Source organism: Pleurodeles waltl, chromosome 8 (assembly GCF_031143425.1).
Source record: "Pleurodeles waltl isolate 20211129_DDA chromosome 8, aPleWal1.hap1.20221129, whole genome shotgun sequence".
Classification (NCBI taxonomy): Eukaryota; Metazoa; Chordata; class Amphibia; order Caudata; family Salamandridae; genus Pleurodeles; species Pleurodeles waltl.
This window is the reverse complement of record NC_090447.1, coordinates 1,511,930,256-1,512,074,434: the sequence shown is the minus strand read 5'-3', so window position 1 is coordinate 1,512,074,434 and position 144,179 is coordinate 1,511,930,256. Positions and strand designations below refer to the sequence as shown.

The following is a 144,179-nucleotide window of genomic DNA, read 5'->3' as shown; positions in this document are numbered from 1 at the left end:
GAAGAAGAATTTCCTCCCTGTGCAGAACCTTCACCAGATGAGCTGGCAGCAGACACTGCTGAGCTTTTGGGTGGAGGGGGGCCTGCCAGGGAAGAGCTGAGTGTGGCACAACAAACCTGTCCCACATTAGAGGGTCTCAGACAGCAAGCTGTCAAGCAGCAAAATGGGGATGTCAGTGACTCACATAGAGTTTACTGAGAGGACAACCTCTTGTACACCGAGGCAAGGGACCCAAAACCTGGAGCAGTCGGGAGAATGGTCATTCCCCTGCAGTACAGAGAGTTCCTCCTAACTCTTGCACATGACATTCCTTTGGCTGGGCATTTAGGCCAGATCAAAACATGGGAAAGGCTTGTCCCCCTGTTTCACTGGCCTAGGATGTCAGAGGACACTAAAGATTTTTGCACGTCTTGTGTGACCTGCCAAGTCAGTGGCAAGACTGGTGGCACACCAAAGGCTCCCCTTATTCCACTACCTGTGGTTGGGGTCCCCTTTGAAAGGGTAGGGGTTGACATAGTTGTCCCCCTTGGCCCTCCTACTGCTTCAGGCAGGTTTATCTTGGTGGTTGTGGACCATGCCACAAGATATCCTGAAACAATTCCTCTAAGGACCACTACAGCTCCTGCAGTGGCAAAGGCCCTCCTGGGAATCTTTTCCAGGGTGGGTTTCCCTAAAGAGGTTGTATCAGACAGGGGTAGCAACTTTATGTCTGCATACTTGAAAGCAATGTGGAAGGAATGTGGTGTAACCTACAAATTCACCACTCCTTATCATCCACAGACTAATGGACTGGTAGAGAGGTTTAATAAAACTCTCAAAGGTATGATAATGGGACTCCCTGAAAAACTCAGGAGGAGATGGGATGTCCTGTTACCTTGCCTCCTTTTTACTTACAGGGAGGTACCCCAGAAAGGAGTGGCCTTCAGCCCCTTTGAGCTCCTCTTTGGACACCTTGTAAGAGGTCCACTAACACATGTGAAGGAGGGTTGGGAACAACCTTTAAAAGCTCCCAAACAGGACATAGTGGACTATGTACTTGGCCTAAGATCCAGAATGGCTGAGTACATGAAAAAGGCCAGAAAAAACCTTCAGGCCAGCCAAGAGCTCCAGAAGCAATGGCATGACCAGAAGGATGTTCTGATCCAGTACCAACCAGGACAGAAGGTGTGGGTATTGGAGCCTGTGGCCCCAAGAGCACTCCAGGACCAATGGAGTGGACCCCATCTAATAGTTGAGAAAAAGGGTGAGGTTACCTATCTGGTAGAGCTGGGCACTGCCAGGAGTCCCCTTAGGGTGATTCATGTCAACCGCCTAAAACCCTACAATGACAGGGCTGATCTCACCCTGCTCATGGCAACAGATGAGGGAAAGGAAGAAGAGAGTGACCCTCTCCGTGATCTCTTTTCCACCACTGAAAACGATGCTTTAGTGGAGGGAGTAGTTTTAGCAGATTGTCTGACTGCAGAACAGAAAGACAACTGCATAAATCTCCTTGGACAATTTTCTGAACTCTTTTCAACTGTGCCAGGCACCACATCCTGGTGTGAACACACAATTGATACTGGAGACAGCTTGTCTGTCAAAAGTAAAATCTATAGGCAGCCTGACCATGTCAGGGACTGCATAAAACAAGAGGTTCAGAAAATGCTTGATCTAGGAGTGGTTGAACCTCCTGAAAGCCCATGGGCGAGTCCTGTGGTGCTTGTACCAAAGCCTCACTCAAAAGATGGAAAAAGGGAGATGAGGTTTTGTGTAGACTACAGAGGTCTCAATCAGGTATCAAAAACTGATGCTCACCCTATACCCAGGGCAGAAGAGCTCATAGATACACTGGCATCTGCCAAGTATCTAAGCACCTTTGATTTGACTGCAGGGTATTGGCAGATCAAATTGGCTGAGGATGCTAAACCTAAAACTGCATTTTCAACTATAGGAGGGCACTACCAATTTACAATTATGCCCTTTGGTTTGAAAAATGCACCTGCCACTTTTCAGAGGTTGGTGAACACAGTCCCTCAAGGGTTGGAGGCTTTTAGTACAACATATTTGATGATACAGCTGTCTTTAGCTCCACCTGGGATTAGCACCTGGTCCACCTTTGGAAAGTTCGGAGGCCCTGCAAAAGGCAGGCCTCACTATCATGGCCTCAAAGTGCCAGATAGGGCAGGGAAATGTGGTTTATCTGGGACACCTGGTAGGTGGAGAACAGATTGCACCACTTCAGGGGAAAATCCGGACAATCATGGATTGGGTTCCCCCTACAACTCAGACCCAGGTGAGAGCCTTCCTAGGCCTCTCTGGGTATTACAGGAGATTCATTAAAAACTATGGCTCCATAGCAGCCCCTCTTAATGATCTCACTAGTAAAAGGATGCCTAAAAAGGTATTATGGACAGCTAGCTGTCAGAAAGCTTTTGAGGAGCTCAAACAGGCCATGTGCTCTGCACCTGTCCTAAAAAGCCCATGTTACTCCAAGAAATTCATTGTTCAAACTGATGCATCTGAATTAGGGGTAGGGGGAGTCTTATCACAACTGAATTCTGAGGGCCAGGATCAACCAGTTGCTTTTATCAGCAGAAGGTTGACCCCAGAGAAAAGCGTTGGTCTGCCATAGAGAGGGAGGCCTTTGCTGTGGTCTGGGCACTGAAGAAGTTGAGGCCATACCTGTTTGGCACTCACTTTATTGTTCAGACAGACCACAAACCTCTACTTTGGCTAAAACAAATGAAAGGTGAAAACCCTAAATTGTTGAGGAATGGACTATACAGTGGAACATAGACCTGGGAGTACCCACTCCAATGCAGATGGACTCTCCAGATATTTCCACTTAGACAATGAAGACTCATCAGGTCATGGCTAGTCTTATCGTCCTTCGTTTGGGGGGGGAGTGTAGGAAAGTACCATCTTGCCTGGCATGTTACCCCCATATTTCATTGTAAATATGTTGTTTTAGTCTATGTGTCACTGGGACCCTACCAGGCAGGACTCCAGTGCTCATAAGTATGTGCCCTGTACGTGTTCCCTGTGTGATGCCTAACTGCCTCATTGAGGCTCTGCTAACCAGAACCTCAGTGGTTATGCTCTCTCTGCTTTCCAAATTTGTCACTAACAGGCCAGTGACTAAAGTTATCAATTCACATTGGCATACTGGTACACGCATATAATTCCCTAGTATATGGTACTGAGGTACCCAGGGTATTGGGGTTCCAAGAGATCCCTATGGGCTGCAGCATTTGTTTTGCCACCCATAGGGAGCTCTGACAATTCTTACACAGGCCTGCCAGTGCAGCCTGCGAGAAATAACATCCACGTTATTTCACAGCCATTTACCGCTGCACTTAAGTAACTTATAAGTCACCTATATGTCTAACCTTCACCTGGTGAAGGTTGGGTGCAAAGTTACTTAGTGTGTGGGCACCCTAGCACTAGCCAAGGTGCCCCCACATCGTTCAGGGCAAATTCCCCGATTTTGTGAGTGCGGGGACACCATTACACGCGTTCACTGTACATAGGTCACTACCTATGTACATCGTCACAATGGTAACTCCGAACATGGCCATGTAACATGATCCCCCGGGTCTCTAGCATAGTACCCGGGTACTGCCAAACTACTTTTCCGGGGTCTCCACTGCAGCTGCTGCTGCTGCCAACCCCTCAGACAGGTTTCTGCCCTCCTGGGGTCCAGGCAGCCCTGGCCCAGAAAGACAAAACAAACGATTTCCTCTGAGAGAGGGTGTTACACCCTCTCCCTTTGGAAATAAGTGTCAGGGCTGGGGAGGAGTAGCCTCCCCCAGCCTCTGGAAATGCTTTGATGGGCACAGATGGTGCCCTTCTCTGCATAAGCCAGTCTACACCGGTTTAGGGATCCCCCAGCCCTGCTCTGGCGCGAAACTGGACAAAGGAAAGGGGAGCGACCACTCCCCTGACCTGCACCTCCCAGGGGAGGTGCCCATGGCTCCTCCAGTGTGTCTCTGCTTTGGGGAATTCTTCAGATAACGAATGCAAGAGCTCACCAGAGTTCCTCTGCATCTCCCTCTTCACCTTCTACCAAAGGATCGACCGCTGACTGCTCAGGATGCCTGCAAAACCGCAACAAAGTTGCAAGACGACTACTAGCAACCTTGTATCGCCTCATCCTGCCGGCTTTCTCGACTGTTTCCAGGTCGTGCATGCTCTGGGGGTAGCCTGCCTCCTCTCTGTACCAGGAGCTCTGAAGAAATCTCCAGTGGGTCGACGGAATCTTCCCCCTGCAACCGCAGGCACCAAAAGACTGCATCACTGGTCCTCTGGGTCCCCTTTCAGCCTGACGAGCGTGGTCCCTGGAACTCAGCAACTCTGTCCAAGTGACTCCCACAGTCCAGTGACTCTTCGGTCCAAGTTTGGTGGAGGTAAGTCCTTGCATCCCCACGCTAGACTGTATTGCTGGGTACCGTGTGATTTGCAGCTGCTCTGGCTCCTGTGCACTCTTCCAGGATTTCCTTCATGCACACCCAAGCCTGGGTCCCCAACACTCTTTCCTGCAGTGCACAACCTTCTGAGTTGTCCTCCAGCGTCGTGGGACTCCCTTTTGTGACTTTGCATGGACTCCGGTTCACTTTACTTCCAAGTGCCTGTTCAGGTACTTCTGCGGGTGCTGCCTGCTTCTGTGAGGGCGCCCTGAGTTGCTGGGTGTCCCTTCTGTCTCCTCCTCCAAGTGACAACATCCTGGTCCCTCCTGGGCCACAGCAGCACCCAAAAACCTCTACCGCGACCCTTGCAGCTAGTAAGGCTTGTTTGCGGTCTTTCTGTGTGGGAACACCTCTGCAAGCTTCATCGCAATGTGGCACATCTGTCTTCCAAAGGAGAAGTCCCTAGCTCTCTTCTTTCTTGCAGAACTCCAAGCTTCTTCCATCCAGTGGCAGCTTCCTTGCACCCTCAGCTGGCATTTCCTGGGCTCCTGCCCACTCTCGACACTGTCGCTACTATTGGACTTGGTCCCCTTGTCTTACAGGTACTCAGGTCCGGAAATCCACGGTTGTTGCATTGCTGGTGTTTGTTCTTCCTGCAGAATTCCCCTATCACGACTTCTGTGCTCTCTGGGGGTAGTTGGTGCACTTTACACCTACCTTTCAGGGTCTTGGGCTGGGCTATTTTTCTAACCCTCACTGTTTCCTTACAGTCCCAGTGACCCTCTACAAGCTCACATAGGTTTGGGGTCCATTCGTGGTTCACATTCCACTTTTGGAGTATATGGTTTGTGTTGCCCCTATACCTCTGTGCTCCTATTGCAATGTACTGTAATTTGACACTGCTTGCATTACTTTTCTTGCTATTACCTGCATAATTTTGGTTTGTGTACATATAGCTTGTGTATATAACTTATCCTCATACTGAGGTTACTCACTGAGATACTTTTGGCATATTGTCATAAAAATATAGTACCTTTATTTTTTGTATATCTGTGTATTGTGTTTTCTTATGATATTGTGCATATGACACCAGTGGTATAGTAGGAGCTTTACATGTCTCCTAGTTCAGCCTAAGCTGCTCTGCTATAGCTACCTTCTATAAGCCTTAGCTGCTAGAAACACCCCTTCTACACTAATAAGGGATAACTGGACCTGGCACAAGGTGTAAGTACCTCTGGTACCCACTACAAGCCAGGCCAGCCTCCTACATTACACTATTACTGTAATGAAAACTTGAGAAAAACAAGGAAAATGGAGCCGCAACCGACACCCATAACTACGATCTGCACTTGTGTTCTTGGCACTGATTTTGTCACCTTTAGGCCAGGGGTCGCAAAGGCAGTGCCAGGGGTCGCAAGGGGCAACACCTGGCAACATCTAAATGACGCCCATGGGTTTAGTGCACCTGAGTTTAATTACTATGAAATCAGGAGCAGATTAATAAATCTGGCTTTGGGTAATAACCACCTTAAAAACCATCTTTTGTGCACAGCAAGCCAGAACTGGACTAACATGGTCTTATCAAGAGAGTCCAGTGAGTGACTGTGATTCAGCATCTGCGGCAGCTGTAACTTCTTCCAAACTTCAGTGGAGGTGCTAACTAGAATTGCTGTAGTGAAGCCTAGATTGCATTAAGGTGTTTACTAAGGCACACAACAGCAAGACTGAATGAGGAGAATAGCCCTTTTTAGGTCTTATCTACTACACCACGCATTGTGAGAGATGTTATTAGCTTTCAGTGGGCTTGAAGCCCACCCATTGCTTACCATTTTTTAGTTTCATTCAAATTCTCATGTGCCTGCTTCTTATTTGTTTAAAGTGTGTGGGCTTTCCATTCTTATCCCTCCCTGGAGCATGAACGCTTTACTGTGTCCTTACATTTCTTGCACTTTGAGGCAGTACGTTTTTATTTTTATTTAAGCACGCCACAAGAATGCATGTGTTTTCCAGCTGTTTCCTAGTGTGCTTCTCTCCTCCCTCCACTCTCTCTCAGGTGTGTGAATCTCCCAAGGCCGTGTTCATATGGTCCCTCCCACTGGCGTTGCTTTCTCAGCCGTGTACTTCTCTCCCTTCCCAATGCCATGTTACTCTCTCTCGTTTGCTTTTAAACTCCACTCTCTGTGCTCTTTGTTGCCCTCCCACTTGCCTATTTGCTCGCATCTCACCCTCTGTGTTGCTTCCTTTGCCCACCCACACTTCCTGTGTTGCCTCTGCCCCACCCTCACTGCCCACTTTGCACGCTGATGCTTCCCCAGTCCTGTCAGCGTTGCTTTCCAAAAAAAGTAAAGTGTTTTTTTTCTTTTTATTTTGCATCAGCAGATAGAAAGAAAAAAAGTGTCTGCGAAGTTTTGTAGACATGCACATGCATGGTGAATATAACTACAAAATGATTCAATGGGTTTTGTTTTTATTTTTTTAGCCATGAGCATGCTGTACAGCATGGCTAAAAGGTACTGGCAAAGCCAGCAGGTCCCAAGGGCAAGACGTATTGGCTTTGCCAATGTTTGTTATGTTAAGTGCTAAAGACCTCGGTAGCTGAGTGTCCAGTGTCAGTGAAGATGCTAAGGTTGAAAATGCTCTTTGAGAGTTTGGGCGGGGACCACATCATGCACCTTCAGAGGTCAAGGTTCCAGGTGGAGGCATTGCTCTTGGCTTTAAGAAGCTCTATATCAGGTAAGCTTTTGGGAGACATCCACCAGTGCATTTGAAATCCGTGAAGATTGATGCTACAGCTTTGCCTTCCTCCGCCCACATTGGTTTAGGTGGCAGAAGATCAGCTGGGTGTTGCCAGGATACAAGTAGAACTGCACAGTGGTGCGATGTTGCAATGTGTCCATGGTCCATATGTAAGTGTTGATTAAGAATGGAGACAGTAGTGATCCGTGTTGGACACAGAAGCTGATTCATTTGAGATCTGATCCAGACTGATGCAAGCTGCAGACAGACTCCTATCACTCAAGGATGATGCTCCAACGCAGTGCTACTGAACCACGCTTTAGCCAATCTGGAGAGATGGATGGCATCGCCAATGGTGGTCGCAAGCAGTGGGAAGGTCTAGCATCTTCCAGCACCAAAAGAACAACACATTTGGTGAAACATTGGTCGCTGAGACCCATCTGGAAAGAACCCCATAGTCGGTTGCCTTCTGGAAAACCTGGAATGTGGGCTCAGGACAGGTTCAAGCAATTCTTCCAAATAGGGAAGTGACCGGGCATAAGCAGTTTGGAGAAGCGGTTTGGATGGTGAGGCTGTAATGATTGGCTTTAGGTTTGACGATGTTCATTATTTAGAAACAAGCCCAAGTCAGGGAGGAGGGGTAGAGAGCTAGAGACCACGTGCAGTGCCCAGAACCTCATAAGTCTTGCTGGACAGGTATCTTCAGGATGGAAGTCAAGAGCTGAACCTGACCATCGAAGATTGCTCCATACGAGGCAATATGATGTCCATGACAATCATGATATATCTTCCTGGTCCATTTGAGGCCAGAGTTTACCAACTGTTTCTTCAAAATAAAGAGGACTGGTCTTCAAGCAGGTGAACCGAAAGAGCCTGTTCTCATTGACTGCCCAGTGGTGTTTGCGACTTACCAGTAATCCTGTTTATTTCTTTGATATGTTTGTAACAGTGCAGAGTCTGTTCGAAAAATGCAGCCTTTGTTAGTTTAATTTATCTCTCTATGCTGGTGCTAGTTTAATTTATCTCTCTATGCTGGTGCTTCTATGATTTTTTACATTTATATTTAATCATGCATCTCTACATAGCACACTCCATGCAAGGAGATCGGCGTGGTTTACAGTGAACTAAAGTTCCAATTCCAGAACCACTTATAAGTCATGAAAACAGACAACGTGCAAAATTCACACCGACCAGGAAGAGGCACATGGTGGTGCTGGGACTCGAAGGAAGTGGGGAAGCCTGGGAGGGGTCAGCATTAGCATCTTTGGGTGAAAAAGACAACAGAGGTTTGACAGACAGGAGACTGAGAGGGTCACCACTGATCAGATTCTAGTTCGGGTAGAAGTTGAAAAGGTGGGTTTTCAGTCTTTTCTGTAAATCATTAGGGTCTTCTAAGTCCCAACTCTGGCTTTTAAGGCTTTGAGGATTCAAGGGGCAGATGTGTCTCTGTTGGACTTTAATTTGATTGCCTCTAGGTAGCTTTTTAGATGCTTTGGGATTTCTAAATGTCCATGATGAAGAAGAGGTTGGAACAGAGGTAGTCAGATGACTGCATATGTATGGCTTTGTGGGATTTGTGGGTAATGCAAGGCACTTTACTTCTACTGGGAGACAGTGCAGGTCTTTCATCACAGGGGTGACGCGTTCTTATTTTTTGGTGCTAGAAATGAGTAATGGGACTGAAGGTTAGAGGAGTGGATTCTTCTCACTTTTCTTTCAAGTTTGAGTTTAACCTGGTCTTGGAGTGGGGAGAATGTTTCATTCCTCCCTCAGAATTGGCAGCATTTTGGTCACTCCGTGTAATCAACCCCACCCCCAGGTGGGTGAGCATTCTCTGGGCCCTCAGGCCGTTCAACTTATTCCCATCAATAAAGGACACCAAAGCCTCTCGTGGAGTTTGAGCGGCTGCAGTTAATGCTGGTGTATAACATATCATGATGGCATCAGTCAAAAACATGCTTAGCTCTTGCTTCTGATAAGCATTCTGTTCATACCTGGTTGTAAATTGTACATCACATCTTTATTGCATAGTAATAAACAAAACTTGCATAAATCTGCAATTCATCACCCTTACAATCATACTGTCTCTTTATTGGATGTCATAAATAATTTCCCAATTGCTGAGACAGCTCTCTTTCTGTCGACTGCTTGGCAAAGCTTTGCGGCTTCCCGTGCTACCAAAAGTCTGGTGTCTGTGGCCCTGTGGCCGTGCCTGGGCTGCAAGTGCTGTGTCCGCCCAGCGCTGACCATTTCTTCCCCCTTTTGTTGTCCCTAAGTGTCCCTGCCATGAGGCATCCCATGGACCTTGTTGGGCCCTTTTACACCCTTGTGTGAAGATATTTATTGCTAAACCTTGTGACTCCCGCCTGGTACTGACTCACAGCCCCTTCATCGAGCTGCGGCTGTGACTTCCACATTCTGGTGTGGGTGGGCGGGCTCCGCTTCTTCATTCAATGTTGCGGACCCTTCTCCCAGACTCCTTTTTGTCTGTATTCGCTACCATGTCCCCCCAATTGATTGGGGGTGTTCAAACCAGACTTGCTAACCAGTGGTTGACCCCTTAGCGCACTATATATTCTCTGAAAAAAACAAGGGTTAAAGGGACATTATAGTTAGGAAATAGAATTTAAAAAAACATAAAAGTTCACTTAAAAAACAAATAGTTACAGGGACATTATAGTTATGCTCTCATTTTCAGTGTACAAAACCATAGAAATTCACCTGCTATAGTTAGAGTTATCTCAAGTAACTATAACTCACACCCCTGCCATGCACAGTTTTTTTGTCAAACATTTTACTGTAAATATTACATTGATATTATCAATGATGCTATCAAAGACGTCATGAATTCCATAATTTGTGGGCTAATTAGCAGTGCATGGCGAGGGCGCAACTTATAATTACATTAGGGAAAGTGTTATAGTTATTTGTGATAGCTCTAATTATAACAGTTGAATTTCTATGATTTTGTATGTTTTAAATGTAGAAAGACTCCCACAGGGGATGACCAAAAGAAGAAGGATTCTTCCAAGAGTCAGGACAAAGGTGGGGATAAATCGAAAGACAAGAAAGAGTCTTCATCAGGCCCACAAAACTCTTATGGGGGTGGGTCTACATCCTTTTCCTCTTCCCACAAGAAACCTTGGTGCTACATCTGTAGACAAAAAGGCCATAGGGCAGGTGACCGCACCTGTCCTAAAAAGAGCACCAAGCCTGCTACTACAACTACTACTTCTACCCCTGGTGCCCCTAGCAGTATCAGTAGCAATGGTAGTAGTAATCAGTCAAAGGGTGTAGCTGGGTTCACCTTGGGTACTGCAATGAGCTCTCGGCTAGTCAGGGAGACCACTGAGGCAGTTTTGGTCTCTGAGGGTGGCACTGACCTTGCCACCCTAGCTGCTTGTTCCCTTAATATAGGTAAGTAAAGGCAGCATCCCCTTATCAATGGTGTTGAGGCTGAGGCCTACAGGGACACAGGTGCCGGTGTCACAAGGGTGACTGAGAAACTGGTGTCACCTGAACAACACCTACTTGGTCACACTCACCAAGTTACTAACGCTCACAACACTCAGTGTCACCCCATGGCTGCTGTTGAACTTAGCTGGGGAGTGTAACTGGTCCAAAGAAAGTTGTGGAATCCACTGACCTACCTGTAGAATGGCTGTTAGTAATGATTTGGAGACTTCAGCTTGGGATGAAGTGGAGTTGAAAGCCCATGCAGTAGTGATGGGTATCCCGATGCACATCTTTGCTCTAACAGGCCAAGAAACAAGGAGAGCAAGGAGCACTGGAGCCTGGAAAAATGGCCCAGGACTCTCTCATAAGGAGAGGCAGTTAGGGTAAAAAGTTACCCGGTGTTCAGACGTCTGATGAGGATCCCACACCTGAGAAAGAGGAACCTGCCCTTTGGGTGGAACCTACACCAGAGGAGCTAAAAGCTGATACAGCTGAGGTCTTAGGTGAAGGAGGACCCACCTGGGAGGAACTTAGCCTAGAACAGATGTCCTGTCTTACTCTAGAACGTCTGAGGCAGCAAGCTGCAGCTCAGGAAGCAGGGGATGTCAGTGGGACCCATGGGGTCTACTGGGACAATATCCTTCTTTATTCTGAGGCCAGGGACCCCACACCTGGTGCCACCAGGAGGTTGGTCACTCCTCAAAAGTTTAGGGAGTTTTTATTGACCTTGGCACATGATATTCCCCTTGCAGGCCATTTGGGGCAAAGCAAGACTTGGGACAGACTTGTCCTTCACCTTCCACTGGCCTAACATGACTGAGGATACAAAGGAGTTTTGTTGTTCCTGTGTTACCTGTCAGGCCAGTGGCAAGACATGTGGCACTCCAAAGGCCCCCCTAATTCCACTACCAGTGGTTAGGGTACCCTTTGAGACGGTAGGGGTGGTCCCCTGGCCCATCCTATTGCATCTGGTAACAGGTTTATACTGGTGGTGGTGGACAATGCCACCAGGTACCCAGAGGCAATTCCCCTTAGGACCACTACAGCTCCTGCAGTAACCATGGCCCTCCTGTGAATCGTTTCCAGGTTGGGTTTCCCTAAGGAGGTGGTATCAGACAGAGGTGCCAACTTCGTGTCTGCATACCTTAAAGCCATGTGGAAGCAGTGTGGTGTAACATAAATTCACCACCCCCTATCATGCACAAAAAAATGGGCTAGTTGAGAGATTCAACAAAACCCTCAAAGGCATGATCATGGGATTCTCAGAGAAATTCATGAGGAGATGGGATGACCTATTGCCTTGCCGCCTCTTCGCCTACAGGGAAGTTCCACAGAAGGGAGTGGACTATAGTCTCTTTGGGCTTTTGTTTAGACATCCTGTTAGAGGTCTCCTTGAGCTTGTGACGGAGGGATGGGAGCAACCTCTCAAACCCCCCAAACATGACATAGTAGATTATGTACTATGCCTAAGATCCAGAATGGTTGATTACATGAAAAGGGCATCTAAAAACCTTGAGGCCAGCCAAGAACTGCAAAAACAGTGGCATGCCCAAAAGACTGTGCTGACTGTTTACCAGCCAGGACAGAATGTGTGGGTCCTGGAGCCTGTGGCTCCCAGGGCACTCCAAGATAAGTGGAGTAGTCCTCACACTATTGCGGAGAAGAAAGGTGAGGTCACCTACTTGGTTGACCTAGGCACTCCCAGAAGCCCCCACATGGTGCTTCATGTGAATCGCCTGAAGCCTTACTACGACAGGGCTGAAATGACTTTGCTCATGGCCACTGATGAAGGTCAGAAAGAAGAGAGTGACCCTCTCCCTGCCCTCTTCTACCACAACCCAGTAGATGGCTCAGTAGAGAGAGTGTTTTTGCTGGCTGCCTCTCTGACCTGCAAAAGTATGACTGTAAAAATCTCCTAGGTCAGTTCTCTAAACTGTTTTCCTTGAACCCTAGTCAAACCACCTGAGGTGAACACACCGTTGACACAGGTGGCAGTCTGTCTGTGAAAACTAAAATATATAGGCAGCCTGACCATGTCAGAGAATGTATCAAAGCAGAAGTGGACAAGATGCTTGACTTAGGAGTCATTGAGCCTTCAGACAGTCCTTGGTATAGTCCTGTAGTCTTGGTATCCAAGCCTCACTCTCAAAATGGTGAGAGAGAGATGAGGTTCTGTGTTGACTACAGAGGCCTCAATACAGTCTAGTCTCCAGGACTGATGCTCATCCAATCCCTAGGGCAGATGAGCTGATAGATACTCTGACTGCTGCCAAGTATCTCAGTATATTTGATTTGACTTCTGGATATTGGCAGATTCCAAACCTAAAAGAGCATTCTCAACACCTAGTGGGAACCTTTGGTTTGAAGAGTGCCCCTGCAACATTTCAAAGGTTGGTGAACAAAGTTCTCCAAGGCCTTTAAAGCTTTGGTGCAGCATATCTAGATGATATAGCTGTCTTTAGCTCCACCTGGGAGGATCACCTGGTCCACCTTGGAAATGTACTTAAGGCCCTGAAAAAGGCAGGCCTCACTATCAAGGCAACAAAATGCCAGATAGGCAGAGCAAAGTGGTTTATTCAGGCCAAATTCAGCCAATCCAAGGCAAAATCCAAACCATAATGGTTTGGGTTGTTCCTACTACTCAAACCCAAATCAGAGCCTCCATAGGCCTAACGGGGTACTGCAGGAGGTTCATCAAAGGATATGGCTCCATTGTAGAACCCTTAAATGACCTGACATCCAAAAGGATGTCAAAGAAAGTCTTGCGGCTCCCTCCCCTCCCCCCAAAAAAAAACAATTAGGCTGTGCCCTGGGGATGGGATCCCCCCCAAAAAAAAATTAGTCTTGGCCTCGGGGGATAGAGTCCAGTGCAGAGTCTCGTGTTTGCTCAAGTTAGAGCTATTAGTGTTGTAAACTCCTAACTGGACTTTTCTAGCCACATAAATTGAAAATGAAAAGTTAAACAGTTGACATAAGTAGGCCGATTCAAAGCGTCACGGCTGCCATGAGCATGAAGGAGAGACACAAAAAGAAAAAGAAGTTTGCTCGCAGTCAAACGTATCTGCAAAAAAGTGCAATTAGCCATGTAACAAGGTCGATGGCCCAGGCGGTAACTAAACCGCCCCAAGGAGAGACAAACGTAAAGCATTTACCAATGATAACAAAGGATTTTTGAAGGGCAAGCCCATGAACGATTGATAGTGATGGGCGTGAGGTGGGCGTGGTTACAATCCCAGATACATACCAACACGTCCGAAAAGCAGCGCTTGTGCTCTGCTATGCTCAACCTAAAAAAATGGGCGTCCGTGTTTCAGGCCTCGAATAAGGCCATGTGCATGCTACGGTTTCTCCCCTCCCTCACCAAAGCATGAGGGACAGCAAGCAGTCCCATCCTTTTTACGACATTTTTATCACTCGAGTTTAAAGAGATTATTCTTTCATCCTTGATAATCCAAAGAATTGTCACAATTAATCATTTTCAATTTTCAAAGACCTTTCTGGAAGGATGCGCATCACTTTAAGGCGCTTCAGTGTAGTTGCTTATACATCAGTGACGCTCTGCTAGGACGATAACACACCCAGCAATTACACAACTCCCACCAGCAACAACAGTAAAAATAATGTCTAATACTGAACTTCATAAAATTATAACAGTAATAATAATACATTTGGTTTTAATGTAGTGCTTGATACCCCATTTTCGCTGTGTCTAAGCGCTGTAATAACAGGTGTTACGACTATTACACGTTGTAATGGTGGTTGTTGCAAAATGTGGCTCCCTTAGCTACAATTCTGTTGTTATTACCATTTTTTGGAAGGTCCTCGGTCATATGTTCGCGTTTAACAGTTACATTTTCAAGAGTTATTGGGAGATTATTCTAAATTCTTTGCTGTGTAAATGAAAGGACTCTAAGGTAAAAATAAATGTTCAATCAATATGGAAGGATTGCCCTCTTGTGGACAAATGAAGAGTTGCACTCAACAAGTAGTTTTCTTTCAGGCTGTTCAATACTTAGATTTACTGAGGAGTTTTTTAAAGCGGTTGAGCGTCACCAATGGCACTTCGGCACGCTGTGACAGGAATTAAGCATTTGCAATGCAATAGGTCTCGTTTTTACCTGAGTTGGAGCTATTGGTACTGTAAATACATAACTGGACTTTTTTGCCACTTTAATTGGTCAACCCTGCCGTATATTTTGGTCTCTTCTGCCACATAATTCCAGTGGCCCTGCATATTAAAGGGCTAGTAGGGCTAGTGGCATATTTTTTTTAAACAAGGTCCTTAAAACTCAAACTGCTCACAGGTGCAAAATATATTTACTTGGCAGTTGGTACAGGCGACATTGCCCGCGTGGCACTTTATAAATAATGGTACTCCAAGAATGCATGCTTACTGGATCATTGTCCCTTTACTGCAGTCTTTAGAGTCAACCAAAATACCCAAGATTTCTCACAGGCTTCAGGACAGCCATCTCACATGACATTAATGATCCTTAGTCAGACTTGAACTGAAATATCAGTAATAAAATATTGACTATTGTACAGCGTAGTCAACTGTATGCTCTCCTCGAGGTTAGTTTTATACATACACTCACACAAAGCTCAAGTTTCGCAGACTCAAACGTGTGTAGTTCATCTAGTCAGGTATCTGCTTTGTACCCACAGCTTGCATCAGGTTCTAAAAATAAAACTACAAGTCCCAAAACGCAAAGCTGAAACAAACTAAGGGGGTCATTACAACATCGGCGGTAAAAGCCGCTTACCACCGTGCAGAAGACCGCCAATACATCGCCGCGGCCGTGGAATTCTGCCACAGCTATTATGACACACATCTCGGAATCCGTCGAAATTCAGACACCCACACAAGTCCGCCACACCAAAGGTCAGTGTAAAACTGGCGAAAACTAAACCTGAGGAGGACATCAGGAAGAGGTGGGACGACCTACGGGGGAAGGTGCGTTCAGTGGTCTCCAGGCACAACATTGCGGTTCAGTGGACTGGCGGCGGACCCCCACCTCCTCCCCCACAACTAACAACATGGGAGGAGCAAGTCTTGACCATCATGCATCCAGAGGGCCTCGGAGGAGTCGGTGGAGGAATGGACACTGGTAAGTCAAATCTTAACTATCATATCCCCCACCCTACCTGCATGCTATCACACACCCCCACCCTCACCCCCTCCCCTATCACTCCAACTCCTCACTAATGTACTAATAACACAAACCACCCATCCCAACACCAAGCCCTGCATGACACAACTAAGCATGGTCACCCAGCACTAAAGCATGCTCACAGCACATACCCATAACACCCCCAACCATCATCAAACCAACCCACACACAGGAATGCTTGCACTGGGGTACACACCCACCCACCCATTGCACACCATTACACACACACATGCAATAATCATGATCTTATGTCCCTGCAGGACCACTAAGGAACGTCACCACACCGGAGGGTCCAGACAACTCCACTCCACCCACAGAAGAGGCCCACAGTGACGATAGCAGCTCTGCCCTACTGGATCCTGATGACCAGCCCGGACCATCGTGGGGCTCGGGACAGTCGGTTCCCCTTGCACAGGCACAGCCCAACACTGACCTTCCACCCTCTGGTAACACCAGCACAGCACCCACCCAGCGGGCCCATACCTCCGTACCCAGGACACGTCAATCAGCAGTGTGTCCACCACTACAGGGAACCCAGGATAACCCACAACCCCAACAACAACAGGGACCTGGGGGCAGTGGTAGTGGGCACACGGTCCAGGGGACGGAGGCACAGGAACACAGGGGAACTGGGAGGGCTGCTGTGCGACAGGGGGCAGACAGGCCAAGGGAACCCACTCTCCACGAGGCCCTATCCTCCATCATGGGAGCATACCACCACTCCCAGGAGACGATGGCAACGGTCCTGGCAAAGTTTCAGGAGACCCAGCGCCTGCAGGAGGACCAGTATTTGGGGTTGAGGGAGGAACTCAGGACCATCAGCTCCGCCCTGGGCACCATCGTAGGGGTGCTGAAGGACATACAGCAGACCATGAGGGACACCGTGGCACTCCAAGGGGCCCCTGACACTAGCATGGACGATGAACTGCCCACCACCTCTGCCGGCGCTAGTGTACAGGGCGCCCGCCACAGGACCACCACACCAGCACCCCACCCCCTGCAGACGGACAACCACCACGCAAGCGGTCCCTGAGATCCAGGAACAGGACAGAGCAAGATGGCAAGACCCCCGCCAGGAAATGAGACCACCCTGATTGTCCTCCCACTGTCCCACTTTGTTACCATGTCCATACTTAAACTGCCCCAGCTCCACTTCCTATGCCCACATGGACAGTGCACCTGTGTGACCAATGGACTGGACTCTGCCATGGACATTCCTCCACCGTCCCCCATCACCATATTACAACCCCACTCCATTTTTGAGCACTTCAATAAACACCCTTGAACCACAAAAAAATCTGGAGTCAGTCTGTGATTTTGAAAATATGTATTATCAATGACCGTGTCATAATGCGTTTCCAATTGTAAAGCCAACATACCTATGTCACACATCACAAGTCCTTGAAGGATGCAAGCAGATGACACACGTTGGTAACCACACCTGTGAAACCGTAATAGAAAGGTACAACTCAGTGACCAAATACTGCTATTTAATGACATACAGGATAGAGGTAGACGTGTGAAAGTTAATTGAATGGTAAAAATTAATATGTTCTCACCTGTGTGTCACTGGAACTATTGCTGTATGACTGACTCCCTGTTGTCGATGTCTTCTTCCTCAGCTTCCTCCTCATCACTGTCCACAGGCTCCACAGCTGCCACAACACCGTCATCCGGACCATCCTCCTGCAGAAAAGGCACCTGGCGTTCTAAAGCAAGATTGTGAAGCATCAAGCAGGCGATGATGATCTGGCACACCTTCTTCGGTGAGTAGAATAGGGAACCACCTGTCATATGGAGGCACCTGAACCTGGCCTTCAGGAGGCCGAAGGTGCGTTCAATCACCCTCCTAGTCTGCCCATGGGCCTCATTGTACCGTTGCTCTGCCCTGGTCCTGGGATTCCTCACTGGGGTCAATAGCCATGACAGGTTGGGGTAACCAGAGTCCCCTAATAGCCACACATGGTGCCTCTGGAGTTGACCCATCATATAAGGGATGCTGCTATTCCGCAGGATGTAGGTGTCATGCACTGAGCCAGGGAACATAGCATTTACCTGCGAGATGTACTGGTCAGCCAAACATACCATCTGTACATTCATCGAATGATAACTCTTCCTGTTCCTGTACACCTGTTCACTCCTGTGGGGGGGACCAGAGCTACATGGGTCCCATCAATGGCACCTATGATGTTAGGGATATGTCCCAGGGCATAGAAGCCACCTTTCACTGTAGCCAAATCCTCCACCTCAGGGAAAATGATGTATCTCCTTACGTGTTTCAGCAGGGCAGCCAACACTCTGGACAACACGTTGGAAAACATAGGCTGGGACATCCCTGATGCCATGGCCACTGTTGTCTGAAAAGACCCACTAGCAAGGAAATGGAGCACTGACAGCACCTGCACGTCAGGAGGGATTCCAGTGGGATGGCGGATTGGTGACATCAGGTCTGACTCCAACTGGGTACATAGTTCCTGGATAGTGGCACGGTCAAACCTGTAGGTGACGATTAAATGTCGCTCCTCCATTGTCAACAGGTCCACCAGTGGTCGGTACACAGGAGGATTCCGCCATCTTTTCAAATGTCCCAGCTGACGGTGCCTAGGAAGGACAACAGCGACCACAGAGTCAACAAAATCCCAGGTATGTACTCACAGATACACAGAACACGACACAAAACACTTCCTTTATGTGTGTTGAGTGTAGGCCTAGCTATGTGTGATGCAGAAGTAAATGAAGCCATGTGGGCCCCTGAAATGGCGGCTGCCTGACCTCTAAACTGGGACAATGGGATGTGAGGTAACTGTGCTGGCGTTGTACCCCGTCGCGGTAGGCGGTGGTAGACCGCGGCGCAATCCTGCATTGGTTAACATTGGACCCTATGGGTCCCAGGAGCCAATGACGAAGTGCGCCGGTGGTGATGATACGCATCCCCGTGGACGTCACCGCCGCGGACGTCACCGCCATTTTATATCTGTTGAATCACTCGATACCTGATCTTCGACAGGAGAGGACCTACACTGCAAGTGCTGCTGTGACCTCGGTCTGGAAGAGACAATGGCTGCTGCGTCTGGGGAAAGGGCCCCGGCCTTCACTGTTCAGGAGTTGGAGAAGCTAGTAGACGGGGTCCTCCCCCAGTACACGTTACTCTACGGTCCTCCAGACCAACAGGTAAGTACATAGGGAGCACGTTGTATGGGCTATGCCTGGGTGGAGAGGGCTGGTTGTAAGAGGGAAGGGGGCAGAGTGCAGTGAACATGAAGGACTGTGAATGCATGTGCCACATGGCAAGGGTAGGGATGGGGGCCACTCACATGGGTGGTGCAGTTGGTAATGACTTCTCTTCTTCCCTTGTGCATGTCATGTAGGTCAGCGCCCACCAAGGACGTCTGGACCCTGGGGGTCCACCAGAGACGGGGCACCCACTGCCGGAAAAGATGGGAGGACATTCGCCGCTGGAGCAAGAAGATGGCGGAGACCCAGCTGGGGATGGCCTCCCAACGTGGGAGGGGTGCCCATCGCCCCATGACCCCCCTGATGTTCCGGATACTGGCGGTGGCCTACCCGGAGTTGGATTGACGCTTGAGGGCATCACAGCAGACACAAGGGGGTGAGTACACTCTCATTCTGGGGATTTGGCGCGCAGTTGAGGGGTCTGGGTGGGGGAGGATGGCTGTGGGTGTACCTATGCCAGGCAGAAATATGTAGGCTAGGCCCCTCCGTAATGCAGGGCATGTGGCACTCCACCCCACCTCAGAAGTGGGCCAAGTACAGGTGTAGATTCCCCTGTGGCATCCATGTGTGCGGATGTCCACCATAGCCATGTAGACCATATCCCAGCAATTGCATCAGTAGAGGCCAAGAGCACGGCGTAGTGCAGGGGGCTGCTGTGTCTGTATTGTCCGCCAACGGTAGCGGTAAGCCATGCACTCAACCTGTCTTTCTTCTGTCGTCCCCTCCCCCTTTTTCTGCTCTTCCTGTTCTTTTGTGCATCAGCATCATCAGGCGGAGGTACAGTGGCACTGGGGCACGAGGGAGCTGCATCCCACATGGCCATGGAGGGCCGCACCACGGACTCAGAATGCACTAGTGGGACGGAGGGCGAGGGGAGCTACACGTCGGTCACCGGATCACCAACCAGCAACACGACTCGTCCACCGATGGGAGCTCCCTTGTGGTGGCGGCACCATCTGTGCCCCCCACTTCTACAGGTACAGCCGCCACCTCCCCTACCAGCACCGCCCTCCCAGCAGCCCCTCAGCGTTCGCCCCGTGCCCGGTCACCCAGGAGGGTGGGCATCACCTTCGCCCCAGGCACCTCAGGCCCTGCCCCAGTCACCCCTGCTGCCCTCAGTGAGGAGGCCATTGACCTTCTCAGGTCACTCACTGTTGGGCAGTCTACCATTGTGAATGCCATCCAGGGTGTAGAAAGGGAGTTGCAACACACTAATGCATTCCTGGAGGGCATTCATTCTGGTCAGGCTGCCCATCATCGAACCTGCAATCTCTGGCCTCAGCACTGATGGCAGCCATTGTCCCTGTCTCTAGCCTCCCCCTTCCAACTTCCTCCACCCAGACCCTATCCCCTGTACCCCAGCCTGTCCCAAGCACACGATCAGACAAGCATCCATACACCTCAACACCCAAAAGTAGCTCAGGCAAACATAGGCACCACACAACCCACAGGCACTCATACAAGCATCACCCACATGCAGACACACCAACATCCACTGCCTCCACTGTGTCCCCCTCCTCGTGTTCTCCCTCCTCCCTCCCAGTATCGTCTACACTCTCACCTGCATGCACTACATCTACAGGCACTAGCACTCGCACCAGAACACCCAGCACCACACCCCGCTCACCTGCACTCACCACCCCCACTCCCATTTACACGTCCCCTGAGTCCTCTCCCAGTGTGTCTGTTACGCCCCCTCCCAAAGTACACAAACGCGGGCACCCACACACCCAACATCCATCCACCTCACGACAGCCTCCAGTACCTGCACCCAAAACACCTAAAGTGACACCTCCTATAACCACCTCCTCTTCCTCCACTCCCAGACCCCCTCCAGCCACCCATCCCAGTGTCCCTCAGCAACGTTGACCTCTTTGCCCCCACCCCTCCAAGTCATCAGTCCCGTCTGTAGTGCTTTCCTCTTATTTAGTTTTAAAGCACTACCATAACACAACAGAAATGCACTTCTGAGGTCAAAGAAGACTTTTATTGTTGTTAATTCTTCCCCAACCACAATATTTTATGTATGACGAATTAGTAGCTTTCAAGTCCGCGTTAATCAAACAAAATATATCAGTTTGCAATATACACAGCAGGTTATATTTATAAGATATTGAATGCAAAGCAAAACAAATACTTCACCGTGTGGGAATTATTTACAGCTTCATCTTTCTAAGGTCTGCAAGCTGATGACCCCTGTCAGCCGCGAGAAAGAGAGATTCATCTACCCACACGGGATTGCTGGCAGCTGGGGCCAAGCTCCAGCACGAGGTCCGGCAGATTCGAATCTGACTCTCTGCAGCCTGTTACATTCGTTACAAAGGTGTGCCCCCTCCTCTCAGACCTGGGAAACTGAGCAAGCCTTTTGGAGACTGGCCAGGTCTCCAAGACTACTCCTGTTCCCAAGCTCAAGCAGAGAGAACAACACCCATGTACTCTCTCTTATCATGTCTAGTCTACTGTGAGAAAAACATCTTGGTTCTCTGGTGCAAAAACACAGCTTGGAAAAATACAGCTTGGATTCTCAACTGCAAGATCTAACTCCACGTTAAAGGCAATAGGCAGCTAACCTAAATATCAAATGCAATGTCATGTTAAAGGCAATAGGCAGCTAACCTAAATATCAAATGCAGTGTCTAGTGTCATGTCAAAGCCAATAAGCATCTAAGCTGAATACAAAATGCAATGTCTTATATCATGTCAAAGCCCATAGGCAGCTGAGCTGAATACAAAATGCAATGTATAATATCATGTCAAAGCCAATAGGCAGCTGAGCTGAATACAAAATGCAATATATAATATCATGTCAAAGCCAATAGGCAGCGGAGCTGAATATCATGTCAAAGCCAATAGGCAGCGGAGCTGAATACAAAATGTAATATATGATATCATGTCAAAGCCAATAGGCAGAATATCTAATAGCATGTCAAAGTCAATAGGCAGCTAAACTGAATACATCATGTCAAAGCCAATAGGAATGCAATGTCAAAGCCAATAGGCGGCTAGACTGGATACAGCATGTCAAAGCCAATAGGCAGAATACAGAATGTAATGGCTAATGCAATGTCAAAGCCCATAGGCGGCTCAACTGAATACAGAAAGTAATGGCTAATGCCATGTCAAAGCCAATAGGCAGAATACAGAATGTAATATCTAATGCAATGTCAAAGCCCATAGGCGGCTAAACTGAATACAGAAAGTAATGGCTAATGCCATGTCAAAGCCCATAGGCGGCTCAACTGAACAAAACATACCATGTGCTACTGGTGAACATTGAGCAACTAATATGCGCAGTGGTGAAACACAAAGTCATTGGTCAAAACAAACTTTATCAAATGGCAGTACATTCCGCCCTTTGACCAATGAATTTTTGTTTCACATATCTCTTGTTTCAAACAAAAACAAAAACATCAGCACAAAAAAAAAAAACATTATCAGCAAGTCAGCAAAGCGATCCCTGTAAAGCAATAGAAGTGAATTAACACATTGATTTCATAACCTTTCACATCAGATACATCTACATAGAAAAGACTGGGCAATTTTTTTTTTTTCTCTGAATAAGTCTCTAATTCAACAGTGTTAGCAATTTGATGTGGCATGAGTTCTGCTCATGTAAAGGTGCACGGTCCACCTGAAAGGTTTGCTGGAAGATAAGCAAAAGTCAGAGTTCCATACGAGAAGGGAAAAAAAAAAAAAAAACACAGCAAACAAGTTGAACTTGAACTGAAGGCGCAGTTTGCGCAAAATGGATCCATGGTGCTGGCACTTTACTCAGCCAGGTTCAGGTTGGGGATTCGGTCCCTTCCCCGACCCCACACGCACACACCGGAAGGGGGACCACACAGCACACTCAGGGACAGTGGCGAAACGTGGTAGGATCTGCAAAAGAAACAAGTATGACTTTTCTTGCAAATAACATTTTTCATTTAAACTGCACCCTTCCTCTTTCTTTCCCTGTTTTATAATCAGCAGGACGTTTTTGGGGCCCTTTGTTATATTTTCTGCAGGTCCTGGAGGGTCACTTGGGGCTTCAGCCCACACATCAGCACTGAGGTTTTTATCTGCTGCGCCACAGCTTCCCTTTTCTTGCACTGTCAGAAGGGCTGGGGCAGACTCCTTCTTTAACAAACCTCCATTCACTGCATTTTTGACAATTTGGGCCATTCTGTCTCCAATTTGTTTGAATGAATCAGATTCTTTTCTAGGTATCAGCATAATTTCGATTTTTCCTTGGTAATCTGCAGCAATCACTCTCCCTAAAACCTGATCAATTTGCCATTTCTGTTCTGGTAACTTTCCTCTCCCCAACTGCTCTGTGACTGCTTGCATGACAGATTGCTTTTGTGCGTGCTGCACAGTTTTTATCAAATCTAGGGGAATGTGCATCTCTCTCATCTCTGCCCACCTGTAAGTGGCTTTTTCTCTCAGCTGTTCACATTTCTGGGGCACCCACTTAGCCATCCCCACTAAGGCAGAATTCTGGGTGAACACTTCTCTCTCTGAATTTTTCTCATTAACATCTGCAAGGTAATTGAACCAGTTAGGTGCTAAAACATTAGCAATGAACCAAAAATCAGTGTAAAAATGACACATCTCACGTAGCTCTTGCTTTAAAATCTGACACACATTATACAACGCTGTTCCTTCTACTGTGCCAGAAAGCAACATTTCAGTCAATGAATCATTAGTAAAACAAACATGCTTTTTATCTTCAGTAGACACGAATTCAAATGGTGCACACAACTTCATTGATAACTCTTTTACCTGTGGTACTCTAGCCCTGTCTTGCAAGTACCAGATCCATTGTATGATTCTAGCTAGGGGCACTATTTTCTTTCCTTGTTCTTGAGTTACATGTACATAAGTATTTCCTTCTTGCACTGCGCAGAAACCTAAAGTCTGCATTATTTCATTTGCCAAATCACAAGCGCGCAGCTGCATATAATTTTTCACAGTGACCATATACAAAAGTGTTAGGATTTCACTCAAATGAGGGCTATTCTTTTTCCAAAAATCAAACAAGCTAATGAAACTCGGGGTGTCTTGCTCTAAAATCCTTCGTTTTACTTGTGCATTTTGCAACGGTAACTCGTAAATCACATTCTGGTCTCTCTCCTCCGTGTTATCAGTTAAGGAATGCATTTTGGCTGCCAAAAACCCTGGCTCACACGAATACTCAGTGCAGCTCGGAGCTGTCTTAACCCCCTCATTACTGGAATGGGACAAGAAAGATTCTTCAAAAACAGCCCTTTTATAACTTTCAGTCGGGCTAATTTGCTCACGTAAATTCCTATTTTCATGTTCCAACTGCCTACATTTCTCCTGCATTTCTCTGTAAGCAGATAAAGGTATCCAGACCTTTCTGTCATCATTACTTCCAAAACACACGTTTTCTACACATGCATTTTCTTCTGTAATTCCCCAAACAGAAAACAATTCACAGTTTTTCTTAGCACCATCAGGCAGTTTAACAACACATGACATGGTCTGCCGTGCTACTGTGATTCTCCAAACAACAAACAATTCACAGTTTTTCGTAGCACCATCAGGCAGTTTAACAACACATGACATGGTCTGCCGTGCTACTGTGATTCTCCAAACAACAAAAAACAATTTCTGTAACTCTCCAAACAACAAAAAAACAATTACACTTTTAAAGTGTGCACTTAGAAATCTACTAACTCGTCAAACCCCTTCTTAATCACCTCTTAATGACCGACCCCACTTCTGGTACCAATTGTAGTGCTTTCCTCTTATTTAGTTTTAAAGCACTACCATAACACAACAGAAATGCACTTCTGAGGTCAAAGAAGACTTTTATTGTTGTTAATTCTTCCCCAACCACAATATTTTATGTATGACGAATTAGTAGCTTTCAAGTCCGCGTTAATCAAACAAAATATATCAGTTTGCAATATACACAGCAGGTTATATTTATAAGATATTGAATGCAAAGCAAAACAAATACTTCACCGTGTGGGAATTATTTACAGCTTCATCTTTCTAAGGTCTGCAAGCTGATGACCCCTGTCAGCCGCGAGAAAGAGAGATTCATCTACCCACACGGGATTGCTGGCAGCTGGCGCCAAGCTCCAGCACGAGGTCCGGCAGATTCGAATCTGACTCTCTGCAGCCTGTTACATTCGTTACAAAGGTGTGCCCCCTCCTCTCAGACCTGGGAAACTGAGCAAGCCTTTTGGAGACTGGCCAGGTCTCCAAGACTACTCCTGTTCCCAAGCTCAAGCAGAGAGAACAACACCCATGTACTCTCTCTTATCATGTCTAGTCTACTGTGAGAAAAACATCTTGGTTCTCTGGTGCAAAAACACAGCTTGGAAAAATACAGCTTGGATTCTCAACTGCAAGATCTAACTCCACGTTAAAGGCAATAGGCAGCTAACCTAAATATCAAATGCAATGTCATGTTAAAGGCAATAGGCAGCTAACCTAAATATCAAATGCAATGTCTAGTGTCATGTCAAAGCCAATAAGCATCTAAGCTGAATACAAAATGCAATGTCTTATATCATGTCAAAGCCCATAGGCAGCTGAGCTGAATACAAAATGCAATGTATAATATCATGTCAAAGCCAATAGGCAGCTGAGCTGAATACAAAATGCAATATATAATATCATGTCAAAGCCAATAGGCAGCGGAGCTGAATATCATGTCAAAGCCAATAGGCAGCGGAGCTGAATACAAAATGTAATATATGATATCATGTCAAAGCCAATAGGCAGAATATCTAATAGCATGTCAAAGTCAATAGGCAGCTAAACTGAATACATCATGTCAAAGCCAATAGGAATGCAATGTCAAAGCCAATAGGCGGCTAGACTGGATACAGCATGTCAAAGCCAATAGGCAGAATACAGAATGTAATGGCTAATGCAATGTCAAAGCCCATAGGCGGCTCAACTGAATACAGAAAGTAATGGCTAATGCCATGTCAAAGCCAATAGGCAGAATACAGAATGTAATGACTAATGCAATGTCAAAGCCCATAGGCGGCTAAACTGAATACAGAAAGTAATGGCTAATGCCATGTCAAAGCCCATAGGCGGCCCAACTGAACAAAACATACCATGTGCTACTGGTGAACATTGAGCAACTAATATGCGCAGTGGTGAAACACAAAGTCATTGGTCAAAACAAACTTTATCAAATGGCAGTACACCGTCGTAGCGCCTCAGCCAAAAAGACTCCAGTACCAGTGGTGCGTGTTACAGGTGTGTGGAGTGCACCGGCCACCAGGGCAGGCAGTGTGACACGGAGCCAAGGCACTGCCAGTCCACCCCTTGTAAAGCATCTCAAGTTGGAAAGTGGCCGACGGGACAGGGTGAAGGCTCCTGGAGGAAAAACTACTCACAAGGGTCCCAGGGGGATTGCAGAGTCAGCTGTGACTCCTCCAAAGGTCGGAATGGGCCAGAAGAAGTCTGCACAGCCTGGTGTGAGCAGCACGGCGGAGAAGGGCGGCATACTGCCCGGCGGCCGGGAAGCCACCGCCAGCACCGTCGTCACTGGTCAGGAGACCACCGCCGGAGTCATTGCCCAGGAGGGCCCAAGTATCGTCACTGGTCAGGAGACCACCGCCGGAGTCATTGCCCAGGAGGGCACAAGTATCATCACTGGTCGGGAGACCACCGCCGGAGTCATTGCCCAGGAGGGCACAAGTATCGTCACTGGTCAGGAGACCACCGCCACCGCCGGAGTCATTGCCCAGGAGGGCACAAGTATCGTCACTGGTCATGAGACCACCGCCGGAGTCATTGCCCAGGAGGGCACAAGTAACGTCACTGGTCAGGAGACCACCGCCACCGCCGGAGTCATTGCCCAGGAGGGCACAAGTATCGTCACTGGTCATGAGACCACCGCCGGAGTCATTGCCCAGGATGGCACAAGTATCGTCTCTGGTCAGGAGACCACCGCCACCGCCGGAGTCAGTGCCCAGAAGGGCTCCGGCTGCCACAGCCCCGCTGGGCAATGAGGAACCGTCATGCCACACACCAATGCACAGGTCAGAGGCCGCCATGGCAAAGCACCGCTGAACGGGGCAGAGCACCGCTGAACAGCCCAGAGACCGCCATAGCAAAGCACCGCTGAACGGGGCAGAGCACCGCTGAAGAGCCCAGAGACCGCCATGGCAAAGCACCGCTGAACGGGGTAGAGCACCATGAGCGGCAGGCGCAGTGACGCAACTGGGACCGTCACGGGGAGAGTGATGCACTCTGGGCACCAGTCCCCCTCCAGAACCAGTGGAGAAAGGCATCCACTCTGTCTGTCCTGCACAGGATGAAGCACTCTGGGCACCAGTCCTCCTCCAGAACTAGTGGAGAAAGGCATCCACTCTGTCTGTCCTGCACAGGATGAAGCACTCTGGGCACCAGTCCCCCTCCAGAACCAGTGGAGACTGTTATCCACTTGAGAGACTGTGGCTTTGCACTCCCCAGGATGTAACAGCGGGCAACCCACCCACTGTAGAGCCCTGAGTGACTGTGGCTTTGCACTCCCCAGGATGTAACAGTGGGCAACCCACCCACTGTAGAGACTTGAGAGACTGTGGCTTTGCACTCCCCAGGATTTAACAGTGGGCAACCCACCCACTTGTTAGACTTGAGAGACTGTGGCTTTGCACTCCCCAGGATGGAACAGTGGGCAAACCACCCACTGTAGAGACTTGTGAGACTGTGGCTTTGCACTCCCCAGGATGGTACAGTGGGCAAACCACCCACTGTAGAGACTTGAGAGACTGTGGCTTTGCACTCCCCAGGATGGTACAGTGGGCAAACCACCCACTGTAGAGACTTGAGAGACTGTGGCTTTACACTCCCCAGGATGGTACAGTGGGCAACCCACCCACTGTAGAGACTTGTGAGACTGTGGCTTTGCACTCCCCAGGATGGTACAGTGGGCAAACCACCCACTGTAGAGACTTGAGAGACTGTGGCTTTGCACTCCCCAGGATGGTACAGTGGGCAACCCACCCACTATAGAGACTTGAGAGACTGTGGCTTTGCACTCCCCAGGATGTAACAGTGGGCAACCCACCCACTGTAGAAACTTGAGAGACTGTGGATTTGCACTCCCTAGGATACATCAATGGGCATGGAGCCCCGTCGTGGATGTGGTGTGGATGTGGTGCTCTAATCCGGCTGAGGTGCCCCCCCTTCCCTTCCCCCTGAGGTGCCTGTTGTATTTCTCTCTGATGCCCGGCAGTTTTCTCTCCGTTTGTGGACAGGTATCTTGTGTGGGCCTCGCCCATGCATTTTTGGACCAGTGGTGCACGGACATTGAGATGTGCATGTCTGCACTACTTCTCGTAATGTATATACTTTTGAATGAGTTTATATATATCTGTAGATATTTGAAACATGTATTTTGATACATTACAATGTTTAGACTGATTTCCTTTTGTGTTTGCATTCTCCCGGGGGGGTTGTGCGTTGTTACTGTGATGTTTGGAGATGCCTTGGTGTGTGTGATGTAATGTGCGGGGGTGGGGGTGTTGCGTGTGTGTCCCCCTGACTTTTGCCTCCCCCCTCCCCTATGTCGTAGGTGCAGTACTCACTGTTGTCTTCGCCGCCGCAGGTGCTGGTGTTCGTAGATGAGTAGGAAGACAAGGGCAGGTAGGATTTGTAATTCCGGCTCCATGGTGGCCTCCTTCCTCGTGGGATGTGTTAAGGTGAGCGTTTTCCCGTTGAAATGTCTGTTTCCGCCGTGTTTTTATCCACGGTAAATCCGCCCCGGAAAAGGTGGCGGATTGGAGGGTTGTGATACTGTAGGCGGTACATTGTCTTCCGCCTGTCTGTTGGCGGTGACCGCCGCGCTGCTTGTCTGTACCGCCGTGGCGGGCGGAGTGTTAAAGTGGCTGTCTTTGTTGGCGGTTTCCGCCACGGTCATAATTCCCTTTTTTTGTCCGCCGGCCTGTTTGCGGTATTACCGCACCTTTAGCACCGTCCGCCAGGGTTGTAATGATCCTCTAAATGAGCAAATCCATCGAACTAGCGAGCTGAACAACTTTACGAATACTACTCAAAGGAATGGTTTCAATGAATCAATCAATCAGGAATTTGTAAAGCGCACTACTCACCCGTGAGGGTCTGAAGGCGCTGAGGAGGATGGGGGGGGGGAGTTGGTCTTGAGAAGTTTCCTGAAGGTAAGGCGGTCTTTAGTCTGGCGCAGATGGGTAGGAAGAGTGTTCCACATTTTGGTGGCGAGGTGTGAGAATGATCTACCGCTGCTTGTAGTTCTGCAGACGTGTGTGACGGTTGCGAGGTTGGCGGAGCAGTGATGACGGGTCGAGGTGTAGAAGGAGAGTTGTCTGTTGAGGTATTCTGGTCCGGTGTTGTGCAGTGCTTTGTGAGTGTGGGTGAGGAGTTTGAAGGTGATTCTCTTGTTGACTGGGAGCCAGTACAGATTTTTCAGGTGGTCTGTGATGTGGCAGTGGCAGGGGATGTACAGGATGAGGCGTGCAGAGGCGTTCTGGATGCGTTGCAGCCTCTTCTGGAGTTTTGCCATGGTTCCTGCGCAGAGGGTATCGCCATAGTCCAGTTTGCTGCTTATGAGGGCTTGGGTGACTGTTCTTCTGGTTTCGGTGGGTATCCATTTGTAGATCTTTTGGAGCATGCAGAGGGTGTTGAATGCGGAGGAGGAGATGGCATTGAATTGCTGGGTCATGGATAGTGATGGGTCCAAGATGAATCCTAGGCTGCGTGCATGGTTGGTGGGAGTCGGAGCGGTTCCAAGAGTGGCAGGCCAACAGGAGTCATCCCATGCGGAGGGGGTCGAGCCGAAGATGAGGACTTCCGCCTTGTCGGAATTGAGTTTGAGGCAGCTGCTCTTCATCCATTCGGCGATGGCCTTCATTCCTTCGTGGAGGTTGGTCTTGGCGGAGACCTTGGTGAGGGAGAGGATCAGCTGGGTGTCATCGGCGTATGAGATGATGTTGAGGTTGTGGGATCGGGCGATGTTAGAGAGTGGGGCCATGTAGACGTTGAAGAGGGTCCGGCTGGGGGATGAACCCCAGGGATACATCACATATGATTTAGGTGGCCTCTGAGCGGAATGGGGGAGGTGGACTCTCTGGGTTCTGCCGGTGAGAAAGGAGGTGACCCAGTCCAGGGCTCTGTTGCGCATTCCAGCATTGCTGAGGCGTGAGCGTAGTGTGTGGTGACAGACGGTGTTGAACACGGCCGAGAGGTCCAGGAGGATGAAGGCCGCGGTTTTGCCGTTGTCCAGTATGGTTCTGATGTCGTCGGGTGTGGTGATGAGGGCAGTTTCGGTGCTGTGGTTGCTGCGGAATCCGGATTGGGAAGGGTCCAGGGTGCGGTTCTCCTCGAGGAAGTGGGTTACTTGTCTGTTGACAGTCTTCTCAATGACTTTTGCTAGGAAGGGGAGCAGGGAGATAAGCTGGAGTTCTTGAGGTCCTTTGGGTCGCCTTGGGGTTTTTGAGCAGGGCGTTGATATCAGCGTGTTTCCAGCTCTCCGGGAAGGTGGCAGACTCAAAGGAGCTGTTGATGATCTTCCGTAGTTGGGGTACGATGACAGAGCTTGCTTTGTTGAGGATGTGGTGAGGGCAGGGTTCAGATGGAGAACCGGAGTGTATGGTGTTCATGATTTTGATGGTGTTGTTGTCATTGACGGGGGTCCAGGAGAGCAGGAGGTTGGTCGGAGGTGAATCTGTGGTGTTGGAAGCACTGCCAGCCATAAGTCTCCCTATGTGTGCCTCAAAGAACATGTACTAAGCAGATCCGAATGCATAAAATGTAAAAATGTCAAAATAACTCTGGCAATCAATGTTCTTTTTGTCTAGAGGAGGTTTGGATTCATTATAAGGGTAGCACAGAGGGTTAATGTTCTTTCTGTAAAGAGAACGTACTTGTGTCTAGTGGAAGCTTCGAGTAATCATAAGGTAGCGCATAGGGTTAATAAGCCTGCTGCAAAGAGCGTGTACTAAGCAGATCAGAGTGCATATAATGTCAAAACGATATCACCGATCATGTTTGCGCTGTGAGTGCCATGGCAGCCAAGAGAACGTACTTTTGTGTAGTGGAAGCTTGGAGTCGTCATAAGGGAGCACACAGGGTTAATGTGCCTGCTGCAAAGAACGTGCACTACACAGATCAAAGTACAAATAATGTAAAAACGATGCTGCCGATCAAGATCATGCTCTGGCAACTGTGAGCGCCATGGCAGCCAAGAGAACGTACTTTTGTCTTTTGGAAGCTTGGAGTCATCATAAGGTAGTGCACAGGGTTAATATGAGTGCTGCAAAAATATGTAGTAAGCAGATCAGAGTGCATATAATGTAAAAACTATACCGCCAATCGAGTCTGTGCTCTGAGCGCTGTGAGCTCCATGGCAGCCATGAAGGGCAGAGAAAAGAAAAAAGTAGTTTGCCTACACTTAAGTATTTTGTCAATTTTGCAATTATCCCTGTAAAAGGGTCAGTGTCCAAGGTGGTAACCAAACCCCCAAAGGCGAGACAAACATAAAGCATTTACCAATGACATTAAGGGATTTTTGAAAGGCAAGACCACGAATGAATGAAAGTGATGAGCGTGAGGTGGGCGTGGTTAAAATCCCACAATACTTACAACAGGTCAAAGCGCTTGTGTGCTCCACCTAAAAACATTACCCTGGAAGTTCTGACAACTTGAAAACTTGAATCCACTGGGATGCGTATATTAAACCTGGATCATACATCCTTCTGTCGCTAACCACTGATGTTAGAGTTTAAAGTTTAAAATGTTTAGTAACCTTACATACAATCACAAGCAGAAACTGCTCGCCAACTTTTTTTCCAAAAGCACATAGAAACTTAGCAAGCAAGCATTCATAGAGTTTAACACTAATGTTTATTTTGAAATTATGCATCGTAAATGTTCATGTTTTTTCATTTTCATAATAAACAAATATTTACGCTTTTTAATTTTTTTATTTTTACACCAAAGACAAAACAAGGTCCCACAATGGGAATTAACTACTCCAATGCATCATCCAATGAAACAGGGCTGACATGAAACAGATGCCAGACACAACCCCTCCCTCTGCTTGGGGTAAAGGGAGTGGATAACAGGCCAGACATCACTTTGAAGGGGCTCTGACCTTTCTTTCTAAGTGTATATCTGATCTTTTCTCTCTTACAAGTTTTCTTAAAGTAAATCCGCTCTGAAGATGACCCACCGCTCTGGGGGAGTCAGAGGGTGAAGGCAAACTGAGGTCCCCCGGGGGTACAGGTGCGGTCCTTGAATGGAGGCCAGAGATGGAAGATGCAACAGCCTCTGCTTTACTTTTTTAGTTTTATTTTATTAGTTTACAAAACATTTATGATATTTGTAAAATGCCATAATTCCACAGTTCAATCCTACAGCACACACATATTATTAAAACTAGCATTGGCAAAGACAATATATCTGGCTTACCTTCTGAATCCAGAGTGAATCATTAAAAAGTCTGTCAAAGCATAAAACAAACTAAAAACAGTGATTTTCTGTACACAGTGCAAGTGCGAGATAATGAATTTAATGTCAGTGTAAATTGCAAGGAAAGCACTCCATAGGAGGCGGACTGATACACCAAACAGCCAATAGGAAGAGGTAAGAGGGAAATACTCCACTAGGGGGAGCCAAAGCTCCCTCCCTGACTATTGAAACAATTGGTATCAATAAGTTTTGGAGACAAAGGCACTGGCAAGCCAGTCCCAAAAGGACGTTAGTCATAATGTGTACAATTAAATGGATGCAAATGTAAAGCAGAGTTGACTGCGTAGCAACAGGCACAGCGTATTAATAGCTTTGCGGATGATACAACACCATAAACATCATGTATGGGTTTCATAATGACATGTCACATATTTACAACTGCTTTGAATTTCACATACATATTTACAATTGTATTGCATTTCACATATTTATAATTTCAGGCGCAGGTGAGTTAAACAATGTGCGCAGAATCACACAATTTACTTTCAGGTGCCAACTTTAAAACCCAGCTCCCCAGGTTTCAGGTCTCCAGCTTAACCACTGCAGTACATCTCTCCCATATGGACAACATAAGACTTGTTATCTGCAGTGATTTACGGTGCTTAGGAAAGAAACATTGCAGAGGTGTGGTGCACACACTCTTACACTGCACCAGTCTACCAGCAAAGCATCATGGCAGATACAGTTCAATTGACTAACAACTCACTTATCTTACAGAGGTAACTCACCTTGTAAATGTTTAAGTAAACAAGTGCTTAGCACCTACTAAGAATCTCCTGACACGTGTTTCTGTTAATCACCAGGATAAAGCACTAGAATTTACTCATAATTCACATATTTTGCAGTTCACTCTACTTGCATTTAAATTATTCGAGCAGGCAAGCGCTTGCTTAGAAGTATAAGATTTGCACTACGAAGCGCTATGTAAGAACAAGTTTTGAGGAGTCCTGTTTTTCACGCATTCTTTATACTCATTCACCATAAGTTAGTGGGTTTGCCCCTTGTCCTTTACAGAAACTAAATGAAAAGCATTTAATCTTACATGCATCATTTGAAAAAGATATTATAAAATATTTCAATATTCTGGAACAAGAGCTTTATAAATGTTACCCCAGACTGGTTCATAGCTTTAAATGTAACTTGCAAGTCCCGGTGGGAAAAAAAATAGCGATACATACATTCTGGAAGTCGTGTCTAGTCAGTCTACGCAGCTGCTTATAACTTTATAATTCTCATTTACATCTATGTCACAATCTTTTTTTAATAAAAAACAGCTTTGTTTTTCTTTTGAATGCACGGGGATAGCCTGTGTTGTCACATGGTTGTGTTTAACGACCATATTGTAGTTTTTACTCCAGGTGTGAATGGTGAAATGCTGTCTGCAGGCTTCTGTCTGGTGTGACCATTGTGCAGCTTGTGCCATCTGTGTGCACACTGCAGCTCACCCAAGAGTGACAAATGGCAATTTAATAAAAAAAGTAATGATTCAGTTCTAGGAAGGTGCACAGGCAGTTGTGAGGAAAGTTAGTTGGAGGTACCGACACTTAGAATTAAGGCCCGTATTTATACTTTTTGACGCTAAACTGCGCTAACGCAGTTTAGCGTAAAAAATTTTAGCGCCGGCTAATGCCATTCTGAAGCGCCATGCGGGCGCCGTATTTATTGAATGGCGTTAGCCGGCGCTAGCAGACCGGCGCTGCTTGGTGTGCGCAAAAAAAAAACACGTACACCAGGCAGCGCCGGCGTAGGGGAAAATGGCGTTAGGGCGTCTTAAAATGGGGCAAGTCAGGTTGAGGCAAAAAAATCGCCTCAACCCGATTTGCGCCATTTTTTTACGACGCCCAGACGCCATTTACATTACTCCTGTCTTAGCAAAGACAGGAGTCATGCCCCCTTGCCCAATGGCCATGCCCAGGGGACTTATGTCCCCTGGGCATGGTCATTGGGCATAGTGGCATGTAGGGGGGCACTAATCAGGCCCCCCTATGCCACAAAAAAAAACAACAAAAAAAAATTATACTTACCTGAACTTACCTGATTGTCCCTGGGGTGGGTCCCTCCATCCTTGGGGGTCCTCCTGGGGTGGGCAAGGGTGGCAGGGGGGGTCCCTGGGGGCATGGGAGGGCACCTGTGGGCTCATTCTGAGCCCACAGGTCCCTTAACGCCTGCCCTGACCCAGGCGTTAAAAAGAGGCGCAAATGCGGGTTTTTTTGACCCGCCCACTCCCGGATGTGATTTTTGCCCGGGAGTATAAATACGACGCATATGCGTCGGAGTCATTTTTTAAGACGGGAACGCCTACCTTGCATCTCATTAACGCAAGGAAGGCATTCACGCAAAAAAATGACGCTAACTCCGTGCACTTTGGCGCTAGACGCGTCTAACGCCAAAGTATAAATATGGCGTTAGTTTTGCGTCGAATTTGCGTCAAAAAAACGACGCAAATTCGGCGCAAACGGAGTATAAATATGCCCCTAAATTTTATAATATTGTTTAAATAGTGTTTTCAGAGTCATGGATAGCATTCATCACTGTACACAGAGGAGCAGATGCTAGGTTTTATCTAAACATCTGTATTGATCCAAGCTACTTCATATTTATTTCAATAAAGATTTGTACATACAAAACCAAAGTTTTAGACAAACACAAGATTAAACAAATTCCATTCTCCAGTATGATGCCTAATCACGGTGCCTTCTGCACCTTGTACTAAGACCCTCCCTTGTGCTTCATGGTGGGGTGAATAAAAACTCAGACAACATGTGGCTTGCAGGCCTGGGGCTTCTTCAAGGCTGATAGTAAACAAGTGCTTGTAATACACTTTTGTTAAAGTAACACAGTGGGGCTCCTAATTACAAATATATTTGTGTAAGTGTTCATTCTATGACACAGCACACGTGATATGTTCAATGAAAGAATCATTCAGTAGCAGATGTGATGACGGGACCTAGAAATTGCAAAATGATCCATTGGCTATTTGTGAAAAGAGAGAGAAGAAAAAAAAAGGGAAACATATAAGAAAAAGGAGGGGCTGGCACCGAAAAATTACAAGCGCGTTGTCTTTGCGCTCTTATATGACAGCATTCCATTTTTAGAAGAAGTCAGAAGGCACAAACAGACTAAGAAACAAATGTGGACCAGATACCATAATAAAACAATGATTGATTGATTGATTAAATCTATAAACCCGGACCCACAGAAACCGCACACAGGGGGTCCGGATGAGATCACATCACAGAGAGGAAGAGAAAGGGCCATCATTCCAAATAACCAACTAATGACTAACCTATCTACAACCACTTTAAACAAAGAAGAAATGGGGATCTTTGACAAAGGCTTATCCTTTTTGCCCTACAGCAGAATGGATGTTGACCGATGCGAAGACTGACCTATATAAATTTACTCAGAAACTGAAACTGCAAGCATTTTTCCTTGACAAACAAAAAACACAAACCGCGACCACAGCACAAACAATCTTGAGTAATTTTACCTCAGCAGAACTAGAAGATATTCATCTAATAGAAGCCCTTACTGACAGCCAACCATTGTTGTCCGAAGATAGTACTAACACAACAGATATTCTTCAGACAGCCTTGGTATTGGGCATAGACATTGCCTATTCCAAAACTTCAAAATTCAAACCAAAATCTACTTTCACTCCACAGTTCCTACCCAGGAATTCTGTTGACCTATGTCATCTTTGGTCTCCAGGGACTTAGACAAAAAGATACACAAAATATACCAAGGAAAAAAGACTTCTACTGTCCAATATTAACATATCCCACCAAAAGTCGATCCAAGACCTCAAAAACAACCCCAACATAATAATAAAAGAAGCGGACAAAGGCGGCAACATCACCATACTCCATCCAACTGATTAGATCTTCGAAGCTAATAACCAACTCAAGGATACAAACTGCTATAAACTACTTTCAGAAAACCCAACTAAAACCATACATGAGAATCGTGAAACCAAAATCGATGGTTTGGACAAGGCTTGCTCACTGAAGAAGAATGCAATTGTCCGTATATTGGCCACCCAGTCATGGTCACCTTCTATTTAATACCTTAAATCTATAAAAAGGGATTCCCGCCTCCTGGAAGACCAATCACTGCAGGTATGGATTCCATCTACCCCAGCTTAAGGGAATTCATTGATCGCCATCTACAACCGTACACAGAAAGTCTACCATCGTGTGTACGAGATACAAAAGATATTCTTAAGAACGTAGAGGACATCATGTGGTAGAAGGACTACTGGCTAGCGACAACTGATGTAACTAGTCTTTGTAAGACATGAAGATGGCATTAAGAGAGTCAGGAAAGCTCTTTCAACCCAATCTACTCATTTCTTCTGAGCTAACACCATGATTTTAGAAATGTTACAATTCTGTTTGACCGACAATGTATCCTCCTTCAACACTCAAAAAGGTGTACTTCTTTAATAAGTGGAAGCTTAGACGTTTAATATGTTACATTAAAGCACTGAACTGAGAAGTACTGATAGTTCTAAATATGAACTTGGAACTATTTATGCCCCTGCGCCAACCCTGGAGATAATGCTATTAGTGAGCTAAGAGGCAATACAGTTGCCATGCAAACGCAGCATGTGGGCCAGATTGTTAGAGACAGAGATAGATTATAATCTGTTACTTACATATCTGAAAGTGCTTTCATATGCGATAATGATGAAAAAGGAGAGTCGATATAACAAAACATTTTACAACGATAACATAATTCCGTTAAGGGGCAGCCGGGATTAATCCAGGTTTTCTACTTTCTCTTTGTACAAGTCAGCTAAAAAGTGAATGTTTATTTGTCTCTCCTTTTCTTCCTCAGATATTATTGCTTTGTTAACACCTCTTTCTGCATGAAGATAGAGCGAGGGTAGCAGAGAGAAGCCATGGGAAAGCTCGGCTCCTTCTAGGCTCTAGGCTCCAACCTCGGGATAAACCTGAGCCGGTCTTGACTGCTATCCTTGACTGTGAACAACACTAATTATTCGGTACAATAAAATTTAATTGTAAGTGTCAATATCTCCAACTAACTTTCTTGATATTCTTCTCCTGGATTTGAAGGATATACCTAGCAGATGCATGCCACCAGGCACCACCAAATGTATCTCTAACACTTACGTGGCCGTTAGGTGGGGTTTAGAGTCAACTTCAAAGGACCCTCCCAATCTGTTCTGGTTGTGAACTGTTTAGCAGATCCCAACATATCCTGAGTCCAAAAATCAAAATATTCAGGGAAAAGCATAAGATGAACCTGCTACAAGTCTTGATGACTTTTTAAAATGTAAACAAATTTGGGGCCAGATGTATCAAGCCTTTTTGCATTCGCAAACGGTGCGAATGCCCGTTTGCGAATGCAAAAATGCCTTTCAGTATTTATGAAAGGCATTCGCAATGCAAATTTAAGGAATCGCTAAAATAGCCCGTTTAGAGAATCGGAAATTGCGATTCTCTAAATAAGAAAACGCAAATAAGGAATCCTTATTTGCGAATTTTAAACCACATGTAACAAGCAATTCCTTAATGCGAATTGGGCATTAAGGAATCGCAATTACCACCAAGTTAAACTTGTTGGTAACCATGTGCAAATTTTAAATATGCATTAAAAATGCATTAAAAAAATTGTCATGTAACGCACACATGCCCCTTTGGCATGTGTGCACCTTACATGTCCTTAAAAAACTTCTTGGGGTGCAGCAGAGGGGGCCTTAGGCCACCAGCACCCTGGGGTTTGCATTTCCCAAAAATGCGATTTCCAGTTAGGAATTCGCAATTTGGGAAATGCAAAATATTCGCAAATATGGGCCTACAGGCCTATAGGTGCGAATGGGGTCTGTATCACAATTTGCGATTCGGTAATAGCATTTGCGATTTTTAAGAAATCGCTATTACCAAATTGCAAATATGATACATTGCATTTTGCGAATCAGAAATAGCGATTTCTTAAAAATCGCTATTTCCGAATCACAATTGCCTTTTTTTGTTACATCTGGCCCTTGGTACTTTCTGCACAGTTAGAAGACTTGAGCACCAGTTGAGAAGCAGCAGGGAGACAGTTTTACTTGATTCTGGTCCTTATAGAAAGTTGAACATTCCTGTACACGCTGATATGGTGATCAGATCACTCATTATCAGAGACAACTTGGAATCATTGGTGTAATACTGCAGGTCGAGTCTATATTGTTAAAACATTTGGTCTAACTTTCTCACATAGATGTTGAACAAAAAAGGTGAAAAGTGTGACTCTGCAGTCTGATACCCAGTGGCTGCAAATGCATCTCTCATACTAAGCATTTTCTTTCATACGTCAATATTCAACCATTGTTCCCCCAAGCCAACTGTTCTTCTAGTGACCCCCACCCTTGACGTGAAGATCTGAATATTTCCCTGTGAGACTAGGCAATCGTTACTTGAGATGGGCAGCGAGGAGCATGACACTTCAAGGAAGGTGGCACCCACCACACTTTGGGGGTTCAGAGGAACCTTGCTTCTGAAGATGCTCAGAGCACTACTGCCTTGCAGTATTGTGATGAGGGTGGGACCTCTGTTGCATCCGTGGCGCGGGTATTGGTGATGTCTGTGAACAAGAGGATGGGTGATGGGGAGGTAGCCGGGGCGGGTGTTTCTGGTGCACCACTGGTTGGCTGTGCACTGTTTGCTCCTGGGATGCAGGCTGGCCCTGAGCCCTTTTCTCCAGCACTGCAGACCGGCTCTGCACCCTCTTCTCCTGCAGCACCCCCTGGCCAGTCACCTTCATCCCCTGCTGCCCTTCCACTCCCTCTTGCTGGGGCCTTCTCTTCCGCTTCTGGGGATGCGGGAGTTGGCGCTGCTGCTGAGATTGGCACCTGGGGTGGATTGTAGAGCCAGGAGGCCTCTGCAGCCTTTTATCATGGGAGGGTATCCCAGAGGAGAGCTCCATCTCTTCTTCTACAAAGAGAAACAAAAGCCTGTTAATGAGTGTCCTTCAAGCAAGAATACCCCACTGTGGCAAACCAACCCATCCAGTGATGGGTGGAAAAAACATAATGCCACCATTATGGCACTGGGACCTTGTCCAGGATCACAGAGCTGTGATCACCATCTCTAGGAAGTTGGCTCTGTAGATACTATCTCAAAGTGAGAGATAGTGTGCACAATCCAAGGGTTCCCCTTAGAGGTTGATAGTGGCAAAATTAGATAATACTAATGCTCTATTTTGTCGGAGTGTGGACAAGCAGTAGACTTATCAGAGGGTAGTGTTAAGCATTTGTTGTAAACACCCAGGCAATAAATGAGAACACACACTCAAAGACTTAAATCCAGGCTAATAGGTTTTTATATAGGAAAATATTATTTTCTTAATTTATTTTAGAACCACAAGATTTAGAATTCAAGTAAGTACATAAATTGTAAGGTACTTGGCATAGGTAAATATGGAACTTTGAATTAAAACAGAAAGGTACACAGTTTTGCCAAAAATGGAAATAAGCAATTTTAAAAGTGGACACTGCAAAAATCAATAGTTCTTGGGGGAGATAAGTACTGGTTAGTGTTGCAGGTAAGTAAAGCACTCACAAGTTCAGTCCCAGGGGCATAGGCAGCCCAGTGTTGGGGGTTCAAGGCAACCCCAAACACCCAGCACCAGCAACACAGGGCCGGTCAGGTGCAGAGGTCAAAGTAGGGCCCAAATAACCTAGGCGCCTATGGAGACAGGGGGTGTTCCGGTTCCAGTCTGCTGGAAGGTAAGTACCTGCGTCCTCGGGGAGCAGACCAGGGGGGGTTTAGGAGAGCACTGGGGGGTCCCAAGTAGGCACACAAAGCACAGCCTCAGTGGCACAGGGGCGGCTGGGTGCAGTGGGCAAACAAGGGACCAGGTTTGTAATTGAAATCAATGGAGAGACCCGGGGGTCACTCTGGCGATGCAGGCAGGGCACAGGGGGGCTTCTCGGGCCAGCCACCAACTGGGCAACGATGAGGGCTGCCTGCTGGTCACTCCTGCACTGGTAGTTGGCTTCTCTCGGGTCTTGGGGGCTGCAGGTGCAGTGCAGTGCTTCTCCCAGGCGTCGTGTTCTTTGTTACCGGGCAGTCGCATCAGGGGGAGCCTCGGGATTCTCTCTGCAGGCATCGCTGTGGGGGTGCAGGGAGGTCGTCTCAGGATGTCCACGTAGTGGGAGTCGCCTGGGGGTCCTCTCTAAAGTGTTGGTTCTTCTGGACACAAGCCGGGGGCGTCGGGTGCAGAGTGTTGGGGACTCACTCTTCCGGGATGAGGCTGGAGTCCCTTTAAAGATGGTTGTTTCTTTGTTTGTTGGATAGAGCCGCTGTCCACTGGAGTTTCTAGGTCCTTTGGTTGCAGGGCAGTCCTCTGAGTCCTCAGAGGTCGCTGGTCCCGCTGGATGCGTCGCTGTGCAGGTTCTTTGAGTCTGGAGATAGGCTGGTAGGGCTGGGGCCAAGTCAGTTGCCATCTCCTTCATCTCTGCGGGGATTTCAGGTCAGCAGTCCTTATTCTTGTTGTAGGTGGTCGGGAATATGATTTCCTGGGTTCAAGTGTAGCCATTATGGAACTGTGGAGCTCGTGTTTGACAAACTCCCGGACCGTATACTCTTTATGGCTACCCTGCACTTACAATGTCTAAGAATTGGCTTAGACGCTGTAGGGACATAGTGCTCATGCAACTATGCCCCAGTGCTTAACTTGTAAATACAGAGGTGCCGGTGCCCAAGCCCTCCTCTTAAACACGCGGCTGCTGTAATTGAATGTGTGAACATTGAATACTGAGGCGGCGTAATCCTGAAGCCATCTCGGGCCTCTTCAATCCATATAAAGCAACTCCCTGCCCCTTCAGCTCACTCTTGCAGCTTTTTACTTTCTCCCTTTGTGACACTTTTTCGTTTTTCTCTTCCTCGTATTTCCCATATGTATCTTTTGCTCGCAGCAAATGCTTGAGGCAGAAGAAGCAGCCCAGCCTTCAAAAATAAGTGCTGGTGCTCAGCACCGGAAACAACAAGCGCAAATTAAGCACTGCTATGCCCTCACCTGTGGTATAGTGCACCCTGCCTTAGGGCTGTAAGGTCTGTTAGAGGGGTGACTTACCTATGCCACAGGCAGTGGGTTGTGGGCATGGCACTCTGAAGGGTGTGCCATGTCGACTTAGTCTTTTTCTCCCCACCAGCACACACAAGCTGTGAGGCAGTGTGCATGTGCTGAGTGAGGGGTCCCTGAGGGTGGCATAATACATGCTGCAGCCCTTAGAGACCTTGCCTGGCCACAGGGCCCTTGGTACCAGGGGTACCATTTACAAGGGACTTATCTGTGTGCCAGGGCTGTGCCAGTTGTGGAAACAAAGGTACAGTTTAGGGAAAGAACACTGGTGCTGGGGCCTGGTTAGCAGGGTCCCAGCACACTTTCAATCATAACTAGCATCAACAAAAGGCAAAACGTTAGGGGGTAACCATGCCATCAGAGGCATTTTCCTACACCATCTGTATAAGTCAGGCTTCTAGAAAATGGCCCTTTTACATAGATTCACTGCTAACTTAGGTAAAATTGATCTTACCATAACCCAGTCTGCTAAAATACTACAGACTAGGGGTGTACAGTGTAGGTCTAGGGCAGCCGGATCAATACTAGGTTTTCCCTATAACCAATGACTATTTAAATGACTTCAATTCGTATTCATTGTGTCTGATTTTATTGTATGTAGATAGCCTGATAATCTTGGGTGGACCCGGGCCACCGAGGCCTAAACAGGGCATCACTGCGGTAGACCATGTTTTATGCGTGTCTCAGGTGATTCTCAACACTTTGACTTCAGTGGACCCCCACTTAAACATTATTGGAGCCCGGGGACCCTCATTGAGTCATTACTGGAAGCCGGGGACCTCGGTCTAAAGACTGTTGATGATTCGAACAGGAAAACAGTACACAAAAAAGCAAGCATTCCATCGAACACATATGAAGATGATAACACATTTCATTTACTTTGCAAAAATACATTTTAAAAAAAAGTGTAATTTTAATAGGAAGGTATGGAGCTTTTCTAAGTTCAATTGAAGCCACACATTGTCCATACTATATTCCATTTGGTGCCCCTGCACCGCTCCCACACACAAATCAATCTGAGGATGCCAATTTAATTTTTAGCCTCCAGTTTTAAATTCCTTGACATTGAGTACGTTTTAAAATTTTCACTTGTACATTTAGCTACTTTATTTATATACACTCTATTAATCTGTTAATATTATTTAATTTTCTAAGCAGTCACAGACACTCTGAGGAGGCTTCACAGGACCAGGACCACAGGTTGGGAACCACAGCCTGCCTCGGACTATGTCTAGCCCCTGCTAATTGCCAAGGTTTGATTTGTTCCTGGCAATCATTACCCCATTATCTCAATCCCAGGTGTCATATATTTATTATTATTTCAGCAAGACAGAATTTCCTAATGTATATCTGCCAGGTTTCCCAGGTCCATGCTTGATGTGCTGCTCCAGGCCAGCTTTTTCTTTAAATTGTGGGACCAGCAATCATGTTTAATCCATTATAAAACAGGACTACAAGTCCCAGAATTCAAAGGACTGAAACAGCACATCAAGCATGGACCTGGGATACTTGGCGGTGTGCTAAAGCTGCTTTGACGCAGCTCTTCTCCCCGCCAAATCATGTCTTATTTCACACATCTTATAGAATACACTCACCTTCTTGACGGAGTTTCTGTCCCTCAGATATTCAAATGTCTTTATCATATACTTGTTGTTCTTCCCATATTGTATTACACACCTAAGTCATTGAGAACATTCCCCATAGGATTTCATATGCTAGATTGAACTTAGTTGCATGAGGACCTCAACTGTATCTACAAAACGTACATTTACACTTGTAAATGGCATTGCTCAAACATAGTATTACACACCTACTGTAGTGTAATGCCAACTGTGAGGAAATGTACTCCCAGTCGTGGATTGTGGACCTCCCTGGGTGGGGCCAACTGCCCTAGTATGGTGAGCTCTCACGTAACTGTGAGTTTTCTGGCTATTAAAGTCTGGGTTACTGTCAGTGATTTACCCATGTGAAGTCCATGAGTAAGGGCCTGATTTAGAACTTGGCGGACAAGCTACTCCGTCACAACCATAGGATATAATGGGATTTATATTTTGGCAGACGAGATATCCGTCACCGTTGTGATTAAATAACTCGTCCACCAAGTTCTAAATCAGGCCCTAAATCTTCATTTAGAGTGGGAATGGGGAGTACGCACCCCCAAAGTTGCAGATGGGTTAAGAAAAATAGTTTTTATTTCTTTGGAGAAGATATTTTTCCAGTAGTGAAAAAACAGAAAGCAAGTAAAATTGCATAAATGTACAACTGCAAGATTTACACACGCACAGATGTAATTGAGTGGAATTTATATGAAATTCACAGAACAATTTCATTACTGTTGGAAAGCTGTGGCTGTCACAGTTTCCCAGAAATGCTCTCAAACGTTAGACATTTACTCCAAATGTAGGCACATGTCTAAGGCAGTACATTTCTGCTATCTGCTGAGAATGGTGACACACGTCTTTATGCATCTGTCTTCATGGCATGTCCACTGCTGGACTTTCATAGTCTAGATGGTTTCCAATCTGTCTTAATACCTTTTAAATATGTCAGCCACAAACCCTGCCAAAATGTCCTCTCTGAGGTTGACCACATGATTTATTTCTGCACACACATATAAGAAAGCTTCACTTGGAAAACTAAAAGGTCACCAGTACTGACTAACTCTTGATGGTATTATAATATTATTATCTTGATCTTAAATAATCTACCTTGTTTCCTTCATGTCTTTTCCATTAAAAAACCCCCACACAAAACAAACACATTAAAAATATCAGAATTTACAGACAGTTGGTTTATGACAAGATAAATTATGTTTTTATATCAATCAATTTCTATTGTGGGAATAAAAATCCTTGATGATAAACTTCAATGTTGTAGGATGAATAGATGCGGATGAGCTTTTGTTTTATGCTTTTTTTGTTAAAGTATTATTTGTAAGACTGTTCATCTCATCCCATCAGCACCGCAGTATACAGGAGGAGGCATACAGAAGCCAGGATTCAGTAGTTGGGTGGCTTTGGATGAGGTGTCTTGCACTAAAGGCCACTTTGGGTGCACGGAACCCACCTTCTGGGGGAGGAGTCCCTGCCCCCCAACCCCTTCGCCCGTCGGCTCAATGAGGGTGAAAAGCTGCCTCACTAGAACATTTCCTACCTAGATCCTGGGATCACTGCTTTCCACACCATGGCCTAGAGCACAATAGGAGTTGTGAAATGGGGGTCATTTCCTTAGCACAACTGTAACTGCTGCAGCCTTGTTTTCGTGTTCATGATATCCATGCCAAAAGGAAGTGCCCATCTATGATGTTTAGAGCCTCTCTTTCCCATCTTGGCTCCTCAGCTCAGAAATGAGGTTCTGTCTACTCAGCTGAAAAAGTTTACATTCTTGTAACCATTGGAAGAACGCCTTCTTCCTTCCTCATGATCTAAGACTTAGGGGGTCATTCTGACCCCGGCGGTCTAAGACCGCCGGGGCCAGGGTCGGCGGGAGCACCGCCGACAGATCGGCGGTGCCCCGCAGGGCATTCTGACCGTGGCGGTTCGGCCGCGGTCAGATTCGGAAAACCGGCGGTCTCCCACCGGTTTTCCGCTGCCCTACAGAATCCTCCATGGCGGCGGAGCGCGCTCCGCCGCCATGGGGATTCTGACACCCCCTACCGCCATCCTGTTCCTGGTGGGTCTCCCGCCAGGAACAGGATGGCGGTAGGGGGTGCCGCTGGGCCCCTGGGGGCCCCTGCAGTGCCCATGCCAATGGCATGGGCACTGCAGGGGCCCCCGTAAGAGGGCCCCACTATGTATTTCAGTGTCTGCTATGCAGACACTGAAATACGCGACGGGTGCCACTGCACCCGTCGCACATAACCACTCCGCCGGCACCATTCGGAGCCGGCTTCCTCGTGGGGAGGGGTTTCCCACTGGGCTGGCGGGCGGCCTTCTGGCGGTCGCCTGCCAGCCCAGCGGGAAAGCCTGAATGGCCTCCGCGGTCTTTCGACCGCGGAGCGGCCATATGGCGGTACCCGCGAGGCGGGCGGCTACCGCCGCCCGCCTCACTCAGAATCAGGCCCTTAGTGCCTGATTTAGATATTGGCGGATGAGTTACTCCATCCAAACGGTGTGACCCAGTAACTCATCCACCAATATCTGAATCAGGCCCTAGGACACTTGTATACTCCATTGGTTTTACAACGTTGTGTGATCTTCACTGGAAGTCTGTTCACAGAACTCTGTAAATTTGTCCCTTGCTTTTCCTTACCGAGCTCCCTCCAAGAGGGGCTGCTGGGTGCCACATGGCCGACCAAATCTGAGAATCACCGATAAGTGCCATGAACAGATCTACTCCTCGTCTTGGCATGGGCAATGCGACAATGTCCACCCACACACCTGGAGAGGGACAACTGGAGCTCCAGTGTAACTGCTGTGTGCAACCGTGAAGCATGGAGCCCAGTAGCCTCCAGGGTGCTCCCTGAGCTGGTAGGATACTACCTGAGGCCCTGGTCTGGGAAATTCCCTCTTCCAGTCTAGGCCACACCAGAGAGAAAGAATGGGCAGAGAAAGGAACTCGAGCAGTCAATCCCGATCACCTCCTTACACCATCTGTGCTCCTTACATCACTAGAAAGAGCACTAGAAAGTGGTTTTCATGGCACGTTGTTTATGTTGCTGATCCATGGACAGGATATTGTATGTAGTACAACTTATTGCCAGCATTGATTGCCATTCTGTTTTTAGGTGCCCTGCCTAGTCAAAATATCAGATACGCTCAATTAGTGATACTCTACAGCCATAAGGTAGGCCAAGATCCTGATATGTCCTCCCTACCTACCCCGCCTTCCGATCGGCCAAATTCAAAGAATATTGTTCTCTGACAGAGGAGTTATCTCTGTGCCAAAGGTGACCCTGACTCTCCCAGTAAGCTTTTTATCACCAAGTGTAGCGCTTTTTTATCACTTCTTTTTTTATCACTTTAATACCTCGAAACTGTGGAAATCCAACACCGGCACTAAAAATATCGGATTCACTCTCCATAGGCTGGAGACGGCTTGCCAGCATTCCTAATTTGATGCATCTGGATCACCAAGAAAGACCAGAAACAACAACAGGAGGCTCTGATAATCGAAGTAAACCCTGAGACCCATGAAGATTAAATTGAGATGATTGCAGTAAATATCACCCAGAAACTTTATGTGGTGGTCAATAATTTTCCAGATTCTCGGGGTCTCACTTCTGAAGTAACTAATTTCCAGAAGCTCTCCAGCAGAGATGTTGGCACAGTGTTAAAGGGTCCCAGAAGATGTATCCAGGAGGAGCTGCTTGGCTGCATGCTGGACATAACAAGATAATTTATTACACAGCAGCTGAGAAGCACTGTGTAGGTGTCTCTCCAAGCTGATTATTGAGATGAGGTCTCCTAAGGTGAAGACAGTAACCATCTATTTCGGCAACAATGCAACTGCAGAGTCTTTGAAAGATTGCACTTAATGCATCTGAAAAACTATTTTGCAGCATGGATGAGAAATACGTGAGCTCCACAGCCAGGATTCCTGAATGATGGCTTCCTCACATGAGGGCAGAAGCTGAGCAAGACCCATTGCAAGAGAGCTTTTCAATGCCTGAAGAAGAGGAACTGCTTGCTCAAGGAAGGGGCTGGCTGGACCCAAAGTACTGCCTGCCACAGGAAGCCATCAACTGTGCACGTTACTCGGGCTCTCATTCTAACCCTACTGGTGGACCTGCATCTTCTCAAACATGAATGCAGCAGGCACTGTTTATGCAGTGTGACACATTCTAACTGGTACATACATATTTATATCACTGTGTTTTGTGTTCAGGAACAAGAGTGGGCATGAGATATTACTAACCTCTTTTGATGCATTGGAGAGCTCCATAGGACTAGATCTTGGTGGCTTACTTATTTTCACTAAGGTGATTTTCTTGTAACAGCCCTAGGCCATACTTGATGGGATCTATCAATCCAGGCACTTTTCCATACACTTGCACCACTGAGATATAGGTTGAAGAATGTATCTAATGTGTGTTATATTATTCTGTTTTGCAAAATAAACAATTATTTATTTATGTTTTGTTGTTTTGTACCAAAATGTTGTGAGCTGCAAATGAATGTAAACATTTTCTGTCAACACTTTTGCTGAGGACATTTTTAAGATGGTCATTTGTTGCACCAAATGTTCTTGAGCCTTGAAGAAGTTGAAGATTGCACTGGCCGAAACACGTGATGAATGAATTAGACTTAACATTGAAGGAGACAAAAGACAATGTTCTTCAAGCTATAACTCTTCTAATGGGTTTTTCTGTACAATGCTGCATGGGACGTCATTCATTTATATTTGAGACCCAAACAGTATGATATGATGTAACTATAAACATTACAAATGTTCAGGAGGAAGCTGAATTACGCATATTTCATTTGAGGGGCTAGTGAGGGTAGAAAAGAGTAGTTACGTGAATGCAACTTCTCACCACTACTGTATGAGTGTTAAATACTGTGATAAATGTCAATCAAAACACTATAAACCATAGTCATACACCGCGACATGGCTGGATGTCAATTTTGTGTATATATATTTAAGAAAGAGTGGTGACACATGAAATTGAACAATTGCATTAAAGATGATCTGACTCTTACCAGAATTCTGGCTGGCACTGCGTAACTCGTGACACCTCAGGACGCAGTAAATTAGCAGTACTATGAAGATGATGAGTGCCACGCCTCCCCCGGCGACAGAAGCAATGAGCAATATGTCCCACTCTGCAGCTAAAGAAAAATCAGAGTTAGAGAAATATCTCTATGTAATACTTGTAGGACGTTGGCTCTGTATGTGCTATTTCAAAGTAAGGAATAGCATGCACAGAGTCCAAGGGTTCCCCTTAGAGGTAAAATAGTGGTAAAAAGAGATAATACTAGTGCTCTATTTTGTGGTAGTGTGGTCGAGCAGTAGGCTTATCCAAGGAGTAGTGTTAAGCATTTGTTGTACATACACATAGACAATAAATGAGGTACACACACTCAGAGACAAATCCAGCCAATAGGTTTTGTTATAGAAAAATATCTTTTAGGGTTCAGTTCTTGGTCCAAGGTAGCCCACCGTTGGGGGTTCAGAGCAACCCCAAAGTTACCACACCAGCAGCTCAGGGCCGGTCAGGTGCAGAGTTCAAAGTGGTGCCCAAAACGCATAGGCTAGAATGGAGAGAAGGGGGTGCCCCGGTTCCGGTCTGCTTGCAGGTAAGTACCCGCGTCTTCGGAGGGCAGACCAGGGGGGTTTTGTAGGGCACCGGGGGGGACACAAGCCCACACAGAAATTTCACCCTCAGCGGCGCGGGGGCGGCCGGGTGCAGTGTTAGAACAAGCGTCGGGTTCGCAATGGAAGTCAATGAGAGATCAAGGGATCTCTTCAGCGCTGCAGGCAGGCAAGGGGGGGCTTCCTCGGGGAAACCTCCACTTGGGCAAGGGAGAGGGACTCCTGGGGGTCACTTCTGCAGTGAAAGTCCGGTCCTTCAGGTCCTGAGGGCTGCGGGTGCAGGGTCTTTTCCAGGCGTCGGGACTTAGGTTTCAGAGAGTCGCGGTCAGGGGAAGCCTCGGGATTCCCTCTGCAGGCGGCGCTGTGGGGGCTCAGGGGGGACAGGTTTTGGTACTCACAGTCGTAGAGTAGTCCGGGGGTCCTCCCTGAGGTGTTGGTTCTCCACCAGCCGAGTCGGGGTCGCCGGGTGCAGTGTTGCAAGTCTCACGCTTCTTGCGGGGAGTTGCAGGGTTCTTTAAAGCTGCTTCTTGAAACAAAGTTGCAGTCTTTTTGGAGCAGGTCCGCTGTCCTCGGGAGTTTCTTGTCGTCGTCGAAGCAGGGCAGTCCTCAGAGGATGCAGAGGTCGCTGGTCCCTTTTGGAAGGCGTCGCTGGAGCAGAGTTCTTTGGAAGGCAGGAGACAGGCCGGTGAGTTTCTGGAGCCAAGGCAGTTGTTGTCTTCTGGTCTTCCTCTGCAGGGGTTTTCAGCTAGGCAGTCCTTCTTCTTGTTGTTGCAGGAATCTAGTTTCTAGGTTCAGGGAGAGCCCTTAAATACTAAATTTAAGGGCGTGTTTAGGTCTGGGGCGTTAGTAGCCAATGGCTACTAGCCCTGAGGGTGAGTACACCCTCTTTGTGCCTCCTCCCAAGGGGAGGGGGTCACATCCCTAATCCTATTGGGGGAATCCTCCATCTGCAAGATGGAGGATTTCTAAAAGTTAGAGTCACTTCAGCTCAGGACACCTTAGGGGCTGTCCTGACTGGCCAGTGACTCCTCCTTGTTGCTTTCTTTGTTCCCTCCAGCCTTGCCGCCAAAAGTGGGGGCCGTGGCCGGAGGGGGCGGGCAACTCCACTAAGCTGGAGTGCCCTGCTGGGCTGTGACAAAGGGGTGAGCCTTTGAGGCTCACCGCCAGGTGTTACAGCTCCTGCCTGGGGGAGGTGTTAGCATCTCCACCCAGTGCAGGCTTTGTTACTGGCCTCAGAGTGACAAAGGCACTCTCCCCATGGGGCCAGCAACATGTCTCTAGTGTGGCAGGCTGCTGGAACTAGTCAGCCTACACAGACAGTCGGTTAAGTTTCAGGGGGCACCTCTAAGGTGCCCTCTGGGGTGTATTTTGCAATAAAATGTACACTGGCATCAGTGTGCATTTATTGTGCTGAGAAGTTTGATACCAAACTTCCCAGTTTTCAGTGTAGCCATTATGGTGCTGTGGAGTTCGTGTTTGACAAACTCCCAGACCATATACTCTTATGGCTACCCTGCACTTACAATGTCTAAGGTTTTGTTTAGACACTGTAGGGGTACCATGCTCATGCACTGGTACCCTCACCTATGGTATAGTGCACCCTGCCTTAGGGCTGTAAGGCCTGCTAGAGGGGTGACTGACCTATACTTGCATAGGCAGTGAGAGGCTGGCATGGCACCCTGAGGGGAGTGCCATGTCGACTTACTCGTTTTGTTCTCACTAGCACAAACAAGCTGGCAAGCAGTGTGTCTGTGCTGAGTGAGAGGTCTCCAGGGTGGCATAAGACATGCTGCAGCCCTTAGAGACCTTCCTTGGCATCAGGGCCCTTGGTACTAGAAGTACCAGTTACAAGGGACTTATCTGGATGCCAGGGTCTGCCAATTGTGGATACAAAAGTACAGGTTAGGGAAAGAACACTGGTGCTGGGGCCTGGTTAGCAGGCCTCAGCACACTTTCAATTGTAAACATAGCATCAGCAAAGGCAAAAAGTCAGGGGGCAACCATGCCAAGGAGGCATTTCCTTACACAACCCCCCCCCCCCCCAAACGAAAGAGGATGAGACTAACCTTTCCCAAGAGAGTCTTCATTTTCTAAGTGGAAGAACCTGGAAAGGCCATCTGCATTGGCATGGGCAGTCCCAGGTCTGTGTTCCACTATAAAGTCCATTCCCTGTAGGGAGATGGACCACCTCAACAGTTTAGGATTTTCACCTTTCATTTGCATCAGCCATTTGAGAAGTCTGTGGTCAGTTTGAACTAGGAAGTGAGTCCCAAAGAGGTATGGTCTCAGCTTCTTCAGGGACCAAACCACAGCAAAGGCCTCCCTCTCAATGGCACTCCAACGCTGCTCCCTGGGGAGTAACCTCCTGCTAATGAAAGCAACAGGCTGGTCAAGGCCATCATCATTTGTTTGGGACAAAACTGCCCCTATCCCATGTTCAGAGGCATCTGTCTGCACAATGAACTGCTTTGAATAATCTGGAGCTTTTAGAACTGGTGCTGAGCACATTGCTTGTTTCAGGGTGTCAAAGGCCTGTTGGCATTCTACAGTCCAGTTCACTTTCTTGGGCATTTTCTTGGAGGTGAGTTCAGTGAGGGCTGTCACAATGGATCCATATCCCTTCACAAACCTCCTGTAATACCCAGTCAAGCCAAGGAATGCCCTGACTTGAGTCTGGGTTTTTGGAGCTACCCAGTCCAGAATAGTCTGGATCTTGGGTTGGAGTGGCTGAACTTGGCCTCCACCTACAAGGTGGCCTAAGTAAACCACAGTTCCCTGCCCTATCTGGCATTTGGATGCCTTGATAGAGAGGCCTGCAGATTGCAGAGCCTTCAAAACCTTCTTCAGGTGGACCAGGTGATCCTGCCAGGTGGAGCTAAAGACAGCAATATCATCAAGATAAGCTGTGCTAAAGGACTCCAAACCAGCAAGGACTTGATTCACCAACCTTTGGAAGGTGGCAGGGGCATTCTTTAAACCAAAGGGCATAACAGTAAACTGATAATGCCCATCAGGTGTGGAGAATGCTGTTTTCTCTTTTGCTCCAGGTGCCATTTTTATTTGCCAGTACCCTGCTGTCAAGTCAAAGGTACTTAAGAATTTGGCAGCACCTAATTTGTCTATGAGCTCATCAGCTCTAGGAATTGGATGAGCATCTGTCTTGGTGACAGAGTTGAGCCCTCTGTAGTCCACACAAAACCTCATCTCTTTCTTTCCATCTTTGGTGTGAGGTTTGGGGACTAAGACCACTGGGCTAGCCCAGGGGCTGTCAGAGCGCTCAATTACTCCCAATTCCAGCATCTTGTGGACTTCCACCTTGATGCTTTCCTTAACATGGTCAGACTGTCTAACAATTTTGTTTTTGACAGGCATGCTGTCTCCTGTGTCTACATCATGGGTACACAGGTGTGTCTGACCAGGGGTTAAGGAGAAGAGTTCAGGAAACTGTTGTAGGACTCTCCTACAATCAGCTTGCTGTTGGCCAGAGAGGGTGTCTGAGTAGATCACTCCATCTACTGAGCCATCTTTTGGGTCTGATGACAGAAGATCAGGGAGAGGTTCACTCTCTGCCTCCTGATCCTCATCTGTTACCATCAACAGATTTACATCAGCCTTGTCATGGAAGAGCTTAAGGCGGTTCACATGGATCACCCTCTTGGGGCTCCTGCTTGTGCCCAGGTCCACCAGGTAGGTGACCTGACTCTTCCTTTCTAGCACTGGGTAAGGGCCACTCCATTTGTCCTGGAGTGCCCTGGGAGCCACAGGCTCCAGAACCCAGACTTTCTGCCCTGGTTGGAACTCAACCATTGCAGCCTTTTGGACATACCAAAACTTCTGGAGCTGTTGGCTGGCCTCAAGGTTTTTGGTTGCCTTTTCCATGTACTCTGCCATTCTAGAGCGAAGGCCAAGTACATAGTCCACTATGTCTTGTTTAGGCTCATGAAGAGGTCTCTCCCAGCCTTCTTTAACAAGAGCAAGTGGTCCCCTTACAGGGTGACCAAACAGAAGTTCAAAGGGTGAGAATCCTACTCCCTTCTGTGGCACCTCTCTGTAAGCAAAAAGCAGACATGGCAAGAGGACATCCCATCTCCTTTTGAGTTTTTCTGGGAGCCCCATGATCATGCCTTTTAATGTCTTGTTGAATCTCTCAACTAAGCCATTAGTTTGTGGATGGTATGGTGTAGTGAATTTGTAAGTCACTCCACACTCATTCCACATGTGTTTTAGGTATGCTGACATGAAGTTGGTACCTCTGTCAGACACCACCTCCTTAGGGAAACCCACTCTGGTAAAGATACCAATGAGGGCCTTGGCTACTGCAGGGGCAGTAATCGACCTAAGGGGAATAGCTTCAGGATACCTAGTAGCATGATCCACTACTACTAGGATGTACATATTTCCTGAGGCTGTGGGAGGTTCCAGTGGACCAACTATGTCCACACCCACTCTTTCAAAGGGGACCCCCACCACTGGAAGTGGAATGAGGGGGGCCTTTGGGTGCCCACCTGTCTTACCACTGGATTGACAGGTGGGGCAGGAGAGGCAAAACTCCTTAACCTTCTGGGACATATTGGGCCAGTAGAAGTGGTTGACTAACCTCTCCCACGTCTTGGTTTGTCCCACATGCCCAGCAAGGGGAATATCATGGGCTAAGGTCAGAATAAACTCTCTGAACGACTGAGGCACTACCACTCTCCTAGTGGCACCAGGTTTGGGGTCTCTGGCCTCAGTGTACAGGAGTCCATCTTCCCAATAGACCCTATGTGTTCCATTTTTCTTGCCCTTGGACTCTTCAGCAGCTTGCTGCCTAAGGCCTTCAAGAGAGGGACAGGTTTCTTGTCCCTTACACAGCTCCTCCCTTGAGGGTCCCCCTGGGCCTAAGAGCTCAACCTGATAAGGTTCAAGCTCCAAAGGCTCAGTTCCCTCAGAGGGCAGAACTTCTTCCTGAGAAGAGAGGTTCTCTTTTTCTGACTGTGTTGCAGTTGGTTTCCCAACTGACTTTCCTTTTCTCTTGGTAGGCTGGGCCATTTTTCCAGACTCCAGCTCTACTTTTTCACCCTGTGCCTTGCATTGTGCTCTTGTTTTTACACACACCAGTTCAGGGATACCCAGCATGGCTGCATGGGTTTTTAGTTCTACCTCAGCCCATGCTGAGGACTCCAGGTCATTTCCAAGCAGACAGTCTACTGGGATGTTTGAGGAGACCACCACTTGTTTCAGGCCATTGACCCCTCCCCATTCTAAAGTTACCATTGCCATGGGATGTGCTTTAGTCTGATTGTCAGCGTTGGTGACTGTATAAGTTTTTCCAGTCAGGTATTGGCCAGGGGAAACCAGTTTCTCTGTCACCATGGTGACACTGGCACCTGTATCCCTCAGGCCCTCTACACTTGTCCCATTAATAAAGAGCTGCTGCCTGTATTTTTGCATGTTAGGCGGCCAGGCAGCTAGTGTGGCTAAATCCACCCCACCCTCAGAGACTAGAGTAGCTTCAGTGTGGACCCTGATTTGCTCTGGGCACACTGTTGATCCCACTTGGAGACTAGCCATTCCAGTGTTACCTGGATTGGAGTTTGGAGTGGAACCTTTCTTGGGACAGGCCTTGTCTCCAGTTTGGTGTCCAGGCTGATTACAGCTACGACACCAGGCCTTTTTGGGATCAAAGTTTTTACCCTTGTACCCAGGATTGTTTTGTGAAGAGGCTCTGGGCCCACCCTCCTGTGCAGGTTTTTGGGGGCCTGTAGAAGACTCTTTACTATTTTTGTTTTTGGCTGTCTCACCACCTTTCCCCTGGGGAGGTTTTGTGACCCCTTTCTTTTGGTCACCCCCTGTGGAAGTTTTGGACACCCTTGTCTTGACCCAATGGTCCGCCTTCTTTCCCAATTCTTGGGGAGAAATTGGTCCTAGGTCTACCAGATGCTGATGCAGTTTATCATTGAAACAATTACTTAACAGGTGTTCTTTCACAAATAAATTGTACAGCCCATCATAATTACTTACACCACTGCCTTGAATCCAACCATCTAGTGTTTTTACTGAGTAGTCTACAAAGTCAACCCAGGTCTGGCTCGAGGATTTTTGAGCCCCCCTGAATCTAATCCTATACTCCTCAGTGGAGAATCCAAAGCCCTCAATCAGGGTACCCTTCATGAGGTCATAAGATTCTGCATCTTTTCCAGAGAGTGTGAGGAGTCTATCCCTACACTTTCCTGTGAACATTTCCCAAAGGAGAGCACCCCAGTGAGATTTGTTCACTTTTCTGGTTACACAAGCCCTCTCAAAAGCTGTGAACCATTTGGTGATGTCATCACCATCTTCATATTTAGTTACAATCCCTTTAGGGATTTTCAACATGTCAGGAGAATCTCTGACCCTATTTATGTTGCTGCCACCATTGATGGGTCCTAGGCCCATCTCTTGTCTTTCCCTCTCTATGGCTAGGATCTGTCTTTCCAAAGCCAATCTTTTGGTCATCCTGGCTAACTGGATGTCCTCTTCACTGGAGTTATCCTCAGTGATTTCAGAGTTGTTGGTCCCTCCTGTGAGGGAACCAGCATCTCTGACTATTATTTGTGGAGTCAGGGCTGGAGAAGCCCTGCTCTCCCTAAGTAGGACTGGAGGGGGGGAATTTCCCTCCAAGTCACTATCTTCATCCTCTGAGTTGCCATCCTCAGAGGGGTTGGCCTTTTCAAACTCTGCCAAAAGCTCCTGGAGCTGTACTTTGGTAGGTTTGGGGCCCATTGCTATTTTCTTTAGTTTACAGAGTGACCTTAGCTCTCTCATCTGTAGATGGAGGTAAGGTGTGGTGTCGAGTTCCACCACAGTCACATCTGTGCTAGACATTTTGCTTCTAAAAGTTGGAATACTTTTTAGGAATCTAAAACTGGTTCTAGAATCTAATTCAAACTTTTACAAACTTTTAAACTCTAAAAGAAATGCTAAACAGGATCTAACACAAGGCCCTAGCAGGTCTTTAAAGAATTTAGAAAACTTTTCAAATTGCAAAAATCAATTTCTAATGACAATTTTGGAATTTGTCGTGTGATCAGGTATTGGCTGAGTAGTCCAGCAAATGCAAAGTCTTGTACCCCACCGCTGATCCACCAATGTAGGACGTTGGCTCTGTATGTGCTATTTCAAAGTAAGGAATAGCATGCACAGAGTCCAAGGGTTCCCCTTAGAGGTAAAATAGTGGTAAAAAGAGATAATACTAGTGCTCTATTTTGTGGTAGTGTGGTCGAGCAGTAGGCTTATCCAAGGAGTAGTGTTAAGCATTTGTTGTACATACACATAGACAATAAATGAGGTACACACACTCAGAGACAAATCCAGCCAATAGGTTTTGTTATAGAAAAATATCTTTTAGGGTTCAGTTCTTGGTCCAAGGTAGCCCACCGTTGGGGGTTCAGAGCAACCCCAAAGTTACCACACCAGCAGCTCAGGGCCGGTCAGGTGCAGAGTTCAAAGTGGTGCCCAAAACGCATAGGCTAGAATGGAGAGAAGGGGGTGCCCCGGTTCCGGTCTGCTTGCAGGTAAGTACCCGCGTCTTCGGAGGGCAGACCAGGGGGGTTTTGTAGGGCACCGGGGGGGACACAAGCCCACACAGAAATTTCACCCTCAGCGGCGCGGGGGCGGCCGGGTGCAGTGTTAGAACAAGCGTCGGGTTCGCAATGGAAGTCAATGAGAGATCAAGGGATCTCTTCAGCGCTGCAGGCAGGCAAGGGGGGGCTTCCTCGGGGAAACCTCCACTTGGGCAAGGGAGAGGGACTCCTGGGGGTCACTTCTGCAGTGAAAGTCCGGTCCTTCAGGTCCTGGGGGCTGCGGGTGCAGGGTCTTTTCCAGGCGTCGGGACTTAGGTTTCAGAGAGTCGCGGTCAGGGGAAGCCTCGGGATTCCCTCTGCAGGCGGCGCTGTGGGGGCTCAGGGGGGACAGGTTTTGGTACTCACAGTCGTAGAGTAGTCCGGGGGTCCTCCCTGAGGTGTTGGTTCTCCACCAGCCGAGTCGGGGTCGCCGGGTGCAGTGTTGCAAGTCTCACGCTTCTTGCGGGGAGTTGCAGGGTTCTTTAAAGCTGCTTCTTGAAACAAAGTTGCAGTCTTTTTGGAGCAGGTCCGCTGTCCTCGGGAGTTTCTTGTCGTCGTCGAAGCAGGGCAGTCCTCAGAGGATGCAGAGGTCGCTGGTCCCTTTTGGAAGGCGTCGCTGGAGCAGAGTTCTTTGGAAGGCAGGAGACAGGCCGGTGAGTTTCTGGAGCCAAGGCAGTTGTTGTCTTCTGGTCTTCCTCTGCAGGGGTTTTCAGCTAGGCAGTCCTTCTTCTTGTTGTTGCAGGAATCTAGTTTCTAGGTTCAGGGAGAGCCCTTAAATACTAAATTTAAGGGCGTGTTTAGGTCTGGGGGGTTAGTAGCCAATGGCTACTAGCCCTGAGGGTGAGTACACCCTCTTTGTGCCTCCTCCCAAGGGGAGGGGGTCACATCCCTAATCCTATTGGGGGAATCCTCCATCTGCAAGATGGAGGATTTCTAAAAGTTAGAGTCACTTCAGCTCAGGACACCTTAGGGGCTGTCCTGACTGGCCAGTGACTCCTCCTTGTTGCTTTCTTTGTTCCCTCCAGCCTTGCCGCCAAAAGTGGGGGCCGTGGCCGGAGGGGGCGGGCAACTCCACTAAGCTGGAGTGCCCTGCTGGGCTGGGACAAAGGGGTGAGCCTTTGAGGCTCACCGCCAGGTGTTACAGCTCCTGCCTGGGGGAGGTGTTAGCATCTCCACCCAGTGCAGGCTTTGTTACTGGCCTCAGAGTGACAAAGGCACTCTCCCCATGGGGCCAGCAACATGTCTCTAGTGTGGCAGGCTGCTGGAACTAGTCAGCCTACACAGACAGTCGGTTAAGTTTCAGGGGGCACCTCTAAGGTGCCCTCTGGGGTGTATTTTGCAATAAAATGTACACTGGCATCAGTGTGCATTTATTGTGCTGAGAAGTTTGATACCAAACTTCCCAGTTTTCAGTGTAGCCATTATGGTGCTGTGGAGTTCGTGTTTGACAAACTCCCAGACCATATACTCTTATGGCTACCATGCACTTACAATGTCTAAGGTTTTGTTTAGACACTGTAGGGGTACCATGCTCATGCACTGGTACCCTCACCTATGGTATAGTGCACCCTGCCTTAGGGCTGTAAGGCCTGCTAGAGGGGTGACTGACCTATACTTGCATAGGCAGTGAGAGGCTGGCATGGCACCCTGAGGGGAGTGCCATGTCGACTTACTCGTTTTGTTCTCACTAGCACACACAAGCTGGCAAGCAGTGTGTCTGTGCTGAGTGAGAGGTCTCCAGGGTGGCATAAGACATGCTGCAGCCCTTAGAGACCTTCCTTGGCATCAGGGCCCTTGGTACTAGAAGTACCAGTTACAAGGGACTTATCTGGATGCCAGGGTCTGCCAATTGTGGATACAAAAGTACAGGTTAGGGAAAGAACACTGATGCTGGGGCCTGGTTAGCAGGCCTCAGCACACTTTCAATTGTAAACATAGCATCAGTAAAGGCAAAAAGTCAGGGGGCAACCATGCCAAGGAGGCATTTCCTTACAATACTTGTCAAAGAAAGTGAACATCCCCAGATGTAGGCAAGAGCTGGTGACTCCCTCTCACAGAAAGAGCTCACCTGCACATTCATCTGCGACTAAGAAATTGGAATTTAAGCCTTTCCACGGATGGCTTGTGCCCTCATGTTTGCAAGATGTATATTCAGTTAATGACTATTGGAATGATTTAGATATTATTGGACACGTTACTCCATCACAACGGTGATGGATATCCCATCTGCCGAAAACTAAATCCCATAGGATTAAGATTTAAACAGATGGGATATTGGCCACCGTTGTGACGGAGTAAACCATCCGCTAATATCTAAATCAGGCCATATATCACAGCAAAGATGCCAGATGAAGGGTGGAAACATGGGCATTTCTATCTATTCATTTGTGAAGGAAGTGTTTCTTTCATAGGACGAAGGCCCTCACCCACCCATCGGGTGGCATGCTTCATCACAGGGTGAGTCCGCACGTTGGTAGATTTGTGTACAATGTGGGATACTACCCTCATCATAGGAGATCCCATGGCATCCCCATGTATGTGTGTGTTTGTGTAGAGATGCCTCAGACACCAAAGTTCAGAAGAAGGTCATTAGAAGAACAGTGACAAGTAAGGTTGGGAACTTTGTTATTGGTGCTGCAAGTCAGGAATATTTACGCCCTCAAGCTTCATTAGTGGAATCTTTTTTGTGCTTTACATGGGAGTTCGGACAGGGTTGAGGGGTGGATCTCTACTGTATGGTTTCGTCAGCGAAGAATGTGGATTTCCTACTAAAATTGCAACAGCAACAAAGGATGTTTAGATTCCACAACATGGTGGCGTTAAGAAGGGGCATACTCCCCTCCTGACATGACTGTTGCAGACTCCCCAGGTGGTGTTTGCCATTTAGGGACACCCACTGGAATAGGTGGGAAACAGTGAGAAGGGGACTTGTACCAGGTGGGGTGGAAGATTCATTGGAAAGGGTGTGGGATACCTTTATGTAAAACAAACTTTCTTTCTACTCACGGCTTGAACTCATTTGCCACAGAATTCCTGTCTCTCTCACACCACAGTGTTACTTTTACATGAAATATTTCAGAGTTGGCATACTATTCTGTGATGTCTCTGTAGGAATGCTCCGTGTTCAGCACTCAGTAATGAAGAAATCTGTTTTTTGGTGCGCCTCGATACCCTCACGGGTGATAAGCAGCACTCTACAAATCCACCTTACATTACATTTAAGGCTCACAGTTTTCCATTTTTACTGATTTTTATAGATAAATTCAAAATGTTTTCTGTCTTTATTTATTTCTAAAGGCGGAAAATACAGAGATTTGTGATTTTTGTGAGTAACTCTCAATGTTGTCCTTCCTGAATTCGAGGCCAACAGCTGAGCAGACACAAGCGTAAGAAGTTAAAAACACAGGATGAGATTTCCTAAAATATAGGCATATGTTACCATATATTTGCATATATTGCTAATATTATTCTGTGGGTGTAGCATTTTGCTATACTTGAGTGCTTAATTCGCTAAAACGCAACAGTCATCACAGTTTGACTGAATGCCTGTCAGCTAAATAGATGTGGATATATACCATTTTACGACTCCATTTATTCTCAAAACTCAAAATAAATATGGATAAATACAAATAAGATGGCCAAAAAATAAATATGGATAAATACAAATAAGATGGCCAAAAAATAAATACGGATAAATACAAATAAGATGGCCAAAAAATAAATACGGATAAATACAAATAAGATGGCCTAAAAAATAAATATGGATCAATACAAATAAGATGGCCCAAAAAATGAATATGGATAAATACAGACAAAAATACTTGAAAAATAAGTACCATAAAACTGGGAGCCCTAGTTATATTACATTGCACTGTTTTATTTTCATCAGGTCTGAGGTGAAGTAGTGGTTGACTAAAGGCAGATCCCGTACCTTTGTCACAAGTGATGGCGACTTCGTGACTTTCTTCACCGACTTCATTTTTAACGATACATTTCACCATCACTGTCGCCTCCACTTCTTCTGAAGCGTTGAACATTGTGGAAGTCGTAGTTCCCGTAACTTTCGTGCCATTCTTTGTCACGGTGAATTCCTTGACCCTGCCACGTTCCACAAAGCAGGCGAATTCCAATAAGGTGCCTTGGCAAGTATGGCTGATCGTGGGTTTGGGCAGTGTTTCTGTAAAAGAAGGAACACGTCTGAAATGGAGACACCACAGTACCCTATAGCGGGGTCGGCTCCTCCTTTAGCGTGGAGGAGCGTTACCCCACTTTAATCCACCCCCCCCCCAGAAACGCTCCAGAGACGAAAAGTAAAATGGTAATGAAGGTAATTCATTACCATTTCGTTTTTCGTCAGCCTGGTGAGTGGCAGCAGTGGAGAGGTGCCTGTGCACTAGTTTATAGTCTTGTGATGGCCAGCCTGACATGCGCACTATAAACCTCTCAGCCCAGCTGTGTTAAACAGCTGGGTTGAGAGCCCGCCGACAGCACCAAGAAAGGCAGCTCTCTCCAATCCTGGCACTGCTCTCATGCTGGTTAACAGCACAAGAGCAGCACCAGGATTGGTTAAGTGATTTAGCTGGGGCCCTCGATGTGACGTTAGGAGAAGAACAGGATCGGAGCGAAGAGGGCCTGTTGGCAGAAAGCATTGTGAGTACCGTTTTATTTATTTCATTTATGTATTTACTTTAATGTATGCGTTTTTTATGTATTCACAAATTTGCCCACCCCTCCCATAGCATTCTTGCCAGCCAATACTGCCCTATAGCAAACGCTGTTGGCCAATTTTCTTCTGAGGTGTGCAAAAGGATGAGGATGAAGCTGAAGACATCGGACCTGATTCACAAAGGTAACTTACACTTTTGAGTAATTTACACTTATGAATAAGTTTAGAAGTTTTTGGCGATTAACAAAATCACAAAATCAGAGGGTAAATTTACTTAAAAATTGTAACTCGCATATCTCAACCAAACTGGAGGGTTTGGGGGCTATACACTTTTGAGTACTTTGCACATTTAAGTTGAAATGTATTTTCCAAAAAATGACACTTTTGAGTAAGTTTACTACCTTTTGGCTATTCACAAAATCTGAGTGTAAACTGTCTCCAAGAGTGTAACTTACACTTGGTTTTATGACAAAAAGTAGCAAACTTACTCAAAAGTGTAAATTACTCAAAAATGTAATTTACATGTTTGAAGTAAATTTACACTCTGATTTTGTGACATTTTCAACTTACTCAAAAATATACACTATTCAAAAGGATAGGTTATCTTTGTGAATCAGGCACTTAAACTTTTTTCCGTTTATGTATTCCGCCTAATCTACAGCTGCAGATATTTGACTTGGAGGACCGCCAGCAACAAGCAAAATTACAAATGTGCACTGATATAAAAGGTGAATACAACCTGTTCACATAGACTGCAGGTGCCTGATGTGCAGAGAATGTTGGTGAGATTGCAAGAGATGACATCCTAGTTCTCACTTAGGTTTCAGCATTATTGGCAAGAATTTGTGATCATTCAATCACCGCACACTTCAACTATCAAACCAGATTTTGGATGATGCATTTATTCCATGATTGAACCACGGCGACTGTACATCATGTCACAGAAACTTCCTCTTTCAAGACTCTCCAGGCAACCAATTTAAAAATGTACAGTTGCTCCCAGAAATCCAAGGAAAGAGAAGATAACTGATGTTCCTAGCATCACTTATAGCCCGTCCTTGGTCCGACAGAGAAGCAGGAATTTCAACCTACTTAAATAATTCTAATCACAGATCTGGCCACTCTGTAATTGGCCTTTGCAGACATCCTTGAGAAAGCAGGTATGAGTTCATTTAAAATAATTTGCCAAGTGAATCTCTCAAAGAATGGAACAAAGTCCTTTAAAAACTGAACTCATGCAATTCCCCAAAACTCTCATCAAAGACAAATGATACTGCATTAAACTAGGCTCCATAAACACAAACCTACTTTTCCTCAGCAAAAGCAACCCAAAGATGATCCTATTCCTACCATTAAAGGCAGAGAGAGAAAGCTGAGCATACCCTAGATGCTGGCATTAGCCACAAACCCCCACTAGAAATTCAAACTACCAATGCTCAATTCAGTTCTCGCTGAAATGTCACCTTCATATCTGCAGATCCACAGTGAAACACAACCTAGACATTTCCGACCTGATCTCTAGACAACAGAAACCTGGCTTAATGAAACCTCCCACACAGAGCAACAAATTCTGGTCCAAAAATGATACTCCATCATTTACCTTGACAGAAAAGGCACAGCAGGAGGAGGTATAGACATCATCTTTACAGACTTCATTAACTGCAGAAATCTCACCAAAGAACAATTCCATTAACTTTAATGTCTTTTAATTGAGCTCCAAACTGATGACCCTACACTGCTTAAACTACACCTCATTTACCCCCATCAGAATATTACTCAACCATTGCTGATCAGCTAACTGACTTCTTTTCTGAAAAAAAGGTTCAGTACAATCAACAATATATTTCTTAGTTCTGGGACAATATGAATGCCCCCTCTGCACATCTCTATTTCTCCTACCAAAACAACAACCTCCTGCAGGTCCACCTAGAACCTACTCAATCAGGATGGACCACTCTACAGCTCATCATATCATATTCTTGATTTACTCAACTAAAATTGTTTATCAACAGGCAACCTAAAAGAGCAAAAATTATTATTATGGTCTAGACACCTGAATAACTTAAGCCCATTAGCTCGGAACTAGAAAACAAATTTACTGACTTCCCCACATCATCAGATGCCAGTGATCTAACCAAACAATATGCAGACCCGTGGCAAGTATAGCTGACTCCTTTGCTCCCCAATTACTAAAAAGACATACAAACAAAAATTAATCTACCTGGTTCATAAAAAAGCTAAATGAAGAAGATCCTTTTCAAATGCTGAATGAAGATGGTGGTAAATCTCAACAACACGAACCCTGTACATACTTAGCACAGCAAGGAAAGGTGAAAAAGAACATATTTGAAGCCAAAGCACAGTTTACTAAGAAAAACTTTGACCAAGACAAAAATCATCGTAAAAACTGTTTGACACCATACGGAATACCTTAAGGATAACTCCACTTTGGTGAAAATCGCTTCCAGGGAAAAGGAAAATTAATTCTCCAATTTCACCTCAGGAAAGATTAGAATGATGGAACTTGCCTTGGAAGCCATGACTAGCAACTAGAACAATAGTAACATCAACAGAAAATCTATACACAACTGGTGCACCTTCATAGATATTTACCTAAATAATCTGATGTGATGTAATCTCCAAAACAAGACCACCCTCAAGCCAATGGCAGTCTATCCTGCCTCTTCCTTGAACAAAAACGAAAAGCTCACTAGCTCCAATGTACATGAGAATAATAAACTTGTCTCTGACCACAGGAATCATTCCAGGCACCTTGTTCAAGCCACTCCACCTCTAAAAAAACAGAGGGAGCAGATCCCGAAGAACCAAACAATCCCCACTCTGTAACCAATCTTCCCTCCCTTGCAAAGATACTGGAAAGTTGTGCTGAATTGCAAGTCAAGCTCTTCATAAAAAGCAATACACTTCTAGATTAACTCTAGTCCTGATTCAGATCAAGTCACAGCCCAGAATAGGTTATCCTAAAATTATCCTAAAAATTATTAATGACATTCTGCTCATCCTGGATGAAGGCAATTCCTATCTGCTCGCCTTCCTAGATCTGTCAATGGCCTTTGGACCAGTAAATCACGATTCCCTTCTGAATATCCTAGAAATAGGATGTGAATAAATGTTAAAGTCCTCAAATGGTGCACATAATTCCTGGAAAATGGAAGCCTCCACAATTTTTTCTGACCTTTCGAAACTACACCAAAGATCCCCCATGGATAAATTCACACAGCTTATTCAACATCTGCATAGAGCCATTAGCCCATTTTGTTAGCCAAACCAAGATCATCTTTCATTTTTAAACAAATGACCCACGACAAAACCTACAAATATCCTCCCTAAAGATGTGGCAACTCTCTTCAAAGTCCTCAACATGTTCTAGCTTTGGACCTCTGCTTTCTATCTGAAACATAACCCAATGAAATCTGAAATCCTCATCACACCCACCTATTGCACCATCCCAATACAAGTCTAGCTGAGAGAAAAATCTATACTTAACACCACCCCAATCATCATCGAATCTGCAAAATTACTGGGCTTCTACGTGGGCAAACTACTCAGCTGTCAGTCTCACATCAATAACACTGCTAAAGGAGCTTAGTTCCAACTCAGACTCTTGAGAGGAGTTAAGCAATTCATCCTGAAAGAAGACTTCAAAGGTGTAATTCAGGAATGGATTATCTCAAAACTGGTCTACAGAACTTCCATCCATACTAGAATCTTCAAATTACACCCCCCTTCAAAGCAGCACCCCAGCAGGCGCAAGATTGGTCTCAGGAGCTAGACAATTTGACCCTGATTTGACCCTGATGTCACTGAATTGACTTTGAACTGAAGTTAGATCTTTCTTCAAGCTTGCCTGCATCATGCACAGAGCATCAGGGCACTCCAAGACATCTATCAAGAAAGCTTGAGACCTCGAGGGGTGGTCATCTACATCTAAGGAGCACAGAGTCATCCCTCCTAGAAAATTCCAAAATTGAAAAGATTGAAATTTTTTAAAACAGACCTTGTTCTGGCAACACCGCCAGACTTTGGAACTAAATCCCTCCTGAGATGCGAACAATAACCTACAAGGTATTTTTTTTTTACTGAAAAATCTACTGTTCAACCAATACCTCGACACTGGAAGATCCACAGTTTTCCCAACTGGAGATTGACTTATGTATCTGACTTATATATCGGCACCCATAAACGGAGGTCCTGCCTGCATTTGTACTATGATTTGCCTAATTACCTGGGACCTCTACGTTTATATGTCTTTCTGACCATCCAATCTGTTGCAACACTACTCTAAAAGGCACAGTGTATCTTATGTCCCACCCCCCAGTTGCTCTCAGTCTTCTAATCATCCACTCTTTTTGATTTAAGCTTTTGTAATGTGATGTCTTTCACTCTCCATGTGTTACACTATTTTAAATGCTTTATGTTTTCCCTTAATATTTATTTGAAAGCCCTTTGACACAGCCAGGTGTCTGGTCCAAATTCAAATAAATTGCTAGTTACTACAAGCAAAAGGCTGACAGTACGAATTGTTAATAAAAAGTGAAAAGTGTAGAGTAATGATATTGATTATATTCCATATAAAACCTAAAACCAGGGATGAGACTGTGTTAAGTAAATAGTGAATTAGAGGAGTGCCTCTGGCTTTAACCTCCTAAGTCCCGCTGATGTTCCTTCCTACACAGTGCTGAGGACGTCATTGGCTCGTCCTCTTTTCATGAATATAAAACTTTACTAGGTTAAACATCAGAAGCATTTTCATTTAAAAAACAAAGTGGGGACACCAGGGAAGAGCTTCCCTTGGATCCCGTGTTTGATTTTTGTTTTGTTTTGCTATAACACCAGACATCACCGCAAAACATAAAAGAATGCAGACCGCGCTAATGGTGTGGTCCGCTTTCAATTTTGATCGGTACCCAGGAGGATAAGACTGCCCACATCCACTAATCCCTCTGGAGAGAGAACAGCACTCTTTCCACAGTGCGTCCCTGCTTGTGGACCGCACTGGGCATGCAACCCCCAAGCTGGCAACCACTCCACTAGACACCAGGGACATACGTTTGTGGGGAGGGTGCAGCCCCTCGGGTATAGCCTATGCCTCCCAGTCCCTGGTCACAACTGTCTTTCTGCCTCCTCTAGAGGGCATATGGGGGGGTGTTTGCCCCCACTTCCCCTTCCCCCCAGTGGGCAGAATGCCCACTAGACATCAGGGGATTTCTAGTGTACCATTTTTGGGGGGAGGGGATGGCCTGTCTGGGAATGGGCCTATTCTCTATGCTCACCTGAGTAAAACAGTGTTACTGCCCCCTCACCCACCCTAGGGTGGATAGGGGGTGTTTACCCACAATCTGCTCCCCAGGAGGGCCGAAAGCCCACTAGCCACCAGGGAAAGTAATGTTTGAAGATTTTTGGGGGCGAGATGCCCTGGGCATGGGTCTGTGCTCATGCCATTCCCATGGGTACAACAGTCTATCTGTCCCTCCCGCAGAGCACATGCTTTTTTTTTTACCCACAACCTAACTACTAGGAGAAGGGAGGGCGGAGAGCCCACTAGACACCAGCGAATTGCTAACGAATATGTTTTGGATGATGGAGTGGCTCTCTCCCATGGGCACAACAGTCTTTCTGACCTGCTTGAGGGCAGATAGAGGGGTTCGACCCCAATCTGCCCTTCCGATGGGGCAGAAAGTCCACTAGATACCAGGAGCAAAAGGCTTAAAAAAGTGGGGATGGGTTGGTGGTGGGGGTAGGGGTGGCCTGCCCATGCATCAGACTGTTTGCCCACCCCAGAACAGGTCCAATAGTCTTTCTGCCCCTCAGGGCAGGTTGTGGGAGTTTACCCCCAATCCGTCCCGAGTGGGCAGAAAGCCCACTAGACCACCAGGGAAAAATGCTCTAAAAAAAAAGGAGTGGGAGTGGTCCACAGAGGTATCAGTCTGTGCCCCACCCCAGAATGGGCACAACACTCTCTGCGCACAGTGGGTTTTATTGGGAGGGGGTGGTTTCTACCATTCTACCCTTGGGATGGGGTGCGAAAATCCCACTAGACTCAAGGAAAATATATATTTTTGTTTTATGAAAACAACATTTGAGGTGTGGATGGTCTTCCCTGGCATTGGACCTGCCCCAACTCTAAAGTCCCAATAGTATTTCTGCCTCCATTGGGAGCAGAACATCCCCATGGCAAACAAGAGGAAATTTTGATTCTGGGAATAGTTTTGACATATGGCCCTGAGAGAGCGTAGTTTAAATATTACCTATTCTAGATGTGAAATGCTTATATTTAACAAATGCTGTATTAATAATATTATTCATTGAAACGTATTTTAAACGTGGAGAATTTTCACATGCGTAAACTAATGTCGACTGTAAGAAATAATTGTTTGTATTATGATTAATTGAATATGTTAACACGTACGAAGACTGCATTTATTAGAATTCATAAACCTTAAGTTAGCTTGAGTCGAAAACTCGCTGTGTAGCTCTCATATTAAAGCGTATTTTTCTGTTTCTCCAGTGTACTGATTTGCAAAAGGCCATGAACCAGCAATTGTTCTTTTCTTCACTTATTTGCAACAATGCAAAATTTTCTCATCCGCATGCTAGTAGCTTTAGTATAAAAATTATGGACTTTGCAACAAACATGGACACTTTCAAGGACATTAAATCGCGGAGAAGAGAACTCTTGACCCGAAATGTGTGCCAGAAAATGAAGTAACCTCGGATGTGCCACCTACGAAAAACGTCAATTATAAAGACCAATTAGAAGCACGAAAAATATCATAGAATGACAAATGTATTACTTAATGTATACATTGATAGGTTACAGATAGTGGGGTGTAGTGACTGACCAATAGGATTTTGGGGGAAGGTATTTCGAAAAAGGGATAAAAACTCATGACACAAGAAACAAAGGGCATTAGGTAGGGAATGATATTGATTGCATCCAGAAACTTTGTCACTCTATTTGGTGATTTGAGACTTAGACAAAACCATCCTCACCCATAGACTGCCCCATTACACTTTCTTCCTTATGATGGAAGTGTCCCCTGACCTTAGCTTAGATAGACTGACAGCGATTTAACTGATGTCCTAAAGACGAAGACTGACCCTGTATGCTGACCTATTCCGAGGAGGGTAATTATACCGTTGCTAATGGAAATTCATTTATTCTGCCTTCCCTTTCTAGGTACCAACTGCTGTGTGTTTTGATTAGAGACCTTAGTTAGACGTTTTCCAAATTGATGTTCTAAATTGTTTTGCATGAAGCCCAACATGCTAATGCTAATCAGTGGCTAGATGAGGTGTTCATCTTAACTGACGTAACTGACGTAACTGACGTGACTGACATGGTGTTATGCTGAACTAAGACCTTTAGGAGGTTCAATGTATTTTGGTTTGTTATCGCCGCTTTGTGATAATGTTCTCTGTTTCTTGGTTTTGAGATTAATACATTTGCTATTAGATTGTAATCAATAGGGAATAAAATTCACAAAACTTCAATAAGGTGTGGTTATTCATGACTGAAAGGTCATGGTTGCGTCGAAGATTTATTAATGTCTAAAGTGAAATATATTGTGGTGATATATGTTAACAATATTATTGACATATGGTTTGATGTATTGATCAGTTGTCTCGTCTTACGGTGTCTCACCACTGGGTCCAAAGATTCATCGACCTAAAACGAGTCCCGATGTGTATAAATTAACGTAGACGGACGCGTTATCAGTTCTGGTAGCAGAGCAACGGTTTGGCCCTTGGGGGCCCTAGAAGGGAGTTTCATTGTTTAATTAGTTTTTCTGTGATAATGCAATTTGGAGAGATGATGGGTTGCTAGGTTCGCCATGGCTTTCCCGGGATCTCGGAGCCTGCCTAAATGAGTTGGGAATGTTCTCGGCGCCATAGTATGTGTGGTTAGGGTCTTTGCGCTTACCTAAGCTTATGCATTTTGCAGGTGGTTGTGAAAATTTGCGTGTATTTAGGCCCAATTAAGTGTTGTTTAGCAGGAGTGGGCGTACTCCACAGTATGAGAGTAGGGAAGTTGGCGTACTTCATGTGAATGTAGCGCTTATTGCTCAAAATTATCCACGTGGTTGGTTGCTGTGTACGGGCCTGTTGAGGTCTAAGACTCCGGAGTATGATGATAAATGTGGTTTATGTTGTAATCTGTGCGGTTTAATAGGTCAATCGGGCGTGGTTGACAAGTCGAGTTTGAGTTATGATGTATGTGTGAAACCTTCGATGGAGATTTGACAAATTCTAAAGTGCACTAGAAGGAGTCATTGACAAGTCGAGAGTAGGATTTGCAGGTCGAATTCTGCTTGCGTATGTGAGAACTGAGAAGGAGAGAGTAGTGGCCGAGGCTTCAAGTGAAATCTCTGTAAAGTTCTGAAGCAAATGTGTTACCCTTCCTGTAGTAAACCAACAGATTTGTGTTGTCATTTTAAGGTGCTCGCAATAATTCGCATTAGTTTGTATGAGTTGTAAGGGGTCAGTGAAGAGTGGACGAGCCGCAAGACTTTGTCAGCTGCAGTATGTGTGAGTGTGACATCAGTGGTGCCGCGCTGAGATAGGTCAGATTTCGAGAGGGGTCGCACACGGATTGGCTGCTGTCCGTGAGAGGCAATAGGTTGAGAAAGGGCAGGTGAAGAGTGTCCTGGGAACTAAGCCATTTTCTGATTGAATACGAAATAAAGAATTGCAAAAATGAATTTTGTCAAGGCATTCAAAAGCGCTTTAAAAGGAGACGTATATATTGTTGCAACCGATGGGGAACCTACACCACCTGAGGGCACTCCAGCTTATACAGTTATGGAAGAAAAGGGTGTTGCACCTTGTTTATGGATGAAACAATGGCGCAAATTAACAGAGAAAGAGGGCTGTCTAGCGTTCCCAGAACATGGGACATTTAATCCAAAGGTGCTAGAAAATTTGAGGTGGATGTTAAGTACGCAGAAACCACCTCCGAGACCGGCACAATACGAGGCTTTGGAAAATCTGGGACTTGATGGCTATTAAACATAGACAAGAAAGGTTTCAGAGAACACTGAAAAGGGTGGAAAAATCCTATGCAGAAGCTAGATGGGACAATGAGAACAAAATGTGGAGACGGGGAAATGTAGATGGGTTGAAGTTATTTCCGGCAATAACACAGGGTGAAGAGACACAGGGGAAGAAAGCCTCCTGCAAAACCGAAAAAGATTCAGGCAAAACTAAAGAAAATCAAAGGTCCTGGGAAGAGGAAGATGATTCAGATGATGAGGAATTTATGGATAGATTGTTACATGATCGTCCGCCACCGTATGCGGTGAGTGACAGTGCTCCAAGTACTAGCTTGGATCCTGGGAACCAGACGCAGGAGAAGGGAATTACTGATACGGTACAGACTAGCGATACAACCTCGATACAGAATGGTGTCAGTGTACCCACTGCACCAGACTTGCCGATACAGTTGCAGCCTCCACCGCAGATAAAAAGAATTTACCCTGATGTCCCAGTGCTTGAGACTACCACGAACTTGGTAGTGCCGCCAGACCCGATATAAACAAAGCCAAGGTTAATACAGATTGAGTCGACTCCGAAGCTAGTGTCGCAACCGCCACAGCTGATACCTGGGTATAACCCTGTAGCAGGACCACCGTTAGTACCTGTACCGGGTACACTGGAGCAGACCTATGGTGTTGCAGCTCCAAGAAGCTTAGGATCAGGTCAGACACCTGCTGCTATATCGCTACCTATTACTGTTGGTCCCCCGGTGCCGTTGTATGCACAGGATAAAACAGGGACATGTGAACAGGGAGTTATGACTCAGGAAGTGATAAGAGGAGGGCCTATGAGAACTCCAGAGATAATGGCCCCGGGAGAACAAGTATATGAACAACCGAGACCCTTGATGGACCTTAGTCCAGTAGGAGCATCTCTTGAAGCGATGCGTCAAGCAGGGTTGGGAGTCTTGACTCCCCAAACTATGAGTACGAATACCTCACATTCTCCAATGATACATGCAGGGAACATTTCACTGCAGGGTTTTTCAGTACAACAGCTAAATGAGTGGTTAGAGAAAACTTGCACCTCACAGAAGACTACAGTGACCACAGTTGAACCTGAGAAAGACAAACAAAATGAATACTTGAAATTTGTACGACTAGGGGCAGAAGCTGCCGAGTTAGTGGAAGGAACGATGGGAGTAAATAGGTTGGAATCATACACTGAGGCAGAATTGAGGTACTTGTGCCCCAAGATTACCAAAGAGGTGAGCAAAATACATCAGAAATTAGCTAATTTGGCAGACAAATACAATATCGATATCGGAAACACTAAACATTTAAAAAGAAGCTACAGATTGGATTTTGACTCTAAAGATTTTGAACACATGAGATCTGCAGGCATGAAGGCACACCTGAAAGAACTGTTGCAAAGTGCACAGATTTGGGGTGCATTAGAGAAATGGGAAGGCCGATGGGCAAAGAAAAGAGATAAGGGAAAGGGAGATAGCCCAGGGTCAAATAAAGTTGGGACCACACCTAATCTAGGTACAGTGAAAATCTTACCTATGAGAGAGACAGCTGGTGGGGTTTTAGTGCATGTGCCATGGACTAGAGGAGGCATTTTATCCTTTACGAATGATTACCCTAGGTTAAGAGAAAAAACGATTGAGTGGTATCAACAGACAGATAGGTTTGTGAAGCTTGCAAAGTGTCTTTGGGAAGACTTGAATACTTTGTTTGAGATCATTGTTCCGCCAGATTTGTGGCTTGAGTGCAAAAGAGGGGTAGATTGGCCCACGAAGGAGCCGGCAAGAGATAAGGTGACTGGAGCACCTTCAGAAGAGGTGATGAAATATTATCATAAAGTAATTGAGTTTTTGAAACAAAAGGTGTCGCCGAAGGTGACCGATTGGCAGAAAATCGACCGGACCTCTCAAGAGGTTAAAGAGTCAGTACATGCGTATTACGAGAGATTATTAAAAGCGTTCAAACATTACAGTGGTACTGAGACTATCGAACCGAAGGACATGAATCATCTTGTGTTTAGGTTCGTCGAAGGGCTGAGGCCAGAGGTCAGCCAGATGATTAAGAATCATTTGATTTGTTGGCAAGCTAAACCGATTGATGAAGTATTGCAGTATGCGAAATACTGTAGTGATGAGATTGAGTTGAAGCAGCAAAAGTTGAAGGAGAAAGTGATGGTGATGCAGATAAGGGCTGCACAAGCTGGAATACAGGGGAATGGAGTTCAGAAAATGATACAGCAACAACCGCAAATGAATGGTGTGTTTCAGGCACAGCCGAGAGGTAGAGGATTTGTGAACCGTGGTTCGGACATGAATAATGTTATTATTCAAAATGACGGTCAGGCAGTGAAAAGGATGTCACCATGTCATGCATGCGGGTCATGGGGCATTGGAAACAGGATTGTCCGAATATGGTGCAGGATGGTGCAGTTCAGCAAAGCATTAATGTCGGTACATTACAAAATCCACGAGGTCCAAAAATGAGACATCAAAACCCGAATTTTCAGAATAATTTGGTACCAATGCCAGGGGTACAACCCATGCAGCAGATGCAAATGCCGCGTTTCCAGTCAGTATCAGTGCAACCAATGCAGCAGCAGATTCCTATGGTGCCTAGACAGCAAATGCAATTACCCATGGCTCCGATGGGACATCAACAGGTGATGCTTCCTCAGCAGGTCACAGGTCAGGTAACCAACCAAAACAACACTGTACAACAATTCCCATTGCGAGGTGAAAGTGACATGAATGGAGATTGGTCAGATGACAGTTCAGACAGTGAAGAGTGCAGGCTTGCAGCATCTTTAGAGGTGGATCAGAGAGGCCCATATGTAGAGGGAAAAGTAATGGGCTATAGGGTTTCATTTTTGGTCGACACAGGAGCTACACGCTCTACAGTTCGAAGTGCAGAAGTACCGAGATTACCTCTTTCAGGGCGTACCATACGAGTGGTTGGTGTGGCAAACCAATATCTGACTAATCCGATTACTGATCCAGTGCAGGTTGAAATTGGTAGTTTCCAAGGCTTGCATAGATTCGTTGTATGCGATTCAAGCCCAGTATCCTTACTAGGAAGAGACTTACTATGTAAAACAAAATGTTCGATTACCTGTTCCAGTGATGGAATAGAGGTACAGACAAACAGTGACGATGAGGGAGATGAGAGTCAATTCATGGAGGAAGGAGGAGAGACTAATAAAGATTACCCTTTGATTACATTGTTCCCAATGCATACTTTGATCGACCTACCTGTCGATTTACAAAGAACTGTAACAGAGAAAGTGTGGGATTTGACTGGGAAAGAAGTAGGGTTAATCAAGGGAGTAGAACCAATCAAGGTACAGATAAAGCCGAATGCAGTGTTCCCACAAGTGCCACAATACCACATGACCCAAGATGTCCTCATTGAGGTATCACAAATAATTGCAGATTTTCTCAGGCAGGGAGTCCTGAAAGAAGTTTTGAGTAGTCTGTGCAACTCTCCCATTATGGGTTTGAAGAAGCCCTGTGGAAAAGTTTGAATTGTGCAGGATTTGAGAAAAATAAACGAAATTGTGATAAAATGCTGCCCTGTGGTACCTAACCCAGCAGTAATAATGTTCCAGGTTCCATGTGATGCTGAATGGTTTACTGTAGTAGACCTATCGCAAGCATTCTTCTCAATACCGCTTCATGAAGACAGTCAATTTTTGTTCAGTTTCAAATTCCTGGATAAGGTGTACAGTTGGTGCAGAATTCCTCAGGGGTTTTCTGAGTCACCGTCCATCTTCAATCAGATATTAAAAAAGGATTTGGAACCTCTTGTGCTGCCTTTTAATTCGACTCTTGTGCAGTACATTGACGATTTGCTGATTGCATCTAAAACCAGAGACAGTTGTAAATATGATACCATTGCATTGTTGAATCATCTGGGAAAGAATGGACACAAGGTGTCACCCAGAAAGTTGCAATACTGTCAAAAAGAAGTGAAATATTTGGGACATCTAATTGAAAAAGGGTCCAGAAGAATATCAAAGGAAAGAATAACAGCTGTTTTGCAGATGAATCCCCCAACAACAAAAAGAGATGTCAGGATGTTTTTGGGAATGGTGGGCTACTGTCGCCAGTGGATACCCAACTTCTCGATCATCTCAAAACCTTTAATAAAATTGACAGGGAAAGAAGTCAAGGACGAACCATACACAATCACTTTGACAAAAGAGGAGCTTGAATCATTTCTAGAGTTGAAGGAATGCATGTGCAGGGCACCAGCATTAGGAATGCCTGATTATGAAAAACCTTTTCTGTTGTTTTGTCATGAACGTGATGCTTGTTCTTTGTCTGTTTTAACACAGGTCCACGGAGATGCAAATCGCCCTGTAGCATATTTTTCAGCTACTTTGGACCCTGTTGCAGCAGCCTTACCGGGTTGTTTGGGAGCAGTTGCAGCAGTTGGTCAAAGCCTTTCACAATGTGAAGGCATAGTCATGGGATACCCTCTGACAGTAATGGTTCCACATTCAGTTGAAATTCTGTTGACACGAACTAAGACACAACACATGACAAATGCACGTCTCACTAAATATGAGACGATTATACTGGGGTCACCAAATGTCACACTAAAGAGATGCACTGTGCTGAACCCGGCAACCTTACTTCCCAATGAAAATACAGAAATCAAAGATGGGGAAGAGTTTGAGCATGATTGTCTTGAGCTGACTGAGCTCAGTACCAAACCTCGCCCAGACATACAGGATACCCAATTAAAAGAAAATGATTACATTATGTTTGTTGATGGGTCCTGTCTAAGAGATTCAGCAGGAACATTGAGAGCCGGTTACGCAGTATGTACCATAACTGGCATTGTCGAAGCCTCCTGGCTCGAGAAAGTGTTTTCTGCACAGGTGGCAGAATTAATAGCTCTTACAAAAGCATGCCACGCAGCTGTAAATTTGAAAGTCACTATCTATACTGACAGCAGATATGGATTTGGAATCGTGCATGATTTTGGCCAACTCTGGTCACAGAGGGGTTTCATGACCTCCTCTGGTTCTCCTGTGAAAAATGGTGAACAAATAAGAGATTTGTTACATGCGATTCAGTTACCTCTTGAAATTGCTGTGGTAAAGTGCAGTGCCCATACCAGATCACAAGACTTTGGGGGTCATTCCGACCCTGGCGGTCATGGACCGCCAGGGCCGGGGTTGGAGGATGCACCGCCAACAGGCTGGCGGTGCATCAAGGGCAATTCTGACCGCAGCGGTAAAGCCGCGGTCAGAAAAGGGAAACCGGCGGTTTCCCGCCGGTTTTCCCCTGCCCCTGTGAATCCTCCACAGCGCTGCCATGGGGATACCGACCCCCTTCCCGCCAGCCTGGTTCTGGCGGTTTTCACTGCCAGAACCAGGCTGGCGGGAACGGGTGTCGTGGGGCCGCTGGGGTCCCCTGCAGTGCCCATGCCAATGGGATGGGCACTGCAGGGGCCCCCTAACAGGGCCCCACATTGATTTTCAGTGTCTGCCTAGCAGACTGCACCCGTCGCACACCAGCAACTCTGCCGGCTCCATTCCTCGTTACTGGTGCTTTCCCGCTGGGCGGGCGGGCGGCCTTTTGGCGGTCGCCCGCCAGCCCAGCGGGAAAGTCAGAATGACCGCCGCCGGCGGGGGTCAGAATGACCCCCTTTGTGTCAATAGGAAACGGCTATGCAGATCAAGTTGCAAGATTTTGTGCATTAAACTGTATATCATTTAAGGAGCAGTGGGAATTATTACCACAACCTGAAAACGACACCAGTTTAAGTCTAGCATTACGAGTGGTGGATACCTTAGATGAACTAAAGACATTACAAAGTCGTGCTAGCAAAGAAGAAAAACGTTCCTGGCAGAAAATGCAGTGTGTACAAAGGGCAGATGATCTGTGGGTTTCAGAAGAGGGAAAACTGGTTCTGCCAAATGGTCTTTTGTCGCAGTTTGTACGGTTATACCATGGGCAGGCCCATCTAGGAAGAGATGCCATGATCAGATCCTTTAAGATTGATTGGTTTAATCCAAAATTCAGACATGCCGCAGAAATCACTTGCCACAGGTGCGTCATCTGTCAACAGATGAATGCTGGAAAAGGAACTGTGGTAACTTTGAGCCACATTGGGAGAGCTGGAGGTCCATTCAACAAAATGCAAATGGATTTTATCGAAATGCCTGTTTGTGGAGGATTGAAGTACGTGTTGGTGATTGTGTGTGTTTTCAGTCATTGGATTGAGGCATATCCCACACATAGGAATGACAGTCTTACAGTTGCAAAACTACTACTCAGAGAATTAATACCAAGGTTCGGGTTTCCAGTTTCTATAGAATCAGATAGGGGGAGACACTTCGACAATGAGGTGATTAAACTTCTGTGTGCCGCACTCAACATTGAACAAAAGCTGCATTGTAGCTATCGCCCTGAAGCATCAGGACTAGTTGAACAGATGAATGGTACCTTAAAATCAAGGATAGCAAAAATGTGTGTTGCAACAAACATGAAGTGGCCAGATGCTTTACCTCTAGTACTGATGTCTATGAGAAACACCCCAGATAAGAAAACGGGACTGTCCCCCCATGAAATCCTCATGGGCAGAGCAATGAGATTACCAGCGGTACCTGCAAATGCGCTAGTGAATATTACAGATGATATGGTGTTGGATTACTACAAAGGTTTGGCTGACGTGATTCGCTCTTTCTCTCACCAGGTGGAAGCTAACACGTTGCCACCAATTGGCGAACCAGGACACTCTCTGCAAGCTGGAGATTGGGTGGTTGTCAAGAAGCACGTGAGAAAATTGTGTCTTGAGCCGTGCTGGAAGGGGCCGTATCAAGTAATATTGACGACCACCACTGCTGTGAAGTGTGCCGGGGTTCCCAACTGGATACATGCCAGTCACACAAAAAAGGTAACGAGTCCTGTTGAAGAGGAAATTGAAGTCTCCGGTACACCAACTACAGGAAAAGAACTCTCAGAGTCAGAGATCAGTCAAGAAGGAACTGAGACTACCAGAGAGCCCACTGAGAACAGCCTTGTCCCTCAAACTGTCAATGAGTTCGAGAGAGGTGACAGAGTGCCTATCTCAGTTGAGGCAGCAGGAGAACTAAGTCAAGGAGAGGTTCTCCCAGAAGCAGACGAATACGATTTAGAGCCCGAACTCAGCATAGAACAGGAAGACGAAAGAGACGGAGAAATTGTGGATACAAATCAAAATGAGTCAGAGTCTCCTGAACCAGTTGCAGGTCCGTCAAGAGAAAACACCATATCACAAGAGGAGGGTGCTGTCCAACGTCCTGAAGGGAAACATCGATCCAAGACACACAGAGGCGATAATTGGCCAGACAAGTCACATCCTAAAGTAAGAGAGGTATCAAACGAGACAATAATAGAAGAAAGTGATACTTCACAAGCAGATGATCTGAGTGAAGGAGAACAACAAGGTGAACGAAGGCTAAAAAGGAAGAGAATAGCAAACAGAAGATATACAGGTCCTGAATGGGCATATGCTACAACCTCTGAATGGCGACAAGAGTTTTTAGCATTCTGCTTTGATCGAGAAATACCAGGCCAATACTACGGTACCTGAAGATATTCAAAGGGAAAATTCGGATAACATTGAATTCGTGAAAGCTGAAAAGAGAAAGAGTCTTTAGAAACTACCGGAAAGTGACACTAAACCTGGATTTGACTTTAAAGAAACCTGATTGTGACAAGCTGCTAACCTGAATTGACGACAAGGTCCTGGAGTGAGTGAAGACGCTGTAATATATACAAAAAGAGTTTGCTTCTCAGAGTTGATTGTTGATCTGCTATTCTGATTCTATACAAACATGGCTTACAGTAGCAAAGGAAGTAAGGTGTGTGGTTGGTTAGGTCTTATAATAGGTGTTGTATGTGCAGTAATGATTGTGGGAGTGATTGTGGGAATGCCATGGAGAGAGAGAGAAACTATTAATGCAACTTCGAAACCTGAAACTACCACTACTAAACTATCACCGTGGGAGAGATTTGAGCAAGACGCGAGACATATGCATGAGGGAACTAATGCAAAAGGGGAACTTTCTACTAACGTCTTCTATCGCTTATTAAATGAGTATGTGGAAACTATGGATGCGAAAGATTGTTATGTATGTACTAAAATTCCTTCGTCTGCGCAGGAGGGAGTCACTTATCATAGCCTCCCTCTTACTTATGGAATTAGTTGCAGCTTGCTATTAACAAGATTCTATAATCAAGAGCATGTGCAATACTTTTATTCGAATTTGGATGTTGTGTTTTCTTTTGTGCCTGTGATTGAATTCCTAAATGAATTAGCTAAAGAGCATGATATTAAAATAGTTAGAGGATTCTTTGAGCCAACACTTACGTTTGGAACTGCTTATGCACATCGCAATAATTTGACTTGCTTATTGTCTCCTGTAGAGAAAAGCTTTTTAGATCACACAGATGATAGACGCAAAGCACTGAAAGAAAGGTTAGAAAAAGGCCTAGAAAAACGTACTTATGCAAATGATTATGCTTATACTGCAATTAAAACACAAGGCAAATTAGCTATAGATGCATTACACGTAGGTAGACTTTGTATACATAGGCCAAAATCTGAACAGGATAATTTGTTTGTGGGTACGAGTGAATGTAGGCATGTGTTTTTGTTTCAGAGTAAATGGACCTTTATGTTAAATGGACAAGACCCAGCGATTCCTGGAATCTATTACATCTGTGGGTTAAATGCTTATTACCGTCTTCCTAAGGGATGGTATGGGACATGTTATTTGGGAATAGTATTTCCAAAGATATACCAGATTGATGACTTAAAACAAATACCTAAAACGTCTGAATTACAACATCCCAGACAAAAACGAGAATCAGTGGCGGCTGTCATTGGTGATATATTTGGAGCCATAATCCCATCAGTAGGGGTTATCTTGAATTCTATGAAAATTCAAAAGTTGTCTACTATTGTGGATAACATGCTGACAAATTTTACAGGAGCTATACTCCTGATGGATACTGAACTTGCTGCAGAAAGAGCTATGACTCTTCAAAATCGGCTTGCTTTAGACATTCTTTTAGCAAAGAGTCGAGGTGTTTGTAAAATGCTTAATGAGCGTCATTGTTGTTCATTTATTCCAGATAACAGTAAGAAAATTAGAAACATGCTTACTAACCTTACCAGAGATAGTACAGATTTGAAGGATCTCAAAGAACTTGGTGTTTGGGAAAAATTTGGAAAAGGAATTGCCCGAGTGGGAAGCTGGTTTACTTGCAAAAATTATGATGGGTCTATTAATTGTTTTAATTTGTTTATTAGGATTATGGGGAGCATGTAGAATCAATGACAAGGTAAAAAGAAATTGGACTAAAAGAACCAAAAGAAATGAAGAAAGTGAAAGAGAGAAAATGTCCAATGAAATATGGGAAAGCTCACATAAAGGGCAAGACGTTGAAATGCGTATTATGCGCAAGGTGAAAAATTAGGATCAAAAGATTGTGTGATGACGAGTGTCATCAGAGGAGGGACTGAGAGAGCGTAGTTTAAATATTACCTATTCTAGATGTGAAATGCTTATATTTAACAAATGCTGTATTAATAATATTATTCATTGAAACGTATTTTAAACGTGGAGAATTTTCACATGCGTAAACTAATGTCGACTGTAAGAAATAATTGTTTGTATTATGATTAATTGAATATGTTAACACATACGAAGACTGCATTTATTAGAATTCATAAACCTTAAGTTAGCGTGAGTCGAAAACTGGCTGTGTAGCTCTCATATTAAAGCGTATTTTTCTGTTTCTCCAGTGTACTGATTTGCAAAAGGCCATGAACCAGCAATTGTTCTTTTCTTCACTTATTTGCAACAATGCTAAATTTTCTCATCCGCATGCTAGTAGCTTTAGTATAAAAATTATGGACTTTGCAACAAACATGGACACTTTCAAGGACATTAAATCGCGGAGAAGAGAACTCTTGACCCGAAATGTGTGCCAGAAAATGAAGTAACCTCGGATGTGCCACCTACGAAAAACGTCAATTATAAAGACCAATTAGAAGCACGAGAAATATCATAGAATGACAAATGTATTAGTTAATGTATAAATTGATAGGTTACAGATAGTGGGGTGTAGTGACTGACCAATAGGATTTTGGGGGAAAGTATTTCGAAAAAGGGATAAAAACTCATGAAACAAGGAACAAAGGGCATTAGGTAGGGAATGATATCGATTGCATCCAGAAACTCTGTCACTCTATTTGGTGATTTGAGACTTAGACAAAACCATCCTCACCCATAGACTGCCCCATTACACTTTCTTCCTTATGAGGGAAGTGTCCCCTGCCCTTAGCTTAGATAGACTGACGGCGATTTAACTGATGTCCTGAAGACGAAGACTGACCCTGTATGCTGACCTATTCCGAGGAGGGTAATTAGACTGTTGCTAATGGAAATTCATTTATTCTGCCTTTCCTTTCTAGGTACCAACTGCTGTGTGTTTTGATTAGAGACCTTAGTTAGACGTTTTCCAAATTGATGTTCTAAATTGTTTTGCATGAAGCCCAACATGCTAATGCTAATCAGTGGCTAGATGAGGTGTTCATCTTAACTGACGTAACTGACGTGACTGACATGGTGTTATGCTGAACTAAGACCTTTAGGAGGTTCTATGTATTTTGGTTTGTTATCTTCATATGATTATCTTATATTTGTGATCTATGCATTGATGAAAACTTATCATAGTCGCCGCTTTGTGATAATGTTCTCTGTTTCTTGGTTTTGAGATTAATACATTTGCTATTAGATTGTAATCAATAGGGAATAAAATTCACAAAACTTCAACAAGGTGTGGTTATTCATGACTGAAAGGTCATGGTTGCGTCGAAGATTTATTAATGTCTAAAGTGAAATATATTGTGGTGATATATGTTAACAATATTATTGACATATGGTTTGATGTATTGATTAGTTGTCTCGTCTTACGGTGTCTCACCACTGGGTCCAAAGATTCATCGACCTAAAACAAGTCCCGATGTGTATAAATTAACATAGACGGACGCGTTATCAGACCCGCAAAGTGGGAGTAAATCGAAATTGCCTCCTACTTGGCATGCTGAATGGCTGCACTATTTGGGCATGTGCTAGGGCATCACTCAGGGAAACCTACTAAACCCAGAAATTTCTGAAAAATATACATTCAGGGGAGTTTAGTATGATGTGCCTTTTGTGGATATCATAAGGTTTTCATACCTACAATGCCCTGAAAATCTCAAACTTTGCCTAAAATCACACATTTTCCATACATTTCTGTGATCTAAATGTACAGAATCTTTGAGGATCCACAAAATTCGAACTTCCCAGCATTTCCTCAATTCTCCATATAAAAACTATGTGGCTCAGCCTAGTACCAGCAAAACAAAAGGCCCTACAACACAACAAGGAGACATCGGTAAAGAGAGTAGGTGAACTATTTGGGCCCAGGCTCGGGCACTGTGGGTAAGAAAATGTTGTGGGATCTACACAAGGCACATCATCCTGGGATCCCCGGATGTCTAGTTTTCGATAGTAATAGGCACTATATTCTGCTTAGTCGGCAGAATTAGGGGAATTTTGACCACTCTGCGTTACAGCCAAATTCTGCCAACCGCTGCATAGTTTTTTGTTGCACACAGCTCGAAAACAAGAAGTGCCTGATTTAGATCTCAGCGGAGGGTTTAGTCCGTCACAACGTGATGGATATTCCGTCCGACGAAATCTAAATATCATTGTTTTCTATATGTATTTAGATTTCAGCAGACGGGATATCCTTCACTGTTGCGACAGAGTAGCCCCTCTGCCGATATCTAAATCAGGCCTTAAGTTGGCAAGCGTGAGAGATTTGGCATTCCCTACAGTGATTTTCGGTTGCTCAGGGGGCACCCGGTGAGATTTCTCCAATACGGGAGGTCGCAGGCGGTCGCAGGCGGTCGCGACCGTTCGTGGTTAAAAAGCTGCTGCTCTATGAGAAAATCTAATTCGGCAGCAGCAAAATCAACTCGAGAAGCTGCACCTTCCGGTGAGCCGCGTGGTGCCATTTGTGCTGATTTTTCAGCACGTAACAAGCACCGTAAGGTGACATACCTATTTCTGCCTGTTTGTGTGTGGAATTCTTTGGAAACTTTTTGTAACTCTGTGGAATTCCTGGAGTAAAACTAGGTGAGTTCCGTCTAGGCCTAGTTTTCAACAATGTCTGGCTTTGGCAGGGTTCCCTGGGTGGCGGCCGAATCCAGATCCAAATACCGCCACAACTACCATTGCCAAATCAGCCTTTTTTTTTTTTACAAGAAATGTTGATGTCTCAACATTGCATTTTGAGGCTTGTTGTGTCATGGGTGTTAGACCTACCTGCACAAGTGGGGTAGGGTTTATATTGGAATGAGTGAGGAACTGTGGATGGTCGGAAAATGGTGGATCTCACAGATTCCAGAACTTTCTCTCATAAATATAAGAAATAGTTTGTGGTTTGCCAAAGATTGACATTTGAATGGCATTGTCTGTAAGATAAGGTAGGTGGATCCACATAATCCAGACCACCTCCGTATCCAATGGTTGTCTAGTTTTCAGAAATGTCTGGTTTTGGTATGTGTCCTTGGGGGACTGCTGAAAAAATGCTGAAAATTCACAGCTACCCACATTGCAAAAAAAGGGTCAGTTTTTGCCAAAGTTTGAGGTTTGAAGGTCATAGTGGCAAAAAAAAGGTAGGGAAATCCATGCAGGTCAGACCATCCTGGAATCCCTGGGATGTCTAGTTTTCAGACATTTCTTAGTCTGGTAGTTTTACGTGTAGGGCAACCAAGCCCAGTACTAAAATCCACATCACCCTATACTGCAAAAAAAGACAAAAAAGTTGGTTTTGAGTAGAAAAATGTACTCTGTCCATGTTGCCTTTAGGGGCATTTGCTATCACAGGAGGTTGGACCTCCCACCCAAGTGAGATAGTATTTTTATCTGGACAAGTGGGGAATGCTGGGTGGTAAGAAATTTGTGGATCACTGTAAATTCCTGAACTTTCTCTCATAAGAATGTGAGTAAAATGTGTTTTTTCTGCAAATATTTGAGGCTTGTATGGCATTGCAAAAAAGGATCCGTTTTGAGGAGAAATTCTGACCGACCATCTTGCGTTTTTGGGCCTTTCCTATCGGGGGTGCTGAGCGCACCGACACAAGTTTAATTTCAACGGATGGATTCTTTGGAAAATGTTAAAGGATCTATGGGAATGACCCCTTGCTGAATTCAGAATTTGTCTACGTTTCAGAAATGTATAGCTTTCTAGGTACACCAATGGGTTTTACACTTTTTTCATCACAAACAGCAAGCAAGTTAAAACCACCAAAATTAGAAATAAATTGACTACCTCCTAGAAAACGCAAAACTGTTGGAAAAAAACGTTTTCATACAACTGTGCTTGCTCCTGAAAGCTGGGAAGATGGTGATCCAAGCACAGCAAGCCTCACATTGATGTCATTTTTAGAAAAAAAAGGTGCTTTCTTGCACAGCATTTTTCCCATTCTTCCCAAGATTAAAAAAACATAGCTATATTTTAGCTACTTTGTCTATTCTCTCTAGGGGAACCCACAAACCTTTGGTATCTTTAGTATCCCTATGATGTTTGAACAAAAACGGATGCAAATTAGGCCCGTATACCTTCTATACTAAAACTTTTAGCAAGATTTAAGAACAAAGTGTCCCAAACATCAAAAAGGGTCTCTGCACTGGGGTAGGAAAGCCTCAGCAGCTAAGGGGTTAACATCCAAACCTAAATGAGGACCCCAGAGGCTAAAACATCAATACAGAGGGAAGTCATGTCAATGGTTAGCCAGCTAAACTGGCATCGGAAGGGAGGAGGGTCTCCGTCCTCTTTGTGGTGATGACAAGCTTACTGTAGCAACTATCTGAAGAGTAGCGCGAAAATGTAATGAGACACTAGGGCCAAATTTAAAAGCGGCCTGTTCCGCCGGTGCGTCAATTTTGAGGCACACCAGCAGTGCAGGCTGCTGACTCATACCTACAAGGCCACGCAAAGCCACTTTACGTAGCTTTGCATGGCCTTGTAGATATGGAGTAAGGCAACGCAGTGCAAGTCCCTGCGTTGCCTTACCTTGCGCCAGGGAGGCGTTTCCATGGGTGTTGCATGAGTGTTCCCACGCAACATCCATGGATTTTCACACATTTCCAGATTTACAAGGTTTTGCAAACCTGGAAATGCGTCAAAAGCCTACGCAACCCCAGGGGTGGTGTAGGAGTGGCGCAACGGGGAGAAATATCTTTATTTCGCCCCTTTTTTCCACTTTCTATTTGTGCTGCATTCTGCAGCACACATAGGAGGAAATCACCTCCATTGATTGTTTTTCCTGCACAAAAACAATCAACCCCCAAAATGCAAGGGTACCTGCGTTGGCGCATGGCAGCAATTTGTGCGCCAGCGCAGGGGGAGAGGACAGAAATGTTCTCGCATTTCTGCCCTTTCCCAATGGCCCAGAGAGTGTCGCAGCAAGGCACTTCCTGCGACACCCTGCGCCACGGGCCTTGTAAATATGGCCCTAGATCTCAACACTATGCACTGCTATGGAAGCTGTAGCCAGGAGTATTGGTTTTGGGGGTAATGCCCCTCTGAAATTACAACATGAAATGAAGGTTCAGGGTGGGTAGAGGTGTGTGCAAAGTAGGAAAAGTTTTGCAAAATGTCATATTCTGCAAAGTTTCCCAATTGACCTAGGTCTTTGTTTTTTGTAATTTTTGTCTGTGCTTCTCTATGCTTTGCATGCTAAAGTTGCCTCCAGTTACACCCAGCCAAGCTGAAAACATATTCAGACATTTCCCCTGGTAAATACGATGAACACACACACACAGTTTGAGTCAAATGATGAATGTACCAGCTGGGACAATTGATGCTGGCACTTGCAGGGCCACTAATATACATACTGCCTCATGCCATCACTGCACATATTTTCTGTAATGGACAAGCTGCCTAGGGCCATTGGGTCATATGATGTCTGTGAACAGTGATATATTAACTTCTCAGAACTAGTGATGACTAGGATGCATGGTCTGTGTACTGCCCAAGAACAAAGATTCATAGGATCTCTGGAGCCACTAGTACATAGATCGCCTACCCGTGGCCATTGGTACACATAGGGGGTTATTCTAACTTTGGAGGAGTGTTAATCCGTCCCAAAAGTGACGGTAAAGTGACGGATATACCACCAGCCGTATTACGAGTTCCATAGGATATAATGGACTCGTAATACGGCTGGTGGTAAATCCGTCACTTTTCCGTCACTTTTGGGACGGATTAACACCTCCTCCAAAGTTAGAATAACCCCCATAGTGCCTAAGACCATTGATGCATCTACCGTCAGTGAATAGTATCCATATATTGATTGGAGTTAACACTGCATGTAATTCTGGTACTGCTGATGCATGAACTCCCAGATACAACTGATGTGCATATTTTCTGGTGATACTGTTACACATACTATCTGTGGACGTATTGACATATACAGCCTGGGGTCTTGCAAAACATACTCTCTGGGGTCACTGATGGATATACTACCAGGGACAGTTAATGCACATAGCGCATGGGGTCACTGGTGTGCCTATTGTCTGGGGCCATTGGTACATATACTGTTTAGGGATTCTGATGCATACATTACCTGGGTCATATATGGCCACTGAGACCCATATACTGTGGAACCACTGAGGCATACAGAGCCGGGACGGATTGATGCACAGGCTGGCATTGACAATGGATGTGCATAGTGGCTCATTGCCTTAGTGCACACACTGCTTCAGACCACAGCTGCACATACTCTCTGAGAGCATGGTGAATAAACTGCCCATACAGTGTCTGGTTGCATTGATGCACACATTGCCGGAGGTCAATGATGTTTATAGTATTGGGGGATAATGATGCATATATAGCCTGTTTTGTTAGTGCATGTGATGCCTGGAACCATTTTTGCCTCTACTGCCTCAAGGGTGACTTATGCCAGTTTGGAAATTATATCTTGTGCACATTGCATGTGAACAGATCAATTCAGTGCCTATTTATGTAATTTCCATACTTTATGTTAGTGATGTTTTGGTATTGATTTAATAATTTTACAAGTATTTTGCGATTTTGATTTACCGCTTTAACTGATTACACTTCCTGGTACGTCACTTCCTGTGATGTCAGTGGTATCAAAGACAATAGAAAAGGACAAAAGACGACAAGTTGACGCTGCGTCTGGCTACCCATCACTGATAACCATGTAACATGATTTGACTCGGGGTATATCTTGAATATCTGTGAATGCCACAGAAATGGTATATACTTTTCCATTTATCACATATACCATAAACATATACCATAAAGATGCCAGTGGCAGTTTGTTGTCAATTAGGTATGGCTACGAATGTGCCCATGTGTCATGAGCTGCGTTGAAACATAGCCCCCATGTAAGATAATTTGAATAATCTTGATGCCAATGATACATCACTTGACTACAATATAAATTGCAGTTCTGCTAAAAGATAGATCACTTTCTTCACAGAGAGTCAGGAAAGGCCTAGCAAAAGCGGTAGTGCAGAGTCAGGGAAATGCTGGACTGAAAGGAAAGTGAAAGAAATGTTGAGGGTTGGGGAGGAGTTGTGGAAATGCACAGATTGAAAGAAGCTGAGATTCAGTTTAGGAAATATTGGAGTGTGCTGGGAAAGTTATGGCAAAGAATGAATGTACCAGTAAAAAACGGGGGGTTGTGTCAAGCCTTTCCAGATATTATCACTGGGAAGAGGGGAGTTTTTCAGTCTCTAGACCCATTCAGTCCTTGCAACAACAAGGTGATGGATGGAATACTTTAATTCATCTCATCTGCTGGCAATCGCTCAGGCATCATCCCAGTCCATCGTTTTTCACCCATCATGTCACCTCTGTTTGGACCTAGCCATACACAAATCACTACTGAGCCTGCTCCAGGCCAGGTCCTCCCTCAGCCAGAACACAAGCTAGGGCTCATCAGTCAGGTATAGCTTGCTTCCGTGGCACAGTGAGCACAGGACTGAGATTATTGCAAGAATTCCATCCATCACTTTGTTTTGATGCCCCAACTCTGAAGGGTATGCCCAGACCTTGGTACTGAGGCCAGCCTCCCACTGCATTCATGCTCAACTTTGAATGTGAAAAAAAAACAGAAATTCACTAAAAAAACAAAACAAAGATTGAAGTGATGTTATAGTTAGGTGTTGAAATGAGAGCTAACTTTTAAAAAGGAAAAAACACAGAAATTTGTCAGTTATAGTTCAATGAACTAAATATAACTTGCACGTTTGTCATTTACTGCTTATGACCACACATATTACATCACGCATGACATGTTAAATGACATCACAATGACATCACTGGTGATATCTCAAATGAAATCATTGATGACATTATCCATGACGTTATTCGCATTACTCTATAAGTCCTTCCATCATTTTAAAAAATAAAGTTGTTAGTAAATGGTCTTTAATCATATACAGCATAGAATTTCTCTGTGTACACGTCTGGAATAAAATAATTGAAATAGTGAAGACCAAGTGTAGTTGTGCAAGCTGAAAGGTATATATGGAACATCGTTTACAACACAGTAAAGTCTGGGGTGCAAATGGTACTCCAAGTTGAACAAGGTAAAGGCTGAGAACATCTGTTGTGGATTAAAGCCAAAAGGTGTTGCAACAAATCCGTGAGAAAATGTAAAACTTCTTTTGACAGGATTATGCACCAGTAGAGGTCTGGGAAGGTGCCCATGTTAAATAGTTGTATTCCAGTGGTATAGACAAACTCTATGTAACAAGGACATCGACAACATGTAGATATTTAGTTCCAGAAATTCACTGAAGATTTTGAGGCACTGCCAATTGTTGAATAATGTGGAAAAAAGTGGTGAACTACTTAGAGGTGGTTTAACTTACACTGGGGTTGTAAGCGTGGCTCTATGCCATTGTGCCCATCTCAGTAATATAACATCCTTGATGGTAACACTGCCATGGGTGATGAATTACGTGAGATAATTAGCACGTATGGTGAGGGTGCGAGTTATAGTTACTTGAGGTACCCATAACATGTGAATTTCAGTGCTTTCATTAGTTTACCTAACTATAACAGTCCTCTAACCTTTGTTTTTTCAGTGAACTTTAGAGTAACATATTGTTCGCACATCACTCCATACCCATGCAGAGCGTGGACAAAACCTAGATACTAAAATATTTTCATACTGCTGTCATCATTGTACAGCTTGGGGAACACAGCACGCTCATGGAAATGTATAAATTAAAAATGGAAGTCCACAAGGATTGGTCATGGTCAACCTTTGGAGTGTCTTCAACTACTTTAGAACTTTTAGTTTCTGTGCAGCCCCTCCAGTTTTCTCTATCCCAGTACACGCTTCACTGCTTCAATAGGTCCCATATGTTTAATCTTCAGGTTTTGTGGGAGCACTGTCTTCTACAGCTTCGAGATTTGTGCGGAAGCATTTCTTTATGATAGGGTTTGCTAGGAAAATAAGCTTTTTCAAGATGGCTACACTGGTTTCTCTTTGGTGCTCACCAAGCAGTGCTCGCCCAGTACCCGCCATCTTGTAGACAGCTGACGCGCTCAGCGGACGCTCTCTAAGCAGGAACTTAAAGGAGGCTCCTGGAGTTCCTGTAGGGGGGTGCCACCAGCGCTCAATCCTTCAGGGGGGGCAGAAGAATCAGGGGCCCCTCATCACATTCTGCAGGAGGGAAGGGGCATCATTTTGCGTTACGACGTTGTCTTCAAGCTCTACTGGTGTTCAGTCTCTCGAGGAAGGCTTGGTGAAGTCAAAAGATTTGGCTTAAATGTGCTAAAACATGTATACAAAGACCTCCAAAGACCCCACAAATGTTGTCTACATGTGTTACCATACTAACGTCATACCTATTGGCTTTGACAATGCTTGTTCTCATATTCACGCTCAATATGGCTGCACATCCATTGCCTGAAGCGTCAGCCCCACCCACTGCTTAAAGTACTGCGCCCCTCCTTTCAAAGTTTGGACATAGACAGACCCCAGATTGTGTAGGGACATTTGTGAGGTATGGACATAGAGGAGGAATGGGGGGGGGCTTGGGCACTGCATTTGTTTCACTTCAATGACTGTGTGCACCACTTAGAACAGTCTGATGTGCAGTGGCGGCCAGCAGCTTTAGGAGGGAGGGGGGCGGGCGGAAAGCACACACACGCACGCACATCCATTATCAAAGCATAACATTCAAACATGCACGCATTCTTTCACACGCACACACATCCATTAACAAGTCATAACATTCAAACATGCATGCACGCATTCTTTCACACGCACGCACATCCATTAACAACTGTCATAACATTCAAACATGCACGCACGCACCAAACATTAATTTTAAAAGATCACACACCCTCATTCTTTCACACACACGCACGCACGCACATCCATTAACAACACTCATAACATTCAAACATGCACGCACGAAACATTCATTTTAAAAGATCACACACACACACTCATTCTTACACACACACACGCATGCACATCCATTAACAACACGCATAACATTCAAACATGCACACACTCACCAAACATTAATTTTAAAAGATCACACACACACACACTTACCTTCAGCCTCGGAGGTCCCAGGAGGGTTGGACCTGCTGCCTTCCCTCTTTGGCTGACCTTAGGTCAGCCAAAGAGGGAAGGCAGCAGTCCCAGCCTCGTCACAGAGTGGGATGGGGTCAGTGAGACTGCTGACCGCACCACACTCTGTGACGAAGTGTCACTGTTTGACACACACCCTGGGTGCTTCAGGGCTTAAACCTGAAGCGCCCAGGTCCAAGTCAATGGGTGACAGTTTCCTCATCACCCAGGGGAGCGCCTAGAGGCACCTTTGCTGAGCCGAGGAGGTCACGCCCATAGGAGCTGTGACCTCTTCAGAACAGCAAAGTTCAGCTCAGGCAGCCAGGAATCTGCGCAAATCGCACATGTCTGCTCCTGGATGCTTGACCTGAACATGAAGAGTGTCCGTCAGGCTGACCTTTGTTCAGCCTGACAGACACTCTTCATGAGGGGCAAAAGGTGGGGGTGTGTGGCCCCTCTGCCCTAAAGAATGGGCCGCGCCTGCTTCTGTGTTTGGCACAATCAGTGTTAGGAAGCCCGCTTTGGCCTTAGAAAGGAGGGATGAGAAAACACTTGCTGATTTGAGTGTGTCTGTGTTGCACTCTGCTTTTGAAAATGTGAAAGTGATTTCTCTGGTGAGTTGTGAGGGCCTTTGTAAATGTGTAATGCAGGGAGTGTCTTATGGGCAGTGCTTAATTTGTAAATAAAAACGTGCCGGTGCTCAAAGCCCTCCTATTAAACCCACGGCTGCAGCAATTAAATGTGGGACCACGGAATACTGAGGCAGCTAATCCTGAAGCCATCTCCGGCCTCCTTAATCCATGTACAGCCACTCCCTCCCCCTTCAGCTCACTATTGCAGCTTTCTGCTTTTTCTCTTTGTGACGCGTTTTCGTTTTTCTCTTCCTCCGTCTTTCTCATTTGTGTCTTTCGCTCGCAGCAAATGCTTGGGGCAGAAGAATAAGCGCCGACCCTCAAAAATAAGTGCTGGTGTTTAGCACCGGAAACAACGAGCACAAATTAAGCACTGCCTATGCGTGATACGGGCTGGATGTGTGTGTGTTGCGGTTGGAGGGTTGAGCTGTTCTTTACGAGTCCTCTACCTCACGCCATGTGGTAAGCATTTTTCAGAGATGGCTGGCCAGTACTTTTCTGTAAAGAGTAGCGAAAAACAACGGGAAACAAGCAAGGGTTCGCAGTTTTGCACGGAATTATAAGCAATGCAGGACGTCCCGTGCTAATTCGTCCAGGCAATCCAGTTTCGGGTATTTCACACAGAACTGACCTTTCCCCCTCCCCCCCCAGCATTTCTTACTAGTGTATTTTGTTTTTACGAAATTATTAAATGTTTCCGGGTGTGCAATTCCCTGTGCAATTAAACACTGAAAAAATGCCGAAATTCCCTGATTACGTCAGTGGCAAGTGGTGCATCAGGTGTCCTTGTTTGCATCCAGACCCTAACTTCATCGTTCTGTTCTTCCCCCGACAGTTACCCCTCCAGCGACGGACCCCATGAGCTTTGACACTAGTGCCATATGGCCCATGTGTGCCAAAAGCCGCGGGTTGGCGCTTTCGAATGTCTCAGCATCATTACTGACATTTACCGCCCAACCCTGCGGTCTACCCCTGTGGTCTACTCCTCTGCTTCCTGTTTCCACTGCTTCAGTTTCTACCTCGAGCTACAGCATCCTGGCTCTGTACCACGGCGAAGGATGTCATGGCCACGCCACTTCCTGTCGAACACCAGCGTCATCACTTCCTCCTGAGCCCGGGCCCAGTGCTCTTCATGCTCCTGGTGTCTCTGGCTGGAGCACCTTTCTTCAACAATGGCCCTGCAGGAGCTTCCCAAACAACCTGTAAATCCTCACCCCGAACTGATCTCATTTTTAACCATCAAGGCCTCTCGGTGGTGATCCTTCAGTTGTCATTGACGTGACTGAGCACACTGTGGTGTGAGTGATGAATACATCACTCGAGGGTGTGATGAAGCAGAAAATGAAGGTTTTGATTTATTAACGCATAAACGTAGTGTGAAATAATCATGTGTGACATTAACCGAACTAATAAAGATTGTACGGGGACAAAATGTGCCCTCAGAGTAGTTTGCCAACATTATACGCGTGCTTTATATATAACGTGGTGTATTAGAATTGCACTAATCTGACCTAATCATAAACGTGTGCTTCGATTTGCTTGTTTGAACTACGTTAGCTTAGCATTACTTTAGAGGAGGCTTTGGCCTAGTGGCCTGGTCTCACGGTTTAGATGCTCGTATTTTTCCACTGTGCTAATAAACGTGTATTTTTGCTTGAAGCTGTACTTATCCACAGAAACTGTTCACATGCTTATCTTAAGGATTCGTGCCAGCCTGGCATATTTTCTCTTTAATTCAAGGTCGACTTGCAGGTGCGGACAATGGAGGCTCTGAAAGTGAGCTAATTGCTATACAATGTTGCAACTTGCGTACCCATCTCTAAGGATAATGTATGCTTAAGTAAAAGCTTGAGAACTGTCGTTTTTGATTGGACAATTTGAAGCTAACCTATGAACCATCCAATGGAGACCCTACTGGATTCGAACTGTTGTCTATAAAACCCAGGTGCACGAGGAGAAGGTAGCCTTTTTGCAGCCATTACCAGCTCGATACCCGCCATTTTGCAGACTTCGTAGCTATTATGGCCCACTTTGCTGCGACGCCATTTTGAGAGACTTTGATGCTTTCTCTAATCGAGTGAAAGAGACTTTAATGATTCTTGCCCTAGAGACTTTAACTTTGATTTGCCCCTTTGCATGAAGTAGTAGTCTTAACTTGCCGCCGTGAGGCGATTGCCCCGTTCACTCCTGCCCTTTGCCCCGTCCCATGCTGATCGAAAAACGGTACCTGTGAGACAAAGACTTCCTTGTACGCTGATCGTAATTGGTAAATATGAAAGGAAATTGTAAAATTGCATTGTGTTCCTTTTAGGTAACCAACTGCTGATTTTTTGATAAGAGCCCTAGATAGGAGTTTTCTAAATTTATGTTGCTAAATCGTTTTTGCATGAAGTCCCACATGCCGATGCTAATTTGAGGTTAGATGAGGATTCCATATGTCGCACGATGCAATTGAGATCTTGCTATGCTGACTAAATGTATGCAATTAGCTCATTACAGATTACAGTTCTAGTGATTTGCATTGCTATTATCGAATGCCTTGTTATTCAAATGCTACATAGATTACACTTGTTTCGACGTTATGGACAGCTATTAATGTTCATTTATGTTTATCATTTGGTGTTGAGACACATTTATATTGTGCTAGCTTTGTTAATATAGGGAAATAAATTTACTAACTTTGAATAAACTGGTGTGGTTATTCCTGACTGAAAGGTCAGGGTTCGCCGAAATGTATTCTGGATTAATCATTAAGTGTTATGTTGATCAAGGTATTGCTTATGTACGTTATTGATTATTGATTTGATGCGACGGATCGATTAAGAGTACAGAGAGTTCCCACTTAGTCAAAAGATTCATCGGCCTAAAGAGCGTCCGAACACAGGTAAATTGTTACTACGGTTCGCTCTAACAGGTGTCAGATACGGTTTAAGGCAGGACAAAGGGGTCTCTGGCCCAGGGCCCCAGCCTTTCAGGGGCCCCTGATAGAGCCAGCTCTGTTCTGCAAAGAACTTGATCTGACTACCTTGCATAACTTTTAAACCGATTGTTTAAAATACCGTCTTCCTTTAATTAATTTTTTAACGTGGGTGATGTGCTGGAGTCTATTGCACACATTTTGCAGAGAAATATTGTGGTTATGTTTCATTCACCAGTCATAAAAAAGTGTCTTTTAGATAAAAATAGGACCTCACATATGAGAAATGGGAGGGACTCACAGAGATTACTTCCAGTAATAGGAGGGCTCATCACAGGGCAGAGCTTTGGATTAGACTGATCCAGTGGAGAGGTTGCCCCCGGAAGAGTCCCAACATGAACCTTGTAAGGAGGGTCCTATCCCTTCCACCTTGCACGCCGAGGGTGGCTTGTACCAGCACACACTCTGATTTGCAGGTTTCCGCAATTCACAACCTTCCCTTCCCTTACGCAGAAGGTCCCTAGAGGTGTCTTCTCGCCAGTTTTTGTCCTTCGCCGTAAGGTGGCCAGGTGAGACAAAGATGTCCGGTCTGCCCAGCTTATCGTACACATCTTTGACATACCTGAGCCACGGGATACGGAGGCCCACACCGCATCCAAAGCAATCCAGGATGATGTCCCTATCCAGCGAGGTCTCCATGGGTTCACCAGAAAGAGCACCATAACATCAGGGGGGCCAGTCTGATGATATCTGCTACAAACAGCAGGCTCGGTTCCTCATGAAATGCACAGCTGGATGGCCCTGGCAACACGCCGAGTAAGCATCTACAGCAGTGCTTAATTTGTAAATAAAGAGGTGCCGGTGCCCAAAGCCCTCCTCTTCAACACGAGGCTGCTGCAATTAAATGTGTGAACACGGAATACTGAGGCGCCGTAATCCTGAAGCCATCTCGGGCCTCTTCAATCCATATAAAGCCACTCCCAGCCCCTTCACCTCACTCCTGCAGCTTTCTACATTCTTCCTTTGTGACGCTTTTTCGTTTTTCCCGTCCTCAGTCTTCCCCACATGTGTCTTTTGCTCGCAGCAAATGCTTGAGGCAGACGACTAAGCCCCGGCCCTCAAAAATAAGTGCCGGTGCTCAGCACCGGAAACAACCGGCACAAATTAAGCACTGATCTACAGATCCTATTTTCCTCGGTTTATAAGCCCTAAATGGCTTTGTACCCCCACAAACCAGTGCCGTAAGTGCGGGTCAGGACACATTTCTTAGCGTAAATCTCAACAAGGACCATCACTGACCTGTTTCCTATTTTGGACACCAGACTTAAGAGGCATCCCAGAGAATTACTAAACTTCTGACAACTCTGTTTTAAACAGGGTCCCCAAAACCTACGTGAGTCAAAAGTACCCCCAAATAAGGGAATTCACGAGTTCGACCCAAGGGGGTACCCTGAAGTGCAACGCAGCGTGATTTAGCATACTTCCGCCCACATGGCATCGCCAACGTTTGGTCAGGTTCATGTGCAACCCCCAAGGTGCTCATAAAACCAACTCAGGCGTCCATTAGAGCCTGGAGGCCACTCGCTGCCTGAGACATCAGGGCGGCATTGTCTCCATTCAGGAGAACGGGGACCCCCTGTCCCTTTACAGTCAGTGGGTCCCCGCCCCAGACCGTCAACATGGCCTCCAGGCCTTTAATATATAAAAGATGCAACATTTGGGTTGTTTTCAGTGCTCGTTTTAAGCATCTATTGGCCTCCCTGCAGTTTGTGTCAAACCAAGAATGAGCATGACCAGTAGAAGAGGAGATACTCTTGGTAATGGACCCTAAAAGATGAAATTCATGAGTGCTAATAACAGTGGTATGATAAATGCAAACGATCAAAAAGGCGCCCCAGATGTTCCACGCAAAGCCTGCGCTTAACATCATGCGGATTTGCTGACTTCCATGCCAACCATGACCCATCGAGGCTTGGCAGAAGTTGGGACCCCCCCATGGCAATATCATGCGCACCAGACTTTGGGCAGAACAGTGTAACAGAAAGAGGGCTGTGCTCGCTCAGAGGGCTGGGGGTTATGTTACCATCACCCATGCAGCCTAAAAAACTCCTGCTAACAAAGATGCCATCAATGACGGGGGGTCCTGTATCGCCTACATAAGTAGGAACAGATAAAGAAGGAGGAAGAACCCCAATCAAAAACATGGCACAAATCGAGCCTGGCCCGGTAAGGAAGTAGCAACCAACCTCTGCTGTCACAGGGGCAGATGAAGGTATCCAAGGGATTCATACCAAGGGGAAAAGCATCAGGGTGAGTCTCCCCCCCCTCCCCAGGGCCCAGCCAGGGAGATGTGTAAGCCACCATCATGAGAAAAGTGGCTGGATTCCAAATCAGAAATAAAATCAAAGAGGGCAACACATTTAGGGTTAGGCCAGAGGAAAAATTATCATTATAATAAATGAGTTAACACAAATTTAAAAGGCTTTGCTTACTTGACCAAAAGTGCTTGAATTATTCTATTATGTGTGGGAATTGGGGCAATAAGGCAGTCAAAAGAAGCTTTAAACCAAAGAGCCAACCCTGCCAGAGCCCTAAACATTCCTGAAGAAACAGCAGGGACTGAGTGCAAAGTAAGACCATCACAAAAAACTCCCTTATAGTCCAGGTCAGCAATGCACTAGGGTCTCGCATTTGTCGAAGTTACAACTGTTCACAGTTGTAAACTCCCAACCGGATTTTTCCTGCATTAAAAGAAAAAAACAGCGCGATCGCGCTGTACACTTCACACAAAGTGCAATTATGATCGTAACCGGCAAAAGTGCGATTAACGAAGCGCTCGACTTCTGCCCAGCGGGATCGCGCTCCGAAAACAGAGAAAAAGTAATCCACAACCCCAGCGAGCCTTGCATGTTTTCCGTATTTGGTCGCTGCGCTCGAGGAGGGCGAACCACGGAAAAGGCATGACGTATGCGTGCCTTCCACTAATCAAAAGAAGCAGATTCTAACAGGCAAGCCAACTTGCCAATGAAAGACACTGACGTGACATCGACAGGGCTCTGAGCCCTTTTCTAATACCGAAAGCGTCTCGCTAGCGATCCGCATGCGCGAGCGCATGCAACGCAGGCTCGACCCTAACAAGCTCTAGCCAAGGCACATCGCAAATTTTGACAGCGAGGCCAGCTACATTCCAGCTCAGCATGTTGACCCCCAGGTTTAGTGCCAGACACTGTTAAGGCAGGCTCAGGGACCGTACCTCCCTATGGTACTGGACGGCTGTAGAGGGCAGAGCAAGAGCCCTACAAAGTGCAACACAGTCAGGGCCAATAGCGGGACATTCCACCCCCTCCAGACCTTCAGATCATTCAAGGGAAGAACTTTCCAGTCAATCATTACTGCAGGAGCCAGCCAGAGCCGAGAAACAATTGGCAAAAGGCACCGCAAAGAGGCACTTGGCAGCAGGTTGACAGCAAATAGCTCTCTTGGGGGCCCAACCCTGAAGCCCATCGCCCTATAAAAATACCCGAGACGTAGAACCTTCACGTTACTCTGCTTGGCAATCCCCAATATACACGGCTCACAGCAGCTCTTCAGCAACCAGTTCTTTGGCAAAATGTATGATGACACAACGCCCCTCAAATTTTCTTTAGGGAACAGGTTGAGATTATGTCAACGTGTTGATTGAGCCAATGGGTGGCCTTGGTCATCAGCTGCTCCAAGCTTTTGGCATTCTGTAGTTTTAGCTTTGGGACATTGGCTAAGATAAGGAAATAGAGGCAGGAGGCAGGGGGTAAGTCAAAAACAGCATCAGAACTGGCACTTCGATGGGCCATACCAGGCGATCAATGGTCCAAATCCTGCAGATGGCCAGCAGTTGGTTCCAGGGGGTGATAAAATGTAGCATCACCAAGGGAAGGACCAGGTTGCACAGGAACTGGTGGTGGTGAATACAGCTAAGTAGGGCCCCTGGGGAATTTACAGAAACAGCTGGCTGCGGGGCTGTGATCACAGCAACAGACTTATTAACTTCCTTGGATCCAGTACCAGAGCTGGTCCGCATGGCCAGGGCCTCAGATAGCTTGCGTTCAATGGCAAACATGCAGTCCATTACGGGCAAGAGAATCACAGTCAGGGCAGATTTCAAAGCTTCAATCAGGCCATTAGTCTGGTTGTTACACCCCTAAGCCTGGAGGTCATAGTTTGGAGCGCAGTCAGGATTACCAAGAGGAATAGACTGCAGAGCAGGCAGTGAGGCCGTGGGTCTGGGCTGCTTGCCTTTCTGTTTGCGCTTTGCGGGGGGATTTGGTGGCATTAAGGATGAGACGGGTGGTAGCGCTAGCGTGAGACAGATTGTGCCTTAGAATTAGCGCACCATTGCCATCTTGTCATCCACATGATGAATGCCCTGTGTTGACCGACTGGGCCCTGGGAGAAGCAAGTAAGGGGAGGTCATGGTTATGGGAAACAAGGGACAGTCTCCTCCCAGCAAGCTTTATCTCCTTGTACATAACATCCACCGCCCATCAATAAAATCATCCATGGTGGAGTTTATTCCTGCGGCGGGGTTAGAAGCATCCAATCTGTAGTATCTTGACTGTAATGCTCAGAACAGCCTCTAGAGGGCACCACAATAAAAATAGCATTTGTAAGACAAATAGTCATGTAACCACATAGTTAGCCCCTAGAGAGCATAACCACCTGAAAAGAGAATGATAAAATGTAATGCAATGTAACCATATATTTACCCCCTAAAGGGTTTAGAGCATTACACATTTTCAGGCCTATTAAAATAATATTACAAACAAAGCCCTTAAAACACAAACTATACCCAGCTATAAAACAAACTTTCCATCTTTGAGAGAATTCAAAAAGACACTGATTGGTGGAAGGGGGTATTATGTTGGGTCCCCCTCAACCTAGTGTAGATACCCAGTGATGACCTAGACAGGAAGAGCGTGCTGAACAATTTGATGGTGGTCTCTTTGTCCTAGGACCACCACATGGTGAGTTAATAGGCAAAAATGTTTTGTAAAAGGAATGCCCTGCAATGCATTATGGGGAGAGTTTCCGAGTGCAGCAAATATTGTAGTATCTTGACTGTAATGCTCAGAATAGCCCCTAGAGGACACCACAATTAAATACCATTCGGAAAAAACATGGTCATGCAAGCATATAGTCAGCGCCTAGAGGGCATAACCACATGAAAAGAGAATGGCAGAAATTAATGCAGTGGTCTCTTGGGACTTTAAGCTTTTATTATCAGTCTTGTCTCTTGGCTAGTGTTTTACCTGATATCTCAGGCTGGGCAGATGGTATTTAACCTTGCCTTAACTCACAGTGTGGGTGAGGTGATTAAAGTGAGGGCTATCACAATACATGTACCTTGTTGTGGGAAAAAGAGGTAAAAGGCAGTATCAGCTGCCCGATGGGGAGGGGACTCAATCACTGGTATGTCAGTCGGATAACCAAGAAAAAAAACAAGCATTTGTAGCAATAGGTAAACGTTAACTGCCTTGAATCCCCAAAGGTGGGCTGTCTATGCCTAGGAGACTGACTGTGTAAGTGCTTTACTTACCTGAGAAACTTAATCAAACTTACCTCCCCCAGGACCTGTTGATTTTTGCAGTGTCTACTTTAAAAATAGCTTTTTGCCATTTTAACCTATACTGTGTATGTTACTGCTCTAATTCAAAGTTCCTAACTTACCTGTGTGAAGTACCTTGCATTTTATGTACTTCTCAAATATTGAATCCTGTGGTTCTAAAATAAATGAAGAAAATATATTTATCTGTATAAAAAACTATTGGCCTGGAGTTAAGTCTTTGAATGTGTGTTCCTCATTTATTGGCTGTGTGTGTACAACAAATGCTTAACACTACCCTCTGATAAGCCTACTGCTCGACCACACTCCCACAAAATAGAGCATTAGTATTATCTAATTTTGCCACTATCAACCTCTAAGGGGAACTATTGGACTCTGTGCACACTATCTCTCACTTTGAGATAGTACATACAGAGCCAACTTCCTACATTAACACATAGTTAAACTGCAGGTTTCAGATTCCTTGATACTAAGCGATTCATCTGCCAACAAGAGGTAAAAGGTAGTATCAGCCACCTGATTGGGATTGGACTTGATCACTGGTATGTCAGTCGGATAACCAAGAAAAAAGAACAAACATTTGCAGCGATAGGTAAATGTTAGCACATCGTACCCGCTGAAAAGAGATGGTTATCAATCGCTAAATCAGAAGCAGTGTTGGGGAGGGGTGAGGGGGACGGCACAGGGAGAGTAAGTGACGTGCAAAGCTGTGGAGACACCTGGTAACCATGTGTTGCGATGGCCGACCAGGCTGAACTGTGGACGTGTTAGGATGGACAACAAAAAAGAACAATTAGTGAAATCGTCTGGATGTAAACCAAGCACCCAAAGGCGGTAGAATCAGAACCAATGCATTAAAAAAAACAGGATTTCTGAATGGCACAACAAAGAACGAATGGCAAGAGTGGGCGTGGGAGTGGGCGTGGTTAAAAGCCCATAGATTGAATATAACATGTCTTGCAGACAGCGCTGCACGCTGCCTTGACTCAACCTAAAAAGGGCGACAAAGGAAATAGCCGCGGGTGCTTAGTCAGGCAGGCAATCAAACAGCCTTACCTGTAAGACGTTATTGTTGAATATCAGCAAAGTGTGCCATCAGTAGTTCATCTGTCTCTTCTGATGGCCATGGGAAAGCATTTCATCAGAATTAAATAAGTCCTTATTGAGTGAGCACTGTGTTGTCAGTTGTTCACCAGTCTTAAGTGCAAGGAGTGAGACGGTTGCGCTTCAAGTAATAAATAAGTACATATTTAGGGGCGTAAGCAGCTGTCTGTAGTACATCTGTCTAAACTAGAATATGCTGTCATTAGTTAGTAGATACCATTTCATTGGTGTGAGTAGAGTGGTGAGTCAGTGATAAATAAGTCATCATTGATGGGTAGAGAGGTCTGTCAATAGTACACTCGTCCTTCCTAAGAGGGAGTGTGTGATGTGTAGCGAGGAAGGCTGTGCCGCTGGTACATCAGTCTTTATTAAAAGGCCTTGAGTAGTTTGCAGACTGTGGTAAAACATCATTTGTTGCAAAGATTCATCTGCCAGCCTCCCTCTGGTTTTCCTTCCGAGGGCTGAAGAGCTTACACAATAGAGTTAAAGACACCAACAGAGATGCCACAATTCTCAGGTTTCGGGGAGCGGAGTAACAGGTAAGGGAGTTGGAGCACACCAATCTGGCGGTCCAGAATTAATTCGTCCCATAGGGTCTGGGACTGCAGATTATGTGAACCTCCCTGGTTCCCTTATCCAGGCCATGATCAGTCACATGCAGATCCAAACTAAGAGAGGTGAGTTGTGGCTAGCACATCCACTCTTTAGCTTTGCACTCTGGGGTAAGAAATCCTCAGATTATAACAATAAAAAAAACTACAATTCCTGGAAAGCAGAGTGAACCCAGAAGTAGAGGTGCTACTCAAGCTTGATTTAACTGAACTTGAGACCTAAGTGGAGTAAGAGAAGATCAACATATTATATGAAATAAAATACCCCCAATCATAAACGTACAAAATATTGCAAGGTGGCTCTTAGCTTCAATACCCGATAAAGGTACTTGCTCCAGGGCGTTGTGTCTTTAAATGGCCACAAAACTCAGCTGCCTTTTAATCTTTGAGCTGCATTTTGTTTGTGTTGTGCCATCCCAACCCAGCTCCTCTTGTGTAATTCTTCACCCTACGCTCCTGATACTGAAGGGTGAGACAAGATTGCTTTTAAGAAATCCTTGGAGGGTCTCTCTGGCCATGTGTTGTGAGAATATGTCTTTAGTCATAAGTGGACCGCTGACATAATATCGGAAGCAAAAATATTGTGTGGACAGAATATTGTGTCAAAAATATCACGGACCAAAATATCGAGATGGTAAGTGCAAATAGGTAATTATAGATTTACTATTCTTCACTCCATATCTACCTACCTTGAAGATATATATTTTGTCAAGGTGCACCTATGTGGAACTATATATAGTAAAACATTTCTTACTAATAGATACTTACCTTCACAATGTTTTTTTCATTAATATTCTTGACACAATATTTTGTCCAATGATATTTCTGTTTCCAATATTCTGTTTAAACACCATCATAAGGATCTCGGCCACTCTCTCCACTCTCAGCCTGCCAGGTGGATGATAACAAAGGATACTGAAAGCTAAAGAGCAGAGTGTGCTGTCGATAGTACAATGGATCTGACAGCTGGGTAAGGAGTAGAGATTAAAGACAGGAATGCTACGAAAAACTGTTAAAAAGAAATACATTTTCACTGCACTGATTGGAAATAACAGTAAAGTTACGACAGTGGTGCGTTAACTTACCAATTCTAATGAGCTGAATTGTTTCCTTCTTTTTGAGTGTCCCGCTGACGTCATTCACCTCCACAATTAATGTCATGTTCTGGTTCTGGTCCACCTGTAGTGCCTTATTACTAAGGAGACGGAAACCGGAGGCGATGGCACCAACCGGACCATCTTTCCATTTAGCGATATGCTTATTGTCACTGCTCTTCCAAACCACTGTGTCTCTGTAATCAATCCCCACAATGTTGATCGGCACTGGTCCGGTCAAGGGTCCATAGACATCTTTGCTCTTGCCTACCAAGACTAAAAAGAGAAAAGGGACAAGAGGCATCAACAGTCCGCCCGTACTCAGGGCCCGATCCACAAAGGTAAAGTTAGACCAAAAGTCTAACTTTACTACTTTTCGGTATTCGCAAAGGTAAAGTTAGACCAAAAGTCTAACTTTACTACTTTTCGGTATTCGAAAGGTAAAGTTAAACCAAAAGTCTAACGTTACTACTTTTCGGTATTCACAAAGGTAAAGTTAGACCAAAAGTCTTACTTGACCAAAAGTGTAACTTTACTACTTTTCGGTATTCACAAAGATAAGTTACTACTAGTAAGTTTACTACTAGCAAAGGCCACAGGTTGCCTTATTAAGTCCTTGTAAGCTCACATAAGGAACAAATACTCTAGAGCAGTGTTTCCCAACCTGTGGTCCGGGGACCCCTGGGGTTCCAGAAAGCCTCCTCAGGGGGTCCGCGACTAGTTAGAAAATGAAATAATGTTAACAGATTAATAAAGTGTATATAAATAAAGTGGATAAATGTACAAATGTAAATTTTAAAACATACTGTAAAAGTCAAGGAATTTGAAATTAGAGGCTACAAATTAAATTAGTATCCTCAGACCGATTCGTGGGAGCAGTGCAGGTGCATCAAACAGAATATAGTATGGACAATGTGTGGCTTCAATTAAATTTAGAAAAGCTACAACCTTCCTATTAATATATTTTTTTTTTAATCTTTATTTGTTTGCAAATTATATCATGTGGATTATCGTATGTGTTTGATGAGTGCGTGTCTCTGCATTTTTTCTATATTGTTTTGCTGTTCAAACAATGTTTAGGCTGGAGTCCCCAGCTTCCAGTGGTGACTCAGTGAGGTGGGGGGTCCACAGATTCTGATAATGATTCAGTGGGGGTCCCCAAGATCCAGTAATGATAAAGTAGGGGTCCACAGAAGTCAAAAGGTTCAAAGACACTGCTCTAGAGATAAAGGTGTAGATTTTGGATCCAGGAGATCTCAATTAGAATGCTGGACTTCTTAAGCGATTTCATTGTGTGATTCTGGGCACATCATGTGGTTCCCTATGGCTCAGTCCCATTATTTTCCATAAAAATGTGCTATGGGGAAGTTCTGTTTCGAATATACAATATACTACAAAAATATATGTATGCGTATTGCACCAGTCGAAAGATCCCTAACTCCTGTTGCAAGAGCTGCTGTCTCACCGACAAAGACCCCTCCAGTTCCCACAATGTCAAATTACTGAACAGTCATGTTATTAGAAAACACCACTGCAGGACGAACCTTGATGGAGTGCACTTCATAAGGGTGAGATGAGCGTTTACTGACAGCCAGTTGTGCAAACACATACCTTTCACTCCATACGGCCGGTCTCACTTGCCACACCTGCAAACTAACCTGCGCAGGAAATTACCTGTAGTGAGGGCGAACAGCAGTCTCACCTCTGTCACTGACTGGTTGATAACTTACAGAACAATCTTGTCACACTTTTAAACAATCATTGGCAAAACCAATTGAGTTGGTCTGTTCAATAACTGAGAGCACACACACACACACAACACACACACACACACACAGTCTCCTACACACCTACCCACATCACCATTTCTCTTATAGAGTCATAAATTTGTCAAACATTGTGCTCTTACACACAAACACATTACATCATTGTGGTGATGGTGGCAGTAGTGTTGATGTTGGATGTAGTGGGGATGGTAGACCTAGTCGAAGTGGTGGCAGTACTGGTGATGTTGAGAGCGGTAGTACTGGTAAAGCTGGTGACAGTGGTGGTGATGGTGAAACTGATGGCATTAGCAGTGGAATTGATGGTGATAATTGTGGTAGCACTGGTGATAATGGTGATAGGGGCTGGAGTTGTTGTGGTAGAGCTGGTAGCGGTAATGATAGTGGTGATGTGATGGTGTAGTGATGGTGATAGTGGTGATAGTGGTGTGATTGATAGTGGTAGTTAATGGTGTTAGTGGTATTGCTGACACGTGATGATCTTGGTGTTGATAAGAGTGGTTGTTGTAATGGTGTTAGTGGTAATGTAGTGATGGTGGTGGTTATGGTGACGATGGTGATGGTGATGATGTGGTGGTGGTAGGGAAAATAATGGTGGTGACGGGGGTTGAGTTGGTTGTGGTAATGGTGGCGGTTGTGGTAGCCGTGGTGGTAATGTTGATGATATTGGAAGTGGTGGCAATGGTTGTAGAGGAAATGGTTGTAATTGTAATAGAGGTGGCGATGATAGTAATGGAGGCTGTAATTTCGGTGGTCATTACGGTATTGAATAGTGGTGGGAACAGTGGTGATGTTAATGGTGTCAATAGTGGTGGTGGTTTAAAGGTGGTGGTTGTAATGTGGTGATGTTGGGAATGGTGAAGCTGGTAATTATGGTATTGATGGTCGTAGTAATTATGGTGTTAACGGTAGTCGCAGTAGTGGTCATGGTAATCTCGGTAGTGCTGGAAACAGTGGTGGTGTTTTTTTCCCAACATGAAGAGTGTCTGTCAGGCTGAGGAAAGGTTAGCCTGACAGACATTATTTATGTGCAGGCCAGGCAGCCAGGTGCTAAACTTGCGCTAAATACGCAGGTGCCTGGCTGCCTGAGCTGAACTTTGCTGGGCTGAAGATGTGACAGCTCCTGTGCGTGTGACCTCCTCAGCCTAGAAAAAGTGCTTAGAGGACCTCCCCCTAATGATGAGGAGGAGCATGAATGAAATCCTCAGACCTGGGCACTTAAGTTTTAAGCCTTGAAGTGCCCTGGCCGATAAGTGTCTATCACTGACACCTCATCACAGCAACTCTCACTGACTCCATCCCACTCTGTGACAAGGTAGAAACTGCCACTTCTTCTCATTGGCCATGGTGAGCAAATGATAGGAGGCGGCAGTCCCAACCCTCCTTAAACCTCTGTGTCTTCCCTCCAGAGATGCTGTAGAAGATAAGTGTTGTGGGGCATATTTATGAGGATGTGACGCAGTGCAGCAAGTCACCTTGTGCTGCGTCGCAGGAAAACGGCAGGGTTGCACCATATTTAAAAGAATACGGTGCATTCCTTCCTTTGTTCCGGCGCTAGCACCTTCCTGCACAAAAACAATCCCGTGAGGCGTGTAACAAGGAGAAATACAGATATTTCTGCTCATTACGCATCACTTCGGAAGGCATAGCATTTAGGCGCATTACCAGGTCTACCACGTATGGTAAATCTGGAAATGCATCAAATTCCATGAATGTTGTGTGGAAGCACCCATGTGACATCCATGGAATGCCTCCCAGGGGCAGAGTGACGCATTGCAGCGATTTGTACTACATTGCTTTACTCCAGATTGATGAAGCCACTCAGGGCAATGCAAGGTAGCCTTGCATAGCTTCATAAATCTAATTTTGGGCTTGGGTGCAAGTGACACACAACTGGGCTCATAAATATGGCCCTATGTTTTTATTTAATGTTTGGTGCATGCATATGTGCATGTGTGAATGCATGTGTATATGTGACTGTGTGATGTGAATAGGTGTGTGTGTGTTTGCAAATGCGTGGGTGTAAGTGAATGTCCATGCGTATGTGTGTGTGCCCTCCATGCTCTAACCACCAGCTGCCATTGATGGCGGCAATAGTGGTGGTGGATTAAAAATGGCGATGGGGTGGTCATAATGGTTGTGATGTTGGGAATGGTGAGGCTGGTAATTCTGGTATTGGTGGTAGTAGTAAATATGGTGGTAAAGATAGTCGCTGTAGTGGTCATGGTAATGGTGATGGTAATTTTGGAAACAGTGGTGGTGCTAGTGGTGTTGTAATTTTTGAGATGTGGCTGGTGATAGTTGTCATGAAATGGTAAGTGTGGTGGTGGTAATGGCGGTGGCAAGGGTGGTGACAGTGTGGGTGATGCTGGTGGTTATGGTAGTTATAATGACGACAGTGGTGTTGGTGGTAATGGTAGTACTGGTTGTAGAAACAATGGTGGTGGTAATAAATATGTGGATGTTATTGATGGCGGTAACAATGGTGGTGGTGCACCAACTCCCTAGAATTTTCTGAGTCAGCTAAGGTCAGGCAACTAGGGAACTCTTGAAAATTAAAAAAGCTACAGACCATGCACCAAACCTTGAAAGGCACCAAAATTTTGTATACTTTCTTTCGTCATTTTCTGTTTGTCATTGTAAAAGTTGCATTGAGTGTTTTCATGAAAAATCAGAAAACTTACCTTTCACTGCCAGTCAAGAATCTTGAAAAGTGCCTGGGGAGGACCACACCTCCCTGGCATGGCAACGGCCACTGCATCCCTTCCGCCTGGGAAACCTGGAGTCCTCGTGCATCCCAAATACTGTGTGGTGCTGTTCATCTGCCCTAACACTCAGCCTGCATTCAGTGTAGATCATCAGGGACTGTAAGACTTTCCTGAATTCCTTATTCTAGGCAGGTAAGACCCAGAGTGATCATCCTACCCTGGAGATATCCCCAGGCCCTATCATCTGCTATCCTCTCATTTTAACCTGGGGCATTATTTAGAGGGTCAGTGTATTTCAGGCACATACTGAGTACTGAATGAATTTCATTTCAAGACCGGAGGCTACCATTATGCATCACATCTTTTAATGCCACTTCAGAACTCTGCAGCACCTTTAAAGAACTTCCTAACAATAACATAAATCTACAACTTAGAACAATGTAGTCCATAAGTAGCACCTACACAGAACACACTTCCTCTTTTAAATGCTGCTTCTGGAAGAGATAAGTGCATCTGATCTAGGCTGCCAGGAGACATTGTGCAACTTTTCATTTCTGACTGTGCCACTGAGGGAACCACAAACCCTATAATGTTTGTCAGCTCATCAAGGACACCATATGAACAGTGGGCCCCACTTGCGTTCCTAAAGAGTGCATTCTGAGGTAGCCCTGTATTGCTCACCTGTAATCCTGGTTCTTACTCAAGGATAGTGAATACAAGTATTTATTAGTAGTATGTGCGTTCTGGTGTTAGCCCAAGTACTGATTAGCATTTTGGGCCAAATTTAGTAATTTTTCTCGCAACGTAGAAACCAAATTTGCTGAGTTTCATTGCACAAGGGGGAGATATAGTGCTGCATCATATCTATTAACCCTTGCCCACTGATGCTGCCATCCTCTGCTCTGGCACCCTGATTAGGCTGCCATGCAGGCGCACTGCCTCACACCACGGTGCTGAGATGAGTGTGCATTGACAAGCATAGGAATTTGACTTGAAGCATGCTCTTGCAGGATCAGTTCCTATGCCTAGGCAAGCTTTGTAGGACACCACATATTGGGATCTGCTTCTCAACGCTTGCTTCATGACAGTGTCAGTTTTTGACACAGACTCAGTCTCGCACAGTGGCGTAACTTAGGCCCCGGCAGCCCCTGCGGTGCAGAGGGCCCTCGAACTCCAGGGTTCCCTCTCAGCACAGTACCCCGCCTGAGAGCTCCTGACTAAGACTTGGGGGGGGCTCCATGTACTTTGCAGGGGGGCCCCTTCAAGTTTTGTTATGCCACTGGTCTTGCATTCTTAGTAGATTGGGCTTTGTGTCAAAACCTTGTGTATTTGCACTCATCCCCCTCAGTAAATACACAGTAATGCCCCAGCAAGTACCCCACGCCACGACGCAAAGCAACACAAAAAGTGTCTTTGCACTGAGATAATGGCACCTGTCCAGCACAAAACAAATTTTCTGATGGACAATACACATCCTTGCAAGAGTTTGTGTTGCTTTATATCTTTTTGGGGTGGCGCAAAGCCTTAGTAAATCTGGACGTTTGTCTCTTGCCTGAACTGTTCCCATCCCTCTGTATTTAAGGTGCCCCTCAAGGTCCATATGCCATGGTGTTTCTTCTCCAGAAGGTCTGAGCTTCAAGGTGAAGCCCACTCACTCCACCCACAATCAACACGAGGGGTGGCACCTATCCTGAGGCTTCCCACTCCCCACTTTAATCCACCCCCCTTCCTGCTGTGCTGTCACCCAAGAAGGGTGGTGAGTAGGAACTCATGTTTCCTGCTTCCACGCAACTGTTCAAAAACCCCGCTAAAAGATCACTAGCCTCCGCTTCTTACACACTTCCAGCATGCGTCACTGGGGGCTGCCCAAGCACACCATTGTCTTTTCCACGAAGTACCTCTTTTCCGCCTTCTGGGAAGAATTTCAATGTAGTCTTTCACTTCTGCTCTTCTGACTTGGCTTTTATTCATTTAATACTTGTTTGTAGAGTGTACCTAGCAGTGGTTCTCCAGTGACCACATGTTAATTTAGCATCAGTAAGCTGACTTTGCCTCTCAGGATGTGGGTAACAAGTAGTGAACATGAACCACCATATATGGACTGTGAATAGGTCAGTTTCCTTGACCCTGCACAGAGCAGTCTGCATACATTTTCTAATTTTGGGGTGAGTTAAGTAGCCACTGCTCAAGGCGCGTGAAGTGTATCCAAAGATGTTGACTATCACGAGGGATGTCCAAAATTACAGAGTCCCTAATGATAGACCTATATCCTTGGGGGACATTAAACAGAAGTTAATCAAGCACACATACATCAAATGAATTCTTGCCACTAAGAGGGAATCTGATCCTAGGAACACATACTCTAATTTGATCTTTGGACAAAAGAAACAGAATTTTGGAGGGAGAGAGAGAGAAGTTTTCCACAGTATGGGTGCTAGAACAGAGGGGGGACGACTAACTTTCCTCTGCTAATATAGAATAGAGACACAAAGACCTCAGATGGTTCCATATATGAAACTTCGGCTTATAGAAGGACTCATAGTTTAAGAAGTAAGGGGGCGCTTCAAGCATGGACCACTCAAAAATTTACAACCATGCATGCAGACGGAAGCTAAAGCTCTTCGTTTAATCAAGGGGACATGAAATCAAATTCACCAACTAACCAAAGGTGTTGCACAGCCACGGTCTGGGCAACCTGCAGTTATTATAAGAGAGACCTCAGCAGCTTCAACTGATGAACTCGCAGCGGTGGAGTATCCTGGGGACCACTAAATGGTGAAAAAGGCCACAGGACAAGATTGCTGTCACCTACAACTTCAATGAGACCTTCTAGTGATTTTCACGCAAGAATTGTAACTGGTCTTGGACAGGATCCCTTGCCAAAAAGTGAAAGCCCCAAAGCTCATCTCTGTCACCCTTAGCCATGGATTGCACTTTTAGTTAATCTGTTCATTGAAAAGCTAAACACAATCCATGCAGTGGTCACCAGAACATGAGGGTGACTCAAGAAGTACACCTTAGCCCGACATATTGAAACCATTCAATGATCAGACTTTGAACATCCTTTAGTCCTGAAAGTTCCAGATCTGTTTGTGCTGAAGCTTAAGTGGTTGAGGGGAATTGGCTGGAGAAAGAAGGCCAAACACAAATGTGGGAGTGATTCTTGCTTGAACCACTGATAGTGACATTACAGTGCTCTCATGATGGGCAAAAGAGCTCATTGGGCAATTATTCTTTTGCAATTCATTTTTCTTTTGATTGCATCTAGGAAGTCCAGAATAGCATTTTGTTGCGAAAACACAGGGTTTACCGGCCTGCAGAACTCACAGGCCCTCAAGATGCTAGGTTGATTGCTTCAATACAAAAGGACTCAATTCCTTTCTAAGGAGTCACTAGTCCTGGTGTCGCCGCTGAGTGAGTGATCAATTGCCAAAGGTCAGTTCTTGATGGCAAATCAGGTCACCTCGTCTCTCTGCTCTGGGTAACTGAGTTCTCCACTGATCATACAACTCCAGTCACCTTGCCTGAATGGCTCTATATTCCTATCCAAGATGTTTTATACACCACACTGACCTCAGCTGTTGCTTAGCCAAGTATCTCAGTGGAAAACAGTGAATTGTTAAAACTGATATCAGTGTTTTCAGGAACTGGTGGGAAGTCCAGGATCCTAATTTTGTTTCCTTGGCTGTTACCAAAGCTCCAATTTAATCTCAGTCTACAAGATAGAATTAATGTATGGTTTTTAAATAACTTGTGCTGACTCAGAAGGCTCCCATGTTGTCTGGTCCTGGTTTAAAGAGTAGTGATCCTGTTGTTGCACGTGTTTGACTCCATGATGTCCTTCTCAGTTTCTCCATTCCCTGCTTTGATTTTCTCTGTACAGGGCTCCATGCCAATGACTTTGCTCTCAGTCCTTCACCTGGATTTGCACATTTCCTAATCGTTCCCATAATTATGTATTTCCCCTTGGCTGAGGTTGGCAGCCCAGGTTCTCCCATCTTTGCCTCACTGCTAAGTTCTCAATGTGAAGGAGAAATTGGGAGGAAACGGCTGGGCTGGCCAATCCGCTCCTCTGGGATTTTCCCAGTGGGCTGCTTGTTAGGGGCCTGCTTCAGAGCATGTTGGGCTACCATGACCCCACAGTGAGAGCTCCCTGGTGCCCATTTGAGTCGTGGCTTCCTTCAGTGGGGGGCTTGTTTGAACATTCATTCCAGGGATGATTTCAGTTTACAGTTCAGTTGAAAAACTTTCTAACTCTAGGAGGTCTGCTCTTGTTGACAGTGCAGTGTGGACTGACCAGCTTTTCCATCACAAGGACAAGTTAGCTTGTCCTTCCTTCCCCCACTGCCCTCTTTTGGGGAATGCAACCGTACTATGTACGGCGCCCAAACGAAAACTTGCCAGAATACACCAATGTTGTGAATTGGGGACAACAGACAAATAATTTTGAGTTTCATCGCTCTTGCAAATGGACAAGTAGCTTCTAACCGAAATTTTAGGTGTTTCCATCACGGCTCATGTCATTCTTGCTAAAACTCAAAGGGCAGATTTAAGAAAGTGGCTGCACCCAACGCATCGCCACTTTTCTTGCGCCTCTTAGTGTCCCCTAACGCCACAATGTGTGATCCGTATCTAAGTATACAGTGTGTCATGGCGGTAGTTAGGGGAACTAGTGTCAAAAAATGTTATGCTAGTTCGGAGCTTTGCAGGATTAGCGTCAAAAGTGTTGATGCTAATCCTGCAAAGCCCATTGAGGCCCATTGAAACCAATGGAAGTATCCTTTTAGCGCCTGCTCTGAGCAGGCATTAAAAGTGCCGAAAAAAAAGATGGAAAGAAATCTTTAAGATTTCTTTGCGCCATTTTTTCATCCCTCCTAACGGGGGAACACCCCCCTTTGCATATATTATGCCTGGCGCAGGCATAATGTAGCACAAAGGGTTACAAAGTGGCGCAATGAATGCATTGCACCACTTTGTAAATTTGGTGCTGCAATTTTGGCCTTGTTGGGCCACATTAGCGTAAAAATAAATTATGCTAATGTAGCGCAAGGAGGCACTAGGGGCTGTTAAATCTGCCCCCAAATGTTTTAGTTTATTCTTTGAATAATAAGATACGACACTGGATTGTCAAGGAGAGGTGGATCTTTTAATAAGCTATATCATTCAATGAAGACATATGTTAATGAAACGAGTAACAAAAAGATTACTAATGACAGGCGTGAAACATATGTTGATTGTGCCCTTATTTATAGTGAAGGAGTACACCGAAAGACGATGTAGACTGCGCCCATGTCATCAAATGAAGCAAAGTCTGAGACATACAAAGGCATAGAGTGCTTCATTTGAGCCAGTGTGGGCTCCTGGTCGCCGGTGCTCTGCACCGGCACTTAATTGTCAACACCAGCACTTTTGACAGTCTGCCACATGGTGCCACGGTATGTCTCATTTAGAATTCAGCGAAGCAATAGTTGTTTGTTTATTCAAACTACATTGAAAATAACTAATACCTGCCACTCAATCCATTTTTAAAGCTTTGAGGGCCTGGAATACTCAGAATCGTTGCACTTGTAGGAGTGTGATGGTTAGTAGTGGTGTTGGTACTCAGTCGCACCTCGTGACAATCAGAAGGGGCGGGGCGGCGCGTGGGGATGATAAATATTTAATTTAAAAAACAAAACTTAAAAACCCACGTCCCTCCTCCGCAGCACGCTGCTCCACTCCTCCGTCTCCTCGCTGCAGGCACAGGCTCCCAGCATGCCTTGCGGCCAATCCTGACGCTGCTCAGAGCAACATTAGGATTGGCTGGGAGCGCTCCCAGGCAGACTGAGAGCCTGGCCTGCTCTCTCCAGCCCGGCAACACAGTGCCGGCGGGAGAGAGCCTACTGCGCGTGTGTGTTTAGCCAGCCCGAGACAGCCGGCCAAACACACAGGCGCTCTGAAGGGAGGTCTGTGCACTCCCCTCAAGTGCTCGTCAACCCCAATGCCCTGCCCCTTTTTAAGAAAACGATAATAAACCAAGGTTATTACTGTCTTCTTGAAAAGGTTTTGCAGCTGCGCTGTTGGCGGGGGCGCAATGCTCCCCCGCCCTCATGGAGGAGCCGCCCCTCTTGGTACTGCCAGTGGTAACGCTGGCAGGAGCGATGAGTGGTACAAGCTGCAGTGGCCTCCTGACAAGGGCCTGCCACCTATTTATGTGGTACAAGCTGCAGTGGCCTCCTGACAAGGGCCTGCCACCGATTTCTGTGGCACAAGCTGCAGTGGCCTCCTGACGAAGGCCTGCCACCTATTTCTTTTCACTAATTAAGCACGAGATGCATACAGTCACACACAACAAAGCAGTCACACACATTGCGTATCCAGCCCATCCTTTCACTTTAAAGATCATTGTTGTGAATTACATTGATACACATATCTTATCCCTTATTTATGCTCCTTTAGGATTGCTGCATCAATAGCCAACCCTATGTGTGCCAGCGTGCTCCACATGTGTATAACAATACTTTTCAAAAGTGTCTACATTTGCAAAACCACAGCTTTTCCCCCATGTGCATAGCTGCCTCGTTTCCAGGCCCATGTGCGGCAACTTACTCAAGCCCCCATTTTTTCCTAGAATTCTGGGACTTCTCGTCTGGTTTTATACTGGTGTAATAATAGAACTACAAGTCCCAGAATTCTAGGGAAAAACGGGACTGGCTTCACCAGTAACACATGGACCTGGAAAACTTGGCAACTATGGGTGCGTGAAAATGAGTCGCAATTTGTCCGTAAAATGTATCCTTCGTATGGCGAAATAGCGCCATTTACCAAATAAATGTTAAACACTTTTGTTAACCTCTTATGCCTCCTAATGAACTACAGAACGAATATTGCTGACAGGCGATCCCAATTGAACTGCAGAACGTCTTTCTAATATCCAAAATTGTTTCGTTTTACTTGGTATTTTTCAATAATTTCCCGTGGTTGTTCCACTGGTCACCGGTGGACATAAGTAGATGTTCAAAAAACTACATGGTGAAATGGAAATTTCGGTAGCCCTGATGCTCATATATATGCACACTAAGGCCCTGATTTAAACTTTTTTTGGCTGGCATTACCGTTTTTATTTGACGCAAAAGCGGCGCAAACTTACAAAACGGCACAAACTTACGAAATACAGTTGCATTTTGTAAGTTTGCTCGCTTTCGCATCAATAAATGGCAGTAATGCAGCGCAAAAAAATATTAAATCAGGGCCTCATTTCTTACTATAGTGTATTACTCTCTCCTGCAGGAATACAGGAAATTATTCATTCAAAAGAAGTGACTTGTGTACGTTTAGTGCTATGAGGTCCCAGTCTGTGACAGAAAGCGCTGTGAATATGTAAGTCACTATTTCAAACTTGCTTCACACCCAGTGTAAGATAGGCTACAAAATGCACAAAAAGATTTCAGATAAAAAAGTGCTTCTAAAATATTGATTTTTAGTAATGCCCAGACTATGCATAGTGCAATTTCTTTTATAAAGAACTGGTAACTCCCTTGCAATCCCACTCAATAAGAATAAATCTGTGTCATCAGGCAGATTACAGTGATTCTATCAATTAAAGCCAGTGCCGGCTCCCAGGCACCCTTTACATTTGCAAATTAACTAGTTGTGCACATTTACATTCTTTCAGGCAGCAGGCCCCCTGGCAGGGAGGCTTGTTTAGCTGCCTGTCCCTTCCGAGGTTTCACAGCACAGGAGACTACCTGCCTTACACTTCAGCTGAAGCAACCGTCCCGGGATGGCTGTCTTTTCACAAAAAGTAGGGGACCTGGTTTTCTTAAAATAAAAAAATATGGGCACTTCGTGCCCCTCAGATCTTACCCACTTCAACCACTCGTGCTCAAGCAGATCCGCCCAGACTGCGTGATGCTTCTTGCAATCCTCCCGCTAACCCCGCTTCCTGTAAAGCGCTGTGAGGTGGTAGAAATGCATCATTCAGCGCTTCATAAAAAACATAAATAAATATTTCCCTAACACTAGTGTAGAAAGGGAGCCAGGGGCCCCAGAACAAGCAAAGGACATGAGTCCCATGACTGCTGTCTGGCTACTAAAATCAGTGCTTAATTTGTAAAAGAAAGTGTGCCGGCGCAAAAGCTTTGTTTTAAGCCTCCGGCCAGCGCTATTTAATGTCAGCGCACCAGATACAATGGCTGTGTAGTCTTGAATTCACCCCAGGCCTCTTTAATCCACTACCAGACACTCCCTGCCGCTCTTTCTTGTCGGTCCCTGCTTTCTCTCTTTGTGATGGTTTTTTCGTCTTTCTCTCCTGCCTTCTTTCGATTTTGTGTGTTTGTCCCCTCTTGCTCTCTGTAAATGTCTTTGAAAGAAAAATAAGCGCCGGTCCCCAAAATGAGTGCAAGTGGTGCCCACCGGCAAACCCCTGCTCAATTTAAGCACTGACCAAATCTAGCAGTAACCTGAGTTTGGTGGGCCTGTGTGCCCCTGAACCCTGGGATAGCCAGCTGCTTAGCTGCGCAAATAGCTGCATGTCCATTAACCAGTGGCACATGGGCAAATATATATTTAGAGCTTTGAGTACTCACAGGAAGATGCAGATCCTTTCCTTTTAAATTACACACTGTACCTTCCAAGGTAAGGACTCTGTGTATGGCACATGTGTGAACAAGCCTATTTTGATTCTGAAGGCACTTTGGAGATCCTGCTTAACTTGCACCGTGTACTTTGGCCCTGATTCCAAATTGAGCAAGAAATAGAAAAAAAATGTGTGGTCAGTTAACCCACATATCTTTCTCACATAATTTATTCTCATGCAATTTCCTCCAACTGCTACCTGGAGGAAATTCTGCAGGAGGTAGGAAAGATGCCATTGGATGCAGTTGGCTCCAAGACACTTCCAGCTTCCTGTTCCGCTCCCAGAGGCCTCTGCTCCTTCCAGCCTCCGGAGAGAGTTAGCATCACTGGCTCCTGGAGGAGTGCGTGTGCCCTCAGGAGAAGCTCGTGCGTGGCATCATCCTGGCATCTTATTTCCAGCTAGTCCCATCAGGGAAAGCCACTCACCTTGGGCCAGCGAGAGAGCTCCCAGGAGCAGTAGGACCAGGGTGGCCTCCGGGGAGGGCATGGTCTGCGCTCCCCTCTGAGCTGTGCAGACAGGACGTGAAGAGCGGTGCACACCAGGCTGGCTGACTAACCCCTGCTCCTCCGTCGAGCGCCTCTTCTAGGCAGGGAGAGGGCAGGGAGGAGGGGCTAAGGGGGTGCGCGAACCTATGCTGACGGTGTGCCTTCTTACACGCTTGCCTCTTACAGAGTGGCTATTGAGGCAGCAATGGGCCCTGACACAAGAATGAAACAATGGGCCACCATTCTGTGGTTCGGAAATAAAAATCAGGTACTAATTGCCCTGAAGAGGGCCCTTCTCGCCTCTAGCCCTGGTGCCGCTGCACCTGCTGCACTACCATATCTATGTCCCTATTGTTAAATGTGTGTATATTTCAGGGCTCAGGCAGCACACATTTGGTAAAAGTACACTGTCACCACTGACGTCACTGTTGGCGCTACTTCAGGTAGGTAAGGTAAGGTAAAGGTTTATTGTTTAGTTACTTAAAACCATAACAAAACGGTAAAAACACACAAACACTTGTATATTTGTGATGTAACTGAGTCCTCATCAATGGATTATGCGCATTCTCCAATCATTTCGATATGCGCTCCATAGGAGCTCGTTTTTAAAATATAATGAGAGATTGCTGCTTCAGGCTTTGCTTGCTCAGGTGTGAGTAGAGCATGATACCATTAGAGTCCATTGTAAGGCACTGGCTGTGCACTAGCCTCCTGCGAGACGCAGGGTGAGTGGTGCTGTTTTGTTAAATGCTGCTTTTGCGTCACCAGCGATAGAAACTTCACTAAAGCACAGTTCACATGCAGGTTTCCAGATGCAAAGCACGGCATCACTGCTTGTCTCCGTGTCCATATGCCTTTTTCATTAAATTTATTCTTTAGTAGGGCTTTTCGTTCTGGTACAAGACGGTTGCATGAGCAGAGGACATGCAGGAGATCTTCCGTGTCCTCACCGCACAGGCGGTAAATAGAGTTGGCTACGTCCCTCAGCCAAGGGGCTGCATTTAAAACAAGTGGTAAGAGCCCAGGACGATACTTTAAGAATTGCTCCTTTGTTCTTTTTGCGAAGCCCTGGAGTCGATATGACTGTGGTGTCAGAGACGTGTAGGTGTGCAAAGTCATCCAGGCGTGAGGCCTCTGTAAGAAGGCTGCTTTGTCCTCCAGTATAGACTGACGCCTAATTGATTTCTCTGCTGCTTTCTTAAAGGCGCTGTGCAGGATTGGGGTCCTCCAAAGATCAGTGAGCCCTGTCTTCTTAAGTGAATCGTCTAGGTGGATTCTGAACGGGGAGGTCTTCTTGCGATCGAGCTCTTGCCACATATAGTAATTGAGGGTATCCAGGGTGGCACCACAGGCTGCGCTCCAGAAGTTTATATATGCACCGTGTCGTGCCAAGGATTGATTCATTAGGCGAAACTCCAGTCTCAATTGGGCCGGGGAGGTGAAACTGGGGATGTGGAAGATCATCCGGTAGACTTTGCTCACTGCTTGGTTTAAGATGTCTGCATCCCTGCCCCTTTGTACTTCGCTCCTGTATGTTATTGTGGGCAGGAGCTTGTCTTTTAGCACTTTTAGGAGGGGGTGTATGATGGCCCATTCAGATAAGTTTTTAGTCTTTGTAAGGATAGCGTTGTGGCTTGACTTTTTCCCAATAGGCTTTTTTTTTGATGCACGAAGTTCCCTGATTTGTCAATGACGACTCCAAGGTATTTGAACTTGTCTGTTTGAACAAGTCGTGTTTCCCCCCAAAACCATGCTCTCGAGGGTGCCTTTGATCTGATTGACAGTGTACGTGTTTTTACGAAGTTTGCTGTCAAGGCATTAGTGGCTGAGTAATGTTGAGTAGAGTTTAATAGTATCTGAAGGCCTATTTCCGTATGGCTGATCAGTACGAGGTCATCAGCGTACATGAGTCACTTTAGATCCAGATCTCTGATTTTCGGGGAGTGCGAGTTTGCGAGGGTGAGTGAGCCCGCTAACTCTGCTATGCATAGATTGAACAGTCAGGGATCAGGTGATCTGATGAGATTGTTAAATCTTAACCATGCATGAGGCAATGTGTCCTTAAATGGCACCCAGACACAAAGGTGACATAAATAACATTGTCAAGAGAATAAATCCTCTGCAGTCTGCAGTAAAATACAAACAATGCAAGTTTAATAAATAAATTCAAGGTGCAATACAGAAGAGAAAATCAATAGTCAAAATGCATATCGAATCAATATAGGGAATTAGCAGGATAAGTGGCGTGAAGCGAAAGTAAATCATAACTACAAATCATGAAACAAACCAACAAGGGTTCACTCTCCAAAGTCACAGTCAGAAGACGACTCACTCCAAAATTCATCATTTTTATAGGCAGGTTTGCAATGGAAGTCAATGGGAGCCGCACATCACCTAATGTTGCCGTTCTAGCATTATCCCCAAACTGAGTATTAATGTGCCCTCTTCTCACCTATTGTCATCGGAGGGTGGAACAAATCTAGTCACATAAACAGTGGAAGACTTATAAACAAAGATAGGGGCAGGGAGAGCCTTGTAGGTAGCAAAAGGCTTCCTTTGTGGTTCTTCAAGAGCAGATGTCAGCACAGAGCATCAGTGAGCATTTTCATGCACATTTTTTATCATTGAACCTTGTCCAGTCGTTGAATGGATGGATGGAGACCAGAGACAGGGCTGAATGGCGCAATGAATGAACAGTTGGATGGCGAAGGGTGGGTGGATGAATTCATTCAAGAATGGATGAGAATGAATAAAGGCTTTTAGCTATGTGGACCAGAAGGCCACAAATGCACTGACCAAGGCTGGGTGCTCTGGTTTTCATTGTATCTTCCCCTTTCAAACGTCACCCTCCCCAAACACTACCGCCACCAATCCTCATGAGATATGCATAGGCCGGATGCATTTAACTCAGTGCGCTGACAGCACCTGGAAGCTTTAAGCTTTGGTCTAAAACTGGAGAGAGGATGAGATAACTATGCAGCAACTGAACTGCGCAAAAATCTTACATCAATCCTGGCTTTCGCTTGACCACATTAGGTGATCCTACACAATTACTTTTTTAACAGTGCCTCCTTTTTCTTAATTGTCACATGAGGGCACCTTGAAGTACATCAGTTTGTGGTGTGCACTGCTTAGAAGCAAAAGACTATGATGTTAGTCCATCTGTGGTATCACCCTAAGCCACCTACAGGGGCAAAAGGCAGCGTTCCGCCTGGTTCACCAATAGCATCGTCGTCAGGGTAGTGGTGGGGGCATGAATGTTTCTATGTTCATGTTTAGAATCTCTCACTTTTAACAAGAGCAACTCAATGCAATGGTATCATTTAATATACTAAACTGAAGTGCGTTGCAATTATAACATAATAAAGACATGCACTGTTACAAAGAGTGCTTATCATGTATGCACTGGACTCTCTGAGCCAATACAGCAGACGCTTTGCCCCGTCCAAAGCCCTGAAGGTCAGCGGTGCTCTGCTAACCGTGCCAAGTACCACTGAAATGCAAAAACAAATGGTTTTGAAACACACTTTACAATGATATGTTTTGCATTGTTTATATGTAAGCGCTGCAGGCAGGACATGCGGCTGGCCACCTTCCAGCAACAAAACCGGCCCCCTACAAGCAGCGAAACTAGCCCCCACGCTGCTAGCCCACTAGGAAAATGCCCAGCGCCCTGTAGCGCTAGACCAGGTCTGCTCCCTATTGGTGGAACTTTAAAGGGCCGTGGAAGAGGCAAATGCTGTTGTCACTGGAAATGAGAGGGAGACGACCCCTTCCTCCCTTGCAGCTCTAGATGTCTCTGTTATAGAGTACACGGCTTTGCAGCAGGTGGTTTCCTTGTCCTGGGTGATGTGCGCAAGCCTTCCTGTGCTTACATCACTTGCAGATGCATGCCTATAACCGCGGGGGATGGGTGGTAGGGGAGGGGCCTGGCGGGGCCCAGCCAGCCTATGCTGATGCGCCCCCCTTCCCCCCACTGGACAAAGTTAGCAGGTCAAACTGCGTCTTTAACTAAACCGCAGTCACTTCAAAAAGAATACAACATGAACGTTTAGCAACAACTCTCCAGTGGAAAGCAAACATTTCCAGGACTGCAACACTTCCGGCAATGGGGGTGGAGTGAGTGAGAGTGGGAGCAGGGTCAAAGGCGTGGCTAAAAAAGCTAAATATTCTGTACCTTGTTTTAGTCTTTCATCCTCAGGTAACTACATATAAAATAAGGCACAGCTTATATAACAAATAAATGCACGTTAAGTTAATCAGTGGTAAATGTACTATCGTACATTATGAAACCTCTGTTAGTTAATGCAGTGCAGAGGTCTGTGTCTGTAACCAGAGAGCCACAGAACTGAATCCTGGTTGTGGCAGTGGAGAATAGTGACTTGTGTACGTTTAGTGCTATGAGGTCCCAGTCTGTGAAAGCGCTGTGAATATGTAAGTCACTATTTCAAACTTGCTTCACACCCAGTATAAGATAGGCTACAAAATGCACAAAAAGGTTTAAGATAAAAAAGTGCTTCTAAAATATTGATTTTTAGTAATGCCCAGACTATGCATAGTGCAATTTCTTTTATAAAGAACTGGTAACTCCCTTGCAATCCCACTCAAAAAGAATAAATCTGTGTCATCAGGCAGATTACAGTGATTCTATCAATTAAAGCCAGTGCCGGCTCCCAGGCACCCTCTACATTTGCAAATTAACTAGTTGTGCACATTTACATTCTTTCAGGCAGCAGCCCCCCTGGCAGGGAGGCTTGTTTAGCTGCCTGTCCCTTCCGAGGTTTCACAGCACAGGATACTTCCTGCCTCACACTTCAGCTGAAGCATTTCAACTCTCTGACTCAACCGTCCCGGGATGGTTGTCTTTTCACAAAAAGTAGGGGACCTGGTTTTCTTCAAATAAAAAAATATGGGCACTTTGTGCCCCTCAGATCTTACCCACTTCAACCACTCGTGCTCAAGCAGATCCGCCCAGACTGCGTGATGCTTCTTGCAATCCTCCCGCTAACCCCACTTCCTGCAAAGCGCTGTGAGGTGGTAGAAATGCATCATTCAGCGCTTCACAAAAAACATAAATAAATATGTCCTTAACACTAGTGTAGAAAGGGAGCCAGGGGCCCCAGAACAAGCAAAGGACATGAGTCCCATGACTGCTGTCTGGCTACTAAAATCAGTGCTTAATTTGTAAAATAAATTGTGCTGGTTCAAAAGCTTTGTTTAAAAGCCTGTGGCCGGCACTATTTAATGTCAGCGCACCAGATACAAAGGCTGTGCAGTCTTGAATCCACCTCATGCCTCTTTAATCCACTACCAGACACTACTGCCCCTTTTTCTGTCTCTAGTCGGTCCCTGCTTTCTCCCTTTGTGATGGTTTTTGCGTCTTTCTCTTCTGCTTACTTTCAACTTTGTGTGTTCGTCCTCTCTTGCTCTCGGGAAATATCTTTGAAAGAAAAATAAGTGCCGGTCTTCAAAATTGGTGCAGTGGTCCCCACCGGCAAACACCTGCTCAATTTAAGCACTGACCAAAACCTAGCAGTAATCAGAGTTTGGTGGGCCTGTGTGCCCCTGAACCCTGGGATAGCCAGCTGCTTAGCTGCGCAAATATCTGCATGTCCATTAACCAGTGGCACGTGGGCAAATATGTATTTACAGCTTTGAGTACTCACAGGAAGATGCAGATCCTTTCCTTTTTCATTCTACATTGTACCTTTCAAGGTAAGCACTATGTGTATGGCACATGTGTGAACAAACCTACTTTGTTCCTGAAGGCACTTTGGTGATCCTGCTTAAGTTGCACCCTGAACATTGGGGCTGATTCCAAATTGGGCAAGAAACAGAAAAGCAAATGCAAACTTTTTTTGCAAGTTTTCATTTGTGGTCAGTTATAGAACCAGCACAAATATCTCTCACTCACAAACTTTGCTCGGGCAACTTCCTCCAACTGCTACCTGGAAAACATTCTGCAGAAATTAACAAGAATGGGAAGATGCCATTGGATGCAGTTGACTCCAAGAGACTTCAGCTTCCTGTTCCACTCCCAGAGGCCTCTGCTCCTTCCAGCCTCCGGAGAGAGTTAGCATCACTGGCTCCTGGAGGAGTACTTGTGCCCTCAGGAGAAGCTCGTGCGTGGCAACCTCCTGGCATCTTATTTCCAGCTAGTCCCATCAGGGAAAGCCACTCACCTTGGGCCAGCGAGAGAGCTCCCAGGAGCAGTAGAACCAGGGTGGCCTCCGGGGAGGGCATGGTCTGCGCTCCTCTCCGAGCTGTGCAGACAGGACGTGAAGAGCGGTGCACACCAGGCTGGCTGACTAACCCCTGCTCCTCTGTCGAGCGCCTCTTCTAGGCAGGGAGAGGGCAGGGAGGAGGGGCTGAGGGGGTGCGCGAACCTATGCTGACGGTGTGCCTTCTTACATGCTTGGCTCTTACAGGGTGGCTAGTGAGGCAGCAATGGGCCCTGACGCAAGAATGAAACAATGGGACCCCATTCCGCTGTTCGGAAATTAAAATCAGCTACTAATTGCCCTGAAGAGGGCCCTTCTCACCTCTAGCCCTGGTGCCGCTGCACCTGCTGCACTACCATATCTACGTCCCAATTGTTAAGTGTGTGTTTCTTTCAGGGCTTAAGCAAGAAGCATTTGGTACACGTACACTGTCACCACTGAGGTCACTGTTAGCGCTACGTCAGGTGATCCGATGAGATTGTTAAACCTTAACCATGCATGAGGCAATGTGTCTCTAAATGGCAACCAGACACAAAGGTAAAATAAATTACATTTTCAAGAGAATAAATCCTCTGGAGTCTGTAGTAACATGCAAACTATAAAGGTTTATTAAATAAATTCAAGGTGCAATACAGAAGACAAAAATAATAGTCAAAATACGTATCGAATCAATATAGGGAATCAGCGAAGTGAGGTGAAGCCAAGGTAAATCATAACTACACATCATGAAACAAACCAACAAGGGTTCACTCTCCAAAGTCAGAGTCAGAAGTCTGCTCTCCTCAAAAATACATAGGGGCCAATTACGGTTCAGCTGCTCTTAGAGCCGCCAGACTCGCAGTGGCGGTCGGACCGCTGGGGCTGTAGTACCACCCCAAGCCACCTACAGGGGCAAAAGGCAGCGTTCCACCTGGTTCACTAATAGCATCGTTGTAAGGGTGGTGGTGGGGGCATGAATGTTTCTAAGTTCATGTTTAGAATCACTCACTTCTAACAAGTGCAACTCAATGGAATGGTATAACTTAATATGCTAAACTGAAATGGAAAGATCACACAATAAAGACATGCACTATTATAAAGAGTGTTTATCATGTATGCACTGGTCTCTCTGAGCCAATACAGCAGACGCTTTGCCCCGTCCAAAGCCCTGAAGGTCAGCGGTGCTCTGCTAACCATGCCAGGTACCACTGAAATGCAAAAACAAATGGTTTTGAAACACACTTTACAATGCTATGTTTTGCATTGTTTATATATAAGCGCTGCAGGCAGGACGTGCGGCTGACCAGCTTCCAGGTACAAAACCAGCCCCCTACAAGCAGCAAAACCAGCCCCCACGCTGCTAGCCCACTAGGAAATCGGGAAGTAATTCAGTGACAGCTGTTTTAGTGTAAAAGGTCTTTTATTATGACAGGATTGCATAAGCAACATAACCTTAACTTTTAAACATAAGCCATAACTTTAATAACGCCCTCCCTTTAACATCTCCTCGCTCATCCTTCCCCTTCAAAACCTTTATTTCGTTTCCATTCCCCTACGCACTCCCCTTTTCCTTTCATGCCACATTTGGTTCGTGCGTACCCCCACTCAGAGCCTTCACCTGCTTGTTTATTCCCTGGAAGGGTGGCCAAGCCCGCATCTGACTCACCACCCTCCCCCATCTACTGCCAACCAGCACAAACCCATTTGGCGTTTTGCTGCCCCACCCCTCCCCAAGGCCACGCTACTGCAGCCAGAATTTCTAATTTCTTGCTTGTAATCCACAAGTTCTCTCCCCACAATTCCTCATCCAGCAACCTCAGATCTGTCAAATAATATGCATTTCCCAGTGTTGACAGGTGAACACCATCGTCTCTGAATAATGCTGCCTCCTGCTCTGTAATGTTCTCATGTTTCAGTGTTTTTATCCCTTGTGCCCAGCAAAAAACCCTCATTACTCTGTTAAGTTTCCTTCGAGCCCGCTCCATGGCTCCATGCTTTACTGCCCCTCTCCACACTCTACGGGGAAAAAATTCTGTCCACACCAAGCATGTACCATGCAATTTTTGCTTGAGAATCTCCAAGTCTCTCTGCATGTGCTGCAGCAGCGTGAGTCCTGATAATTTTACCAGATTGTTCTCTCCCAAATGGATGATTAACAAATCCGGACATTCCCAGTTCAATAAATTAGCTGTGATGAAAGGAAGCAGGTTACCCCACCGGATGCCGCTCTTTCCCCACCATATCACCTCGTGCCGCCTGCTGGCTAGTCCCAGGGCCCGACCGTATATCTGTTTCTCTGCGAACTTCGCTGCCCAATGTACAAACAAATGGCCGACCAGCCATGTTACCATCTTGCCCTGCGATGGACCAAACGCATTTCCTGTAATGCAAAAATAACTGTAATAGATGTTTTAAATATCAAACCCCTCCTACCCCCCTGCCCACCAAAAAGAACCCTGCTGCTGTCCCTCCTCAAATCTCAGGGTCTAACGTATCGTTCACAACACCTTGATCTCCAGCGGCCTATCGCCCTGATCTTTGCCCAGTCCCAGCCCAAATGTGCCGCGGCCGTAGCTGCCCCAATTATAAATGAATGCGTGCCAAAATCCATGGCCCGGCAGCCCACACTTCCCAACGCCATCCTCAAAACTCGTAAAAGCTGAAAACTGGTGAGCTTGGACCCTGATTTGTGCACAAAAACCCCGGCTTCCTTGCTCAACATACATGAAGATTGAAACTTGCTCCATTCCGTAACTGGGCAGGCCAACACGTTGCCCCCCTTTTCTAACCATACCCACTTTCCCCTGCCTAGCTGGTCGGTTTTTGATCGTCTAAGCCAGATCCCCAATCGATCGCCGTGCACGCACACCTCCCTGCAGCATATCCCGACCGCTGCCCCCACACCCAACAGCTCTGACACTCGAAAGGCTCCAAAAAACATCCACATCATGCATAAGCGGAAAAGTGCTAATTCGTATTCGTCTGCGCAACATACCGGCAGTACGTGTAGCAACTCTAGTAACAAATCAAAATCAATGGGTTCCCTGGCCACTCTACCCTCAACTGCTCTAATTCTGCCCCAACCTTTTAACATCCTTCCCAACAGATCGTTTCTTGCCGGTTCGTGATCAAAAAACAATTTCCCATAAAACAATACACCTGCCAATTTTCCCCCGATAGTAGCTGCTGATAAACCTTTCTGAATCATGTACAGCACAAAGCGCAACGCCCGATGCTCTAGCTGTTTGTCGCTCTGTCCCCAAAAATTTCCTGTAAACCGCTCAAAAAAAAGAAAATCCAACCAGGCCAGCCGGTAACTTCGCCGAGTGGATTCCGCTAAAGACGTCTCCACCAGCCCTGTGATCATCATGCCCCCCATTCCCAAATGTCTGCCGGGACCGCTGTCTTGGTCTGTTCTGCTCCTGGCGCCAAGTTGCGGAAACGCTGCCACCGTGAATGAGACAGGGAATCCGCAATCTCATTGAAAACTCCTGGTATGTGGACAGCTTTAAAGATCACATTCAGAGATAAGCACTGCAACATAAATCGACGCAACAAGCGCAAAACCCTCAAATCCCTCGCCTTCTGTCTGTTCACCAACTCCACGACAGCCATGTTGTCGATTCTGAATAAAACTGTCCTGTTTGCTAACTCCTGTCCCCATACTGCCATGGCCACCAGAAGGGGAAAAAATTCAAGAAAAGCAATACTCCTCCCTTGTTGTAACCATAGTGCTGGCCACGCCTCTGCGCACCATCTGCCATCCCAGAAAATCCCAAAACCATGTGCTCCTGCCGCATCTGAAAATATCTGCACCTGCCATACTGTCTCTTCCTCACAGAACCACATGGATACCCCATTGGATTGTTTCAGAAATGTTTCCCACACCCTAACATCCTCTCTGAGTCCCATTGACACTCTTATTCTGTGGTGTGGCAAAACCGCACCCAACATGGACAACCCCAGTCGCCTGCAAAATGTTCCCCCCCCCTGGCTGCCCTACAAGCAAAATTAAGGTACCCCAACAGCTTCTGGGCTGTTCGCAGATCGATTTTCCATGCCTCCTTCACTGTGCCCAATAAAAACAGCATCTCTGTTACTTTTTGTGCTGGTAATCTGGCCGTCATTGTACTGGAGTCTAACTCAATACCCAGAAAGGTGAGAACCGTTGAGGGGCCTTCAGTATTTTTGGGTGCCAAAAGCACTCCCATCTGATGCGCCATGTCCTGAAAACTTGTCAGGGCCTTCCGGCACTCCCCCGAATCCATCTTTCCTACAAACAGGAAATCATCCAAATAATGGGTCACCGCATAATGCCCACTGCTCTTGACAAACACCCACTGCATGAAGGTGCTAAAGGCTTCGAACAGGGCGCATGAAATCGCGCAACCCATGGGCAGGACCCTGTCCACATATATTGCTCCTTCAAACTGCATCCCCAGCAAATCAAAATCCCCTGGGTGTATCGGCAATAGCCTGAAAGCTGATTGTATGTCGCATTTTGCCAGTTCTGCCCCACAGCCACACGCCCTGACCAATTTAATAGCATCGTCCACAGAAGCATACACCACTCTGGTGTCTTCTGCCGCAATTAAATCATTAACAGATGTGCCCTCCGGCCATGATAGGTGATGTATCAACCTGAATTCACCCTGGGCCTTCTTCGGCACGACTCCCAATGGGGAGATCATCAAATTCTGGCTCGGCCATTCATAAAATGGGCCCGCAATTCTGCCCAATGATAGTTCCTTGTCCAGCTTTTTCTTTACTACCTGTGGTAGTTCCTTCGCAGACCGCAAGTTGTCTGCCCAGCGCCTCCCCCGTGGTCCTTGGTAGTTGACACTGAAACCCTCCTGAAAACCTTCTGCTAACTTGCACGCAGCTGCCTTATCTGGGTATCTGTGCAGCCATGGTAAGATGAAGTCTAACCTAACTGGCGTAGGCCCCCTTTGGAGCAGGAGCGCCCTGGGTCCCTCTGCCTTTTGTAGCCCTCCATTGCTCAGCGGGACTGGAAAGTGAAAAACATTGTGTGACCGGGTGACGGCCCCCGCACTTGGAGCAGTCATGTTTGAATTTACAAGGGTGTCTGGAGCAGAACCTCTTGTTGAAATTCCAGCACGCTCCCGTCGTGCTCGGTGTTGTTCTCTGTCCCACGCCCGCCCCCCCGGGACGGGACGTGCCTGAAACGGCTTGTAAACCACTGGTAAACCACTGGCCGTATGGGTCGATGCCGTGGATTGTGACGACGCCATCCACTGCATCCATAATTCTGGGTCTACATCCCCCCATGGCTTGTCTGGATTGATGCTCACACGGGCTCTGAACTCCTCGTCGTAACTCAGCCAGGCAAAACCCCCAAAATGCATTTGCGCTTTCCTAATAATGTCCATGTATTTAAATAATGCTATCACCCTGTCAGGATATTTTTCGCAATAAATGCTTGCAAAAATAAAAAATGCTGATGTCCAATAATCCATATTAATTGGCACCCTGGGCCTACGGGCTAACTCCCACTCCTCTTCCTTAGACCCTTCTTTGGCTTGTATGTCCCTATGTAAGAGTTTAAAAACGTCTACATGCTCATGTCTCCATATTCTGGCCTCTGTTTTCTCCGCTACGTGTGAGCCCAATGGCATAGCCAGACCCATATAGGGTAGCCTCTTCTTGTGCTCTCCCCCTTCCTTCTCTTCTGTCCCTGACTTCTTTCCTGTTAACTTGTCCCCTCCCTCGCTCTCGGTTGATGCTCTGCCCTGCAACTCTGTGCCTTTCTCCCTGCCCTGCGTATCTTTTTCTGGTAATGGGTCAAGTATTGAGCCGTCCCCTACCCCGACGGACTTGCAAATCGGAGCGTCATCCCCTTTACTGCTATCCCCCCAAACCGACCACCATTGCCCTTTACCTCTTCCTTGTGTAGTCACCGGCCGTGAAACCTTCCGGGCCCCTCGGCCCCGTGCTTGGTCTTGTCTCCTTTCATGTGGACCACTGCTGCTGTCCCGCTCCTGAAAAATAGAAGCAGAGAGAGGGTTTGCGCCGCTCCTGCGTCCTCTTCCCCTCCCCCTTAAGTTCTGTACCTCTGTCTCCCTGATCTCCCCCTCTTCCCATTCCTCCAGCTCCTCTTCATAGTCAAGTTCCAGCACATCGTCCTCACATACATACATCCGTTTCTCCACATTCCCACTCATCATCATGTAGTTAGTAGCGATATCATCATGACCCTCATGGCGTCCGCCATCTCTGTATTGTCCTCGATCCTGCAGAGTAGAGAAGGCCGTCGGAGACCCCTCTAGCGCTTCTGACCAACGTGCAGGGGCCGTGTTGCGCCCCGTTGGTATCGCCTTCTTTCTGCCAACCTCTTGTATTGGCATTGACCTTCCGTGTCCAGAATGTCCGTATGCGCCACCAGCTCCCATCGCGCTGCCTAAACCACTATCCGCCCCAACCTCCTGTCCCCTGCCACTCGGGACCCATACCCAGCTGCCCCTTCCGACATCTTGCGGCATGGTCCCTATGTTGCCTGTACTGTCTGCTGGCCTCTTTAGCTGCCGGCCGTATGGCACGGACATGTCCCGCTCCATGCACAATTGGGCCCAGCTATCCTCTGTCTCTGCCACTATGCTGCGTTGTTCCCTGATCCTGGCCTCCAGGTCCCACGCCTCACCTGAATCTAGCCTGCCTGTCCAGGAGCCGGGGGACACGGCCTCCCTGCCCACCCCTCGGGCATCTTTGGGCTGCCCACCTGCCCGCCCGTTTGTCTGGGCCCTTTGCCTTTCTTTTTGGTGTTATTGCTGGCCCCAGCCAGGTTGACCCCGCCCTTGGGTAAAGACAGGTCCATGGGTGTAGTTTCTATGATGGGGGCGGGGAGTTCCTGAACTAACGCTTCTTGTGCGGGGGCCCCGTCCGCCACACTCTGGTTCTGAGATAACTCAACGTCCCCTGCCTGCTGGACTGGCGCTGTACCATCATCCGAGGGGCCTGGCTCAGCCGCGGGGCCCTCCCCGTCTCCCAATTGGGTGGTGGAGGAGGTTGCGCCAAGCGCCCTTCCCACCACCGCTTTTTGGGGCTTTTTGGCCCTCTCCGGGGATGTGCATGCGGCTACCGCGGCTGCTACTCGGCTGGACGCGGCGCGCACCGGTCGTACCATCCCCACCCAGGCCTGTTCCAGAACCCCAGGCCTGAGGAGGTCAGCCGGCCCCGCCTCACCAAGAATGCGGAGCGCAGCTTGTACCACCTCCGCGTCGTAGCTGGTTGCCATGGCGCCGGGGCAGAGGTCCTTTCTAGCCTTGCCTGTCTGTACCCCCTTGCTGCGGGCCACCAAAGATGTGCTGTGAAGGCTACGCGGGCGCTGCGTGCCCTGCCGCCTCCCGGGTCTTTTCGAGGGGCCAGGCAAGAGGGGGTCCTGTTAGGGTGCTAACCTTATATGTGTAATTGCCCCCCTGCCCAAAATGTGTGGTTTTTTTTTTGGGGGGGGGGCTGGCCTGTGCTGTCCTTGGATCAGTTACTTGGGCCCTTCCGGCCGGTGGCGTGAGCCCCACACACAGTAATGTGTTAGCTCCCCCACCTAGGCAATTACCTTAACAAGCCGTGTCATTCAATATATTATTATTATTTTTATTTCTTTTTTTCTTTTTTTCTTTTTATTTGGCCCCCGCGGTCGGAGCCAGCACAATCTGGTCCGCAGCTATGTATGCAATGCTGGGCCTACAGAAAGGCCTGCTGGCGGGGCCCCCACTGGGCCGCAGTGGCTTAAGCCAAGCCCCTGGTGCAGCGGCCGCGGAGCCGCGAGTGCGGCCCGACCGAGACAAAAAGACACGTGGTCTGAAGAAAAGGGGGGAGCGGCCATACGCGAAGAGCGAATTGCCGCCCCCTGCAAATGTGAGGGGCCCGCGCGGGCAGTGAAAACGCGCCTGACACCAATTAAAGTGAAGAAAAAAAAAAAACAAAGCCAGTAGCCCTCCGTCCCCGCCCTAAGCCCCAACGCTACCTGAACAACTCCCGAGAATACTCCCCAGAGGCCGGCCAAACTAACCGCGCGATGGGTCAGCGCGGAAAGAGGCCGGTCCCTCCACCCCCAACCCCTTTTATTACCACCCCCTAAACCCACCCCCACTTACCTCTCCCCCAATCGCTGTCCCACGCCGTCACTTCCTTCCCGAAATGGCCCGCGGGAAGACTAGAGTGTTGCTCTTGCTTCCCGCGGGCCCCTCCAATGCCCAGCGCCCTGTAGCGCTAGTCTAGGCCTGCTCCCTATTGGTGGAAGTTTAAAGGGCCGTGGAAGAGGCAAATGCTGTTGTCACTGGAAATGAGAGGGAGCCGACCCCTTCCTCCCTTGCTGCTCTAGATGTCTCTGTTATAGAGTACACAGCTATGCAGCCGGTGGTTTCCTTGTCCTGGGGGAAGTGCACAAGCCTTCCTATTCTTACATCACTTGCTGATGCATGCCTTTAACCACAGGGATGGGTGGCAGGGGAGTGGCCTGGCAGGGCCCAGCCAGTCTATGCTGATGCGCGGACCCCCCACTGGACTATAGAGACAGACAAAGTTAGCAGGTCAAACTGCGTCTTTAATTAAACTGCAGTCACTTCAAAATAAATACAACATGTACGTTGAGCAGCAACTCTCCAGTAGAAAACAAACATTTCCAGCACTGCAACACTTTTGGGGCTATGCGCAAAGGTAACTTACACTTGTTAGTAAGTTACAGGCATAAGTTTAGTTTTACACATTTAAATAACTTTACTTCTTCAGGCAATTCACAATATCTAAGTGTAAAGTTACTCAAAAGTATAGATTTATATGTCTCCAACCCATGAAAAAGGGTGTGGAGTCAAAATTACAAGTTTAAGTAACTTCTGGCTGAAAAGAAGGAGCTGTAATGCCAGCATAACCCATGACCAGCAACTCACACTGCAACATTCTCCCACAGAAAATAATGGAGACAGGACTTAAAATAGAGCCTCACAATTTTTTTTTTAAATGAAATGAAATTATTTAAAATAGTAAAAAAATATAAATACATTTACAATAATATTTAACATAGAACTATTTTTAGGGACTTATTCCTATATATAACCTGTTTAACTTTTTCCTATTCTTTACCATCTGGAGACCACTGACCCAACTGCAGAGTCTCCATATGGTAAAATATTGGGAAAAGTCAAGAAAATCTATTTAACTCCCAAAAAGTTATTCAAATATTGCTATGTCAAATGCTGATGTAAATAATTTGCATATATTTGTTTTAATTGTAGAATACAAGAGAAAATGCAACACTAATAACTTCATTTTAAATTAACTATTTAATTATTTAAATATATTATATTCAATTAGAATTATCTTTCTGAAGTTAAAATTAAAAAATCATTTCACACCGAAAGAAAAACAATTGTTTATTCTACATTAATTCATTCAAAAAAGTGTGTTGAAATATTTTAGAATTAAATTATAGATATATTTTAGATATATGTGTTTTTTAACCTTTGATTTTATTTATATTTTTAACTATTTCAAATAATTTTATTTCATTTAACTTTATTTCATATGGGGCTTTATTTTAATCCCTACCTCTAGTATTTGCTATGGGAAGGTGTTTCAGTGCCAGTAGTGGAGCTGGACTTCAACTTTGAGCTCGAATAATTTACTACTTTTTGGCTGTAGCAACTTTAGAAATGCAATTTGTAAACAGGAATGGGCTTACTTATTTGTGGATGGGGGTATTGTCCTCCCTAAACCATTCCCTAATCCTCCCTAAGCCAATCCTCACTGCCTCCTAATCGCCTCCCCTAAAGTCGTAAGTATTCCACATTTTCCAGCCCGCGCATACTTGCATGAGCGAAGACTCCGCAGTCGAGGCAGAGATCTGTGTAGAAGATAGGAGAGATAGAGGAGGAACCTCCACACATATATGCATGTGAATAGCATGTTATAGTATGTTTTCAGTACTATATTAGTACCACTAACCATACAACAAATGCAACTTGTGTATGGTAAGGGCCTCTCTGTCTTCAAGTGTTTGCAAAGGTTTAGCCAGGCCGGTGTGCAGCGAAAGGACAGTGAGTACACCTTCCTATGTAATCCCAGGGAAGGTAGCTTTGTTATTTATGACAAAATACATCATTGTGTATTTTTATCAAGGTAAGCCCTCTCCTCTTTCTCTACGTTTCACAAGCATTGGCAAAGCCAATAGGTCTCACCTATGCAATAGCTATTGGATTTGCCAATCTGTCTTAGCCAAGTTGTCCACCAGCATGGCTACTTTTCAGCATAGCTAAAAGTTAAAGGGGTAAAGGAGAGTGGCGTGCAGTGGAGAGTCATAAGGGGGAGTAGAGTGGAGTGTAATGGCGTGGCATAGAGTGCTGTAGAGTAGAGTTGAGTGGCGTGGAGTGAAGAGTTGAGTGAAGTGGAGTGTCATGGTGTGGGGCAGAGTGTTGAGGACTGTCATGGAGGGAGCAGACTGTTGCAGAGAGGGAAGGCATTGAGTAGAGTTGAGTGCCATAAAGTGGAGTTGCATAGAGCATCATTAAGTGGTATAGAGAAGAGTGTAGTGGCGCTGGAGGTGTTGCACAGAGTGGAGTAGAGTGTTGTAGAGGGGGGTAGAGCTGAGTGGACTGCAGTAGAATGAAGGGGCATAGAGTGGATCAGTGTAGGAGAGTGGAATGGCAAAGAGTGGAGGACAGTGTTGTAGTCAAGTGGCATAGAGTTTCATAAAGTGGAGAAGTATAGAGTGAAGTAGAGCGGGGTAGTGTGTCATAGAGTGGAGTAAAGTAGCATGGAGTGGCACAGAGGAAGTTGCGCAGAGCGTCAGAGAGTAGAGTGTTGTAGAGTGAAGTGACATAGCTTGGAGTGGAGTCGTAGGGTGTAGTGTCATAAAGTACAGTGGTACAGAGTAGATTGTTTCAGAGTAGAGTTATGTGGCGTACAGTGATTCAGGATAGAATGCAGTGTAGAGTAGAGAGGTCTAGGATGCAGTGGCATAGAGAGGTGTGCAGTGAAGTGGAGTGCAGTGGTGCAGAATACAGTGGTGTGGAGTGATGCAGAGTGAAGTGGCATAGAGTGGAGTAGAGTTAAGTGGCGCAGAGTAGAGAGCAGTGGCGTAGAGTGCAGTGGTGCAGAGTAGAGTGGTGTAGAGAGCAGTACAGTGGTGCAGAGTAGAATAGAGTTGTGCAGAGTGCAGTGACATAGCATGCAATAGTGTAGAGAGGCATAGTGTGCAATGGTGCAGATTAGAGTGGCGCAGAGAGCAGTGGCACAGAGTACAGTTGCACAGAGTAGAATAGAGTGGCTTAGCATGCAGTGGCATAGACATCAGTGGTGTAGAGTGTTGCAGAGTAGAGTATAGTGATGTAGAGCGCAGTGCTGCAGAGTAGTTGGTGTAGACTGCATTAGTTTTGAGTAAAGTGCTGTTTAGTATGTTGACGTACAGTGCAGTGGTTTAGAGTAGAGTAGAGTGGCGTAGAGGGCAGTGGCATAGAGTGGTGCAGAGTAGAGAAGAGTGGCTTAGAGTGGCGCACCATAGAGTGCAGTGGTGTAGAGTTTCATGGCAGAGAGTGTAGTGTAGTGTTGCAGAGTAGACTGTAGTGGTATATACTAGAGTGGCGTAGAGTGTGTTGGTGTGGGCGTGCAGTGGTGCAGAGTAGAGTGGTGTAGAGAGCAGTGCATAGAGTACAGTGGTGCAGCATAGAATGGGGCGGCCTAGAGTAAAATGTGGAGAGTGCAGTGGCAGATAGTGTTGCAGAGTAGAGTATACTGGTGTAGAGTGCAGTGGTGGAGAGTAGATATCTCATAGAGTGCATTGGTTTTGAGTAAAGAAGTGTAAAGTTCATTGACATACAGTGCAGTGGTGCAGAGCAGAATGCAGTGGTACAGAGTAGATTGGAGTGGCTCTGAGTGGCGTGGTGTTGAGTGGATCGGCTCCAAGAGCAATGGGGCTGAGTGAAGTGGCATAGACTAGATTGTTTCAGAGTAGAGTGGAGTGGTTAATGGTTGAGTACAATGGTGTAGAGTGGATTGTAATAGAGAACAGTGGCATAGAGTCGAGTGGTACAGAGTAGAGTGTACTGGTGTACAGTGCAGTGTTGCAGAGTACAGTGGAGTGGTGCAGAGTGGAAAGGTGTAGAGTGCATTGGCGGAGTGCTGAGGTGCATAGTAAAGTAGAGTAGGCTAGAGTGCCTTGGCATAGAGTAGAGTGGTAGAGAGTAGAGAGGTGTAAAGTGAAATGGCATAATGTGGAGTGGTGCGGAGTACAGTGCAGTGACGCAGTGTGGAGTGGCGTGGCATAGTGTGGAGTGATGTAGAGTAGAGTGAAGTGGTAAAGAGTGGAATATGCATGGCATAGTAGAAGTTTGCCAGTACAGACAACACATCTTCAATTGAAATGACTATTACAGACATACAGTTTTACTGATAAAAGTATACATCGCACAAACCATAATGTGGACATGTCATCACCTAGTTTATTGATTTGAATGATAACGTGGACATGTCATCACCTAGTTTATTGATTTGAATGATAATTTGGACATGTCATCACCTAGTTTATTGATTTGTTTTGATCATATCCCAATATTTGTTTCCACCACACTTTAGAATCGCCAAAAATGAGCTTCATTTGTGCTTTTCTAATTCTAATATACTCTTAAATATCTGCACAGTTCATTTAAAGACATTAACATTTTTTTGTGAGCTAACAAAAAAGACATCGTTTGACAGAGCCTGGCATTCAGTCTCTGTCTTTGAATGCACAACAAATGTGAAAAGATTATAACAAGATTTAAAGGCCTGGTTACAGAAATCAAGCACTGGTGGAAGAATACAGTAAATAGAGCGTGGGCAAGGGAAGAGACAAACTCAAGCTGGACAGCCTTAAACAAGTAGAGGCAGCAAATAGAAAGCAAGCAAATGTGAGTTACAAACCAGAAAGCTAATGGTAAGCAGTGAGCAGAATGCATTTCCATGGAAGCTTTCTGAATGTCTACAAGATGTTGTCAGCAAACCATACGTAGGCTTCGACCTAAAAATTATGTATTCTATCAAACTATTTCTTATCTGAAATTGGATTTTAAACTATCTCACCTAAAAAAATTAAAAAATGAGGATTCTGATGATCAACACAAGTCATCTAATTTGATCATTCTAAATCATGGTGTTACAAGAATTGTGCTTATTCTTTTGTACAGCAAAATAAATGTATAGCACAAAGTGTGATCTTATTTCTGTTTTATGGATTTGAAAGCACAACAATCACCTTAAAGGGTATCCTGGCCCTGGGAAATGCTGGTGGGAAAGACTAATTAAATAGGAAAAAATAATTGTTTAGGAGGAAAAGAGGCAGGTTTTAATGGCGTTGCAGAAGGCAAAGTGTTTTTTTGATTTGGTGTAGCTTAGGGAGTAGAAACCTCCAAGGTTTGGCCACCAGACATGAAAAGAAGTGGCCTCCTGTGTTGCAATTCCCAACTTTAGGAATGAGGAGCAATCCAAGCGAGAACGATGTGAGCACATGGAGTGGGGGGAGTGGTGGTAAATCTTAGCGCAAAGGTAGAGGGGGCCTTAGTTGTAGAAGGCTTGTGAAAGCAGGCAGGGAGTATTCTTGAACAGAATGCGTTTGGAGATGCGCAGTCCGTGAAGGGAAGCCAAGTATGAGGAAATACGAGAACAATAAAGGAGATTGAAGATGAGATACATAGCTGTGGTTTGATGTCATTAGAGTCTAGCGACAGGCAGTCCACAGTACAGTGAAGTACACTGGTCCAAACTAGACAGTACACTGACCTGAATCAACAAATGACAAAAACTGAAGACAGGGAAGGAAGGATTTATCACATTAGATAAGGTGGGAACAGGAGTAGTACATTGTATTCACCTGTGTGGTAGTAAGAGTATTTCAGTTCATTAAAACCAAATATAATTTGTACTTCCATCATGAAGTAGGTAAAAAAATATTATGACAATAAAAAAATTGCACAGTTTATGGCCAATATTTTGATAATAGAGATTCATAATCTATGACCCACATTTTAACAGTCAAAAAGCCTTCAAAGCATAATGATGTTTGTAAAATGCTTCAATATTAAGCACATGGAATACAATTAGATCCTTCCTTTAAGTACAAGTACATAGAACTATTTAAATGTCTACAGTGCGTATTGAAATGTAGATAATAAGTACAGAGTTACTCCCTGGGCTGTTGTTCTAAATCTTTTAACAACAAAACAGATTTATTTTCTCTAGATGAAGAAAAACATATTACCAGGTGTCGTTTGGACATCCAAACGTAAGACCATGAGCCAGTTGTTCACTTGTGTGGTTAAGGAAAGACTGTGATTGAATCCGAATCCAATACTCTACTCCTCTGATACCGGGGTGGGGAAGGCCCCAAAATTTGTTAGGCCACCAGCTTGTAAACCAGAGTGAGGGGTCTTTTTCAAACACATTTTATTCTTTTTATTGGTGTTGATTTTGAGGAAATTGTTGCTCATCCTTAAAGTCAGCTCAAAGAGTCAGTTTTGAAAATATGAGCGTGGATTCAGAGAAGAGTCATCAAGATGAAGCAATATTTTCATGTTGTCGACATACGTTAACAGGACAGGCCGTAAACATGAATAAACTACGCCAGAGGATGAACATGGACACGGAAACGAGTGGGACTTAGGGGACAGCCTTGTCCGTGCTAGATGTTCCTGAATCCCAAGGGAGGGAGATGAAAAACTTGAGAGTGAATGTGTAGGTAGGTAGGAAGAAATCCGAGTGATAGCCTCTCAATGAAGGCCAACCTCATGGAGCAGAGTGAGGAGGACGTAGTGTGAAAGCGTGTCAAAGGCTGCTGAGAGGTCTAGTAGAACCAGTTCCACTGAGTGGCCATGGTGTACTTATAGTAGAACATCATCAAATGCCCGATATTACAGTCCCTCTACTGTGAAGTGGGCCAAAGCTGGATTGCATGGTATCTAGAATCGCATTTGTCTCACCAGAAGACACATGTTGAAGATTTAGGACCGGATTTAGATCTTGGGGGATGAGTTACTCCGTCACAACGGTGACTGATATCCCGTCCGCCGAAATATAGATCCCATTATATCCTATGGGATTTATATTTCAGCGGACGGGATATCTGTCACCGTTGTGACGGAGTAAGTCATCCGCCAAGATCTCAATCAAGTCCTTATTTCCTTTTCTAGAATTTTAATCTGGAGCAGGGGCCAGGAGACTGAAAAATAGTCACTTAGAACTCAATTGTCTGCAGAGGGCTTTTTTCAATACAGTTAATATCATAGCTTGTTTTCAGTTGGACGGGACACTGCTTTGTCTAAGTGTCAAGTGCAAAGATTCATTGAATTGGAAGCAATGGAGTCTATAAGTGAATAGAGGGTCAAAGCTGGGCGTGGGTTGAGAGACGAGCCAGATTTTATGGAGACAATAGGATTTTTTGTGGTTTTCAAGTCAAGAGTATTGAGTTCAGAGATATATGGTTTGATGGAAATGTTCAAACTGGTCAGAACCGCTTGAAATGGCTTGAGTGTGTTTTGAGAGCGAGTCATAGATTTTGTTTAGTTCATTATGAACGAAAAGGGAATGGTATTGCACACATTTTAGGATAGGGTTTTGAGCATGATACAACTATCTAGATTAGGAAGAATGGGAACTACTTAAAAAATGTCCTTTGAAAAGTAGGCAACTTTACTTATTGCATCTAAGCCTAGGAGACTCTAGCTTGTCTGATCTTGAGAGCGCTTCTCAGCTCCTTCTGGGAGCACCATTCTCTTTCTGAAATTCTGCCGGCTAACTTAGCAATTTTCTGTGAACCAGGGGGTGTACCGTCTGGTACAACAATTGTGAGCTATTTATTGGGGGATGAAAGAATCCAGGGCCAGGATAATATGTTAAACACTGTACATTTTAAAGATATAAATATACAAAATATGGAAATGAGAAATGTTAGACCTGACAGCCTTAGGGTGGTCATTCCCCAACTTTTTTCCTCCCTCCCTCCACTTTTCTGAAACTGTTGTTTCTGGTTTGACGTCTCTGCGCACTTTACCACTGCTAACCAGTGCTTAAGTGCATATGCTTTCTCCCTTAAATATGGTAACATTGGTTCATCCCGAATTGGCATATTTGATTTACTTATAAGTCCCTAGTAAAGTGCAATACATGTGCCCAGGGCCTGTAAATGAAATGCTACTAGTGGGCCTGCAGCACTGATTGTGTCACCCACATAAGTAACCCCTTAACCATGTCTCAGGCCTGCCTTTGCAAGGCCTGTAGGTGCAGTTTCACTGCCACTTCGACTTGGCATTTTAAAATACTTGTAAAGCCTTGAACTCCCCCTTTTCTACATATAAGTCACCCCTAAGGTGGGTTCTGGGTAACCCATAGGGCAGGGTGCAATGTAGATAAAAGACAGGACATATACCTGCGTGTTTTATATGTCCTGGTAGTGAAAAACCTCAAAAATGTGTTTTCCACTACTGTGAGGCCTGCTCCTTTTATTGACTAGCATTAGGACTGCCCTCGTCTACTTTTTGAGTGGTAGATTCTGATCAGAAAGGGGTAACCAGGTCATATTTAGTGTGGCCAGAATAGTAATAGAAATTCCTGCTTATTGGTGAGGTTGGATTTTATGTTACTATTTTAGAAATGGCACTTTTAGAAAGTGAATATTTGTCTGCACTTAAAAACCATCCGTGCTTTACAGCCTGTCTCCAATCAAAATCTGGGCTGGTTGACAGCTTCCTTATGCATGACAACCACAAACACAGGACACTGAGTCACACATGCACTGATCTGCATATTGACTGGGTCTTCCTGGACTGGAAGAGTGGAGGGCCTGACACTAACATTACAAAGGCCAGTGGCCTGCCCTCACACAATGGACTGCCAAACCCGGTACTTTGACCCTGGCAGACAGGATTGCACTGAAATCGGAACTTGTGCACTTCAAAACCACTCTTTGAAGTCTCTCCCCCTTCAAAGGCATTTTTGGGTATTTAACTGGGTCTCTGACCCCACCAACTCAGACAATTCTGGACCTGCACCTGCAACCTGTCAAGAGGAACTGCCTGGCTGCCCAAAGGATTCATCTGGACTGCTTTGCCAAGAAGGACTGCTGCCCTGCTATTGCCCTGTGCCCTGCTGGCCTCTGACTGGGCTGAGAATGACTCTGCCTTCCCCAAAAGTGCTCTCCAAGGGCTTGGATTGAGCTTGCCTCCTATTTTGAAGTCTCAGGGCCAACAAAAACTTCACCAGCAAGCTTTTTGCTAGTTTCTGACTTCAGCAACACCAGAACGACTTCAGCAACGCCAGCGACGCCGCAGCCTGCTCCCACTCTGTGGACCTCGCTTCAACAACGACCGCAGCCTGCAACACAAGTCCAATGTTGCCACGACTCACCCAGGGTCCTTGCAACACTGCAAAGTCAACACATCACGTCCTGACGGACCGGAACCAGCAACCTCACGGGGTCACAAAGAATCAACGCACCACGAACAATGCTGCATCATCTCCCCTGGCATCCGAACGGAACCAACGCCTCACTTCTACCTACCTCGCAGAGCGGAACCAACGCCTCATCTCGGACGCCGCAAGGGACCGTTGCCACACCGACTCAGTTTCCAACTCCGTGCGACGTCCTTGTTCTTCGTTTTCCAAAGGTATTGTACCTTGGGGTCAGTGTGACTTCGTGACCAGCACCGGTGGTGTACGATTGTGGCAACGGCCCCGTCAACAACAGAGTGATAGCCCCAGTTGGAGGTATTGTGTTTCTAGGCGCTTTAGTTGGATTTAATCTTTAAAAAGTCATAACTTTGCTTGTGTACATTGGATTTTCATTGTTTCAACAGTATTTTATTCAGATAAATATTATCTATTTTTCTAAACCTGTGTGGTGTATTTTTATGGAGTTTCACTGTGTTACTGTATGCTTTATTGCATAAATACTTTATACATTGCCTTCTAAGTTAAGCTAGACTGCTCAGTGCCAGGTTACCAGAGGGTGGGCACAGGATAATTTGGATTGTGTGTGACTTACCCTGACTAGGGTTGTGGTCACTACTTGGATAAAGGTGTATGCCTCTGCCAACTAGAGACCCCATTTCTAATAAGAAAGAACTACATGTTCCTGATGGGAGTATTGAGACACCAGAGGTATTGAGAATCACAAACAAAAATGGCCCTGGGTACAGGCAGTGTCAGATGAGAAGACACAGAGTCATGGGGAGACAGGCTAAAAATTGAACCAGGCAGGCACAGGCACACATGAAAATACTTAAAGCTAAGGGGACATGGACAGGGGAGACAACCACAAGACAAGAAAAGAGCAGGTATTTATTTATTTTGGTGTTTTACAATGTGCATACCATCCTCTTTTGAATGCTGGGACATGGCTAACAGGGATAAACAGAAGCAAAGAAATGGGGAGCCAGAGACATAAGGAGACAGGAAAACAGAAGACATGGATATAGGTGAGAGGTGGGAAGAGGCAAACAGCGTTGAAGCAAGAGGACATTGAGCATTGACAAGGGTTACTTAGACACTACACTGAGGCACGGAGAGATGCAAGGTGGGACATCAAGTTTGCTATAAGAAGGATTATTTCGACAGTAGACTGAGGGAGTAGCCAGGAAAATAAAATAGTCCCCACTTTGAGCTCTATGACATCATGGGGCATATTTAAAAGCCCCTTGCGTCTTCTTACGCCGTGCTAGTGGATTTTATTTTTAATACTAAGGTAGTGGTAAGGAGGCCTTTCTCCCACCCCGTATTTACGAAGTGGCTCAATGCTTGCATTGCGACAGTTTGTAAACCCTTGCGCCACATTATGCCTGCGTCAGGCACAATGTATTGAAGGGGGCGTTCCTACACAGGAAGTCCCCCAAAAAATAGGGCAGTGAAACTTACAAAATTTCACTGCACCATTTTTTTCCATAATTTTTAACGCCTGCTTGGAGCAGGCGTTAAAATGATGCACCCATTATTTTCAATGGACTTCCCTGCACTTTGCTGCATTAGCGTCAAAACATTTTACGCTAGTGCAGCCATATTGTAAATAGTGTAGGTAGATGCCAGTAGGCGCGACGCAAGAAAAGTGGTGCATCATCTATGATGCGCCACTTTCTTGTAAATATGCCCCAAAATACCAGAGCAACATGAGCGTCCCAAAGTTGCCTACGAGTATCAGTGAGAATTGTTCACCCAAGGAAAATTTGCAAAGAATTGTTATTAATAATGCATGGGTTTACAAGAATTAGATCAAAAACTGCATTTACCTGTATTGACTTCTTTCTTTCATTCTTTCTTTCATTCGTTCTTTCTATCTTCTTTCTTTCATTGTTGTCTTTTTTCATTATATCCGTCTTTCTATCCATCTTTCCTTCCTGTTTCTATTGTGCTTTCTTTCCTTCTTTTCATTCTTCTCTCATTCCTCTTTGAGGCTTTCTTGCCGTCTGTCCATTCTTCTTTCATTCCCTCTCTCATTTTTCTGCCCTTCTTTCCTTTTTACATTCCTTATTTAATTTTCTTTCCATCCTTTTTTCAATTCTTTAATTCATTTCTTGTTCGTTCCTTTCTTCTTATCATCCTCTTGCCCTTCATTCTCTCCTTAATTTCATCCTTTTTTCTTTTTCTATTCCTTCCATTTGTTGCTTCTCTTCTTCCTTCCATCACCCTTGCCCCATCTCCCAGTACTTCTTTCCATTATGTAATTCACCTATTTTCCAGCTCTCCATATTTTCCCTCATTCCAGTTTTTATTTTAGTTACTTGTTCTTTGCATCTTTTCTTCTTGCTGTCCTTCTTTCCATACTTCATTTTAATTCTTTCCTTCTATCTTTGTTCCTTCCTTTCTTTTGATTACTTTCCCTAGTTCCATTTTCTTCTTTTGTTCCGGTTCCGTTTTGTTTCCCAGCTTTCTCTCTTCATTTGCATTCTATTTTCCTTCCTTCTTTCGCACTCTCTCACTCCATTTGCCTCTCGCTATTTTGTCTTTACTATTTAAATAATTTCTCTTCCTGTCTGTCACCTCTTGGCTTCCTTGGTGACCTTTGGCCCTCATCCCACAGGTCTGTCATAGTGGTTATTCTGCAGCCACATGTCGAAGTTGAGAGGGCCATACAACAATTTATTTGTCTCCAGTGGCACCCCCACTTGAGGTGATAAAGGGGTGTTCACGTGAGCCCTTGCAGGGGACACACATCAAGATGGAGAAGTGAATGATGGATAGGATTCCAGGAAGTCACAAACCCAGACAGGAATGACTATATAGGAAAAAACTGAGACACTGCTACCCAGAGACAAGGACACTAAAACTGACACTTGCAAATTGCAAAACCACCGAGAACACTGGCACAACTAAACACACAGTCTAAAGGAGCCCTGACATTGGCAAACTCTGCTTTCCAGATCGAATGCAGGTAACATAATATGCACGAATTTCTACCAAATCTTAATTAGTATGTATTTTAGCAACCATAAAATATCAAAAGGCTGATTTGACCTTGACAGAAAATTAATTTAGGACTGCAGGGTCTGATGGAGATAGCAGCAGCCATCTCTTAACCATGGACGTCATTTAGGGGCCGCCAGGGGTCGCAGCTGCGACCCCCAGCTTGCCCCATGCGACCCCTGGCTCTGCTTTTGCGTCCCCTGGCCTCAGAGGTGGAATAGTCAGTGCCAGGAATACAGGGGCAGCTCATTCTTAAGGACGTCAGTTTGGGGATCCACTTCCTTGTTTTCAATCAGTTTTTTAATTGCACTAATAGTGAATAATATTACATTATTCACTATGGGTGTAATTAAAATATAGCATAGTTAGCTGGACTATGACCCTCCTTAGAAGCTGAGTTATGTACAAAAAACACTTTTGAATGTATGTTGTGTGTATGCTTGAGGAAAATGAATGTGTGTGTACGTGTAAGCACGTGTGAGTGAAAGTAAAGATAAAATAGTATGTGTGTGACATCCCTTCCGCAACCCCTGGCATTTTGGTGAATTGACCTCTATGCTCTTAACTGAGCTGTCTTTCTGGCCCCTCCGATTTTCTTCAAAAAGTCATTTGTTTCACTTTTATTCAATGTAATTGACATATTTCTAGGTGGAAAGCTCTGACTTGTGCAGAATGGTCAGAGAGGGTGACAAAGGAAGAAGAAGGAGGACATTGGTTTGGTTTGATATCAGAATGTCATTGTCAGAATATTGTCTGACATAAGAATAGTGTTTTAAATATCATTTGCAAAAATATTGCCCCTTTTGCCAATGCCAAATAATGCCAAATAATATTTGTTTAAATGATAATCTGACGTATGACCTATTGGTAGAGGTTATTACATGGTCAACGTCAAGCACTCAGAGCCTTGACCGTGTAGATATATGGATTATGATTCATTCAAAAGTATATTTTTTCATAATCCATGATAATATGAGTTTTCCTACAACTAGCAATTACTTGGTCACCATCAGTCTGTACTGCTCCCTGAGAAGTAACAAAGCCCATTAAAAGTGAAGCAGCCCTGCTGGGGACCACCAGGCTCTCCTGTCAAAGTATGTTCTCTTGAGCACAACTGTGAATCACTGAAGCCCTACACCTTGGGGAGGAGGTGGCAGTGGTCCCTTTGGCTACTCATGAGGTTAAGGAAGAAAGTAAGGCACTCTCTGACTTTCCTCATGAAGCAGAAAAGATGGGTATATAGAGAGAGGTAATCTTGTTTCTTACTTTACAGCTGTGCTCCATGCACAGCTTAGAACAGTTGCGGTCTACTTTTCCCATCTCCTCCTGCCAACCACTCCGGTCTATAGTCAGGACCTTGAAACATTCCGCGGCCACCGCAGTTAGCCGAAAATGACCCCAGTGATTTTGCAGAAGGGAACGGGGGAAGTCTGGACAGGACAGATGTTCTGACCATTTTTGACAAGCATATAGTTGTTGACTATTTGTTAAGTACCCTTCAAAAAACACACTAGAGCAATCCACAATATGGTAAGTTTATTGCATACAAAGCAGTGAAGGTACAATTGCTCCACCCTGGCTTCTCTTAGCACCCCTCAACTGTCCTTCTCAGAATCCACTTACCTCACACTAAACCCAACACAGTGGGGTACCAAACTCAGATTTCTCACAAGCTCACCTATCACTTACATTTCATCACAACACACCCTCTTCCCATTACAAAAACAAAAAAATAACAAGAATACAAAGAAAACACCACTGTGCATTCTTAAATTCGGTGATGTAATCATCAATCCAATTTGTTTGTCTACGATTTCTTCCTATCACTGAAGGAATATAAGTTGCACCTTCCATGTCCAGACTGCAAGTAGAAGAATGGCCTTCATTTCTAGAACCACCATCGTCAGGACCGTTCTCCATTTCTGAAGAGATGGGCATTAAGTCATTTTGATTCTCAGACTAAAAATTGGTGCTACCTCTCTCCAACCCATGTTTATTCCGTACCTCTTCAACCATAGGATTTCTCAAAACCACTTCACCATCCTTCACCCTCTCATGATGATGCTCAACATCTTCCTCATCACACTCCCATCCAATATAACTATTCACTGAGTCTCTCATTATTTATATTCCAGCTATCACCATATCCCAATGCCGCCTTCTTCAAGTTCCACACTTTATCATCACTCACTCTAATGGAATTTGTCAAAGCCTCCACTA

At 45.7% G+C, this 144,179-nt stretch overlaps 1 protein-coding gene across 1 annotated transcript; it reads right to left on the bottom strand.

Annotated features, from left to right (window-relative positions):
* Positions 1 to 38,465: 38,465 nt before the first annotated feature.
* Positions 38,466 to 115,380, bottom strand: CD2 (CD2 molecule). The gene is made up of 5 exons (XM_069202801.1): positions 115,270 to 115,380; positions 101,727 to 102,011; positions 60,329 to 60,574; positions 48,205 to 48,333; positions 38,466 to 39,411 (listed from the first exon to the last, which is right to left on the bottom strand). Exons 1-5 carry the CDS (start codon positions 115,328 to 115,330, stop codon positions 38,993 to 38,995), a joined length of 1,140 nt encoding a protein of 379 aa, XP_069058902.1. The 5' UTR covers positions 115,331 to 115,380; the 3' UTR covers positions 38,466 to 38,992.
* Positions 115,381 to 144,179: the final 28,799 nt, after the last annotated feature.

What these genes read in the sequence shown, in the direction of transcription:
- CD2 (XM_069202801.1), bottom strand. Translation starts at nt 115,330, where the DNA reads ATGCCCTCCCCGGAGGCCACCCTGGTCCTACTGCTCCTGGGAGCTCTC. An exon ending in AATTCAGCTCATTAGAATTG is followed by an intron (nt 60,575 to 101,726) that starts GTAAGTTAACGC and finishes CTTCTTTTACAG; the next exon opens with AAACACTGCCCAAACCCACG. An exon ending in CAGTGCCAGCCAGAATTCTG is followed by an intron (nt 39,412 to 48,204) that starts GTAAGAGTCAGA and finishes TTCTCTTTGTAG; the next exon opens with AAGAAGAGATGGAGCTCTCC.